At 45.7% G+C, this 141,459-nt stretch overlaps 10 protein-coding genes, 1 long non-coding RNA gene and 1 other non-coding gene across 17 annotated transcripts; 5 read left to right on the forward strand and 7 right to left on the reverse strand.

The window, feature by feature from the left end:
• Nucleotides 1-311: 311 nt before the first annotated feature.
• LOC142992982 (uncharacterized) lies at nt 312-9,909 on the forward strand (the record flags this gene model as incomplete). The annotated part of the gene is made up of 5 exons (XM_076143554.1): nt 312-444; nt 4,730-5,586; nt 5,815-5,942; nt 6,059-6,190; nt 6,861-9,909. Coding segments are annotated over 5 exons (1,337 nt in total), but the record flags the coding sequence as incomplete, so codon positions are not given.
• A 5,827-nt stretch (nt 9,910-15,736) lies between these two features.
• Nucleotides 15,737-19,220, reverse strand: LOC142992940 (GTPase IMAP family member 8-like). Its single transcript, XM_076143506.1, has 5 exons — nt 19,010-19,220; nt 18,242-18,925; nt 16,881-17,666; nt 16,462-16,686; nt 15,737-16,381 (listed from the first exon to the last, which is right to left on the reverse strand). Exons 1-5 carry the CDS (start codon nt 19,023-19,025, stop codon nt 16,215-16,217), a joined length of 1,878 nt encoding a protein of 625 aa, XP_075999621.1. The 5' UTR covers nt 19,026-19,220; the 3' UTR covers nt 15,737-16,214.
• A 5,700-nt stretch (nt 19,221-24,920) lies between these two features.
• On the forward strand, nt 24,921-39,274 carry LOC142993012 (melanopsin-A-like). Its single transcript, XM_076143607.1, has 11 exons — nt 24,921-25,156; nt 28,864-29,000; nt 29,158-29,291; nt 32,179-32,382; nt 33,505-33,676; nt 34,133-34,294; nt 34,791-34,898; nt 35,112-35,286; nt 35,410-35,601; nt 37,730-37,801; nt 39,083-39,274. Exons 1-11 carry the CDS (start codon nt 25,055-25,057, stop codon nt 39,248-39,250), a joined length of 1,626 nt encoding a protein of 541 aa, XP_075999722.1. The 5' UTR covers nt 24,921-25,054; the 3' UTR covers nt 39,251-39,274.
• A 2,738-nt stretch (nt 39,275-42,012) lies between these two features.
• ldb3b (LIM domain binding 3b) lies at nt 42,013-54,655 on the forward strand. Its single transcript, XM_076143504.1, is given in 8 exon segments — nt 42,013-42,327; nt 47,267-47,418; nt 47,510-47,605; nt 50,985-51,182; nt 52,123-52,146; nt 53,352-53,518; nt 53,623-53,659; nt 54,006-54,655. Coding segments are annotated over 8 exon segments (867 nt in total). The 5' UTR covers nt 42,013-42,231; the 3' UTR covers nt 54,103-54,655.
• A 2,233-nt stretch (nt 54,656-56,888) lies between these two features.
• sncgb (synuclein, gamma b (breast cancer-specific protein 1)) lies at nt 56,889-65,090 on the forward strand. Of its 2 annotated transcripts, XM_076143659.1 has the most exons (6): nt 56,889-57,230; nt 60,506-60,547; nt 60,680-60,807; nt 61,229-61,246; nt 63,016-63,057; nt 63,420-65,090. In XM_076143659.1, the coding sequence occupies exons 1-6, from the start codon at nt 57,110-57,112 to the stop codon at nt 63,426-63,428; spliced, it is 360 nt and encodes a 119-aa protein (XP_075999774.1). In that variant the 5' UTR covers nt 56,889-57,109; the 3' UTR covers nt 63,429-65,090. The 2 variants fall into 2 exon arrangements, with proteins under 2 accessions (XP_075999774.1, XP_075999775.1); XM_076143660.1 differs by lacking the exon at nt 61,229-61,246.
• A 2,641-nt stretch (nt 65,091-67,731) lies between these two features.
• LOC142993053 (uncharacterized) lies at nt 67,732-69,173 on the forward strand. The gene is made up of 3 exons (XR_012961099.1): nt 67,732-67,822; nt 68,575-68,679; nt 68,767-69,173. It is a non-coding gene; the product is annotated as an uncharacterized LOC142993053 (long non-coding RNA).
• Nucleotides 69,174-69,653: 480 nt separating this feature from the next.
• On the reverse strand, nt 69,654-78,858 carry glud1b (glutamate dehydrogenase 1b). The gene is made up of 13 exons (XM_076143658.1): nt 78,297-78,858; nt 75,181-75,261; nt 75,015-75,070; nt 74,318-74,381; nt 73,754-73,848; nt 72,599-72,778; nt 71,437-71,574; nt 71,207-71,344; nt 70,993-71,073; nt 70,756-70,879; nt 70,560-70,651; nt 70,370-70,432; nt 69,654-70,210 (listed from the first exon to the last, which is right to left on the reverse strand). Exons 1-13 carry the CDS (start codon nt 78,694-78,696, stop codon nt 70,091-70,093), a joined length of 1,632 nt encoding a protein of 543 aa, XP_075999773.1. The 5' UTR covers nt 78,697-78,858; the 3' UTR covers nt 69,654-70,090.
• A 4,268-nt stretch (nt 78,859-83,126) lies between these two features.
• On the reverse strand, nt 83,127-87,925 carry epas1a (endothelial PAS domain protein 1a). Its single transcript, XM_076143594.1, has 9 exons — nt 87,158-87,925; nt 86,165-86,331; nt 85,845-86,086; nt 85,522-85,606; nt 85,285-85,385; nt 85,051-85,214; nt 84,856-84,962; nt 84,493-84,661; nt 83,127-84,309 (listed from the first exon to the last, which is right to left on the reverse strand). Exons 1-9 carry the CDS (start codon nt 87,181-87,183, stop codon nt 84,243-84,245), a joined length of 1,128 nt encoding a protein of 375 aa, XP_075999709.1. The 5' UTR covers nt 87,184-87,925; the 3' UTR covers nt 83,127-84,242.
• Nucleotides 87,926-88,104: 179 nt separating this feature from the next.
• Nucleotides 88,105-109,279, reverse strand: prkcea (protein kinase C, epsilon a). Of its 2 annotated transcripts, none has more exons than XM_076143588.1 (16): nt 108,797-109,279; nt 108,172-108,538; nt 99,136-99,199; nt 96,263-96,428; nt 96,054-96,088; nt 94,810-94,898; nt 94,322-94,451; nt 93,999-94,183; nt 93,686-93,785; nt 92,816-93,036; nt 92,521-92,694; nt 92,286-92,440; nt 91,977-92,115; nt 91,675-91,863; nt 90,252-90,398; nt 88,105-90,048 (listed from the first exon to the last, which is right to left on the reverse strand). In XM_076143588.1, exons 2-16 carry the CDS (start codon nt 108,514-108,516, stop codon nt 89,905-89,907), a joined length of 2,283 nt encoding a protein of 760 aa, XP_075999703.1. In that variant the 5' UTR covers nt 108,517-108,538; nt 108,797-109,279; the 3' UTR covers nt 88,105-89,904. The 2 variants fall into 2 exon arrangements, with proteins under 2 accessions (XP_075999703.1, XP_075999704.1); XM_076143589.1 differs by having other exon boundaries at nt 88,115-90,048; nt 94,041-94,183.
• A 1,953-nt stretch (nt 109,280-111,232) lies between these two features.
• On the reverse strand, nt 111,233-113,276 carry six3b (SIX homeobox 3b). Of its 2 annotated transcripts, none has more exons than XM_076143611.1 (2): nt 112,520-113,276; nt 111,233-111,798 (listed from the first exon to the last, which is right to left on the reverse strand). In XM_076143611.1, the coding sequence occupies exons 1-2, from the start codon at nt 113,212-113,214 to the stop codon at nt 111,663-111,665; spliced, it is 831 nt and encodes a 276-aa protein (XP_075999726.1). In that variant the 5' UTR covers nt 113,215-113,276; the 3' UTR covers nt 111,233-111,662. The 2 variants fall into 2 exon arrangements, with proteins under 2 accessions (XP_075999726.1, XP_075999727.1); XM_076143612.1 differs by having other exon boundaries at nt 111,233-111,729; nt 112,481-113,276.
• Nucleotides 113,277-120,618: 7,342 nt separating this feature from the next.
• On the reverse strand, nt 120,619-137,651 carry ppm1bb (protein phosphatase, Mg2+/Mn2+ dependent, 1Bb). Of its 3 annotated transcripts, none has more exons than XM_076143591.1 (6): nt 137,265-137,651; nt 128,605-129,447; nt 127,753-127,870; nt 127,134-127,251; nt 126,722-126,779; nt 120,619-122,189 (listed from the first exon to the last, which is right to left on the reverse strand). In XM_076143591.1, exons 2-6 carry the CDS (start codon nt 129,433-129,435, stop codon nt 122,160-122,162), a joined length of 1,155 nt encoding a protein of 384 aa, XP_075999706.1. In that variant the 5' UTR covers nt 129,436-129,447; nt 137,265-137,651; the 3' UTR covers nt 120,619-122,159. The 3 variants fall into 3 exon arrangements, with proteins under 3 accessions (XP_075999706.1, XP_075999705.1, XP_075999708.1); XM_076143590.1 differs by lacking the exon at nt 120,619-122,189 and adding an exon at nt 123,463-125,008; XM_076143593.1 differs by lacking the exon at nt 120,619-122,189 and adding an exon at nt 124,874-125,046.
• A 3,356-nt stretch (nt 137,652-141,007) lies between these two features.
• trnai-uau (transfer RNA isoleucine (anticodon UAU)) lies at nt 141,008-141,101 on the reverse strand. Its single transcript has 2 exons — nt 141,064-141,101; nt 141,008-141,043 (listed from the first exon to the last, which is right to left on the reverse strand). It is a non-coding gene; the product is annotated as a tRNA-Ile (tRNA).
• Nucleotides 141,102-141,459: the final 358 nt, after the last annotated feature.

Below are 141,459 nucleotides of genomic sequence, written 5' to 3' on the forward strand. Positions count from 1 at the left end.
AGAGCTGCCCTCACCCAACTGGAGCGGTGGCACCAACGTTGGTGTGTATTTGTGTACCTGCATGTATCTACTGTAACAGTGTCAAACTCATTGATTTGTGTTAACGAAGATTTGATTCGATATTGATATTTTCAAGACAGCTTAAATACGTAAATGCCACAAATCTGCAGTAGTTATATAATTCAGCTGTGTCATTGTTATCGTATAAACCTCAAGCCCTTACTTTTGTGTTTGAAATGAACATAGATACCTTGTGATTAACGCTTGGCCCTGGCGTGTGTTCAGGCTTAGGGCGCAGTGAGCTGGATGAGCTACAGGAGGAGGTGGCGAGGAGAGCCCGTCAGCAGGAGCAGCAGAAGAGGAGGGAGGCAGAGCGAGAGGCCGCCATGGGATTCAACCCCAAACCCAGCAAATTCATGGACCTGGACCAGCTCCAACACCAGGGTATGACTAAAGGAGGGACACAGAGGAGGAATGAGGGTGGGAGGGGAACAAGGAGACTTGGGAGTTTAGGTTTGGGGAGAATATCAAGATTTAATAACCAACTCATTTAAATCTGCACAGGGAAACTTTTTACATAAGCAATAATTACATGTTCTCATTATCCAGAGCTCTAAATGTGGTTTGAAATTAGTGGAGGATATAAAAAAAAAAAATTTAAAGCTCAAGTTGAGCTGTTGTTACGCAATAATGCCAACTGCAAAAAAAAAAAAAAAAATAGAAAAACAGCAGAATTAGTTGGAAAATGACAAGTCAAAAAGTACAATTAATATAACATTGGATTGAATATTTAAATGTCAATATAATGTCACATGTTCTTTCAAGGAAGACCAGCAAATGTTCCTCTATTTTAAAAACTAACTTTCTCTTCTCTCACAGTCTGGCATTGCAGCTTTTTTTTCTGCTCGATTCTCATTTTGTGATTTATTTGGACACAGGGTATTTTTTTTTTATAAATCTGGCCTCAGTGCAGCTCTAAGGTCATTTTGTCACCTGTTGTGTAGTTTAGCAGTCACAGCGACTTGTGTGTGTCCGTGCTCGTGTCTGACCTCCTCTTTGTCCTCATCCCCCATCTGTTGGTCTGTCTCTCCATCTGTCTCCTTCCATTTAAATGTCTTGTTAGTTCATATTTTAGTTTGGTGTGTGTGTTTATATCTGCGTGTCAGAATGTGTGTATGTGTGTATATGTGTGAGTCACCCCCTGCTTTCAGTTGACCTTAATGTAGACAATCCGGGTCTGATTTACAAAACTATCTATCTTCTATTTTCCCGCCGTTGGAAATCCTGCAGAATTTATGCGCGATTCACATTTAGAGGGATTTGAACCACAATCACAGTCCTGACACCGAACTTCATGTCCCAGCCAGAATCTAAAGAGCTGTGTGTGCGTGTTCAACAAACATACTTCATGTCCTTTACATGTATGTGCGTGTGTATGTGAGCCGGTGAGACTTTCCGCAAATGCTTGTGGATCTGGATTTCTCTGTATGTGCGTGTGTGTGTGTGTCTTCATTCACATATCCTATCCACAGATTGTATTTCTGCGTGTGTGTGTGTGTGTCTGTGCTCGAGTGTGTGTGAGAGCGAGAGAGCCTTGTATGAACTGCAGGTGTGCAGGTTTTCCCCTCCGGCTCAGCACTAACTAAATCTATATCAGGGATTATTATGTTGTGTCCTGTCTGTCCTACTGTGTGTGCTTCAGTGCGTCTATGGTTCAGCCTTATGTGCCCGACACACACACACACACACACACACACACACACACACACACACACACGTCTATGAGCACACTCAACCTTGATGAAGTGAAAGGACAACTTGCGAACGAACAGATGGCATCACTATCAGCGCGGCTACATAACAGAATTTGGTTTCCCACATCCGTTATCAGTGGAATCAGGGCTCGAGCCTTTAGAGGACATTACAGGCGGTGACAACAGAGCTGCCATCAACCTTCAGTCCCCGTGTGAGTCTCTCCATCAAAAACTGTCTCTGCAGACACGTCTTTGTAAACACACGAGGGCACGCTGTCACTATGGCGCCCCAGATTGGTGTGATGGCAGCTCTTTTGTTGTCTTCCGCTCGGTTTTGCTTTTCAACTAACTAACAACAACAACAGCCACAGTGGTCACACACACACACAAACATACACACACACAGACACACACACTGAGGGTGCGTTCACAGTCACTCCTCCCTCTGTGGCGCCTGTGGCAACTTTGCTCCTCGTTTTCTAACTGTTAACTTACAAGTTTGCAATTTGATTGACTGACAGTAAATGTATTGGAAATGGACAGAGTTACGTAACGCATGCCGGCCCCCTCATAACCACTCCCTCTGTTCTGCTTCTCTCTTCTCTCTCTCTCTATCTCTTGTTCTTTCACCCTCACCTCTGTGTCTCTTACTCTTACTCATTTACCATCCTCCTCATCACGTTCCCCGGCCCTCGCTCTTCCTCTCCTCCCCTCGTTGTCCCTTGACCTCTGTCTTTTCTCCTTTTTTATCTCCCGCTCTGTTGTTAACATCCTCAGCTGTGCTCAGACCCCTGCATGAGGCTAACGCTCATAGCGGATTGGCTGTAGCTGCGTGCATGAGGAGCACTGGGGGCCCAATCAAACGCAGGCAGGAACAGGAAACGGAACGGGAGACAGGAAGCGCCCGTCCACAGGGGCCCCGCAGGTACCATGACTGTCCCCTTATGTGTCCTCAGCAGCCTCAGCCTGTCTCAAAACCACCTCAGACCCCGCTCCCCCTCCTCCCTCCCTCACTTCGTGTATGTCCGCAGCACTTGCTGTCCTAAAACTCACCTCAGGACCCCTGTGTGTGTCCTATGGGTGCTGGCTGTTTGAAAACACCTCCAAACCCTCATGTGTGTGGGCCTTCAGCGCTGGCTGTGCAAAATCATAGGACCCCTGTTTTTTGTAACCCCCCCTCCAGCACTGCATTCTCACATAGTGCCGTTTGTGTGTATGCGTGTCTGAATGTGTGTGTGTGGGTGTGTGTGTTCTCGTGCGCGCACACACTCGAGTATATAAGTTCTAATCCACTTTGTGTTTGTGTTGCAGTGCAGTAAAAACTTGCTTTGCTCGGCTGTATGTTGCTATTGAAAGAGAGAGAGTGAGAGAGCGAACGAGCGGGTGAGCGAGAGAGAGAGAGAGAGTGTTACTCTGCTTCTCCGTGCTTCACTGCTTTCCTTCAGTGCGTTTTCTGCTGCTCTTTGTGGCTGTGAGCTGCCAACGCTTTGCCCCGCTCTGCTCTGCTCTGCTCTGCGTGCTGCTGATCTGTCCATCCGTCTGTCTGTATGTCTGTGAGGCTACAGTCCGTCTGTACGTCTCTGTCCTGTGCTGCTACACTGTCGGTACAATCGCAGACACACATCCTGTGCTGGGGTTTGTATTTCTCGCTCTCTGCTGCTGTGTTTGTGCGTCCAATCGACCGCTGTGTTTCTTTCCTGATGTGTTAGTTTTTGTTGTTGTGTGAGGGGAAAACAAAGTGAGCTCTTTGTATGAGAAGTGCTGGGACAAAATAAAACATCTAATTCAATGTTGAAGCTGAGGAAATAGACCTTTAAATAGGTAAATGAGCACTGGCACAGTTTTGTGGCATTAGGTGAGGGTTTGGTTAGTCTCTGTCATCAGTGGTCTCTGTTAAACTGTTAACTGAAGTGGAGGAGGAGGAAGAGGAGGAGGGATATAGCTCAGCGCTCAGCCTCTTTTATTACCTTCCTCCTCTCCTCTATTGATCAACACAAGCCCCTGATTTATAGCTTGCTGCTGCAAAGCCTGCTGGGTAATTACTAAGGCCGAAAGAGATGGGAGAGTTAATGTGGGGGATGGGGGTTGGCACTCTCACACACACACACACACACACACACACACACACACACACACAGGTGTGCACGCACTTCGACAGAATAGACACACAACCGTACAGTCTTGAACACATTCCCACACACATATTTGCTAGTTTACCAAAGACATATATCTGTATCAAAGTGTAACCGGACATCTGACACACACACACACACACACACACACACACACACACACACACACACACACAGCTGCACTAATAAAGTACAGATTGGACACCATCCCTCATTCCCTCCCGCTATCTCCTTCAGAGAGCCACTAATGTTCTACATACATCATATCCTCCACATATCAATGCTGTATGAATCAATAAAGTGATACAGAGCCCAGTGAGACCCAATTATTCAATAGAAACCACATTTGTTTCCAGTTTAGAAATACCGCAGCCTGGCTCTGTGCAGTTTAATAACCAGGACCAGAGGTAGAGGCTGTTTGGAAAATCACTTGCTGAGATCAAATCAAATCTCTGGCCTTGGTGCTGGATGTGTTTGGATCAGGAAGTTACTTTGCTGATCTTTAGATTGAATAAAGTTGAGCTCCTGCTTGTGTTTGACTCATGAACAGCATGGCTGTGAACTCAGCAAGGCATCACCGCCCCATACATCTTCCACAAACTGATGCTTGCACAAGGCTGCGTAGACTGTCTGCTCTAGCTGCGTGTAGTGGCTTGTGTGTGGGGGTGTTTGTGCGTGTGTGTGTGTGTGTGTACCTCGGCTTGTTTATCCTACTATGCTGTGATGTTGTGACCTTCCCTCTCTGCAGTAACTCACCTGACGTCAGAGCAGCTCTGACTGACGCTCTCTCTCTCTCTCTCTCTCTCTCTCTCTCTCTCTCTCTCTCTCTGTCGTGTCCTGCAGTGAACAGCCTGGCCCGGTCCAAGTATTGCTGACGCCCAATCAGGAGGAGGAAGAGGACCAGGCGACGCCCAACCAGGACGCTGCCCTGGGCCCCAACCCGCCCCCTCCACCCTATCGGCCTTCTCCCCCTCGGCCCCCGCTCGCACTCAGCATCACTCACCCGTGTGCCCCGTTTCGTCAAGGGGAGGAGGGCGAACGCCTGGGGTCGGTCAGGAGAGGGGAGGGAGGGGGGGACGGGAGGGAGGGGACAGGGGTGAGGCTGTGTGAGCTGCTGCAGGCAGGGGGAGTGAGTGTCAGACCCCTGGGGAAGCACTTAGCTATCTCTCTGCCCTCGCTTCCTCTGCGTCTCTGGGATACACACACCACACACGCTGAGGGCCAGAAATTGAGGCCCCAGGCACACACAGCACACGCCGCACACGCCGCACACACACACCTTGAACCCTCGCACGCACACGTGCCCCGTCCACCTTCCTCTCCCTCTCTCGGAGCCTGCGGGGACGGGAAACCCCGCGCGGCGACGTGTCAGCCCCCGCATCCTTACCCCTCCCCCAACGCCACTCACTACTGGCAGAGGTGTGGAGCCGTTCCCGACGCCAACACGCGCCACTGGTCCTCCTGGAGCCTGGACCGCCCCGACGCCGTGGTGACACCCTATGAAACCCCCCCAGACCGCTGTGTGCCCATCAGGCCGCCGCCGCCACCGCCACCCAGCCAGAGCTGCAGCTACAGTTGCCAGTCGTCACCTGGGCACTGCAACTCCCAGCATGCCTCTGGCCTGCCCTGTGACCACGAAGAGGCAGAGCTGTCTGAGCTTGATTCCCTTTACCAGGCCAGTCTGCAGGCTGGACGGACAGGTACACACACACACACTGAGGACACGTGTGCACTTATTGTACTTACTCAAATGAATTCTTATGTGATACTTTGTGATGTCATTCCTGTTTTGACCTCCAGCCCTGTGTGTGTGTGTGTGTGTGTGTGTGTGTGTGTGTGTGTGTGTGTGTGTGTGTGTGTGTGTGTGTGTGTGTGTGTGTGTGTGTGTGTGTGTGTGTGTGTGTGTGTGTGTGTGTGTCTGGTTTCAGGCTGTAGCCCATCAGAGAGGCTCATATCCAGGGTGGGAGGCCAAACTCGCTCCAAGACCCCCAATGCAGACATGGAGAGGAGTGTGTATGGGGCGGACTGCACCAGCACCCCCACCTACCTCAACAAGGTACACACACGGTCTGATGATGTCGCTTTCTATCAGGATTCCCTCCAGTTGGGGTTTCTTTCTTCTTCAATTGAATCCATTTTCTATCATCTGACAGACATTTTCTCCCTGTCCAGCCAATGGTGTTGCAGGATCTGCATTTTGGGGCGGAGCCAAATGACGGGGAGAACCTGAGGCGAATCGGACGCAGCCTGAGCGGCACAGTCGTGACCTCGCGCCGCAGCCGCTTGACTGCAACCCGCAGCTTTGTGAGTGTGACTTCCTTGTGCTCTGCTGCCCCTCTGTGGCTGTGCTGTTGAACTGCACCTGCCTGATGTCCCAGCTCGGCACGTTACGCACTGCTTTCCCCCTGTGCACCCCCCCTCCCCCCACCCCCCCTCCTTTTTGTCTCGTTTCTTCCCTTTGTCCTGGCCTTTCCGATTTCCAATCTGTCCTCCTGCTCTCTCGCTCTGTCCCCCTCTGTCCTCTCTCTCTCTCTCTCTGTCTCTCTCTCGATCTTGAAGGTGAAGCAGGCTGATGTCAGTGCCTCTCCTTGCTTACTTCCTCTCTTCTGAGTCCCTGTTGCTATTCCACCACCATCACCTCCTCCATCCTTCTCATCACCAACACCTCCTCATCACCACCTCCCTCCACTGCTTCACAGGTAAAAAGCACTGCGATGAGCTCAAAGAAAGTTACTGGCAAACTGCACTCCTCCGGCATATAACTTGACTAGTACCCCCGCTGAGCATGTATGCTGTTGCTATGGAGATTGTAGGTGATTGTGATCCTGTGCAATCATTTAAGATCTATAATCTTCAACCAATAAGAAAGCCAAAGTCCAAAGTCAACTCAGCTCACAGTCAGCTGAGTTGAGCCAATCTGACCTGTTGCTCTTCTCCTCTCCTCTCCTTTTCTCCTTTCCTTCTCCTCCCACAGGAGCTGTCCAGCGGTTCAGGGAGTTTCTGGCTGTGTCTGACGGGGGTCAAGCTGCCTTCGGACCAGAGTCCCTCTCCGCGTCACTGATGGGTGACCTCGCAACCGACGGACCTGGGGTCGGCTCAGGAGGATCAACTCAGCTCCCAACCCCTCCCCCCCCTCCTGCCACCCCATGCACACGCAAACACATGCACGCACACAGGCACACGCACATCGCACTGACGTAGAGCCTCCCTCAGCGCCTGCAGCACCCTGCTTTACCCCTCCTTTACCTCCCAACCTTCCTCCCTCCCTGAGCCCACTATTCTGTCTATGCAGTCACTCTGACCCCCCTCCCCGTCCCCTTCCCACTACAACCTCAACTTTCCCTCTACGTCCCCGGGACTGTTGTTTATCGTCTCCCCCTGGGTTTCGGGAGGGTTTCCTCGTGTGCAGTCCGCCTGCCGAACATGCCGCTTTTAGTGGGCGGCGGCGGTCGGCTTCGGCGTCGGCCCTGACCGGGACCTGAGGCTCTGGGCCGGGGGATTAACCTCCACCTCACAGGATCCTCAGCTCAGGGGGAGACTCTTACTAAGTAGCCACGCCTCTTCCTCTTTCTTCATGGGCATTTCCCGTTGGATGCACACGCACCTGAACTGGGTCTGTTTTAGAGGGACAGCCATATATTTTTTTCGTTTTCTTTGTTTACCGGGTTTTGTTCCTTTTTTCCTGTGTGCGCACACAGGAAAACTTATCCGAGAACTGAACTCTCTAATAACTTAACGTCATGTACAGAAAAACTCATGTATGAAACCTGTATGTTAATTAATAAGACCTTATGGAATGTTGATAATGATAATAACGAATATTGATAAACTTTAAAGTGGTACTTCCTCATGTCTGCATTTCAAATAGGAGTGGAGTGCACTTCACAAGTGTCTAGCTGGAGTTTTCCGCCCCTTGAAATCGCTTGCCGAACCTTATGACAGCTCTCCCGTTTCTACCGGGAGATTAAACAAGACAAGCGCTTCCTTTTTCTCCTGCTTTCTTTCCTTATTTCTCTTCTTCCTCTCCCTCTTTCTTTCTCTTTCTTTCTTGCTCGCGCTCCTTCTTTCTTTCTAACAGGAAACGGTAGCACCAGGTATAGGCCCGCAGGAGGAATATGGGAATGTAGGTTGGGATATCCTTCTCTTTTAGGCTTTATCAATGAAAAAAACGGATATTCGCCCGTGACTGAAGTGCACTTTGTGAAGGTTACCCGGCAGAAGTGCACTTTTTCTTTCCCGAAGGCTTTTCGACTGAGAACGTATACTCTGTGAGGGGGGGAAATTACTGGAGTCTGCTTTACTTTAGGCCTCAGGTGAACTTCAATGGCACTTATGAATTCACACGTACACACTTTATTATCGCTCCCTCCCACTGAGACTGGTTTTGGAGACCTCAGACTTGAACGGAAAGTGCTCATCTTTAGCCTGAGACAGTGATATGTCTATTATAAATATGCTTTATATGATGTATGTATGTATTAGAGGTATATTTTCAGCCAGTGAGCTATCTTATTCACACAGATATCAACCATTCCTCAGTTGTAACACCATTATACAGTGTTGAACAGTCATAACTTGATTCACTCTCACATAATTGCCCCCCTTTGCTATAGACTACATTTATTATACGCTTTATTCTATGAAATATATTAAATAACAAAGTCCTTATTGGAAAAAACTGGCCAATGTATACTTATACAAGAATTGACTGATGTTGATTGATCACTAAACCAAAGGTTGGCACTTAACTCAGAGAGTGTATTTAACATTGCTGTTTTTACTTTTCATCTGGATTCTGTTCAGAGTTTTTTGTTTGATGTTTTCTGTTGTTTTTTTCGTTGTTCTGGATGTGGGAGAATGTAGCCAATTGTAGCGCATGAGTCCGCTATGCAAATTAACCCTTCCCTCACGATCCTGTATCAGAGACAGACAGGAGGCCGACGGACACACCCGCCCACGGACGCTCTCATGGACTCTGCAGAGGCACGGAGAGAGGAGGAGAGCTCATGTAATGCTGCTGGTGAACTTTGTTGTTTGCATCGACTACTATGTTTTAGCCAATGGAATGCAAAAAGAGAGCAACAAAGACGGGAGAGAGAGAGAGAGAGAGAGAGAAAGGATGAGAGTGTGTGTTTGTGAGCGACACGGGCGGTGAAGAGACACAAGGTGGAGATTTCGGCACTGCAGGTGGTTTTGTTGCTCGTGGGTGTGTGTAGACTGTGTGTGTCAGTTTTGGGGTGGTGTTGCTCGGGGGAAAGAGGGAACCTGTATTTTTGCAATAAAGTTATTACCAATGCACTCCCACAGGGGGCGTAACCACCGTCAAATGTCTGCGTTGTCATTGATTCCACTTTTATTAGGGACATCTATTAGGAGCGGTTGTAGCTAATAGAGCAATCTGACACGACCTAAATTATACATGTTAGGGCAATTGCTTTTGTTATTTTCATTATTGGCTCACAAGTTTGGTCTCAGGGGACAAAATCAACTAATTGCATCTTTAGGAAGTGCTATAGGGGCTAAATGTGTGTGATTACACACCCAGGGAGGATTTCTATTGACAACATCTCTGTGGTTTCTTTTCTTTCTTCTTACATGTTGAGATATTTTAGGGAAGGGCCTCTGAAGCCGTTTGAGACATTGGACTATACGAATAAACTGGACATAACTAGCACACACACACAAATGCAAATACACACTCCCTCCCCTCTCACACAAACTATTAAGACACCTGATAATCATTATTATAAATCACTATAATTCCACTTTTAAGAATCCTTTAAGAATGAAAATGTCTAGTCTTGTATGCTATCAAAGCTTGTCTGCAGTTTGTCCATTTGCCACTAGATGTAAGCAGAGATACAACACTGACCTGTCATCTTCAATCATACGTTCAGTCACACGCATGCAAGTGATGCGCACAAACACACTCGTACCCTCTTTGCACTTGTTGAGTTTTCCGTGGAAGGCGGCTTTGAAATACCAGCGCGGCGGAATGAACTTTGAACAGAGGACTTGTTGACGTAACTGCAAAGAGAGAAAAACACAGATTCTGTTCAGTGCAGATAAGAGGAGAGGACAACAAAAGGCTGTGAGGGGGGGAATCAATAGCCATTACGTTTCACATCTTCATCTGCAGAGAGAGTGCATTTGATGGTTCTTTTGTGTGTGTGTGTGTGTGGGTGTGTGTGTGTGTTTCACCATTTCTTCAAGAGTGCTTTTGACACAGCAGAACTCAGAAACCTTTTCAGGAACTATTCCGGTAAGACAGTGACCCCCCCGACCCGGTCAAGCCTGACTTTGACCTCTCCACTCAAACTGAAAAGTATTTCAAGAGATCTAGCAGCCATGAAGGTCCAACTCCAGATGTTATGGTGGGAAACAACTGTCCCTACGTCTATAGAAACATTATGTAAGGTGAACCCATATGTCCTGAACTGTCCAATTTGCCCACTTATACAACTGGTTACACACAAACACACACACACACAGTATGAGGCTAGTGAGCGAGTTGTGTGGTCTGTGTGTGTGTCAGTCTGTAGTGTGTCTGTCGGTTTGCCAGGTCATGCCTGACAAAGCAGATTAAAAGGGACATGTTTTCATTCAGTGGGCACACCAGATCAATCTGCGTTTTGCACATGGGAATAAGATTGTGGAAATCTGACTCCGCCCCTATGAATGACTACAGCTTAATGGGGACAACGCTAAATTCAATTAATTTAATACTTAATGCTAAATTTGTTTGCGGTTTTGTTTTTGCTTCAGTCATGTGTGTTCATCCGTGTTCCCATGCTAAAGTGGAAGCTGAGTTTGTGAGATTCAGACTGGTCAACACTTAGTGCCCATTATCATGTCTGTCGCCATGCTGCGAACCAAACAAACCGTGCTAACTGTCATGCTGTGTGTGTCAAAAGCCACTAAAAGATGCACACACACACACACACAGACACACACCACAGCCAACGGTGATGTTGGCTGTGTTCTAATCTCACAGACACAGAAGAGATGTGGATTGTATTGTTTTGAAGCGTTTGGGTGTTTGATTAGATCCAGAACCCCTGTGAGCGCGACAAGTGGGAGTTCCAGACACGGCTGATCAGGTGCGATCATGTCGACCGTCTGCTCTGCACTAAAACGATTTATTGTGCCGTTACTCTGTTGTCAGCTGAGTCCCAAATGCTCTCGGTGCTTTTGTTGCTTGTAAATCATTTCAAAAGTGCTCACTATAGTACATCCTGGTGCCCACCTGACGTCTCTATCCCTGTTTGCTTAAATCTGTATATCCGTATCAACACTGATCTATTATCTATCATTTATCCATCCTTCATTCATTTTCTGTCAATGAACATGTGAGTCAGCTTCACCTCCTCCTCCTCCTCCTCTTCCTCCTCCGCCTATAGTCTCTATTCATACTCGAGTGGCGGCAGCAGCAGCAGCAGTGTTGGCGGAGGCAGCGGCGGCGGCTGGGTTCACTCCACACGTGCAGGAGGCCTCACGTGCATCCGGGTGGCAGATAGGCGTGCTTGCTTGCTTTTCTGGACGAGAGTCATCGCAATCTAAAAATAACTCAGCCGTGGAGGAGGAAGAGAGCAGGGGGAAGACGACGGAGGAGAGAAATAGAAACAGCGGGGTTATTTTTACTCACAATCCTCTGCTGCGTCCCAAGTTTGCACCTCTGCCGTGATAAAAGGAAGGATTCTATTTTGGTGTCTATATGCCTTTGCCCTGGCTTCTAAAGGCTTAGTTTTTACCTTGAGCAGCGGTGTATTCTACAAGCAAAGACACAGGGTGACAGTAGAAACACGTGTCGCTGAACGGCATCATGGGAATATTCCCGCCTCACTTGCCATTCTCTCAGTCACACTTGTGAAATGTCAAGGTAGACAGCTCGGAGTTTTTACTACTTCCACATTGGACAAAAATAATGCTGTACATACAGTTCAGTTGCCATAGCAACAAGCAAGGGCAGGTCATGGCTTCAGCCCCCATAGAGTGGCTTGGCTGTTCAGTCTCCTTTAATTCATTCATTCAGATCACCTTAACCCCTTTCCACTATACTTGTGAAGACGCGCAAAAGGGTTTGATTGACAAGTTTACGAGGCAGACACAGTCACAAGCAAGCAAAGGCCTTGATTCGTTTACAAATGTGTAATTCTTTAGGGGCTTTTCATTACCAGCTGGGCAATGACAGGCTTTGTGAGCGGTAAGATGACTGCACATCTCACTGACTGCTCGGTGTGATTGTGGCTTTGTGAAGCAGTGTGAAGTTAGCCCTGGCAGCGTTACATTGCTTTGGGGGATTTTGGTAATGTTCCCTATGAGGGCGCAGGCTGCACTTGAACAGAAGTGAAAGGAAAACTGAAAGCAGTGCAATGCCACTGAGCCTTTTTTCTGAACCATAACACAACTGTGGTCAGATATGTACAAGTATATGTATAAATGTATAGTGGGAAACGCATAATGGCTGAAGACATGCAGAGTACCAGTTAGTAATACTGCTGTTCATCATCAGAATCCCTCCTTTTGACTTCAGCACACTCCCTATTGTGTGTTTGCGGGTGCATGATGGGAAATCTGTCTTAGGGCTATAGTCATTAACCCGAAATCTGTCACGGTAACGACTGACGCCAGGCTCTGCTCAAGCACAATGGATACTGTCCTCTGCCTTTTTCTGTATCTGTTCCTCCATCTCCTCCCCTCAGATCAGTTTTACGTATGCAGAGATGAGCAACAGGTCAGCAGCTCCACTCTGAACAGCTCTCGTGCAGCAATTCTGCAAATAACTGCACAGCTCATCCTTCCTCTCCATCTGCTTGGCCATTTTGTCCTTTCCTCTGGCATCTTCATCCCTCTCTTTTGTCTCCAGATCCCTCTCTTATTCTCTTCCCTCTCAATCATCCGTCTCCAACTCTGGTGCTCATATCGCCCCACTTCATCCCTGGCTTAACTGTACCCTGTCACACACACACACACACGTGCCTCAAGCTAAAGGACAGGTTGATAACACACTGTACCAATCAATGTTAAATGTTGCCAGAAGGAGAAGTGGAAAATGACATTTTAATGTCACAGACAAAATGTGCAAAGTGGTCAAATGTGACCACGCGCTTCCGTCATTGCAATTGTGTGCTTTCCCCGCTTTGTTCAAGAGGAGTTTGAGCCTCGGCGAGCAGCGATGGGTACTTACTCCTCTTTTATCCATCCATTTATTATCTCTCCTCTTCAGCGTGCCCGTCTCTCGCTCCCGCTTTGGTTTCCCCTTCGCCTACCAGCTGAATTGTTTTAATCCTCATCTCCCTGTGGCAAAACTCGTAATTGGATGATTAGTTGGACACCGTCCCGACTCTGCGCCGAGCGCGAGACTTTAATGTGGCGTTAATCTGGCTCTGATTTCCCATGACAGACAGCATTTGGCTTGAAACATGTTTGCTCGCACGAGGACGTCGGCGCACTGTGGCTCCATGTGACATGAGTACACCGACACGAGATCCACACAGATGGACTCTCACAAGCTCTCACGTTCCCTCTCCGCTCTCTACATATCTATTCAGTCATCTAACTAAAACTTTAGCAAATTTTGGGTTTATCTATTTGATCTTGCGCCCTTTTTATGGGGTGAAAACTCATTCACACCCCTCTGTCAAAGCCTCTCCCTCCGTATATAAATACTGTTCAGACGTGACCGAGCTGTCCTCCCCTCCGCACGCCGCCATTATTCTTCCTACCCAGGCTGCATCAGTGCGGGGGTCAGCGCAGAGCAGAAGAGGTTATCTGTCTCTATTTGACGTATAATCCTTTACTTTATTTCAAAGTACCGGCCTGATTTCACTGCTCTGTTTTTCAATGTTATTCCATATCTGCTCCCTCTTCTCACACACACTTCCCTTCCAAAATCTAAAGATTCATTTCTCTCTCCCTCGTTCACTCTCCGTCACTTAATCCACACACACACACACACACACACACACACACACACACACACACACACACACACACACACACACACACACACACACACACACACACACACACACACACACACACACACACACACACACACACACACACACACACACACACACACACACACACACCATCTCTTCTGCCAGCTGTGTAAATCTTCCCTGCTTGTATCATTTTAAATGCAATCTATTCTCCTTTAAATGGATGAGCGGTCGCCGCAAAACACACACATACGTTCACCAAACTGCATCTCTTCGCCCTCACGTCTACATCAAGAACACAATGTGTCAATACCGCAATTTCCTCAATCGTTCATGCCTGCACAACCAGTACCGCTTCATTTTCCCCTATTGTTGCTGCTCACTCCTAGTTGTCAGTCGAAATTCCACGCATCCCTGACATGCCTGGTCCTCGTCTTCGCGTTCAATCTTGCTCAGGGATTGGAAGGCTACACTACTCTGCTCTGCATGTGTAAATTAATGTTACCGTGGATCGACTCCATGCTCCGCCAACGCATCAAATGTTATCCGCTGTGTGTTCATGTGAAAACGTGGGAAGCGGATTTTGATTGAGGTTGATCCTTGTTCTCCTGGCACTTGATGACTTTTGTGAAGAAAGAAAAAAAAAAAAGGGAAAGAATGATTGATTAGTTGGCACCGGAGCTAAGCACACATCTGACATTTCCAGCATTTGAGCGTTTGTGTGTTGATGTGCAGATATTTGAGCTCAAACCCAATCTTGACCATCAACAACACCAATCACCGCCGTCAACACCGCTAGGACATAAGGGCGCTGTCTCATCACTGACACTGGGCTTCATTACAGGGCTGCCGAGGGCTTCCATTTGTTCTGAGTGGAGCAGAGACGACGCGCGTGGAATTTTAAAACGATAGCCGAGGACCGCGATCCGTCTGTGTGCACTGGATTCGGGATGAAAGCGTTGAATCAGACAGACGTGCGAAGAGGAATCTGAGCTTCAAAGCAAAGTGTTTCACAAAAGGCCTCACTTAGGCTCCTCTGCCACACAAGCCCTTAATACATATTTATTTTAGCCTTTCAATAACTCATCCACCTGCACAAACTATTTCACACACCGAAGGTACTGATAAAAAGCAGAGCAACATGCATTCATGATCAGAATAGTATGTTAACGAGGACGATCACATGGAAAGATCTGTCTAAAGGTCTAGCTACAATCATGAACCGCCTCACAAATGCAAAACCGCCAATGATCTAATGTTTTAAACTGAACACGGAGGGAACAGACGTCATGCAGACACACATCTCTGCCCTCTCTCTCTCTTTTACGATAGCCACCTGTTGGGTTTGAGTGTTTGTACGCAGTAAGCTTCCAAACCGTGAATCATTGTAAAATGGCTTTACCTTGGTGTCAGTGTGTGCATGTGTGTGTGTGCACATGTGCCTGTACGCAGAGATGCGCCCGAGGTTTATCTCTGGATTAATGTTAATTCTGATAAAACACAGAGATCCCGTCCTCCCGTTCTGCTGGTAATCCCTGCTCTTTCTAATCCTCACTACTGCTCCTGCTGCTCAGGAGCCCAGGGGCCTCACGGATGCAGCAAAGTCATCCTCCCCTCCCCTCGCCTCGCCCGTCTGTCTCTGATGCTCTATCTCACCTTGGACATCTTTTCCTCTAAGTTCCACGCAGCAATCGGTCACCGTCTAGTCTCCAGTCTTTTCCACTCCATTCCCTTTCCATATCAGATCACACACAACAATGACATCATACACAGTTACACAATTTGAATATTAAGGAATAATATTGGATCGGAACTTAATTATAAAATCAAATGAAGAAATTTGGTAATTAGATTAGATTGAACTTTCTTCACATTGTTTTGTTTCTGATAGATGGATGCACTGCTGTAACATGTTTCTGTACTTTATTAGGAAAAATAACTTTGAACATAAATCAACCGATAGACAATTCCAATTAATAACGATGATACAATCATTACCCAGATACAAACAGTATTATCTGCCTTCATCTTCTAGTATCCGTGCTACATGTTACTGACCTTCTACAGTCATGGCCTCCAAAGTCAAGCTCCCGTGTGTATGTACAGCGACTGACCTTACATATTGAGCCCCAAACCACGGATGAGCAGACGCTGGAAAAGGAATAATGAGCTCTGAACACCGCAGCGACTGGGGATGCTGACTATTGCACAGCAGTGGAGAAATCTGCAACTCATAAAGAAAAATAGCATTTAGCTCTCACTCATCCTCTTTTTCACAGTTATTACACTTTGACTCTTCCAAGAAACAAGTGAAGTGGCCATTGCTGTGGTCACAAGCGTTCTGCCGGGCCAAGACATTATCCCAGCTTGGTTGAGATGTACGGTCACTGATGTGGGTGGGCGGCCTCGGCCCCAAGATGCCGGCGAAGACCCTCATTTACTTTATTCTTAATTCTCACAATTTTGCACCGTTGCTTGCTCAGCCACGAGAGGGTTTTTTGTCGGGACTTCAGTAACTCTTCACTGTCTGCTTCTGCGGCTTCATTCTCATCTATGGCAAAGGGGGGGGGCACTTTAGACACTTTAAACAACACAAAACTGAGTAAGACAGAAGAAGTTTGATTTATTCACCAGAACAGGAAGTTCTCCAAGCCGAAAATTCCCTAGACGCCTCTCGTCTGCTCCACTCTCTGTCCAGCAGGCTCATCAGCGTGACCAGAGACGCTGATCTTACACCGTGATCGCTTTCTGCTTCCAGACCAAAGCTGTCGTCATAGCAATGACCTTTGTGACCGTGACCACTTTGCTCCTCCTCTCCTTCCATCACGTCGGCCAGTGGCTTGTCGTCTTCACTCACTGTGTCACAAAACACAACAGCCACATCACTTTTTCATAATTCTATGTCATCAATATGACAATATGCCATCACGCCTCGATGTGACGTGAATAAATGTGTGTGTGTGTGTGTGTGTGTGTGTATGTGTTAGCAGGATAACGCAAATAGATAGATAGATTTTCAATTCCAGTTATAAAGAAATGTTGAAACCTACAATTGGGTGGTTGTGTCAAACTCCGGACCGAAGCACATCTTTTCCATTTTCTGCGATCCCATTCAATGATAAGTTGCTCTGTGATCTGCTGAAGTTCTTGTTCGGTGATATGTTGAAGTTCTTGCTCTGCGATCTCCATTGTGTTCTCCTCTCTGGTCTGTTCGGCTGCGTCGTCTTCCCTGTTGTCTCCAGCCTGTGGATCTTCTCTTTCTAGGTCTGCGCTTAGATAGAAAGAGCTGTTCCCTGCCACCATCTCCTCCATCATCTCCAGCAGCTCCTCACTGGCTTTACTTTTGTCGACGGCACAATACCTGTTACCGCATTTCTTAAGAAGCCAGCTGAGAGGCTTTCCTTCGCTTTCAATGTGTTGTTCAATAGTCCAGTCCCACAAAGTGTCCATGAATGTGAAGACCACTATAATATGTCTCCACACTCCTTCTCCGAGGAGTTGCAGATTGCCCTCTGTGACTCTCCTATGCTCCTCGGTGAATGATGTGTCACACGAGATTGCTAGCAGGATGACATTTGGTGATGGTGAGCACAGAGCGACGCCTCTTAAAATCTCTGTCTTCAGCCACGCGGGATTAAACTTTGCCGGGAAGAATTTCCACCAGCCTGGAGTGTCCACTATGATGACCCGTCGTCCGGCCACCTCGCCCGTTTGCTTTGAAGCTTCCACTGTTCTGTCACCAGACTGGAAGTCACAACTCAGGATTCTGCTGGCAGCAGCACTCTTCCCAGAGAAAACGCAGCCCAGAAGCAAAACCCTCAGCTCAGGTCTTTCCCCTGGAATAAGACAGAAACTTTGTGCTTTTAAACACAGTGGTGCCACTGATACCTAATAATGATTTCTAATTATTTTTGTTGCAATTACATTGGTAGGTATGACTAGCAGAACAAAAATATGCAATAAGGAAGGGAAATGACATGATTACATTATAAATGGACGCATCAGAGTAATTTGGCAACACCTGCCAATTGATCACATAGCAAATTCAATTAGTAAAGAACACAAGAATTAAATCAAAATGATCCAGGACTGAAACAAGGATCTTGTTTTTGTAAATAGTTCTACCTATTTTGTTCTACTGTCTGTTTGCACTTTATGGCACCATCTAGTGGACAGGTATAGGTAGTGTATTTGGATCTTAAGAACTATAAATTAAGTATAAATTAGAAAATTATAAATATATAATAAATACATAGCTTTCCTTGTCTGTGTGTATTTCTCTCATTTTGTAGGCCGCTCTTTTATATTAAATATAAATGTAGAGCTCCACTCCTTACAGTCAGACTTCATTCCTGGGCCCATCCCTGTCAACAAAGCACCATGATGTTGTTGTTTTGAACAGTCACCTCACCTGTCAGGAGACCTTGAAGCATTTCCCTTTGCTTCAGTGACTGCAGCCGTCGTTCCCCAGCTCTCTTGTCCGTCGCCCTCATTTTATCCTGGATGCTCTTCAGCAGCGCATTCTGAATATCAAAATGGTTTCCGTCGTTTCCTGCCATCAAGTTGTCAATCTTCCCAAACAACTCCTTGACCTGTGCGCCATTATCCGTGCTGTCCCTAGAGAGCACTTGATATCTGTTGCCGCATGCGTCTAAAAGCGACTGAAGCGACGCCCCCTCCCGCTTAATGTATTCTTCAATCTTCACACGGCCTCTGTGGTTGAACACCACAACAGAATAGCTCCAGACGTGCTGGCCGAAGAAATGCAACATGTGGTCCTGTGTTGCCTTCTTGTGTACATCACGGAACGGTAGCTCAGTGTTAATCACCAGGATGAAAGCGTGCGGCCCAGGTGGACACAGCGAGACACTGAGCGTGGCTTCCGCCTTGTAAAGTTCAGACGTGTCACACAGGTGGTATCCACGCAGCCACCCTGGGGCTTTGACCAGCGTGACCTGCCGTCCACATACTTCAGCCTCACTCTTCTCACTGTGGCATAGAAGATCTGTGGGCTTAAACGCCTCTTTCCCCAGGATGATGTTCCCGACATGATATTTCTGTGAGCTGTTTGAGCCCACGAGCATGACACTGAGATCTGAGAGAGAGAGGCAGCGTAAGACTTGGAAATACTTTGAGAAACAAAGATTGTGTATGTTGGAATGCTATTTCAGGGTCTTACCTCCCACGTTCGCCATTGTCTCCTGACGACTGACACACTCATTCTTCTGAGACTAACTGAAAGCATATACCCAGCCAATCGGTATCACCGAAACTCTCTATGTTGAGAGTTTCTATGTTGTCAGACTGGTTAATCCTGGAGCAGATCCAGCTTTAATTGCTGCTTGCCATCTCTTCCTGCTCACCTGGATGCCTTTATCTTTACAGGAACACACACACACACAGATCTTTTATCCACCGCCATGAAATCAAACAGTACCTTGCGTATTTTAGGCACTCACAATCCACAGCAGTTTAATTATGCAAAACCTCACTTGTGTCGTTTGTATCATCGTTACATTCCTGCATGTGGTAGACATCTTTTTGTTTCCTTTGTGTCTTTTTCTTTCTCTCTCTACTTTTACTTTCTAATTTAGGTTCCTGTGACCTAGCGCTCCCCCACTGAGAAGACAGTCAGCACCGCACCCACCAATCAGCCAATCCACCAGGTGCCAATCAGAAGGACTCTGGCTTCATAACAATGTGGCATTTCACATTCTGGCTCTCCCTCCTTGTTTTGGTTTTTTTCCCTGTGGCTGTTACTTTGTCGCGAGTTTCACAAGTGTTGCTCAGTGTCACGTTTGATTATGATTTAGAAGCTTTTTTGCTCACTTGGTTTGATGTTGAACTTCATTGCGGGGCTTCTCAGGGACGATACAGCAGTGACTCCATCCTCCTCCTCCTCCATACCAGCTGCACCTCAAGTCCTGCCAAAACAAGACATGACAAATGTAAACAGGACTGAGACTTTCATACATTTTGTAATTTAAAAAACATTTGCGATCCAAATTATAGTCAGTATAAATCCCTTCACACCCTGGCCATGTGCCATTCAGGTATTAAAGTGAAAATGTATCAGTTTAAATGGATGAAATCAAATCCTTGTCCTGTTGCATGGATCTGATAAACTGAGCATTTTCTTGTAGTCTATAGTAGTGGATGATTTAGCAGTGTGACACGGTTCGTACCATAAGTCAATGCATGAGCCCTGAAACATGAAATGGGGGAATAAAAGAATTTATCAGTCGAGTGCTTAAAGTGACATCCTAAAGTGTTTTGTGCCATATGAAAAAGATTTAAAGGTCCAGGGGGAGGAGCAGATGGAATTTAGGAGCCACGCAGCAAAAAACAGGAAACAACACGTGGGAATTTCCTTTCCGCTTCCTCTAACCTGAGCGGTCGTTGTTGTTTGATCTGTGCAGCAAACACACAGCTCGTCTACGGCGATGAGTTTCTATTGATGTATTCTGAGCCTTAGCGTTGACTCCCAGGTGATGCTGTGTATTTTTCCACATGATCTCCTTCCAACTCGATGCATGTTGTTCCAGTTTCAGAGGTTCTTTTATCGACGGTTCAAGCAAACCCTCACTGGTTATTTGACATCGCTCAATGAGGCCAAACAGGCTTCACCGTAAAGAAAAAGGAACGTCTGAGAAGGCCAAAACAGTGAGAATGGCTGGTGCTGAGCTTATATAAAGCCGTTTAGTTATAGCCGGTATATAATCTTTGCACGTTCGCCTAGATTATGCACCTTGAACAACTACTGAGTTAGAATCATTGAGGGTAAAAACATGATCCACAAGTAAATGTGAGTGCTTGGCAAGAATAAACAGAAACATGCCTAAGGAACAAATGAGGAATCCGGGGAAAAACTGGGGAATCCAGAAACAAGCCGCAAAGAATAGACCTTAAAAGGAGCAAACTTGATGCAGGGAACATGACGGAAACAGAGAAATGACGATGATGGACTGGCAAAGACACAACAGAAAAAAGGAAGTATATATACTGAGGGAGCAATGAGCTCAGGAAGAAACAGGGTGATTCAAAAAACTGGCGGGAAACAAAAACAGGAAGTCAATTGACAAACACAAAAAACACAGGATACTACAAAATCAAACAGGAAACAGACAATAAAGGATCATGACATCCTCAGGCAGGTGTACCTAAACTTGAGCGTCTTCAGTGCACTCCACACTGATGTCACAACGGCCTTATTCACATGCTCATCAATTGAATTCGATGCGTCAAATCAGAAGATTCCTGAAAATATAGATTTCCTAAATGTGAAACTGGGTCACTTGGGTACGGCCCAGCTGAATAATCAATATTCTTTGCTCTCTCAGCTGCTACAGGGAAGACATCGTTCAAGACACAAACATACCCCAATTTGACCTCCACAGGAAAAGAGAGGTGGAGGGAGGAAGGATGAGGGAGTCCATTGTTGTGGCCACTGGCATTAGTTCCACCGTGTTTGTATAATGCTGCTATTGTGGAGGTCAGGTCCAGATTCTGATCCTCTTACAGTCACACACACTCAGAACTCCATATCATGGGACTGGTTGGTTTGTGGGTCTTGTAGCCGCCAGAGGGCCGCATGCAAACTGAAGAGCTTGTAAACACACACACAAAACCCAATCTATGTTTATGATATTTGATGGTAATGACTCAATGAATGATTACATAAAGCTTTAGAGGGAGGGCTGATGCGACCTTTGGTGCGCTGAGGTCAACCTCCCTGCTTGCAAGCTCCTGTCACTCAAATCTCCATGACCAATCAGATCTTTCAAAGGGGCTACAAGGTAAATTCCCATGGTGTCAAGTTCCATTTTGTGTCTGCTAGAATTTCCCCATATCAACACTTAGCAGAAGTGGGTTAACCTGGTTGAGATAAGGTGGGTTAAAAAAAATAGTTAGACTGATAAAAGGGAGTATTAGTCAGGATTAAGGAGCCTTAGCAACATGTTGAAGACTGACCGACTTGTCTGCATGAGGAACAGTAAAATTGATTTCAGGAGCAGCAGCCTGTGGGCCTTCACGAGCAAAAGCCAAAGATAGATCGGAAGCTCATGATGGATTATGTTGAGGAGAGCGAGAGAGGGCTGGAGAGGAGAGGGGCATCATAAGACCTCAAGTGGAACACAGAGTAATAGTCGCACAAATTACTCAACGTCTCTCATCCACCATTAACAACATCCATTCTAATCTGTCACTCCATCCTTCATCCCCTCAGCTAAATGCCATCTTGGATCCTTAGAGGGAGAAAACATTCCTCGCCGTCTCCTCCTGTCAGTGAGACAGCCGTACATTTTCCCATTATATGCTCCCTCTCTTTCCATCTAGTACCTGTAAGGATGACTCACTCAAACCCTTGGGATATCTCCTCGCAATTTATCAAAGGAGTGCCTGAAACAGTTATTAAAGTAAGAAAAGTGCCACATTCTATTAAGACAGAGCAAATAATAAAAATGAATTTGTTGCAGGGTAAGTGGGTTGGGACGCTGGCCAGAGGCAATAAGCTTCGGTAGTTAAGCACAAGGGAATGGAATAGCAAGCTTAACTACTTTATTATCTAAAGGCCAATGTGTCAGTACCAATTTTAAGTATATTTATGGTATGGCTACACTTTGTAATACACACACTCATACCATAAGAAACTTGTGAAATGGAAGCGATCAGCACACACGTGGTTCCTCACTAAGATATGTTGCTCACTACAATCCTCTCTGCATCTAGAGAAGCGGTGACAAATACAGACAGAAAAAGAAAACAAAAACAACAAAAAGACAGGGAACTCCTCCGAAAGAGGCAACTCACTCATAGATCAACACTGTGGGCTTGTCCTCATCTCACTCCACATCCTCTTTGGCTTCCTGCTCCCCTGGCTTCTACTCAGCCAGCAACCTGCCATCCTGTTGAGAATCAGTTGGCACAGCTCGCCGTTCTGTTTGACGGACCTGTTGCCCCGGCCCCTCTTGGTGTCACGCATGGTGTCGTGGATCTCGTTACAGCCTTTTACCCCGCGGTTTCTAAACGACAAATAGTAGTGGCTCATGCAAGCAGACTTGGCTAGAAGAGGAGGACAAGTCACAACAGGATGCACTCGACAACTGTCCCAGTGGCCCCCCGGGCTCCAAGTCTTGATTAACCTACAATAGCATTCTGTCAAAATATTACTCAACAAATTAGTGCAATAATGCATAGAATCTCTGCATTGCTGATCTTTGTAAAGGCGTGCTATCCCCCAGATACCTTATGATTACCCTTGTGACCAGAGGGATAACATGATCATCTACAAACATGTTTACATGCAGCTTCAGGGGACAGAGGGACTTAAAGAGTTTGGATTGAAATAGTAAATATCTTTAGGCTTCAACAGGCACATCCGTTCTTTTGATGTTATTTTTACCCCCTTTCTCCATTCTGTCCAGCCTTCCTTCCTTTGTGTAAGGTTTGAGAAGTGTGTGCAAACTGCAAATCTGAGCGGGAAGCGCATTTCTCTTGATGAACTCAGTGTCCTGAAAGTGATATTTACATATTTTGAGGATTTTCAGGGCTTTTCTGACAGAATTAGGTCATTGACATTGTTTGGTTTTTGCAAGTTGGAGCATTTTGGAGTATGTATTGCATTCACTTCTCAGGAACCCTGGGCTAAACATAAAGTTATATGTTCACCGTTACCCCTGAATGCATCTTCCTCTGACTTTTTACTCTTGTGAAATTTGATAAAATCACTACAAGCAACCAATAGCCATGATTGTATTTTGACAGAATATGTTGTTATATGTAAAGTCAAGTCTTTCTCTATCTTTATTCAAATGATGACCATCTTGAGTCAAACACTCTCAGTTTCTTGGTGTCTCATCTCTGAAATACAATGGCTGCTGATAAATCTGTTATTAATTGCTGCTGATGTCAACCAATCATGGGCGGGCCTGCAGGATACAGATAACAACTCAGGTTCCCTACTTGTTTTTGTTCCTGAGATATTTAGGATATTCATTTGCACCACTGAATGAAGCATTAATATAGAAAATAAATAAACAGGACTAGCATGAATTACCATGAACAGGCTGATCTCTCTCACACACGCACGCACGCACACACTAGGTAGGTCTACAAAAATAATAAAAACAATAAACAGAAGAACTTACATTGACTTGGGCTTGGCTCTTGTGCTCTTTTCACTTGAGTCAGTCTATCACAGGGTGCATTTGTCCTTCAGTAGTTTCTGATAAAAAGCAGAGCATTCCATTCCAAAATGTACACATTTACAAATGGTGCTGCTTTCATCGTGGACACACTTAGACGGGATGGTTCAGCTCTATATAGTCTTCATCAGTGCAAACACTCACTCAACAGGTGAAGATGTTCCAGAATGGATCTGAGTTTAGGTTCATACAGTTTCTTAAATCCAAACACAGTTAAGAGTTGCACACTTACTCTGCGTCCTTGTGCTTTTTCCGTGTTGAGTTTTTCTGTGTTTATGTCACTGCGGGCTCCACAAGTACCACGAATAAACTTGCCGGAGTCTGAAGCAAACGCTCTAACTTTTCTTAAGAATTTAAATTCTTTCTAAAGCTCTTGATTGAACGTAGAAAACCATTTAGTCACGAAAAGAGCTAAAGGTGTGGACAAGCTAATCACAGGTGTGCTAACGAGCGCACGTGACAGACAGAGGCGCGGTCATGTGAAGGCCTGTGATTTGATTGGTGGATTCTGCGCATGCGCCTTAAAAGAAAACAAATAATAATAGGGACAAATGAGGGGGATTTTAGAATAAGTTGGGTATAATAATAAAAAATCTAAAATACGGTTGACAAAAAAATATTGGCGCATCGGGAAAGCACCAACTAGAGTCACTTTGTGTGGCTGCGAGAAAGACAAAACATGTGAAAACTGCGAGAAGAGGGAAAATGATGGATATCAGTAATAGAAACAAACTAAACAATGCTATTCTCTAACAGAGAGAGGGAGGGGAGGGGGAGAGAGAGAGAGAGAGAGAGAGAGAGAGAGAGAGAGAGAGAGAGAGAGAGAGAGAGAGACCCTCCTCAACCCTCCACAGCCACGCTGGACCGTCAGTGCCGTCAGACTGTGGGAGGGTGATGGGTGAGGGCAGGGTGCTGATGATGAGTGGCCACTCCGGCTCCCTGCTCCTCTTCATCATCTAGACTATACATCTATCCGCTCTTTCCGCTCCCAGTCCTCTAACGCGTTCTCACCGTCGGGAATGGACTCACGGCTGCTGATTGGCCCGGGTCCCCCCACGCCGGACGCGACCACCCGGGCACCCTGGAACATCAGCTCCGTTCTCCCTCCGGCCGTCACAGCTGTAAGTATCCGCTGCCCACATGGTGCTTTCAGGCTGCTGTAACGGAACGATCGCATCAGAGTGATCGGCGCGCCAGGAGTCTCACATACACACACACACGCGCGCACACACCAACTCCGCGTAGCAGCTCTGGAGTGAAATTAGAAACGTGAGGACTTACAAAAACAGGCAGGTGTAAATGATGTTCCAAAAGATGTTCCCTCTTTTAATGAATGGATCACCATCTTCCTCCTCCTTCTCCTCTTCCTCCTCCTTCTTGTCCTTCTCCAACGGCTCCTTTCATTCACCAACTGCACCTGGATGAAGTGACTGTATGTGTGTTACAGGTCTAACAGAGCGAGTGTGTCAATGGTTCGTTCTGGTTACTGAAGCGGTGTGTTTGTAGCGCATCTGCTCCAAATAAACTTTGACAACCTGGTAGCTTTCCTGCGGGATTTATGGTGAGTTTGTTTTTTCTGAGTCTGAGCCTGGAGACATCCTGTTGGTGCGTCTCTAGCATTCCAGGAGACCTCTAGTGACTTTAGATCCATTTTGTGATAATGATCTTTTCATGTTTCAGTGAGAACAACAGCACAGCGGTGCCATTAAGTTTGCTTCTCAGTCATCCAGCTTGTTTCCAATGAGGGAGTTGGTTACCTTTAGTGCTTAAAGGATAAAGGTTCTCTTCTAGAACCAAAGATTTCTGGATCACGGTTGTGTCCCCCCCCCCCTCTCTCTCGCTCTCTCTCTCCCCATCTCTGCTGCTTTCTTCTTGATCTCCTCCCTCCTTCCCCCTCCACACCTGGTTGGCAAGGAGAGGAGATCTCCAGCCGCCTCTCCCCAGCCTTCTTTCATTTTTCTCCCTAAATGCCAAGGGTTTGTTATGTTTTTGTTAAGGGGTTTTAGTGAGATCTCGGGCTGGTTTGGGATCTTCTAAACTTCAAGCGTGTGTCGTGCCAACGCTAATATCTGCCTGAAAGGAGCTCAGGGGCAGACAAAGGCAGATTGCAAACGCATCGTATCCACCTTTGTCCACTTCATCATCTCATTTCCAAGGGTTTTACTCCCAAAGAGCCAAGAGGTGCTGTTATCACCTCCCACCTCCGCCTCTCTCTCTCTGTCTTTAAGCACAGTTTACACCCAGCCTGCAGGAGAATCCTCTCATATAGACGTATATAGGTCAATACCGCACTTTATCCACCCTTCCGCATAAAATAAAGCATTAAAAGGACAGTGCGGTACACTTCCTCGGGCCAGAGAGCAAATGTCACAGTGGATGATCTGGGGGAGGAACAGCTGTTGTCAAAGGATGGTACTGGAGCCTGTTTGATGCTGAAAGTGGCCCAGTTAAGCATGAATGGTTCTGTTTGCGCTTGGACTTTGAAGCTGGGGCCTGCAGGCTGCGTGCTCCATAGATTCTGTGGTATTGGTCCTGCTGGGGTATAAGCCCATATTGAGGCAGCGCCAGAGGGCGACTCCCAGTGAGACGGACGGGATTTTCTACTGTAGAGTAAGTGTGTTTTTCATTAAAGAACTTGGAGGGATCTATGCATGCGCAGAAAGATAAGGGCGCTTCAGTTAGTTGGTGTGTATGTGTGTGTGTGTGTGTCTGTGTGTGTGTGTGTGAGTCTGTGTGAGTGCATGCAGGTGTCTCTCTTTCCCGTGTGTCCTTTGGCTGATCTGCGTCGATTAGAAGGTGTCAGCTGCTAAACAGGCGAGTCTGACATTTGAAGTCGCTGAACCCTTCTACCTGCCAACTTACTGATGTGTTGATTAATGATCCGCTGGCGTTGTGCGATAGATCCAGCGGGCCGATATTCAATGAGGTTGACACCACATCGTTCATCAATACATATTCAATGGATCCTTATCGTTCCATAATGGAAGAGAACCTGACCTTCTCTGGTGATTGTTTGCAGCAGAGTATTGGAGTATTGGACACGATCATTTGTCAAGCATATACAGTTTAGAGATAAATCTTTCCTGGAGTGGAGTAACCTTTGCTCATTCCACATTTCTTTAAATATCTACAAATCAAGAGACAACTTAATATTGTGCTCTTTAAATAAATAATAAATAAGATATAAATAGATATGTAATTGTGAGCTGTCATGTCCCAAGGCCTGAATCAATACAGACGTTTTCATTCTATTGAGACTTGCTTCTAATTAAAATTACATTTCCAGTTCACCACTTCAAATGGACCACATATAAGAGATAATAAATTCATTACTCTGGCTTGTGGAAACCCCTCAGCTACAATCATGGCATTAGTCTCATCTGTTATAAAGCAACGTGTGTTTCTATCTATGCACTAATGCGTTCTGTTTTCATAGTGTTTGTAAAGACACAATGTACTTGCAAGTGTGCTCAGATGTGTGCATGAAGGCATCTTTGTCTTCAGGTACGGTTGTGTGTGTGTGTGTGTGTGTGTGTGTGTGTGTGTGTGTGTGTGTGTGTGTGTGTGTGTGTGTGTGTGTGTGTGTGTGTGTGTGTGTGTGTGTGGTCAGACTTCATGTCATGTTTCCTCCCTGGTGGCTCCTTCCTCCTCAGTGTGTGTCGGGCACTAACTCGGCCCAGAGCTGATCCGTCTCTAAAGCAGACGGCATAAGAAGCAAAAGGAAGGAAGGGATCGATGGAGAGACTTAGGGGACTAAGAACAGACATGTGAGAGGAAATGAAGCTAAAAAGTAGAAAGCAATACAAAGCAACCCCCCCCCCCACACACACACACACACACAGACATTCTTCTCCGCATGATCTGATCTGAATGCAAACACACATTGTGATTGAAAGCAACGGTAAGGATTGAGGGCTTCATGGCTCCAGAGGGTCTCGACTGCGCTTCGGAGCCTTGGTTACGTGGTTACATAATTGTCCAGAGTAAGAGCCACAGCCCTAAAGCTAACACACTGGTGAGATCAACCTACCTGTGGATGTGGACACCCCTGTGTGTAATCCCTCCCCATGATCCACCTGGTGGCGCTAGCGGGGCACAGAACTGCACCAAAATGGAGTGACAGACATGAGATGAGTTGCGAAAGAAATGAAACCTTGAGTCAGATTCACCTCATCGCTGATGTAAGAGTGAAGCTGAGTGTTTACATTCCGTCGGTGTGTGTCCGACACACACACACACACACTGACACACACATCTGCCTGTCATGTTCGCTGCTCTTGTCTCCTCTCTCCTCCTGACCCCTTCACTCATGTACTTAAATAAACACTATTTCACACACGTCAATTTCATCGTCCTTTCAGTAAGTGGACCTGAGGAAAAGTGGAGCTGATGTAACTGGTGTAACCTAGGGGCATGCATACACACACACACAGACACACATACGCAAGCTTCCATGGGGTATTGGGTCAAAATGAAAGGAAATGTGTACGAGAGTTGAAACATTGGAAAGTTCAGAGTGATTTAGCTTAGTACTTCTTTTTTATATCAGTGTGTGTCCATGTGTGTCCATGTGTGTGTGTGTGTGCGCAGACGTCAATAAAAGTCGATCTCTTTATGCTCTTTTATAAAAAAACGTAGTGGAGCATGAAGCAGAGAAACACTCGGGCATCCTCTAAGGCCACCTAACGTCCGAGCAGGAGCTTCCTCATTTTAGTCTTGTATCTTCATCATCTTCAGCATCTTCAATCAGAACAGTTGAGTCTCTTTTGATAATGGAAGACGGTAGAGGACAAACAGGATCACCGTCGTCTTGGTTTCCCACTTGCAGGGGTCTGTGATTCCCGGTCATCCCTTTCCCACGGTGGACGTTCCGGACCACGCGCACTACACCATCGGCGTTGTCATCCTGATTGTGGGCATCACGGGAATGCTGGGGAATTTCTTGGTGATGTATGCTTTCTGCAGGTGCGTTTGCATTGTCATTCAGGGTTTGGGGTTCCAACGAGATTCAACCTAATCAGTTGACTTCACTCTCTTTCTCTCTGTGTGTGTGTGTGTGTGTGTGTGTGTGTGTGTGTGTGTGTGTGTGTGTGTGTGTGTGTGCGCGCGTGTGTGTGTGCAGGAGCCGGAGCTTGCGTACCCCAGCCAACATGTTCATCATTAACCTGGCAATCACTGATTTCCTTATGTGTGTTACCCAGACACCCATCTTCTTCCTCAACAGCATGCACAAACGATGGATCTTTGGAAAGAAAGGTAACACACACACCCACACACACACACGTAAGACAGAACAGATGGAGACCAATTATACACACACGCACCTAGAATTCTACCTAGGCTTGTGTTGTATCCCTGTCCTTCTATGTGTGACCTACAGTTCAATTGAGATTCCACACACACACACACACACACACACACACACACACACACACACACACACACACACACACACACACACACACACACACACACACACACACACACACACACACACACACACACACACACCTCTCATCCTTCTGTGTCTCTATGCACGACAGACTCGCTCTGCAACATCCAAACTTCATTAATCATAAAGAAAAAGCCTGTACATTTGTCACGAGTGTGTTTCCCATTCCCCCTTGCGTGTGAGTGTGTAAGGGTGCGTGTGTGTGCGTTACATTATAGATTAGCATGTAACCGTGTTGGAGCAGAGGCAGAGAGACGATAAAGAGGCGCCAGACTCACACACGCACTGATCAAACGCTGATAGCTGCAGCTCTGGCTTCTCCTTCAGGATTCGTCCCAACCTTGGACGCAGAGAGTCAAAAGCTGTCTCAGCTCCACTGGTGCTGTTTTGTCCCCTGAGTCCTTCAAGTGTGGAGATGATAAGAGAGAGAAGAAAACATTGCAGGCCCCAGAAATCACAGAAAGGTTCCTTTTGTCCTGCCTCATAAGCTGAACCCTTTCCAAGTTGTGAACTCACACACATGGCACAACCAGTCGTAAGTGTGTTCCCAATCAATGAGCACTGCGGCGACCTCTGTCTCTCTGAACATGAAAGGAGGACGACTCTGGCGTCCTCGGGCCGACGATCATTGTCCGTGTGGCCTTGAGTGGCTCTCAGTCTTTCATCAGCCATGAAACGCTTTGGGGCCTTCGATCCATGAATCTCATTTACATGTGGGACAAATGTGCTGACGAACCCGTGCTGGTTAAGCGCTAATGAAGAGAGGGACGGACAGATAGACAGCATGAAGACGTCGGCATGGATACGTTTTGACAGAATCTTAACGTATAAGAAACCCAGTTTGTTGTGGTGACAAATAAACAGAAAAGTCTGTTTATGGAGCTTTAAGCATCATCACTTGTTTCTGCTCTGTCTGATCACTTTTGGGTTTGAACTTTCACAACAAGTTTATCTTAAATGTCATTGGGGCCCATTGAGACTCTTCCACGTTGAAGCCCCTGTGTGTGTGTGTGTGTGTGTGTGTGTGTGTGTGTGTGTGTGTGTGTGTGTGTGTGTGTGTCCTCCCCTCCCACGATGCAGCGTCCCTGAGCTGTCAAAAGCCGCAGACCCGCAGATGTACCGATAAATACTTCATTGTCTGAGCGGAATGCGAGATTTACACACACGTGACGCACACTTCTGACTTTTGTATCGATGTGATGAGAGGCCAGTGTGATTACACAGCGTGTGGCAGGCGAAACGTAATCATACACTCACACCCTGAGAGAAGGGGGGGGGGCAGGAATGACCTCTGTGTGTCAGCTCATACATTATGGATAGACGCATGGATGTACAGGGGAGCGGCAGGTTTCACTGTGGGAACAAAATGAAGCAAAGTAACAGCCGAAGCTTTGCTCCATCATGCTAAAAGAGGTTTAATAATTGATTGATTTGTGTCTCCGCTCCCTCCCCCTCTCTCTCTGTCTCGATCCTTCTTTCATCCACCTCTCTTTCATCTTCCTGCTGTTACTAATATATGAAATCCTCCATTCTCTCCTCCTGTCCTCTCTTTGCACTTAAACTGAACGGTGCTTTGTTAACACGAGACCTGAAAGTTTTTACAACTAACGCAACAAAACATCAATGGAATAGCAAAGATTTGGTTTGAATATTGATTGATTACCTTCTCTGGGGCTGTTTCATTAATATTCACTCCCACGTGTGTTTGTGAGGCCTGTGTGAGTATCGACTAAGTGATGAGTTGGAGAAAAACGCGATATATGTCCATACACTGCATGCAAGTATACTTGTTTCCAAATATTGATCTGTGGAGGAATATGTGACGCGATCTCTCACTCACACACTCACACACACACACACACACACACACACACACACACACACACACACACACACACACACACACACACACACTCGCACACACATATGTGTTGTTGAAGCTTTGGTCCGTTTGTTTGTTGCTTTGATGGCCGAGTCGCTCATCGTGTTAATGTGTCCTCAACCCTCAGCAGGGACAATTGACCTGTTTTCAAACTGATTTATTCATGCAGATTGGAGTGTCGTTGCAGTCATTAACAAGCCGTGGGCTATGACTGTGTGTTCTGTATGTATGTACTTGTGTGTGACTGTGTGTGTGTGTGTGATTAGACTAATTAACTTGCTGTGAACTCCAGCTGTCTGTTATTTCTGTCTGTGAATTCACGGCGTTGAAGTCAAATCGGACTTTTCCCAAACCGACTCTGTAACATCCTTTCATCCCTTCGTCTTCGTCGTCCTCTGTGTTGCCTGAAAACTGAAGATAATGCGGCCGCAGAAATTGAGCTTGGATATTTAAGACTTCTAATCCTACATTCTGTTCATCATAATGTATAATTCTAACTCATCAACATCAAGGCCAATTATGATGATTTATTATTAAGATTGGGATTAGTTGGGATTGGGAATTAGCAAAATCTTATTTCTCTTTCTTCTCTCTATTACAGTGAGAAACAGACTGTGATGGACACATATTGATTGTAAATACGTCAACAAATATTGATTCCTTGAGTGCTTAAGTACATGAGTGAAATTATCAGCACAATTTATCCAATATGTTCCTGGTGTGCTGAGTCAGTTGTGCGACTTACATTCGTCTCCAGACCGTCCTCCTCCTCCCTCACGGTGCTTCCTCTCCCTTCTCTCTGCGTCCAGGTTGCGAGTTGTACGCCTTCTGTGGAGCGCTGTTTGGTATCTGCAGTATGATCACTCTGATGGTGATCGCGATGGACCGGTATGTTGTGATCACCCGGCCTCTGGCTTCCCTGGGAGTCATGTCTCGCAAGAAGGCTCTGGGCATCCTGGCTGCAGCCTGGCTGTACTCCATGGGCTGGAGCCTGCCCCCCTTCTTTGGCTGGAGTGAGTAGAAAAAAAGCACAGGTTACTCTTCATCACCGTGGTCCTCTGAGGGATCCAGTTTGTTGCGGTTTTGGCTCTCTATTATTCTTTATGTCTACATGTCATATGAACGCTCAAAGTTGTCAAATACATGTTACTCTGCCTTTTGTCAATGTGCCAAATACCTTTTCAGTCTCTAAAAAAATATTTCGAAAGAATGCAGAAACAGTCGAGAGAAAGGAAGGTGATGCTTTTAGTGCTTTTCAAAAATGGCTTCCAAAGTGACTAAAAGCGGTCAAATCCCCAATGTCAACCAAATACAAACCCTGCATGCATTCAGCCTTCAATTTATAATTTACAACATCTCACACTTCTGGTATGAGATGCAGGGAAACTGCTCAAAGGGATGGAAAGTCACAAGAAAAATTAGCTAGCTTGTTTATACTTTAGAGCTAAATGATTAGGAACACGGTGCAGATTTAGTGAGCTTAAAGCAAATACATCAGGAACCACATGAAGCTTACCCCTTGCGCAACGTCGGCCATAACATGAACAGGTGACAGCTCGACTTAGCATGCGTCATTATAGCAGAGCATGTAGGTCAAAGCTCTCAAATGCTCCAAAGTCCTGAAAATCATGAAATTAAAATCGTATTGAACTTTTATGTTTTTTCAGGTTCTGTCACTGTCGTCCAGCCTTGAGCATAACATTTGAGCCACAATGTTCTTTCGGGAGCGGAGACCTTCTGCCACACCACATTAACATAACACGTGATAAAAGTGACTTATGGCTTCCTTCCGTGTCTGGAGAAGTGAGGAATGCGTGGTTTTTCTAAGTCTGTTACTGCGGCAACCTTAAACGAAACCAAAATGAATTATTACTTGCTGTACTGTTTTCTTTGTATATTGTGTGTGGAGGCTGCTGTCCTATAGTTCAGGCAGAGTACACGTTTATTATTCACTGCTACTGTGTGTTTACTCTGCGGTGCTAATGGAGAGAAACATGACATCACACAGAAGGAACACGGATCGTTTAAGTGTATTTAAACTGGAATTTGGTTTGTTAAAGTTGAAAACAATGCAAACACCAAAGCAAGAACTTATGTGTGTGTATGTGCGTGTGTGTGTGTGTGTTCTTCCCCAGGCGCCTACGTCCCAGAGGGCTTGATGACATCGTGCTCCTGGGACTACATGACGTTCACGCCTTCTGTCCGCTCCTACACGATGCTCCTCTTTACTTTTGTCTTCTTCATCCCTCTGTCCATCATCATCCTCTGCTACTGCTGCATCTTCAGGGCCATCCGCCGCACCACCAGGTTAGAACGCACGCGCGCACCCACGCACGCACGCACGCACGCGCGCACACACACACACACACACGCCATGCTCATACACGACACTAAGTCGTGCACAGATAAAGACCTGATTGTGTGAGAGCGTGCTGTGTGTGTCAGTGCGTCTGCTGGTATCGATGTCCTGTTGATTAATGTGTCTGTCTGGGATTCTACATCGATTTCCACTGACGTCTCTCTCAGCATGGACACTGCCGGCTGCCTATGTGGCTGACACAGACAATGTAAATGATGAGGAGGAAGTGTGTGTTGGGTGTGTGAAGGTTTAAGTTTAGCACAAAATTAAACAAAGAGAAACTTATGTGAATCCATCTTGAAAAATAGAGACGAATCTGTAATCTGTGTGTGTGTGTGTGTGTGTGTGTGTGTGTGTGTGTGTGTGTGTGTGTGTGTGTGTGTGTGTGTGTGTGTGTGTGACAGGGCGTTAACGAAGATCAGCTGTGAAAGGAGCAGAGACTCTGTGAAGAAGATGAATAAGATGAAGAGCGAATGGAAGATGGCTAAGATTGCGCTCATCGTCATCCTCCTCTACATCATCTCCTGGGCCCCTTACTCCTGTGTGGCCCTCACCGCGTTTGCTGGGTAGGTGTGTTAATCTGTGTGTGTCTCTTCACCTGCTCAGGTGACGTTCAAATGTCTCCATAAGATCTGGAAACAACAACGTTTTAAAGCCAGCAGTGATGGAATCCGATGCTATCTCGTCTTCGCCTCTTTCACGGGAGCGCTCACTTCGCCCCATTAGGAAAGCTGCTGTTAACAAAGTGTGTTGGTTGATACCGATTAAACCCTAAGGGGGGTTTTCGATTTTGTCAAGCCAGTTTACGCAAACAAAACCACGGTCAGTTAAGCTTCTTTCACAGCCGAGCCCCCTGCACTTCCCTGAAAGCTTCAATTATAATTAGCCCTCTAACAGAACACTTATGTGTCCACCAGAAATGTGTCAAACTACACGTACGGCCCTTTAACAAAAACATGAACCTAATGATTAATGTCAGTGTGGGTCCCGCTCCGAGGGTTGCCCGGGTAACACAAATGTGTCTAATTTCCTTCCTCCATTTCTCTTCCTTTCCCCCCGCAGATACGCTGACATGCTGACTCCCTACATGAACTCTGTTCCTGCAATCATCGCCAAAGCCTCTGCTATCCACAACCCCATCATATATGCCATAACCCACCCCAAATATAGGTAAGGAACACACACACACACACACACACACACCTACATATGACACGCGCTTGCAAGCTTCCAAAGCCGTATAATCTAAAAATGAGAAAATGTCCATTCGTCTTTGCCGTTCACTCCCCAGGTCTGTCGGCCTTTGAATGGACCCTTATGCTCTCTCTCTCTCTCTCTCTCCCTCTCTCTCCCTCTCTCCCTCTCTCTCTCTCTCGTCCTCAGGCTGGCCCTCAGCAGGTACATTCCGTATCTCGGGGCGTTGCTCTGCGTCACCGGTAAAGACCGCCTCACCAGCAGCAGCTTCCAGTCCACCCGCCGTTCCACCCTCAACAGCCAGTCGTCAGAGTCCATCCGCCCCGCCAAACACCACCGCTCCTCTCAGTCGGACAGCGAATCAGTGAGTGCCCCTCATATATAATATGGTATGTCTCTGTCTTACGTTTACTCCTAACACCTACTTCCAAACAAATAGTTCCCTGATTCTAGATTGTGTGTGTTTGTGTGCGATTGTGTGTCTCAGCCCTGGTTCTCAGACACAGAGGCCGACCCTTCCTCTCGGCCGACTGTTACTCATCAGCTGAGCGGCGACGTCAAGCAAGTACGGCACGCCAGCCAGAGGTCAAAGGTGAGGGGTCAGAGCTCAGAGGATTTGGAGAGAACCGCAACTCACAAACCCACTGACCCGTCCATATGTCGCCTCTCGCAGATCACAGTGAGTATGGCTGCTTTACATCAACATACTTCCCCTGACCTACATTTCCTCTGTATATAAAACAGACAATGTTTACATGCACAAAGTTACACATGTATGACTTAATTTGCTTTCTTTTTAACATTGTCGTCTTTTGCGTTGATTCGTCTCCCCAAAGATTCCCCGATCGACTCGGAATTACAAACATTCACTTCAACCACACAGCAGATTTTAAAACAATCTCACAAGACGCTCACATACCTTTAATGTGACGTTCACGGCCTCAATGCAAGAGACGGGAGACGCTGTTATTTACCCTCACGCTCGTAGGTTTAATGCAGGCTCACGATGAGACGTTTCAATTCCGTTTTGTCGTTTTTGTCAAAGCAGATGCAAATCTTCCTCTTTTCTTGGCTCGTATTTTAGAGCCGCTCGTCATGTTTACGATCCCGACCCGTCAGATTTAAGGAGGGGATGTCTGTGTGTGTGTGTGTGTGTGTGTGTGTGTGTGTGTGTGTGACATAGTGAGGTCACGGCTCTTCTCTGCCTTTTGCTGTTTTTGAGTTTGCTTTTAAAATATGAGCTGTAGACGTGCAATATTTTGACGGCGTTTGTTTGATTTTGTGGTTTTGTTCTTTTGATTTTATTCAGATGTGAGGAAAGCCAAAGGTTAGAACTCAAAATAAAGAAGCTTGTTCATCCAAATAAGCGTTTAGCAGGTATATTGTACAAATTGCAATAATTTAATGTAAAGAAATAAATCATGCTCCCCTGCAGTCTTCCTATCATGGATCAACTTACTGCATTTTGTGATTTCAATTATTTCCGAGATTAAAAAGCATTTTAATCTACCTAATTTGACCTTGATTTGACATTTCAAGACTCACAGAGAACCACTGTTCGTGTATATAAAAGACTATTCTTTACAGTCTAAGATTCACAATCAGCCGCTCTGTGTATGTGGAGCAATTCCGTCTTTGTGTAATCATCAGTCAAGAACACAAGTAACACACATGTGCACCGTTATGCAAACGCACAAGCTTGCACTGAGGGTCTACAGACTAATCCAGTAATCAGTGAGATTCATTCTTAATCCACAGTATGTGTGTGAGTTTGTGTTTCACTGCACTGCTCTGCCGTCACCTTCCATCTCTGCATCAGGCAGAAAATAGAGACTTTCGCTTTCTTTGATCGTCACATTTTCTCTTCCTCTACTCTAACATGATTCCACCCCCGTGAGCCCCTCTGTATGTGTGTAAGTGTGTATTCTGCTGCGGCCTGCTGTTTTCCTGTGGGGAGAGCCCATTCTGACCAGTAACCTCTCTAAGCCACCAACAGCTGCTCAACACATTCTTTATTCTTCCCACTTCTTATCACACACACACACTTCCCTCCTCTATCCAAGCACCCCCAGCAATCCCAACACCCGCCGTGACTTCCTAACCAAGTGACTGTTAGCTTTTAGTACCCAGCCGTCTCGCTTCAGTTGTGAGTCCCTCATCTTAAAAAGACGGATGATGAGTCTCTGCTGGAGTCCACTGACAGCATATGGTGTACTGAGAGAGAGAGAGAAAGAGAGAGAGAGAGAGAGAGAGAACCAAAACAAACACACCAGGCACACAGCGTTCATCCAAAATGGAGAATTAACACACACACACATCCCCAGGGGCTCACAGGGGTGTGACTATGACAGTTAAAGTGTCTTTTCTAAGTTGTAGTAGTGGTAGTGAATGAAGGAAAGTGCCAACAATGCTTAAAGTCACACTTTTCTAACTAGTTTGAGCATGTAAATGTGAGCTAAATTCTCACAGATCAGATCGTAATTTTTACAAACTGCTGATGTAAACAAACCTCTACTTTGCATGTGAAAACATTCATAACGCTGATTTATTTGATCTTTTCTGCAGTTGCTTTGAGAGCAGGTTCACTTCTATTTACATTCGGCTTTAAGGATAATTTAGGGAATTTTGACTTTGGTTCATTTTGAATTTTTTTCGTATTATCTGCGATAAGACTTAACTTAACTTCTATTATACTGCTAAACTATTTTTCAAACCCGGAATTCCATTATTTTGAGACGTTTGTGGTCAGTCCTAATCTCAGTTGCTCTGAAGTGAGTGAGGTTGTGTTTTGTGTGCTCTGTGCTCAGACTCTGACAGATCCTGAGGATATCTGCATGTCGGACATCGATCTCCAGCCAACGGACCACCTGCCTGCCACTGTAAGAGTCACCAGTCGCCTCCAATGTGCCATGATGTCGATGTGCTGTTTGCAAAAGCTTTCCCCTTTGACCTCTTGTGGCGCCCTGGTGTATAACGGTGCCTTCCATTATGAATCAGAAGTCAGTTTTTCCATGTTAGACCTTCCTTGCTTTGATGTCAGTTCGCTTTTCCAAGTACATCAGTCAATCAAACCAAATCATCCACCCAAAACACTCCAACCTGGACACAAAGACAAAACCAGGGAGCCTCCAGCCAAAAACTGCTCAACTACCTTTTCAACAAGAAACTGTGACATAATGGAAAGGGTTCACATTTGTCGAACTGCTTCCATTTGTCCTTGGCCATTGTGTTCAATACAATTGGCAGTGCAGTTTCCAGTCATTTCCTGCCGCTCTTCAGGCAACACGATTGCATGTATGTACACAAAAGAAGAGGTCAAAAGTCTTGCTTCTTTTGATTGTTGCCTTCTGTCAAAGTTAATTAGTTATTAAATCTATTTACTGGAAGCAAAAGGACTTGATAACCTTTTTTAAAAGCTAAACAGAACAAAGAACAATAGATTGACTGGCTGAAACATTGGATTCATCTACAGCGTTCACATACATTCTCTAAGTAATGTGAACAAACATCTTGTAAACATAATATGAATATTTAGCCAACTCCGTTTATGAAATGTCAGAATGCAAATTAATCAATTGATCATTCTCTTCCTCCTTTCGATCAGCCAGTTTATTGATCTGACTCCAGATTGGCTCTGTAATCATTAAACTAGTGTTGAATAAACCCAGTAAAAGCAGCAGAGAAGATGAATTGAGTTCAGTCAGTGCAGTTGGAGTGCAGGGTCATCGCTCGCCACAGATCAAATAGGTGATGTAGTACAACTCCACTCGGGACCACGGGAGCAGGGACCACATCATTCATCATCAATCTGTCCGATCAATGCCTTTGATCAGCACCTCAGTAGTCTGCTGGCAGGTCAAGAGGCGTACTGATCCAGATGAGAGCCAGAGTTAAAATGCTCCACTGACCCTCCCGACCCCTGACCCCTTCACGCCTACCCAAGTTTCCAAAAATCACAACAGAAGCATGTCTCCAGTCTACTTGGCCCGCTGCAGGGATTCAAGAAAGTCTAAAACTTGTTTTTTAGTACTGAAGGGAAATAAACAGACCCAACATTACATTTTTTCGCTGTTTTCAAGATAATTCAGTCCATTTTAAAGGTAATACTGACAAAATAAGTGATTCTCTCTGTCTCTCTCTTGTTCTTTGTGCTAACACAGTTGGATGGTGTTGCGGAGGAGTTAGGGTCAAGGGCGACGCCCTCAATCATTGTCACCTCCATCTCCAGCCCTTCCATCACGCACAGTCCCCCAGGTTACCAAGGCAACCAGAAAATGACCAAGTCGTCCAGTCCGGTCTCTCATCTTAAAGCAACAGATTCGCCTTAAAAACAAAGTGTGAGACGTCCGTTTGTGTCCATGTTGTTTTTATTCTGCTTTAGTTGCACACACGACTAAAACAGGAGTCAAGGGTTTGTTTTTTCCATTTCTGGTAATATGAAGTGTGTGTGCGTGTATGGCGTGTGTATCTCAATTTTCGTCTTTGAGTGTTAAGGCCATAAAGCACTGTTCACATGCTGGACTTGCAGTGAACACTGTGTGTGTGTGTGTGTGTGTGTGTGTGTGTGTGTGTGTGTGTGTGTGTGTGTGTGTGTGTGTGTGTGTGTGTGTGTTTCTGACTGTGTACACACACACACATACACCTGTACTTCGTATTCCTCTGGATGCCATACACACAAGTACACAACAACAACCTCTAACTTACCCACACGGGTATTTATATTAATGTGTCTTGAAAGTCTTACAGTGATTATGTGTATTTGCTACTATAATTTCAATTCTATTGCATGATATTCTCTTGTGCTCATATTTCATACGCTTTGATTTGTTTAGACCTTCCCACTCTTAGGACCCCTAAGACAAAGATATCTCAATAAGATGGATGGATTTTGTCGTTGATAGATTTGTTAGATGTTCAGGTTTACCGTTTGTTAAACTGTGGGGTTGATTCACACGTTAAGCTGCAGATTCCATGGTTTCACCGCCTATTGTCACTTTAATGTCACATTCCCAAAGCTTCTTCTCTGCAAACCTCAGACTCTGATTGTAACCAATGAATACACTTTTAAAAATCTGCAGTTGTCCTCCAGTATGCATCAATGAATGTACAAATTGAGACATGATGAATATATGTATTGAGATGTTACGGCGAGGAGTTTTGCAAAATACAATATATCAGGTATTAAATATATGTTCCGTTTTGATGAAGTGATGTTGACTTTGTAATGGATGTACAAAATGTTTTGTCTTGTTTTTATTTATTTTTCTAAATAAAATGGTGCTACACTCTGTGAGTCCTTGTTGTTGTTTCTCGCTCTCTGTCAATGACATCATACATATTTTATTGTTGGCCCGGAATAACTAATAATGATTTTTCTTTGATCATTTATTGTCAGCTGGAGGCCTAATGTCCTAAATCTGTTTTCCCTCGGTGTGCACGGTAGTGTTGCGGCAAATTTTGTGTCTCAAAGCATTACATTAGATTACAGCAACTCTTTATTTTATCCCTTTTCTGAAACAGTTATTCTGTCAGTTGTTGATCCTGGATGTCTTCTCCTGTTTAAGCCGCTACTGTGGCAATATTGTCAAGTCGTGATCAACTACTGTCAGGAATTTTCTATAAACGGATGTCATGACGGATCAGATCACTGCACCCAAATCAAGAAAAATGACAAACTGATTCAGACTCAAATGTCAAGTCGTCCTTCACACTCGCCCTGTCACCGACAAATAACGCCTCCTCAAAAATAGCAGATATTGTCATGGTGATTGTAAGCTTTGTTGTCCCGTCAAGCACCGGTTTGTCCTTGAATGAACCGGATTGAACTGGAAGGCATTCATCTGTCTCTTCACTGCTCAACTGGTTTTTCTATATGAGCCGTTTGCGATGGATGGTATTTGCTGCACACCTGCATACACTTTAAATTAATCCATCATGTACTAAGGTTTGTTTCCCTGCATTCACTGGAACACTCTGATGGCACTGGAACAGCTGTACTGTATGTGCACAGATATGAGAGATTCTGTGCTGTTTGGCCTGCAGAGCTATGACCCACCTCTAGAGGGCAGTGAGGGCCCTGGTGGTACATGAGTGGAGACACCTTTATTTACATATATATATATATTTACTGTAAGTGATCACAGATACAGTCTATGACCAGACTGAGGGAAGGCCTAGTTATGTTTTTATCAATAGATGCGTTCCACCATTCACAGATGTGTCAAGATATGACTGGAGAGTGCCGCAAAGTTTGAAAATGTATTGTATTCATATATATTTCAGTTTCCATTTGATTTCACTGCTCATCACACACACACACACACACACACACACACACACACACACACACACACACACACACACACACACACACACACACACACACACACACACACACACACACACACACACACACACACACACACACACACACACACACACACCATGGTTAATCTGTTGTTTCCTTCCTGGGCATGAGAGTCAGAGAGGGAGAACGAGAGAGAGATAAAGGAGGGAAAAAAATCACTTGTGAATGACATCAACACAGAGGGGCTGCTTCAGGATAACAGGGTGCGAGCAGAAAGAAGTGACAGCAGAGAGAGAGAGGGAGAGAGAGAGAGAGAGAATGTGTTGCAGTAAGAGGGGTCTATATTGGCGATGTGAATCGGCAGTGAGGCATTCTGGGGCCTCGTGTTACAGGCCTAATAAGGGCCCAGGCCCCTGTGTCTCCTGCTGGCCTCTGCTATTCTTAGGCTGTGTGTCCCTCACCCTCAGCAACCTTACAGGCAAGAAACATCCCTTCCTCTAATTAACAGTAACATTTAACTCTTTGTGTGGGTTCATTTTATGTTGGTGGATATGAGTTTGGGGAGGTTTTGACCGTCTTGGTGTTGAGAGTTTCTAATCTGTACCCACAGTTTGGTGTTTGCTATTGCTTAGCTCCTCGCTCCAATCTCTCTGCGAGTGTCTGTCCACGTGTCTGTGGGTGCCTGGATGTGTGTCCCTCTATTTGTGCATGTGTGTGCGCATGTGTGTGTGTGTGTGTGTGTCCACAGAGGTTACACAGCACCTGACCCACCCACTGACGCCACCACCCCTAGGTGTTTGTCCTGAGAGTTAGGAGCAGGCGGGGAGAACTGGAAGAGGAGCAAGGGCTGACAGAGGAGGAGCGACTACCACGGCATCGGCTGGGAAATTAGAGGATACCAAGGGACGACAGAGGACGAAGGGCGCGCTGTGAACAGGAAGAGAAGCACACACACCCAGGGAGGATCAGGAGGAGTGTTGACGTTTGGGCGACTAGCTAAAGATGACTTCGTACACAGTGACTCTGAGTGGCCCTGCACCATGGGGCTTCAGACTACAGGGGGGAAAGGACTTCAACATGCCACTCACCATCTCCAGGGTAAGACACACACACACACACACACACACATATGGCCTGCAATAGTAAAGATGTAGTGTGATGAGATAAACTGATGATGCAATGTCAGAAAACAACACGCAAAAGTTCACCAACTACAAACCCACAGCAAAAGGTTGTGCAACACAAAGTAAAATGTAACTTAATTCACTGATGCAAGCAAATACTTCCAAAGATGTAAACATTCCTCAAGTTTATGGAAAAGGCTTAAAGATCTAAAGGTTTGCATGTACAGTTGTAATTAACAGAGAATATCTGCAGACCTGAATCGACTTTTGTAACGCTAAACAATTTCCAGCTCCATTATAGAAAAAAGTTTAAAAATAAGTCAGGAATGTTCAATTAAACAGTTACATGATCGACTAAATCCAGATCCAACCCAGAAATAAGATACAGACATACAGAACATAGAGGCAATTTAGGTTAAATAACTCAGGAGCCATTTTGAGTTTTGGTTTTCATTAAATTAAGATTTTATTTGCAGCTTGAGGAGCGGCAGTTAAAGGATTTTATATTATTTATTTATTTATTTTGGAGCCAGGAATTTTTTGTACTTTCAAAATAAATCATAACAGTTTTTTCTTTTTTTTTCCCAGCAGAGATTTATCTTATTTGCCATAATCAAGAATCCATTATGACATCATTCACTGTCCAGCTGTGACTGACTACATAATCATAATTTCTATAAAACAACCTGTTTATCTTTGTTTTATGATCATTGTTCGTTGTATAAAATGACAGAAAGAATTATATGCAACATAATCCGACAGGACTAGAACTCATCACAGGTTTACGCCTCTAATTCCCAGAAGTTTGATCTTTATCACCTGTCACTGCTTGGATTTCAGTTTTTCTCGTCCCTGTGGCATTCTGGATATGTTAAAACTGTGTGTGTGTGTGCATGTGTGTGTGTGTTTATGTGTACGGGTGTGTTTATGCGAGTGGCAGTTATGTAACGCTGCCGTCCGTGTTGCTGACATGTGGGCTCAGCTGTAATCTCTGGAGAGGTTTCAGGAGAACAGCGGCGGTGGAAAGACTGAAATAGGTTTCATTAGAACCGAAGTGCCGCTGACTTGGTTCGATTCTCCTCCTGGAAAATGACTTTCCGGGAGGGAAAAAAAGGGGCCAGTTGGAATAAATCTGATATGAACTTCATGCTCAGATGCCTCCTGTCCAAAGGTAACAGGTCACCTCGTTAGGCCTGATCGCTCATTACCAGCTCCTCTACCCTCCACTTAAATTCTTCAAAGAAACTCTATTTTAAGACATTCTATACACCTTTGCTTGATTATCAGATTTCCATGCACGTTGTTTCTCCTTTAGTTATGATTTTATTCTGTTTTCATTCTTAGCTTTGGCTGCTTATTTGAATGAGATAACACAACATATTACACACAGACGTTTCCCCACTGTGCAGCAGAATTCTACGGCACGAGCTAAAAATATCATCCTCACATTTCTTTGTATTGATTTTCATTACTTTCCATTTTCAAACACAAATGCGGAGATTCTTGAGTAATGTCAAGATTCACTGTTGGAGCAAATCCTTGGAATTAATCAAGCAAGTACGAACAAACAGAAAATAAACCCAGTAAAAGCCTTTGAAAGCCTTCTTAATGCAGTTTCTACCCCTCTCTCTCTCCCTCTCTCTCTCTCTCCACCTGGCAGGACTGCTCGTGTATTTACAGCACTTCCTTTAAATAGCGTTGCAGGAGGAGAGGTAGATGGAGAGAGAGAGGGGAAGGGGGTGGGGGGGGTGGGGGCTGGAGGGAGGCGGAGGAAAGAGGCGAAAAGAGGGAAGCAAACAGCAGCTTGTGTTTCCTTTAGTAAGCTTGATTGCCCCGTTTGGGTTTCAGCCTCAGAGATGATGCTAAAAGTGAGATACAGCGTCATTGTGGAGGGACGTATGAAGGACAGAATCCTCCAATCCAGCAGCCAATTATAACTTTACCACAATGGAAACACACTTTCTCACATGTATTTTTTAAAAATCACTGCATAGGAAATCTAACTCCAACAAGCATCTGCATTCAAATGTGCAGGAGTGGATCTTAATGTATGTTGTTGCGTGAAAAGGGGAAGAATGAAGGAAGGGTAGAAGGAAGCAGGATCGGCGGCTATAGAGACGGAAATAAAGGAAAGGAGTGGAACGTCGGAGGAAGAAATGCACCGAGAAGGAAGTAGGAAGAGAGCAGGAAGAGGGAAGAAGTGGAGGAGAAAGGAGAAAATGGAAGAAATAGAAAAGAGAAGGAAGGAAAGAATGAAATGGGACGTGTAGAAACGTAGAAACGTGGCCGTGTGCTGTCGGCTGAGACGAGACTGATGAGGCGATTAGAAGTGAGCACCTGAGTGAAGCATTGCGGGTAATCCTCCTGGCATTTACTGAGTTCATCCCCAGCTGCTCAGCCGCCGTTCCTATGTCATGACTGATGGGGTCGGCGAAAGGCCCGACGTCCCACATCGTCATCCACTGCGGAGTCAGGACACGCACGAGCTCGGAGGGTCCTGATCTGGTACTTAAACCTAAAGCCGGGACACTTTTGATGCGCGCTGGCAGACACTGTATCACAGGATCACTGTCACCTCTGACAGGTTCCCATAAAACACCGCGGCCTGACATGAGCTCGCCGCTACACTTTGACCCGACGCCGCCGCCGCAGCTTGGATTTCGACCGGCTTTTGCCATGAACTAAGAAAGGAAACAGGAATGAGGACGGGATGGATTCCTCGCATCTCGTTAGCCAAGCAAATATTAGAGCAAAGTGCCAAACTGTTTTGTTTCTTTGAACTCTCGAAACACTTAAATTCACTTTAAGGAGAGACGAGAGCGGCTCAGTTAGAACAACACGCTTCATTCCATCACCAGAGCGGCTTTATTAACCTCTAATTAAGTGAACATCTGGCTTCTGATTGGCTGTCTGCAGTGTGGAGGAGAGACGTGTCATGTTTATTCAATGCAGCTGATTGACATACGCGATACTGACAAAAAAAAGTGTGAGTGTGTGTGCACGTGCATGTGTTTTGTGTGTGATTATATTGTGGCAGAGATGTGCAGAAATAGATTTTGTTTCCTGATAGCCCCACGCTTTTAGCCACACTGCTGGTCTCTCTCTCTCTCTCTCTCTCTCTCTCTCACACACACTCACACACTCACACACACACACACACACACACACACACACACACAGGTGTAAGCATTCACAATAGGAAGCAAAAGGGTTGACAGGATGTACAAGGACATGAATCAGCTCAATGAATGCTCAAAAGCATCACAGAAAGGTAAAGAATGTAGTATTAAGAAAACCACATAAAAATAATACGGACTATAACACACAAATAATTCCCAATGTATGTAAAAGTAAATTAGTAGCACAGTGAAATATGTAAATAGAGGGAGAGAGAAAGAGTAGTCCAGTATGAATGTCAGTAGCAGGTGTCTGAAAGGGGTGTGGCATGTGTGTGTGTGTCTCAGCAGGGTCAATCACAGTGAAGCAGCCGCAGGCATCAACAGCGCTGCTTATTTTTAACTCTTTAACGAGTCGTCTGTAAGTTTAGCCCGGAGCTGCGTCGGCCCCGCAGACTCGCTCATACTGTAACTGTGCAGTTTAACCGCTCCGGTCTGTATGTGGCACCGGCTCAAATCTGGATATCGTGACCTGCTGAGATCACTCTGAATTATCAGGATGTTTCAGTCATAAAGCTCATTTGGAAAGCAGCAAATAGAAAATGTAAAAAGCATCCATGATTGGGAATAGAGCACATTGTGACTGTGTGAGACTTACAGCGTGACTTTTAAATAGAAACGACGACTTGGCCCCACATCCTCCTCATCCTCCTCTTCCTCCTCAGTCAGTCAGTATTAAGCCGTGTTCTTGTGTTCTGCGCCTGTGAAAGATGCACAACATTAGCCTTTGCATCAGAAATGAGATTCTGCTGGCGGCGCCCTCTGTTAATAGAACTCCTGTGACATTTCCACTCATTTACGTCTCCGTCGGCATTATTTGCTGCCGCCTAGATTGATTGGAGGCCAAGATAAAGCGTGGTTCTGCTCTGCCGCTCGGGCCTGATGTAGATATTTTACCGCGGCCCTCACGTGCAGCGCGGAAAGGATTAATTTATTTCCCTCCATCAGCTTTTGCTCGATACCTCTGAGGTTTGATTCATGGGGATTATTTACTGAGCCGCTGCCCTTACACAACAAACAGCCAGATGGAGCGCAAAGTCACGTGGATGGACTAAAACATACAGAAGTGACTTTAATTAAATTTCCCCTGATCTGACTCGAAGCTCTTGTTTTCTGATTTGCAGCCGTTCTCCTCATGTTCGCGTCACAATAGAAACACACAATGCACCGATAAACAGAGAGACGGATGATTGCTCAAACCTTTTGGAATGATTGAGAGCCACAAAACATGGACTAAAGTTGCAGTTAAACCTTTTATAGCCTGTATGTCTGACTAGGTTGCCAAAGGAAAATACTGGTTATTCTAGCAATAACAAACACTTTAAGATGGAAACAATGCATTTTAATTCCTTCCTTCCCCCTTTTTGTTTATCTCTGCCTTCATGGCGCTCCTAGTAAACTCACACTTCCCGGTTCAGAGCTGGAATAAGCAACAAACCCGGTGGAAACAAGTTTTTTTTATGACTTGCGAATGTAATCAGCATAGATGCCATTTGTTTGCTACATGCATCAATCTTTTATTATGTTTATTTATTCAACGCCACAAGAGTAAATGTGTTGTTTCCGACAGCAAATGAATGCAGTGAGTTCATACATTAAAAAGTGCAGATGCATGATAGTTCCTATGCTTTAGAACACCAACAAGTGTGTTAGTGTTGTTTAAAGGTTTGTGTGTGTCTCTGAGGGAATCTGTGTCAGTGGCTGTAGTGTGACCTCCTCTGTTGACCCCCCCTATAGATAACTCCAGGGAGCAAGGCGGCGGGCGGCAGCCTGGCCATGGGCGACATCATCTCAGCCATTGAAGGGGTCAGCACTGACGGGATGACACACATGGAGGCCCAGAACAAGATCAAGTGTGCCAGCAGCAAGCTGAGTCTCTGCATGATCAAGTAAACAACCCGTGCACCAAACACACCACTGCAAACTAAAGTGACCTGACTGATGCATCTTTAAGGTATCTGTGGTTTTTTAATCTTAAAGGTCTAGACGTGCACCAGTTCCCACAGGAACTCCAAGAATGGATTCCCCCATGCCCGTCATCCCCCACCAGAAGGTATGAACACACACTGCCACCAAGTAATGCAGCCAGCTACCTTAACAAATACACACGATACACAAAAACACACACACCATATCATCTATTCAGCTGTATGTCCATGTCTCTGCATGCGTCTGTCACAGCATATGTTTTATGCTTTATTTTTGTCCTCAGTAAAAACATTTTACAAGCGCAGGCAGTATTTTGCTGCCCTCTAGTGAAAAATATTTCCACTGCAGCTGTCAGAATTCTGACACAGGGGTCATCAACCAAAGGTTGAAAAGAAGAGAAGCTTCTACCTCCCTCTCAGTGTGACTCCCTGTCTGTCTTAACCCCTAAGGAGAACTTAACAGAAAAAGAGAATCTTTTCGGAGACGAAATAGAAATGGAGCAGCCGGTGTCCGATGGTACTGGCCTTGGTGATAGGGCCTGCAAAAAGAATCTCTTCCCGGTACCCGAAAAAGAAATCCAGCTGCCGGCCCCTTCAACCTTTCCCTCCACACCCGACAAGCCCCCTGCTTCCGACAAGCCGGCTGCAGTATCTCCACCTGGCCAGCGGGGCCAATACAACTCCCCCATCGGCCTGTACTCCCCCGAAACTCTCTTGGAGATGAGGCAGATGCAGGGCAAGTTAGCAGAGGGGGCGGCGGCTCTCGGTGGAATCGCGTCACTGGGGTAGGTAACACTTCTGTAACGCAGCGATTCCAACCCGACCCCAGGCTAACCCACCGACCACACCTAACAGGAAGAGAACCAACAGTGACAACACAAAGCATCGCACCCTGGAGTTCAAGTGTTGACCTCTCACACCAGCCTGCACTTTCCCTCTTTAACCTCACATTATCCAGAGTGTGATTAAAAAAAAAAAGATACTCAGAACTTTCCATCTTTATACCCAGGGGTGGACTATATCTGGAGATTACACACAAACATACCTGGCCTGTCTCCAGGTAACAGAATAGCTGTGATCGGACTACAGGGTTATTTGAGGCTCTTAACTAAAGGTAGTGACACTTTGATAAAGGGCGAGTGGCCTCAGTGCCCCTTTCGGACATCTCCCTTGTGAACTCCTCCGAAACCATCTCGTCTCCTGAAGCCCCATCGCCTACAGAATAAAATGAGGTCGAGGCAAGTTCATGTGAAATAGTACACAATGAGACTGGAGAGAAAGGCAAACTGTGTGTGAATACTTTGTTCAACTCATCCATGTTTTTGTCAATGCCGCAGCAACAACAACAATCAACTCCAACCTGAGCCCTGAGAGCTGCAGCCTGCTAATGAATCCAGTCTGAAAAGTGTCTTCAATGTGATGAGGCAATAGCTTACATTCAGTACCTCCGCCAAGGAAGATAATCAATAAGAGACCTCTGCAGTATATTGCAGTGGAGGCCACACGGGTGAGGCGAGGCTTGATAGTTGTGCAGGAGTTAGTGCGAGTGTAGAGGTTGATCAAGGCCGTAATCTGCCCGGGCCCTTAAATATTAAGTCCAAGTATCAATCTCTGCTAATGCATTTCCCCTCTGGAGCCGGGCAGCTTCAGAGTAACCAAGCCAACGGTAAGTCAAATGGGGGAAAACGTGTTAGGGAACGTGATGCAAGCAGGCAGCGGGACGATGACGGCGGTATCGTCAGCCACCCGCTTACTCTGAGCATGGGGGCCGCTCTGATTCCACTGGCCCACACACACACATGCACATACAGGAGAGCAGCTGTCGACATGGCCATGGAATGTTCCTCTCCGGTTACGCGCCATCATCCTGAATCCCACGGATGCCCCCATGCCAAACCTGAGATAGGGTCTCTGTGTCGGTATGCGAGCGGCACAAAGATGTTCAGTATGTGCGCCGAGGGTGGCCAATCACGTTCCGCTTTACCTACTGTACCCAGTTACATATGGCAGCGTACCTCACACACACAGCAGGGTTTGGAGATTTGCAAGGTTGAAAGATTTGGTATTGAAGGTATTGAACAGCCTGTCCTCTCAAACTGTAGCTTTGGCATAACTGTGTGTGCGTATATGTGTATGTGCGTATATATGTATGTGCGTGTGTGTGTGTGTGTGCTCAATGGCTGTCCTGTGCTATATGCGTCACCAAACAAACCCCCCCCCCCCTCAGCGTGTCATGTGTTTGAAGCACTCCTGCTCTTGTCAGTCAGTCCCAAATGATGCAAATATCCTGGTGATGAGATGTGGCTGCTATTCTGACCTGTCGATAGGATTACAGCGTAGCACTGTCTGCTGAATACTTTCCTACAGACACACACACACTGCCATTGTTCTCTCCAGAATAACTCCAGCGATTACACTCTTTTTCCTCCTGTCTCTCTATCTCCGTCTGTCTGTTCGTGCGTCTGATGTGTTACAGGTTATCCCAAACACAGCTGCAAAGTCAGTACCATCGCATTATCAGTACTTATGCATGGCTGAGAGAGAGAGAGAGCGAGAGAGCGAAAGAGAGAAAGAGAGAGAGAGCATTTGCGTTTGAATTCTCTGGTCATTTTGCATTGAAGTGAGGTCTTGCCCTGGATGGATTCGTGCGCATGTGGTTGAACTAAAGCCGCTTTAGTTCATAAGTGCTTTATTGTAATCTTAACAACGTACTTGATGTACGTACGGCAAAAATAACTCATTTGTTGTTCCATATGTGGTCCCCAGAAGTGGAAAGTAAAAGTGCCATCTGCTTAAGTACTTTACGTATTAGAGGCTCCTCCAGTTTAAACATTTATCTGATGTTAGTTACTTTAAAGACTAGACTATTTATAAATGTCTATTTATAAATAAAGACTTTTTTTTATGTTTAAACTGAAAATCTTGTGTGTAATGAAATAGGAAATTACAATGGTAACAGCTAGATCATTTTCAAAATGAAATACACAAAAAAATTTCCTTTAACCTTTAATATATAATAAATATTTTACTTAAACCTTTTTTTAATTACTTTTATTTCAGTAAAGGTTTTGTTTGTTTTCCACCTCTGCTGGTCTCTTTTCATGGATGAGTTTATACTGCGTTATTTGTGTACATTAGTGCATGGGGCCTTGGCAAACGTGTGCGTCATGCATACAACAGCAGCAAGAGTGTGTATCATGTTTTAATTGTGTGTACCCCTGCGTGCCGTGCAAGTGCTGCAGTACAATGGATGTCAGTGGCGAAGCTGTTGGCCCTGAGGAACAGTGGGTGTGGACGTGCTCTGTAGTTGCTTGTACAGCAATACAGCAGCACCATCTATCTGTCAGTCGCAGTACTTCACGATGACCCGGTTTCCTCCCCTAACTTTGGTGTTTTCTCTCCTTCTTCACCTGCTTGCCTAAACTGCTCACATTCCCAAATGCTCGCTCCCTCCCCCCCCGCATGCCTCTTGACCCCCTCACCCCGACTCACTGACCCCCCCCGACCCTTCAACCTGACACTAACAGTGTGGCGTACATCCCCAGCTTCAACCCCATAGCGCTGAAAGACTCGGCCTTGTCCACCCACAAGCCCATCGAGGTGAGGGGACCGGGTGGGAAGGCCACCATCGTTCACGCCCAGTACAACACGCCAATCAGCATGTACTCACAAGACGCCATCATGGACGCCATCGCCGGCCAGTCACAGGCCAAGGGACACGAAGGGTGAGCCCACACACACATACTAACCCCTCCCTCACTCCTGCACTTCCTCTAGCCACACACTATCCACAAAGACTGGTGGAACCCAGCTGGAGAACCACACTCTGACAAAATGCCGTGTACGTTCAGATTTAGACGTAGGGAGCATTAACAAGAAGCTTTTCAACGTGTAAGCCTACCTGCATACAGTGGATATAAGAAGCCTACAAACCAATAGAGGTGATTGGGTTTTTGAGCTGTGAAGCCTGGAATTAAAGTCATGTCAGACATTTTCCTAACTTTAAAGTGACTCGGCAATTCACAAAATTCAAGTACTTATAAGAAGTTTACACGTCTGGACTTTCCAATTAAAACAAATGACGACAAATAAAAGTTCACGTTCTAGCAAAGTGTGAGGTGTTCTCCTCTGCAGCACCGTCCCCAGGCTGAGCAAAGTGCTGTCTCTGCTTTGGTCAGTTCCAAACAATCGATATTGCATTTCACAATCCAAAACGTGTTCCAGATAAGGATGACTCATGCACAGAAGGACCACAACAAAGGGGTTTTGCTTCACGTGGGTCCTGTCTGGTCCGGTGTCTTTTCCCTCCTCTACCACCATAGTGCCTCTGATATTTTAGCGATCATTCCTTTAGAAGCTAGGAGCCAAAGTATCACTAAAGGAAGTACAGGGAAAGGTCAAAGGTGGACCAATGTCTGAGATTGCCTTGACTTCAGACTTTCCAACACAAACTCCCGCAGTTTCAGCGTGCAGACTTTTAATATCCACTGTGCTCTCTGATGTCTCCTGTATGTCCCGGGCTTCTCCTTGTTGTCCGTGTCCGTGCCTCCACCCTGTTTGCCCCTTCACTCCCCTCTCCTCTGCTCATTTCATCTGCAAACCAACCGCACCCGTGCCGTCCTCCACCATCACTCCCCATCACTCCCATCCTGGTCGTGACCTCAGTGAGGAGGCGGGCTCCCCCCTGGCGTAAGTACAGCAGTGCTCCTCTTCCACCCAGCCTCTCCATGTGCGCGTGTCTCCTAGTGTGAGGCGGCTCGCGTGTCTCCTTCGTCTCATGACTTGATAACAGCTTGTGCATCTCTCCGTGTGTCTCTTAAACGGTTTGGACAAACTCACTTACCGTGAGGCCATGATGAACTCTGTTCATGTGCGGTTGTATCTGGAAGTACTGAAGTATCTGGAATACTTCGAGGTACTTTGACCAAAGTGTGCAAGTATAAGACATTTGAAAGGGTTCAGGTCCTTGACTCAACAGTGGCAGTTCCCTGTATGCATGGTTTTGGTGATTTATATTAAAATGTGGCTGAGAAGTGATGTTTTTAGACACGTGGGTTGCATGTAACTTTCAGGAGCTGTTTCAACATGCATCCGATCCTTTTCCAGAGTGAAATATGGTCACGCCGAAAAAGTTGTTGAACCAGCAGTTACATGTAACCTAGATCTAAAAACTTTCAGCCAAATATAGCCCACACCTACACATCTCTCCACCTGCGCACCAGGTCACTGGGTGCTCATCCGCACCTCAAAGACCTGATGGGATGGAAAAGCATGGGAATGTTCTGAGTATCCAAATCTAAGGTGCCTTTGACTTCAGTTCGATCAGTATTGACTCACTTTCTTGCCGTAAGAGCACTATCCAGTCCCGTTGCTTTGGCGACTCACACCCGAATGTACACTACAAGCTCCTTTAATATGAAAATTATGGGGCAGGACAAACAAAACATGCAATGATCACATGGTCCGTACATAAAGGAACAAAATGTAATACTTGACTGCTCCGTGATACCATTAATAAGAGAATTTGCCTTTTTTATAAAATGACCACCCTCTTACGTTTCACAATCTTATTGCACAAAATCATTTAAACAATCAGTACTGCCAGTATATATTTGTATTCGTTATTCACCTATTTATACTCCTAATTCTATTCTCATTGTCTCATTTATCTATTTACCTGGTACAAAAAACAAAACAAAACATAATTAATAGATAAAAGAATTTACTAATTATTTTATTGTATATTCCTATACTTCTATAGTACATGCATGTCTCACTGTTGTTTGTGCCCCCCTCCCACTATAAACCCATTACCATCTGGTCAGTTCCTACATGTTGGGCCTTTAGAGACGTGCTGTCCACTCACCGCTCTAACACTGCCGTCTGTCCCGCAGTGCTCTGCCTGTTAAGGACCCAGTGGTCGACTGTGCGTCTCCAGTGTACCAGGCGGTGATCAGGCCAAACGAGACGCCCCTGGATATGGCTGAATGGGCTCGCCGTGCTGCCAACCTGCAGTCCAAGAGCTTCAGGGTCCTGGCCCACATCACTGGCACTGAATACAGTCAGTGCTCCTCCTTCCTCCTTCTCTCTTCATCCTCTCGGTACATTTAGCATCTGGGGTACGCGGCCATCTCCGTTCATTTTGTCTATTTCTCTCCACTGCAGTGCAAGACCCAGACGAGGAGGCCCTGCAGAGGTCAAGGTAAGAGGAAAACTAGGAAAATTAGGAACAACTTTTTAAATAAAAACACTGATATGTATGCTGTTGAATTATTTTATGAGTATAATAACCACAGGGTGCTTTTATTTATATATTTTGGATACTTGAACACAATTTAATGCTTGACTTTACCTTGAGCAGACATTGAAATGCAGGGTCATTACTAATTTCAATCAGTTGAGGGAGGGAAGGAAGGAGGGAGGGAGGGAGGGAGGGAGGGAGAGCGAGAGCAGTGGAGAGAGAGAGAGGCTACATGCTTTGAATACAGGATTCAACTGTATCAAATCTTAACGTATCAAATCTTTTCCTTCACCTTTCCCACCTTCAGAGAGAAGTTTGAGTCAGAGGTCAAGGGGCCTCGCTTCGCCAAGCTGAAGAATTGGCACAATGGACTGTCTGCACAGATCCTCAACGTCCAGGAGTAAAGAGGAGCTAGATGAGACAAAAAGAGAGAGAGAAAAAGAGAGAGGGAGAGAGAGAACACGTCAGGGAGGACATGGACAAAGCACACGAGTAAAGAGGGAGAGGATAAATTATGGAAGAAGGGGAGGAGGAGGAGGAAACTCCTCAGGAATGTGAGATAGTGTTGTAGTTTAGATGAGTAGAATGTGCAATATTAACTGTTGAGTGAGAATGCTCTCTGTTCATACGCTCTATTACCTGTCTCATGTATCTAATGTACGTCTGCTGCTAAGACCTGATCCCGCATTTGGGTTTTCCTTTCGTTTCCTGTTCGTTTGCGTTCTGTGTCTCTTAAACTAAAGGGAAATTGTACAAAAAAGTATTGTAGTGAAAATGTCAAACTGATGATGTAACTTTTACTCCCCTATTCATACACAGCATATACACAAACGTATGTATTTTGACACACAGCATGTTTGTGAAGAGACACACAAGGACATGTAAACACATTAAGATTTACCTTCATGCACAAATAGTGTTTGTACAAATGCACTCAAACAATGTACTGATATCAATGTGAATAAATGTTTTCTTAAAGTCCCACCGCAGCCTTCAGACTTTGTATTGACAACATACTGTATCTGTTCTCACTCTCAGTTCCACCATGTAGCCCTCTAGAATGTCAAAGTAATTTAGTATCTGCCTACAATGCAATGGCATACTGAATGTAATGTAATTGTTGTTATAATAGTAGTGTCATTATTTTTTTGACACCTGAATACAAGTCAATTTTTAGCTGAAAAGTGTGTCTCACCAAATGTGGACAATCTTCTTCTCCCTACAATATTCTAGTGTTGTATGAATATTTTGACAATATCAACAGTTGGATTGGTGATTAGATCATCCAACTGTCATATTGATCCATCCATCCCCTCTGATCCTCTTAAAACTATGAACCAACATAACCACATTAAAGCTTGATGTTTGATCCACTACATTTAGGACCAAACAGATCTATCCAATATGATGCGACTGATTAAATAGCAATCTGGATGGAGGCTGAATGGAAGCTCTTTCATTTCCAAAACGTGTAATAGCATTTTATTAAATGGAAGCCAAGTGTTGATTATTATAAGAATTATTTCATTTACTCCACTTACATCTTTGTGTCCAGGCCCAAATCTCATTTCTGCTGTAGCCTAGCTTGTAAAATGAACAGGTGTGTCGCTTGTGAATTGATTAGAGGCAGCACGAGGGGGGCGAGCTGCACGTGAGCGAGCGAACATGGGAAGGTTAGCGTGCATCCACTGAGCGCGTGCACAGAGCTCACGTAGAGACCGAGCGGCGCAGCCATATTGCTGCGTCATGATGCCATGTTTCTATAATGGCCACAAGAGGGGAGTGTGACACTTACAGTCAGCGACAAGATGTCACTGCAACGCCAAGAAAAACACCATTTCATGGCTCGAAGTGCTCTATAGCAGTTTGGGGGAGAATAATTTTATTTACGCACGTTTTACTTTGTTAAGAGACCAATAGCACTTTGAATAAAAAAAATATGAATCTTATTAAAAGAACTGCATTTTTATTTCTAACAAAACCAAACAGCATTAAATTCATTTATATAAAATAAAAAAATTCTTTGGCCATTTCAGAGTCGTTTATTAAAAATACGGTAATAAACTAAAATAAACGCCCTAAATTGTAGAAACAGCAGAAAATTAAGATGCGTTTCCATTAAGTGTAGAACTTTGGGATTTTCATGCTTTCAGGTCAGTACAGGATTACACGCTCCTCTACACTAAAAGACATTTTAGGATCAGTTTTCCTTTCCTTTCTTACATAAATTGCATGATTTAGCAAATGCAAGGCTTTTATGATTTAACTATGTATTCATCTGTAAAGTAACCATCAGATACATGAATTTGGTCTAAAAAGCACAACATTCCTCACTGAACTGTAAAATTATAAAGTAATACTCGTGGATTAATGGGAATATTCAGGTAAAGTTCTTGTTTCTTTGAGGAAAATTGCTTAGATTAAAAAGTTAACACTCCACAGTTGGGACAGCATTGATATAACCGCTGATTTGTGGCGTGGGCACAGTTATGTCTCCATGCTTTCCACTATCCATTTGCTTAAAACTTAATACTATCATAACAATAAAAAAATATCATCATGTGTTTTAATATTAACATCAATATCTTACATCTTCATTATGATCGTGATCAAAGAGTCACTGTGGTGCTGAGTCAGCACTAAGGGGGGGTAGAGGGGGATCTTAGCTCTGAGTCATTCAGGTGAGGATGACAAAGCATTTTCTCTCCTTTTCGCAATAATGAAAATGGCTGCATGTCCTCCGTGTGTCTTTCATTCACTCCGTTTCCTCCCTGTCACACAAATTAATGTGTTGAGGAGATTACAGTTCATATCGCAGATGACAGAAAAATCCCCCCCCCCCATCTGCTGGATATGTAATTGTGCTTGTGTAAATATAGCACCAGAGCACGCTCTGCATCTGGAAAAGGTGCATGTGTGCATGTGCGTGTGTCGAGCAACATGCTAATCTAACATGCAAAGAGCTGGTCTGAAGATGCACTATGCGTGGTGGTGGTGGTTGCAGCATGACTTGAAAATGCTGCAGCATCCAGCAGTCTCGTTCTCTTCACCACATGCATATCGGCCTGCCACCCCCCACCCCCTTCTGCATCTCTCTCTCTCTCTCTCTCTCTCTCTCTCTCTCCCTAACCCTCTCCTTCTCTCTCGCCGTCGCTCTCCTCTCCGCTCTCAGTCTACGTGCTGTAGCCCTGCTGTTCAGTCCTCTCAGCCCTCTTGTTTTAGCACCAAGGGAGGAGGAGCCATCAGGCAGCACACTCACACTCACACACACACAGGCATATTCACATACATACACTCTGACATCTCTCATCATCTCCTCCAAACACTACGCTCTCTTACAATCACCGTTGGCACCAGCCAGCAAGCCAGGCCTGATCAGAGCAGGGGAGCACAGCTGTCTCATCGCCCAAGATGGATGTACTGATGAAGGGGTTCTCCATGGCCAAGGAGGGGGTGGTGGCCGCTGCTGAGAAGACCAAAGCCGGCATGGAGGAGGCTGCAGCCAAGACCAAGGAAGGGGTGATGTATGTAGGTATGTACATCATCTTGTAAGCGGAAGAAATAGATCCGCATTAAAGGTTGGTGGGGTTTTGTGGGCGATTGTACATGTATAATGTGTTGTGGATGTGTGTGAGTTTGCACAGCTGTGAGGTGGGGTCCCATTGGTGTCCATGTCTGGGACAGGAGAACAGACACACACGAAGAGAGGGGGGGGGGGGAGAGGAAGAGGAGGAGAAGGAGGAGGAAGGAAGGAGGGGTTGGTGAGGCGGGAGGCTGCTGCAGGACTGGCGCAGGACAGAATGGGGAGGGGGTAGGAGAGAGGTGGCAAAGGGGAGATTGGATGGCGAGGAAGGCAGTTTTGGTGACTCACTGGGTGTCACGGTGCCGTTTAGGGAAAAATTGAAGAGGAGAAAATTAGGAAAAAGAAAGAGGGGGAGTGGGGGGCTCTTAGGAGACACTGCAGGGTCCCGTGATCCCTCTGATGCGTTCAGAAGGACGTCCTGTGATGGACTCAACGCAGGGATGTAGGAAACATACGAATATCATATATTACACATCGACTCATTGGGGGTTTGAGCTCTGTTGGGAAAAAACAAAGAATATTCAAATATTTCTCTCTTTTTTTATCAGAACGGTGTCTGCACCCTTTTCCGACGCTGCTCGGTGTCTAAATGGGCCGAGCAGTGAATGCGTCACATCTCAAGGTTACCCTGCTTGGTGAGGAGTAGTAGGAGTGAAGTGGGTGGGGGTGGAGGTGTGTGTTCGGAGGGGCGGGGGGTGGGTGTGTGTGACAGAGGAGGAAGTTGGCATCGTCGTCTGCAGTGTGGAGACTCTGCGTCCGTCCCTGACTACAGATTGATGATGATGATGATAATGAGAAAATGTCTGTGTGTGCATCGTGAGTGTGAGGGGGTAGACAGACAGAGAGAGAGAGAGAGAGAGACAGACAGGTGGGCAGACAGGTAGACAAACAGACAGACAGGCGGGCAGACTGGGCAAGGACCACTTTGGCACTGCAGCAGTGTGCTCTCCCATCATCATCATCATCACCCTACCTCCAACCACCATCCCAGCCCAATGCGTGCATGTGTGTGTTCGTGCGAGAGTGTGTGCTTTGTAGCAGCATAGTGTGTGTTCTTGATGACTAACCACCTTCGTCCCACACAGCTTAATGAATATTTCACCCCCAACTCCCTAATGCCCCATCGAGGGGAAGGATACAGGGATGGAGGGATGGAGGGATGGAGAGGGGGGAGATAGTGTGAGGTAGATAGAAATAAAGCCAATAAAACAGAGGGGGAAGGATGAGTGACAAAGAGAGGGAGAGGAGGAGATGGGGATTATGCCAGGAGGGATTTGAGCTTCTCGTCTTGTGGCTCCTGCGTTAACACATGGACAAGGAGCTAGAGAGAGAGAAAGAGAGAGAGAGAGAGAGAGAGGGGCGGGTGACGCGGCGTGTTAGAGGGATGATGGAGGTGAAGGGAGGAGGCGGAAGGAGGGAGATGAGACGGACTACCAAATTAAATATGGATGCAGCAGAGAGCCCAGACTCCAGGCTGGAGTAAGGAGGGTTAAAAATAACCCGGAGCAGCAGGAAGAGGAAACCCAATTTGATAGAGACGCAAATGAATAGACAGAAAAAGACGGCGAAGGGGAGACAGACAGGAGAGAGGAGAGAGGAAGGGTTGTGGGTTGAGGGTTATGCTCGCTGGAGTGAAGAAGGTCGATAGGAATCATAAACGAATGTATCAGCCTGCAACGGGGTGCATACGTCAGCAAGACAGGAGCGTGCGTGTGTGTGTGTGCGTGTGTGTGTGTGTGTGTGTGTGTGTGTTTGTCCAGAGAGGACATTCACGCTTTATGGTCCAATAAAACACACCACAGTCCTTAAACGCAACCTGCCCCAAATTAGCCACAACCAGGCTGATGTTAGAGAGTTAGAGAGAATAAAGATGCACAAAAAAGGCACAGGCAATACAAACACTATCATATTCATCATATTAGGTCATCTAGTATAGAACACTGGAAATAAATCACACCATAGAGTCATTTTTGCACTGTAAATTGAATGAATGAATGAATGAATATGAGACTCACAATAGGTTCAATACACTTTGCTGGATATATTTGTGTGTCACGTTGACGTACATATATACTGTATATACACGACATCCAGTGAGGAGGAGGAGGAGGTGGTGGAGGAGGAGGAGGAGGTGGAGGATGAGGAGGTGGCGGCCGCATTCTATTGGCCGAGAGAGTAGGAAAGAAGCTGTGTCATTCAGTGTGTGTGTGTGCGTGAGAGAGTGTGAGAGAGAGAGCGAGAGAGAAAGAGAAAGAAAAAGAGAAAGAGAGAGAGAGAGAGAGAGAGAGAGAGAGAGAGAGAAAGAGAGAGAGAGAGAGTATCAGGGTGTACCGCATACCGTTCAGTACACGTGGCTCGGAGGGTGCGTCGTCCAGAGGAATGGAGGGATGATGGAGAGAGAGGGGGGGAGAGAGAGAGAGAGAGAGCGAGAGAGGGGGGGCGAGAGAGAGAGAGAGAGAGATGGCAGCATCTGTGTTTGTGCAGACGTATAGAGAAGAGACAACATACTCTACAGATTTTACTCTCAATTCTTCCTTATTTATCCATCCTTTATACCACCTCTCTCCCTCTCTCTCTCTCTCTCTCTCTCTCTTATCTCTCCATCCCCTCGCTCTTGCGGATTATGTAACCAGCGTTTAATCTGCTGGGGCTCGTACTGTAATGAGCACGTGCAGGCTGTGTGACAGAATAAAAGGCAGCAAAGAGCAGAAATTGTGCCGCCAGCATCAGAAAGCAGCAGATATAATTAGACCAAGCAGAAGGAAAAACAGTCACAGGCAAAAAGTAGGTCTTTGAATCTATTTTTAGAGCATTAACTGCTGAATTTACACTTTGAAGGTTGTCTCAGGCTCCATTATGGAAGCAAAGGAAACATTCTGTGCTGTGTTAGAAGCTTGGTGGTGCTTTAAAATGTAAGAATTGTATAGGAAGACAGTAAAATTGATTGAAAATGGGTCATAAACATTATAACAGTATAACATTATCACACTGATGTGAAAACCGTTACCTTTAAAGATTTAAATTCATAAGTAGGTCTCATAAATCAATCATGAATCCAAAATATTATTGCAAATATAATCAATTTTGGTGTATTTCTTGTATTCTATTTATGTTAGTCTTGTTTCTTGTTAGATAATAAACCATGACTCTTTTATTTCATGGAAACATCAAAAACACCAGACTTTACATAGAAGTGATTTTCTTTTGTCTCCTTTTACTATTAGGCACTAAGACAAAGGAGGGAGTTGTGTCATCAGTAAACACAGGTAAAACAAGCTCTGTGTGTGTGTGTGTGTGTGTGTGTGTGTGTCCAGAGTGTTTGTGTGTGTGTGTGTGTGTGTGTGTCCAGAGTGTGTGCTTGAGTTTGATGTTTATTCCTCGTCCTCTCTGTGCCACAGTGGCCAACAGGACCGTCGATCAGACCAACATTGTCGGAGACGCAGCAGTTGCCGGTGCTAACGAAGTGTCGCAGGCCTCCGTGGAAGGCGTGGAAAACATTGCCGCCTCGACCGGGATGGTGAGCCAGGTCGGTTACCACAGCAACGTTTGCTTACACAGATTTTATCTACTAGTCGTTTCACACTGGCGGCACCTCTGCACACCAGGAGAATCACCACAGCGTATCAATCTGGATTCAATATGTCCAGATGAAGTGCCTTTGAGCCAAACACTCCCAAACAACCCCTATCATCTCTCAGAGCCTCACCAAATCACACAGCTGTGAACTATGGGAGGCAGGCAGGTGCACAGGCTCCAAATCTTAAATTTATGTTAAATTTATGAAACAGCCTCTCTTGTGTTTACATAATTTGAACCCTTAAACATCTGTGTGAAACATGTATTGTTCTTTGTGCGTTTGCGTGTTACGTTGCTTCTGTCTGGTGTTGTTGTTGTTGTTGTGGCTCTCATCTTCTGTTGTTTATGTTGTTTGTGTTCCCCCCCGGTAGGAGGAGCCTGTATACGAGGTGCCTATTGGACAGGGCTGTGAGGGGTCATAGGTCATCTTGTGGGAGCGGGGTTGGGGTGAAGGAGTAACAGAGCGAGCATAATGCATGCTGCCACATACAGTGTAGAGCTGACGGCCCACACCAGCGAGTGAGCATGAGGGCAAACGTCCTAAACTCACATTCATAACTCAAAGATTTAACCCAAGGCTTGAAAAGTTGAATGTTGTAAAGTGTAAACTGAGTCTGAAACACATTAATAGCACATCAGCTTTTAACTTTAATTTCTGCTTTTGTCGTTTTCGACTGAGACAAAGAATCAAAACAGCCCAAACCTGTCTGGGAGGGAACTAATTAACATTCTAAATAAACGAAACCAATTGTTCAACACAGTTTACACTTAAACTTTCATTTCAGCCTTTCAAATATAAGCTGTCCTATTGCACTGTGATGCTTCTGGTGTATATGGCTAACATGGGCCACAAAACAGGATTTAGCCTCTGAAGTCCCGAACAATAGTACAGTTTTACCTCACACGCAACAGATGAGGTGATTCATGCAGCTGGAGAAGTTTAGAGAAGTGTGTTTACAGTATAATATTGAAGGATGATGCTCAGGCCAATGGGATTATGTCTGTTTAAATGGGATTAACAGGTCATCCTGATAGGTTGATTAGCTGGACGATGTTAGGACAGATATAAAAGTGAATTTTGATTCGGGTTCAGATGTTATTGACAAAATTTCACTGTGGTATGATTTCTATTTTTGCAGGAATAGTAGGAGTGTAAATCGTGAACTCATACTTAAAACAATTACACACTATTAATGTATTAATGGAATACAGTGGAGTACAGAAGTGTTTTAAGGAGGAATCTGCTTTAAGGGGGATTTATTCTGATTTGTTCAATTTGTCATTCAGATTTTAGATGATTAACAATTATTATATAGGAGATACAAAGAAATTCAAAATGGTGGAGTAGGCAAGGTGGTGGATAGACAGCGGTGTCTCTGAATCGGTGTCTCTTGGCTTTATTGACCAGAGAGATGCAGTAATCATTTTGATGGGCCTGGTTAATGGTATGAGGCCTCTGATTGCTGATTAGCTTGTCACAGCCAGACGGACTGGACCAATATCCCAAGCGGAAACGGTCCTGTGCACACAAGAGAAAGACAATTATTAATGTTTGGGACTTCAGGGCCTCTGTAAATTCCTGAGTAGGTCATATTATGTGAAGGCCTGGCTCTACATTCAGCCAAAACTACCACGGCCCCTCAAGATGCTCACTCAGGAGTGTGGTTCAGGCCACTGACACTAAAATCCCTCTAGTCCATTTCTAACGACGTCTCCATGCAGCATAAGTGGCACACAAGCTATCCGCCACATGTCTGACAGCACAGATCGGTCATGAAATGCATTCACGGCATGCGCCTAAATAGCTCAAGTGTTCCTGCTCGGCTCAGACAACAGCAATCCGGCGCACAGCGAAGGTTGTACTTGGCTGTTAGGGGCTGTAAACTTACACTAACACTCAACTAACTGGTACATGAAACATTGAGACGCCTTAAGCATGATGATCGATAAGAGTCAAGTGGACTCTGCGGCATGGTAATGTAACGGCTGAGAGCTGGGGAGAGGGAGAGGGAGGGGGAGGAGATGAAGCTAGCTGACCACCGGTGCTTGAGGCCCCCTAACCCCCCCCCCGCCATTACATCATCCTGTCATCTCAACATGGCCTCCTCTACACCTCTCTCATCTCTAATTCACTCCCACTCTCCTCTGTTCCCCCCAGGGCGAATATGGAGGAATGGAGCAGGGTGGCGAAGGAGGAGAGGTAAGGAAACGGACGGAAGGATGCTCGGAATAAAGTAGGATTTGGGTGGAATACCACTTTAATTCTTCTGATGTCAGAGATTTTGATTTAATACATTCCCATCGGGCATTTCTGTGTGGAACGCTGAGGTGAAAGGAAAAATGCTCTAGTGAAAACAAATTAAAACACTTTTATTTTTTGATAGAAGTATGGAAAATGTTGACGTCACATGCAACAATAGACTAATCATTGTTTTGAGGCAATAAGTGCAGTTATTTTGCTTTTGGAGCCTCAGTCTGATTAAATTAGTGTGAAAAGTGTGATCCGACAAAGTGCAGCTAAGAATAACATCTTGTCCATTTTCCTTCCTTCCTTCTCTCCAGGGGTACTAAAGCATCATCAGGACCTCTCCTCCCTGGCTCTCCGGTGGTCCCTCGCTCCCCCTCACCCCGCTGTACCCGACTCCGGATGTTCAACATATTTTTTTGTGACTTTACAGAACCAAATCAACTGAAACAGACTCTTCCAGATGTCGCCCCTCAGCATCCCCCTGATGCTGCCTCTTACCCACCCATCACCCCACCCCTCACCCCTTGTTCTTACCCTCTGCAGTCCTCTGCCACCCGTCCTTAACCCTTTCCTCCCTGAAACACACACAGCCTGTAGCTTTTCTTCCACTGCCCGTCCTCCCTCACATTCCCTCTGTGTGTTGGTGTTGTCACGATATTAACCCGAGTGTTGTTATCACCTTATAAAGAGACCTATACACACACACATACACACACACAAAAACACACACGCACACAAAGAGACACATGCTTGCAACACACACACACACACACACATACAGTACAAAAAAAATACCAACACAGACACACACACTGGGCAAATCATTACATCGGGGAATTTAGTGTTAGAAGAGTTCCAAACCTCTGCAGGATGACTACACTCACATGTACTCGGTGTGTGACAGTGCGAGCAGCTGTTTGTGTGTTTGTGTGCATGTGAGCTTATATGTGTGTGCATGTGTAGCCGCTGATGTATAAAACAGCACCCGGGAGGGAGGGATGAGGAGAGGAAGAGCGATACAGAACCATGTGTGCAGTAGATAGTGAGCTACAGTAGATAGACCGCATGGACAGATTTTGTGTAGAATGACTCGTCGTGTGTTGTAGTCATAGAGTAGCAGCTGTTCTGTTTAGCGTCGTGCAGCTTGGTGTGTGTGTGTATTCCACCCCGACACGGTGAAACGGGGTTATAACACACATTTTCGTCTTTTCTCAACCGTTGAGCTCCTTCGATGTCTCAAATGCAGAAGCGATACGGCACAACTCACTCGTTACATAAGAAGGAAATGCAGTTAAGTATTAAAGACAAAATTGAAATGTGGCAGACCGTGATGCCGGGGAGTTAAAAAAAAAAATAGGGGGACCACATTGGGACACATTTCTAGTGAAAGTCTTACAAACCTTAGATTAAAAATGAGCTGCTAGCATTAAAATGTGCTAAATTATAACAAGTAAAAGTCCCATTTTGGACTTTCACATCCCTTGAAAGCACACACATACACACACCCCTCTTCAGGTTGAGATCGTCATCTAAATCTCTTCGAATGATCAGTTTAGATTCTTCAAGACAAACTAGAGCAGCGTTTCCTTGGAAATATTGACGGAATATTTGACAAAATGGAAATATCGCCGTAAAGCACCAGTATTTCCACAGCATACTTACGTACACAACATGAGTAAATGTGCTTAGTTACTTCTGAGTTCCCACATTGGTTCATTTGTTGTTGTTGATGAAGCTGCTTTAGTGTTTGTGAAACTGGTTTGCATGTCAAAGTAAAAGCATCAGTATTTGTACATCAGTCAGTTATTTACTCCCATTTCTGATCTATAGGAGAATGAGCTGTAACTGTTTGAATGTAGTTGTTAATGTGGCGTTCAGTCCAAACTGTGGCTCCGCCCCTTAGCTGTCTCAGCCAATGAGAGGATTCCCCTGTGTCGTCATTCACAGTGACCCCTCGCCGCTTTTGTAACTCCACGGCTCGCCTGCCCAGCTTCAGTGTGTGTATCCGTGTGCACTGTTGTGTGTATGTGTGCATGTATGCATGTGTGGGTGCGCATGGGTGTGTAACGTAGAACAGGTCCAGCCAGCAAAGTGTGTGTGTTTGTGTCTGGAACAGGTCTGGGTGTTTTTACTTTGAAGCCAATGGAAACTGATGACTGCATGTTGCCTTACTGAGCAATCTGACATTCTCTCACACACACACACACACACACACACACACACACACACACACACACACACACACACACACATCCAGATATGCTACACAATCACGCATCATGTTTAAGTTGGCATCAAAGCAGACTTGCTGATTTTATAAACAGTACCAGTGAAATTAAAAAGGTTTTGTTGAAATCCAGCAGTGTGTTGCGTGTCGACTATATGTTTGTGTTTGTTTTAAATCACAGGATGCATTTGGGTCATGATAATATTAAAAGTGAGGTACAACTTTCTGACAATTAACTTACATAATAAAGACTTTCTAGGCTTAATAAAGACTTGCCTGGATCAAACCCGGCAGGTTATTCTGGGAGGTGAGGCGGACCTTCAATGGTGATTTGGTCTCAGATCGGTCAAAGGTCAAGGTTCCTTACAATTCTAAGTGAGCCTCCGATCATCACTTCATTTCAGCCACAGCTTCTAAAACACGCTCACCTGGTTGTGGGTGCATCTGAAAGTAAAACATCAGAAATCGAAACAGCAGTTTCATCCAGATTAACAAGCAACTTCCCTGCCTGGAGCAACACAGATAAGATGGGTGGGGGGCGTGGCGCTTGGATCGGAAGAGGAGCGATATGAATAAGTACCACCTCAAGTAATTCCTTTTCGGTACCATGCAGGTTTTGGAAAAACCCAACGGGATAACTTCAGAAAGCAAACACTGGAGCGCAATATCGATGTTCTCTACTGTGATGTCAAGGAAGCTGGCACAATAACCAGCTTCGTTTTCTATACCGACAGGCCAGTTGAATGGCTCAGAGTCATAATAGAGGAAGAAGCCGTCATTGGTCAATGTACCATTGCTGTATACAATAATAAGAAGGTTATTGTGCAGGGCGCAGCAAGGCAGCTGTACATCTTTGAGATTAACTTTGTGCGTCTGAGAGCCAAGAGTGCAACCAGCCCTGCAAAATGAGGAATGATGTCCTGTGAGGTGATGGGACTACGCCCTCGTCCACAACTGTGGTGTCCCTGCCTATTACCAGCTTCCAGATGAAGACGCGTCTGAATTCACAAAAGAACAAAATGTAATTCACATATTGCATTAATAAACTTGTCAGGGCGCAGTGTTGTCTCTTTTTGTGAACATTTTATTGGTTCTCCAAAAAAAACAATAAAATAAAAAGTTATTTCCATATAAGGAATTGGACGGTTAGGAGGATAAAATACCAAGCAGGGGACGAGCCATCACACGGACGGGCCGTCGCCGTGCCGACCGTCCCCGGTTTCTGGTCTCGGGGTTGAAGCTGCGTTTGGTGACGGGGACGTTCACCAGTGCTCAGCAAAGGGATGAAAACAAGTGATGAAGCTGCTTTAGTGTTTGTGAAACTGGTTTGCATGTCAAAGTAAAAGCATCAGTATTTGTACATCAGTCAGTTATTTACTCCCATTTCTGATCTATAGGAGAATGAGCTGTAACTGTTTGAATGTATTTGTTAATGTGGCGTTCAATCCAAACTGTGGCTCCGCCCCTTAGCTGTCTCAGCCAATGAGAGGATTCCCCTGTGTCGTCATTCACAGTGACCCCTCGCCGCTTTTGTAACTCCACGGCTCGCCCGCCCAGCTTCAGTGTGTGTATCCGTGTGCACTGTTGTGTGTGTGTGTGTGCATGTATGGGTGCACATGAGTGTGTAACGTAGAACAGGTCCAATCAGCAAAGTGTGTGTGTTTGTGTCTGGAACAGGTCTGGGTGTTTTTACTTTGAAGCCAATGGAAACTGATGACTGCATGTTGCCTTACTGAGCAATCTGACATTCATTCACTCACTCACACACACACACAAATACACACATACTCACACACACACACACACACACATCACACTAACACAAATCCAGATATGCTACACAATCACGCATCATGTTTAAGTTGGCATCAAAGCAGACTTGCTGATTTTATAAACAGTACCAGTGAAATTAAAAAGGTTTTGTTGAAATCCAGCAGTGTGTTGCGTGTCGACTATATGTTTGTGTTTGTTTTAAATCACAGGATGCATTTGGGTCATGATAATATTAAAAGTGAGGTACAACTTTCTGACAATTAACTTACATAATAAAAACTTTCTAGGCTTAATAAAGACTTGCCTGGATCAAACCCGGCAGGTTATTCTGGGAGGTGAGGCGGACCTTCAATGGTGATTTGGTCTCAGATCGGTCAAAGGTCAAGGTTCCTTACAATTCTAAGTGAGCCTCCGATCATCACTTCATTTCAGCCACAGCTTCTAAAACACGCTCACCTGGTTGTGGGTGCATCTGAAAGTAAAACATCAGAAATCGAAACAGCAGTTTCATCCAGATTAACAAGCAACTTCCCTGCCTGGAGCAACACAGATAAGATGGGTGGGGGGCGTGGCGCTTGGATCGGAAGAGGAGCGATATGAATAAGTACCACCTCAAGTAATTGAATGAGGCCATTCTTTTTCGTCTCGCTGCAGGAGAATCTACGTCCAGATGACAAGTCTGTTGGTGATTCACTCAAATAGCAACTAATAGAGGAAGTAAGTAATACTTACCTGAAAGATTGTGTACAGGAAATATGGTGCAATGTAAAAAGCACCTATGATTTGAGATGAATTAGGAATATGACTATGACTCTGTACAATGATTATAAGACTAGAAATGTTGATTAACTGTACGCAATGACATAGGCAGAAAAGAGTTGAGAGTTAGAAACACTCGCATCCTGTGAGGACATAATAGGAAGGCAGGAAATAAGTATAAACGGAATAGAGGTTTAAGAATAAGCAACCTGTGTCCCTGACTGAGTGAGTCATGGCAAAGGCTATAAAAGTCACAGCTGCCCAAGCATCGAGGTTCAGTACATGACAAGCCACCAGGACGAGAGGATCATCTCTTGGTGCGCAACCCGTGCCACATTATTATTAGTTCTAATCAGTATGTGGTTGAAATCAATATTTATGATTTGTGACTTCCTTATGATGCTGTGAGATTTGCCCCTTCTGTGACCATTAAAAGGCACAAGCTGAATAAGATAAAACTAAAAGGTTCGGAATAGGAGAAGAGTCTCCTTGCCACCAGCTTAAATAATCGTCAGTCATTAGTGAAATTCTGCTGAGGTAATACCGCGTGGAAGCTGATGATTCGGAACCTTGAAACAGAGAGCTGGACCAGTACCGCCTGTTACTAGAGGAAACTAGCGGATGGAACAACAGGTAGTGAGTGTCTGAGTCAGGTTCTCTTAAACTTACATAAATAAGGAGTTTCCACTCGCGTTGTCTTTTGTCTTCAGGGAACAGCTAGAAGACCAGCAGGCAGCAGACCAGCAGACCACACACACACCTCCACGTGGATTAAACCAGATCAGGGCAGATCACAATCAAAGCAGAAATACAAAGTATAACAGCAAACTAAGAGAGAGCACTGAATATTTTGTAATACTAAAAATAAGCAAAAATTACCCAAAAAAACATTTCTCCTACAGATGCCTGCTGTTCCTTTTCGGTACCCTGCAGGTTTTGGAAAAAAACAACGGGAGAACTTCAGAAAGCAAACACTGGAGGACAATATAGATGTTCTCTACTATGATGTCAAGAGAGATGGCACAAGAACCAACTTTGTTTTCTATACCGACAGGCCAGTTGAATGGCTCAGAGTCATAATAGAGGAAAAAGCCGTCATTGGTAAATGTACCATTGCTGTATACAATGATAAGAAGGTTATTGTGCTGGGAAAAGCAAGGCAGCTAAAGACCTTTGAGGATAACTTTGTGCGTCTGAGAGCCAGAGTGCAACCAGCACTGCAACATGAGGAATGACGTCCTGTCTGAATTCACAAAAGAACAAAATGTAATTCACATATTGCATTAATAAACTTGTCAGGGCGCAGTGTTGTCTCTTTTTGTGAACATTTTATTGGTTCTCCAAAAAAAACAACAATAAAATAAAAAGTTATTTCCATATAAGGAATTGGACGGTTAGGAGGATAAAATACCAAGCAGGGGACGAGCCATCACACGGACGGGCCGTCGCCGTGCCGACCGTCCCCGGTTTCTGGTCTCGGGGTTGAAGCTGCGTTTGGTGACGGGGACGTTCACCAGTGCTCAGCAAAGGGATGAAAACAAGAGAAGGGATAAGGTGGGAAGGGGAGGAGGGGGGAGAATACTAAAGCCAAGAACTAAAAATAAAAATCCTTCTTAAACCCCCCCCCCCCCCCCCCCCCCCCCCGCCAACGTCACCACTAATCTTCCAGTCATAGAGCAACTCAAGAGCAATAAATTATTATTCTCCTATATTAGCACGATGCTAAATCTACTTCCCTTCCCATGAAGGTTAACTCGAAGTGGCCGTCTCCCTTTTTTTTTCGGAGCGGACCCGTTTGTGAGATAAGGCATCTGTAGTGCTGTCAGCTCAAACCATCGCAGCAGAAGAGTCGCACATACATTCTGGGACCACGGAAAGGAGCTCTCAAGATGGCTGCCATAACAACAGCAACGGGAAGGCTAAGGGGGGAGGGACAGAGTCGTTCATTAACTCTCAAAGTGGGACTCTCTGTTGGCTTCTTTTTCTTTTTTTTTCAAAATACATCTCAGATAAAAATGAGGACAGGCTTATATTTAAAACAGAGACACTGATATATTGGCAGCGCAGAGATCACAGGACGTCGGCTAACTACCAGGCTAGCGAGCAGAGGTAAGCACTGATATGTTCAGAAGGCTGTATGGGAGGCGGAGGAAAGCAGGAGAGGGTCATCCATAGTAAAGGGAGAGAGGGGGGGGTGCTGTATGACGGCAGGTTGTGATTGGCCATTTATGTGAAGGTGAGCCCAGCCTCATTGTAGACTTGGAAGACTTTCTCGATGGCGTTGACGTACGCCGCCGTCCGCAGGTCCAGACCGAGGTTGTACTTGCTTGCTGTGCGCATGATTTGCTACAAAAAACGGCAAAGGAGACAAGGACTGATGTTATCGGCGAGCGAGTTCAACGCGTCATCTTGGATTGCTATGGTACAATAAGTCCAAAATTGGGCTCTCTCAGTGTAGAGGCTTGGATTAGGGTCATGTAGAGAGCAGGATGGGAGTTCACTTACCCGAGCCGACCTCTCCATGGTGTAGGCCAACCCAGAGTGGACGATGTCCTTCTCAGAGGCACCCTGCATCAAAACCAAGGTCATGTCATGGATATGCAAATTCAATTGTGCGTGTGTGTGTGTGTGTGTGTGTGTGTGTGTGTGTGTGTGTGTGTGTGTGTGTATGCATGCCTGTGTGTGCGGCACTTACAGCAACTCTGGCCTGGAAGTCAGCAGTGGGGACGATGGGGATGGGTCCTCCCTGCTTGCCAAACTTCCGCTCTAAACTTTCCTGCACCGACACTAATAGACAAAAGAGGAGGGGAGGGACAAAGAAGGCGTCAGCAGTCGCTCTCTCCCGCTACATGGAAACGTACGGAAGGCATGAAGAGGAGGCAAGTACTTACTGAGGAGGTGGTAGTTGGAGTCCCGCTCGTATTTGAAGGTCAGTCTTCCATAGCTGACGTGGTTGAGGTTCTTCAGCCACTCAAAGTAAGACACCGTCACACCACCGGCGTTCAGGTACATGTCCTGCAAGACAACAACACACACTCGTACACCTGCTTGTTTTGGGATGATTGGTGCTGCTGTGTACATTTGGTATGAGAGTAAAAGACAGTGTGTGTGTTTGTGTGTGTACTTACAGGAATGACCATGACGTTGTTCTCCAGGAAGATCTTGTCAGCATCTGGGGTAGTGGGACCATTGGCACCCTCAGCAATGATCTGAATGATCAGGCACACACACGTTACCAGAATAAAAGCTTTAAAAGAGGATGGGATTTTTCAAAGAACTCAAACCACAACAAGGGGAATTCAAACAGTGACCGGAATGTCGGCGCTGTGCATGAATCTTTACCTTAGCCTTGATCCTTGGTGCGTTGATCCGTGAGAGCTGTTTCTCTCCAGCAGCAGGGATCAGGATATGGCAGTCGGCTTCCAAAATGCTCCCTTCATAGGGTTTGGCCCCTGGGAAGCCTACGATGGTCCCGTGTTGCTGCGCGGAATAAAAAGGGTGACATGTAAGGAGGGACCGTGGTGGAACATACGTGACCTCACATGGAGACGAGAGCCGAACCCTTTACGTACCAGCTTGTAGTCCTCCAGCTGTTTGGGGTCGATGCCGTCCGGGTTGTAGATGGCGCCGTCGATCTCCCCCACGCCCACACACTTGGCCCCGAACCTGTGCAGGTACCTCATGGAGTGGAGACCCACGTTACCGAAGCCCTGGGAGAATTCAGATGAGTGGGATTCAGGTACAGCAACAGGTTAAATGTCAGCAACACTATGCAGTGACTCTTCCTAAGTACCTGAATTGTATATTGTTAGATCATAATATAACGCTTTGGCTCGTTAAAGCTGTTTTACTAATCCTTATTTGGATGCACGCAGGGTTAATATACCAGCAATTTCACACTCTGGTGGCACCCTGTGGTCAGTTTGGGTTACTCCATCTATATGGACTTGGCAGCGGTGATCTCCGAGGATCGATGACAATCTAATCACACTACAACACACACATCCTGACTGCTAAACCCTTGCCTACTCCCCCCTTTTACAAACATCCCCTTTTACAAGAATCATCTATAAAAAGGTTGTGTGTTGGTGTTGATTCTCCTTGCTGTGAATGTGAAACTTACACCGCAACTTAACTATTGGAGGACAAATGCAGGCAAATGTTCATACACGGAATATAAAAGTGTGTATGTGTCGACATGTGTGGAAACATCAGACACCGACATGTGACGTGATGGAAGTGAAACTGAACACAGATCTGTTCCTGTTGCCACAACCACCAACTATTGTGACAGACGCGCTGTATAAATGAGTAGCAACCTGTAAACCATTTAAGGTTTCAGTCTAGCCTCTCCTCTAAAACAATACAAACTCAATCCTCCCTTTAACGAATACCACAGAGGTATTATTCTCATACTGATCCTCGCCAAGAAAATGAATTACTCTTGTTGATCATTTGTCTCTCTCTGAAAAAGAAGAAGAAGCATGGTCAGGTCATTGCAAGCTGCTTGGCGAGAGAAGTTGTACTGGACTAAGACAGATGGCTGGACTTTCATTAAGGTCGCAGCTCTAAGACCCATCATCTGAAATGAAAACGCAAATCCTGCGCGTTGGCATCTGTGACTGAATACATGTGGTACACGCGTGTCTTGGGTCTGATCTTCCCAGTAAGCAGAATATTTAAGCACTGATAAAACCTGTGTCTATGCGTGTGTGTGTGTGTGTGCACGAGTACCTGGACAACAAAGGTCTTGTCCTGGAATCCAGGAGCCAAGCCCAGCATGCTCATGTAAGACGCCTCATTGATGAAGTTCTCGATGCCGTGGAAAACACCACGACCGGTGGCGGAGATACGTCCGTGGATGCCACCCTGACTGATGGGCTTCCCCGTCACACAGGCGTGGGCGTTGATGTCCTACAAACACACACAAACAAAAAGGCAAAATCAAATCAGGTCTACACAACTCTGAAGGGTTGTTTCACTGTCTAACTGTAGGATTTGCATTACGGTCTCGATTATTTATTTGCGTTAAGAGGTCGACATGAAGGGAGATGAGCAAAACAAAACAACCCCTAAATCTGAAACTCAACCTTTACTAACAAATACTAAGACTAAGACATCTAGAGGCCATGAGTGGTACTACATGTTAAAGACCTTTGCAATATGGTGTGACAAAGTTTTGCAATGCTATGTTGCCAGGCAGTGTTACAGCTGACTGAACTTGAGTAGGCCACATTACCCACAATCCCCTACACTCGGATATCCAGGGCAGGAATGAAAAAGAAGTCTAATGAAATCTTCTTACATCTTTCCTTAAACAAATGCCAATTTACATTTAAACAGAAAGATAACATTTGAATTCTATTTACTACAAGCCCATGGCAGCTAATACACACATGAACACACACACAGCCACACTTTAAACACCTACACACTAAGTACATCAAGTTTATTAACCAAGTAATTTCCGAAGCTTTATGCAAATACCCTGTTTGACAGGTGTTGATAGCAGAATGATTAACTGATAAGTGTCCGAACCCAAACGCACACACACACAGAGGCCTAAGTGTGTCCAGAGAAGAGAGGAGGAATGTGTGCATGGGCTGGAAGGAAGGGAGAGGCAGGCAGCGGAAAACCACAGTTCATGGCAAAAATGACTCATCAGTGGTTGCTTGTTTTTGAGCTCATTTGAAAACTGCAGCGATTCCCTTTTCATAGCGTTTTGGGAAGCCGTTTCCTTTAAAAAAATCAGGAAGACTGGACATTTTGTTCCACACATCTCATGGTTATTAAGTTTGAGATGGACTATTATGCAAAAAAACTGCACTGATTATGGAACACGAGCCAAATCAGACACATTGACCCCTCAAAGTGGATCTGAGAACTTACAGTGTGTGCAATGGTGTTGGCGTAAGTGTCTGCAATCCAGGACATCTCCCTCTCTCCTGTGCTCATGTCTGGGGCTGGGACATCGATGCCAGGCCCTGATGAGGAGCGGAGTAGAAGAAGAAGAAGAGGGGGGAGGAGGTGAAGGTTTATTACAGAATGCCAACTGCAGCGGAGGAATGCACACACATGCACACGTGCTTTACAAACAGATAAACACCTTTGCAGCTTCCTGACAGGAGCTACAACCTGAAGAGCTTCTTAACGTTTATGAATGAACATGCAGCGATCGTGTACAGTGAGCAGAGATCTGAGCGCCTGTGTCCTCAAGTCACCCGGTGCAACCATGGACACGTGAGGCCCGATCCAAAAAGAGCAGAGTTTGAGGGGGAAGGGAGAGGAAAGGGAAAGAAAACTGGATGATTCACTCCCCCGTCAGAAGCATCCAGGCCAAACCGCCCATTAACTTGTTTTGGCTGCATGCACATTTTTTTCCGATTTTCACTCTGTAATGTTGCCTTGGAAACTTCAGAGTTCAGAGTCAAACACATACACACACACACTTACCAATGAAGCCTTTCTTAGCCAGCTCAATGGTGAATCTCCTGGTGATCTTCTCCAACTCATTATCCTGACAAAGCAAAAACAGAATGCATGACTTATTACTGGAAATAAAAATAGGGAAGTCAACTCTGCCACTTTATTTGTATTGCTGAATTTAAACAGTCATCCATTATGCCACACCCTTTTACCATCTTCATCTCTGTTTCTCTTTCAGTGGGTGCAGGGGAAAGGGGGGGGAAAATCAAATTATAATTTTCTGCAGCTCTGCCTTTTGGCTTCTACTATAATCAGGAATGTGTGTGTGTGTGTGTGTGTGTGTGAGACAGAGAAATGACACGAGTTTAGTAATACAGCATCATGAGGGTAAGCAAGGGCGTTCCTCTCCTCGTGAGTGTACTTACACTGGCCCTGTCAGTACATGCACTTTAATACTTCCATCAAAGACACCGATTGCTTCTTGTCATACACAGACACACCATAACGAAGCGACGACGTATGAGAGAAACAGAATGTGAACATCTTAAATCCGAGCACGTCTGCCTCAGTGCGGGCAGACTCGCCTCATGTGCGATTACGCAATAGCTCATGTATACTGGGCAGAATCTTATTGATTGTGTGTGTCTACGCGACTTAATCACATATGTGCCTGCTGAGCGTGGGGGAGGGAGAGGGGGAGGGGCGTTGACATTCTGAGGCTTACAGAGTAATTCTTGGGGTTGATCTTGACTCCGGCTTTGGCTCCACCGAATGGAACATCTGGGGAAAGAAGAGGAATCAGAGTAACCATCTTTGGAATATACAGTAGATGTTACTTTATTGTTTTACTGATTTTCAAAAGGATAAAGTGTCAGGATGTTATGACTTACCAACAACGGCACACTTGTAGGTCATCAGAGAGGCCAAAGCTTTCACCTCATCCACAGACACCTCAGTGCTGTAGCGGATACCTGAGGGGAAGAAATGAAAACCAACAAATTGAGTATTCTCTCCACTGCCACGGGAAACTACACTAAAAGGTCGGAGGTCAAAAGAAGACGACTGAACCAATCTCAGCTGTCCATTCTGAATCCAACCCCCCACAAGCTGCAGCAATTCCTTCCTGTTGTCTGTCCTGTGAGAGTACTACCGTCGCCCCGGCAACATGTGTGAGCCAGCTTGTAATGCAGTGTTACATGAGATCATAGAGCAGGCAGCCCGTGTGTGTGTGTGTGTGTGTGTGCCTGTTTTGTCTGTCGGGCACCAAATATAGCTCAGCCAGAGTTAGCTTACACGGAGAAACCCAAGGACGTTAAGCACAAAGAGGACACTGCAGCTTTCCTTATGGCAGTGCAGTGTGTGTGTGTGTGTGTGTGTGTGTGTGTGTGTGTGTGTGTGTGTGTGTGTGTGTGTGTGTGTGTGTGTGTGTGTGTGTGTGTGTGTGTGTGTGTGTGTGTGTGTGTGTGTGTATGTGTGTGTCGTATCTGACATAATAGTGCCACGGGTCAGAATCAAAAACATGACAAACAAAAGCCATGGAAGCACCCACTTGAACACCCTAGGGCATGACATCGGCAGTAAGTGCCACCGAATGACATCATTCTGGACTTGCGTTTGAGTCGCCGCTGTCCACTACTAGTAAACAAACGCTGCATTTCTCCGTTTCATATCACTTTTCTTTCGCATCTTCTATTCTCCGTCCTCCTACGTTTCTTTTCACGCGGATATCACCTGAATAAAGAGCCTCCAGCCCGGCCCCGCCTCATCCAGCCCCATTGTTCCATGCCTCCAAACCACAGAAGCTGTACACACATTCTTCTGAAATGGAAGGCTGGATTTTAATCAAACAAACTGCGCCCACATTCAAACTCGGAGGGCCTCAAATGGTCAAAACCTTCATTTCTACCGTCTCTTGACTTCAAAACCCAGAGGAGAACTTGTCTAGCATGAACCAACCAACCGTCTCATTGTGTTTAAGGGATTTTTAATTGCATCATGGTCTATTTGATGTTAGTTTCTGCTACAATTACTCAACGCTGCCATCTGTGTAATGAGACAAAGTGTCCAGAAATCCATTCATAGGGGCGGTGGAGACAGCAGGTGAGAAGTTAAGACGCTCGCACAAAAGTTCTGTTTAACTTTAGAGCACTAAATCACAGCTTTAAGCCAGATGGAAGCTTTTATGTGGGGGCGTCCCTCCTTACCTAAACAACTGACAAAGGGCAAGAAAACCTGGGCTGCTTAAATTAGTTCCTTTTGCGTGAAAATGCGCACACACACACACACACACACACACACACACACACACACACACACACACACACACACACACACACACACACACACACACACACACACACACACACACACACACACACACACACACACACACACACACACACACACACACACACACACACACACACACACACACACACACACACACACACACACACACACACACACGGGGGGGTGGGAGGTTAAAGCCCTACCTGCACACACACAAACCAGCCTTTGCACTTTGTAGTTTACCCTGATCCGAGTACAGACAAGGGTCTATGTCCTACATCAATGATTACACTAAGAACCCCGTGTTTTCCAGGAGCCATAAGTGACCTTTCAGACTGTTCAGCCATAGTAAAGCACAACAAGCCTCCAATCTTTTATATTCTCATTCATTCACGACTATATAGCTGCTAAAACTGTCAATCCTGCAAAATCACGAGTGGACCGACTGCTCATCTGCAGCCAAAAAACACAATATACTGGTTATACATTTGTGATTTCCCACGTAAAAACCGGGTCAACATCCACTCTCCTGTGTTAGAATGTGGCCTCAGAGTGAGAGAGCAGCCGAGCGAGGCTCCCCTGTACAGCCCCCTCCCCCCACCTGTCACACTGCTGACAAATAGGAATGCCTGCAGACACAACCACCCCCTCTCATTCACTCACGCTTCCCATATTCCTATAGATCACTGCCCCCCTACTGAACAAAAACACCCAGCATGCATTGCTCTAGCAGTCCAAATCCTACGCTTTGAACCTTAAATGCTCATGTTACTGGTTCCATTTCTTCCCCAATGCTGACCTCACCACATATGGAGAAAATATGAAATCAATCAGAGACTAATGGTTATTGTACGCGGCCATAAGATTTCTGAAAGCTTTCTGATGTTGACACTTGGCCCTCACCAGCTCCTCTTCATGAAGCACATGACAGAGCAGACAGCAGAAGGTTGACAATGGGGTATTGTGTGGCACATAATGAAAGGAAATGGCTGGCCCCCCTTTTAGAAGAACAATACGTTTAACAATCAGTGAATCATTCTTCCATTTTATTGTTTAATCACTTCGTATATATATATATATAAAACCATCACGAGCTCAAAGACCTAAGTCATGTGCTTGAGTGCTTCTTTTAGCTGACCAAGAGTGACAAAAGGTTACATTTACAATGTGAAATGGAAATCAGTAAATCCTCAAGTCAGTGAAGTTGAAATGTTTGTGATTTTGTATTTGGAAATAGATGATTTGATTATAACGTTAACTGTCTGTTGATCCACTCATCTTGAACCATTTAACTGACAATGAATTGTTGAGATATAACTACGTTTAAAACTAAAACAACAAACTGACGAGATTAAACTTAGGGTATCTTATCATATCCTGTTGGTGACAGAGAGATCGATGTAGATTTATGGATTGGATTTAACACTCCTGCTGTTTGACAGGTAGCTTGCTGCTAGCTTGCAGGCTAACAAACTACAGTGCCACAGGTGTGCAGGAAGGTCACTGTCCATGCTGCACGTTTAGCTGGAAGCGTTTGGAAAATACACGAAGCTACTAAGACAAAAAAACAGCTGTGGCAGCGACAAAGACGCACCCTGACACACTGGAGTGAAGCTGTGTAAGGCTAAACCAGAGCAGCAGCTGTTATTGTTAACGGCTATGTAGCGCCTGGTAGCTCGCTGTAGCTAGGTGTCAGGGCCGGTCGGATCTTTCTTACCCCCTTTGCATGGTGTCCTGTGCTGGCTGTGCTGGGCGCGGTATCCCTCCACCACCTCCCATTCTCCGCTGTCCCTCTTGATGGGGAAGGACACGCTCAGGACGTGATTACAGGGCTTGATGATGCGCAGGATGCCCCGCACACGGCTCCTCTTCTGCTCGGGGGTCTCCCTTGTTTTCAGATCCTCCACCAGCTTGTCCTCCACGATGGCGGCGCCGCGGTCGAAGAAGCCCTCGACCATCTTGAAGAAGTTGGGGTCGTCGTGCTGGTCGGCTGCTGCGTCGGCATAGCGACGGACCCGCATCAGAGACGAGGACACGGGGAGAGCGGAGTCTACACACCCCGAGGCCAGTGCGGTACCCGCTGAGCGGCTAAGCAGCTCCCCGAAATACCGATACATGACTGCTAGGGTAATTAACTAACTGACCGTGTGAACTAATGAAAGGCAACTAAAGGGCACAAGGGCGATGGGGTGACGACAGGAGGGGCAGAATGAGCGACGTAGTGGCAGCTCCTCACCGTGTCCCGTCCTCTGGCCGAGTGGAGAATAGCATGCTGCGTCCGTTTGCTTTAAAAGGCAGCGCGAGCCCACAGGAGCAGAGGGGCTCCCCGGGACGCACGCGGAAGAGGAGGACCGATGGAGGCGCGCGCAACTCGCAGCGCGCGCTCCCGACTTTGAATGAAGCGAAATTCCAAATGAATTAAAGATGGATTAATAAATATCGAAGGAAATAAAACGGTTTTCATTCAGACGGCAAGTTAAGTATTATATAACAATGTCTTTAAGGATAACTCGGACATTTATGTCAAGGCCAAGAGTCTGAACAAAGTAAGGGGAAGCCTTTCAGACGTCATTATGGTTACTTGGCTGTAGGCAGCTATGAGGTCATCGAGGTTCGGACCGCGATAATTATGTCATTGGTCAAAAATAAAAACAGGCCATGTAACTGTATACACAGTCAGGTTGAAAACATTGCTACAACTTAGTGTATGTCTGGCAGCTGTGTGTTTGTGTGTGTGTCTTCGTGTAAGTGGTGATTGATACAATATTGCCTTCATTCATTCATTTACATTTTACTTAATTTTTCCTTTGCGTTAATTATACTAGTGGGAGATGGGAGAAAATGTTTGAGAACAGCAAGTGTGTATGTATGTATGTGTCTGTACATCAATACAACCGGCACCATTCCTCCAGCGCCTCTAAACTTCTAAACACTATCAGGGGTGGGCAGGGGGAGAACAGAGGTCAGGGGGAAGGTGGTACGGGAGGGTCAGCAAGAGGCTGGCTTTCACAATAACCTTTAACAAAGGTCAGGGTCAAGAGAATGAGCGAGTTGGCATCTATCTTCCTCAGCCTTCTCATGTCCAGCTCTACAAAGCTTCCTCCAGGAGAAAGAGAACCAGCAGCAGTAACGTTTTCATTGAAGGTGAAACTAATAGGTATGAATAGGTTACATGGTAAGTTAAGTGTTATGGTAGTAAACATACTGTACATTGGACTCTCCAAAACAGGGACAGCTGCCACTGAACTGGCTCTAACTCATGCTACGGCAAGGTGGTAACAGTGAATAAAAAGCACATAAAACAAATACAATGTAATAAAGGTTGGATTGGATAGTTGTGCCACTGTATGAAGCAGTCTGGTCATTCATTAGCCTTGTCTAACCTCAAGAGTTGCAGTTCTGTACTTTGTGGTGTGTTCAAAGGATCTCCAAAGGCCTGCTGTTATCAGGTCACCTGACTGATCAGCTCCACTAGGGATCTACATTATATTGTATTTGCAACAATTATTAACCACCTTTATGGACAGCTGCAAGAAATGAGTGGCACTCATTTGGAAGGAAGTGCAGAGTAAATTCTTAATGTTTTAGCATGACAATATACATATAAAGTATCAAAGACTAAACTCTTGACAGCTTCCATACACAAATAATAATATTGTGCACTGTGTGTATGTTGTCTCAATGATGTGTGCATGCTATGATGCATACACAAAGAATGGCTGTATGTGTGAGCAATTATGTGTGAACACGTGTAAATTAGAGAAGAGGGTCATTCATGGGATGTGTGTGTGTGTGTGTGTGTGTGTGTGTGTGTGTGTGTGTGTGTGTGTGTGTGTGTGTGTGTGAGTGAGTGAAATTACCCCTTTTCCAACATGCTGTCTGAGGCTTCTGGGTAATGAGGGTTCTGCCAGCTGGATGAAGGCTCTGAGGGGGAGTAAAGGAGGACTTGTGCCTTCCACTGAGTTGTGATGTCTTTGCCAGTTTGCTAAAGCGAACCTTCACCAGGGGCCCTTTGACTCAGGTCAGGGGTGTAACCTACAACATACCTGCTACATTACAGAGCGGTGGGATTGCAGCAAAGGTTCTTTCCTCTCACCCTGCAGTTCAATTTGCTTCTGTGCAGAAACTGAGGCTGGAGTGAATGTTTAATTCTCTCCAGCAACCAGATGTTTCTGGTATCTGGTATCAGTTGGCTAAAGTCCCACACAGAGTCTGAAGTGTCACCTTTCTACTGCTTCAGCACAGTCGGCTTCCGCTCTGCCACACAGATAACCAAGCTGATCCACCACATCACAGCAGGTCTCCACCCTCAACCAGCCACATCGCCGTCAACTCAGGGGCTCGAAAATGTGTTGCCATGCGAACCAAGAGCCCAGAAATGAATAAACAACAACACAAAGAGCCACGATGAAGAGTCTCTCTCGTCCACTGTTACGCTAGGAGCGTCATCAGTGTTTAAATAGTGATCCAGCAGCACAGGAACAGGCGTAGGAGCTCAAATTGTCCATTTTCCATTTTTCAAACTAAGCTCCTTGGGAAGGCGAAGATGATGTGACTGTAAGTGGCTCTTACGTAACGCTGCATTCATTGCATGTTCACACTATTTCACACATACATGCGAACACCGTGTATTCATTTCATGTTATGGTGCACAGAGAGAGAGGGACAGTGTGTGTGCTAAGCTCGTCTGAATGAAGGCCCTGACCCAGGCGCACACTTGTGGACTCTGCACAGGAGATAAGATTAGATCACCCACCCCCCACCCACCCAAGGGTTTCTAGTACAAATACTCATCAAACACTGGTGCAAACACGTGATCACACAATACGAGAAGCACATTGGATTATCTCTCGATTAAACAATGCACCAAGAGATCGACGGGTACACACACCTTCTCCGTTGAAGCACATACGGGTGTTAAGTCGACCAGTAAATATGAATTTCCTGACCATTTTCTGTCCATCACTGATGTCAGATGCTCAAAGTGATCAATAGTAACCGTGTTACCCGTTGCAACTGGCAGAAAGTCAGGGCCGAGTTTCACTATTAGTAATGCAATAACGCCCGTGCTTATCTCCTTATTGCTCCATCTCTGTGCTACAGGGTCCATAATGCTTTATTGGCTGTTAAAAGCTGATAACATGTAGACAAAACCTCTATATTGTCTTTTATTAGTTCAGACAGATATAGGAATTAAAGGATTAGATATCTGGAGAATTGGGTATGTCTGATCTGAGGCCATCTGACTTTTATTAAGATAAGCAAATAGTAAAGTGACATCAGGTCCAGAGCCTTTTGTCTACATCCACAAATTTATTAATATTACAATCTGTGGATCCAATAAAACTTATGAATCTCTTTTATCTAATCATAGCATTCCTTCTCTCTCTCTCTCTCCTTTTCTCTCGTCCTGGCTGCACTGACACACACTGATTTATCATGCTTGTGTTTCAAAGGGTGAACGCTGTCATGTCATTGGCTCACAGCCTGACAACACCCACTCTGCCACGGGGGTGTGAGTGGGGGAGGAGAGACGTGTAAACAAGTGCAGTGATGGTATGAAAGTGGTAAACAAGAGCCCTTAGAGCTGAGCTGGTGGCGTTTTCTGTTGCTAGAGGGGAGAGTCTTCCTCTCTGAATGAGTTAAGGTGGAGTTAGTCTGCTCATGTTCACTCCTCCTTTACATGTGAGGGAATTCATGATGGTGGTGGAGAGCATGGTAAGGAAACAAGCCACCTCCCACCCACCCACCCCCATCCCAGCTCTGACTTGGTCATACTGGACTGATCAGGCCTGCTTGCAGTCGCAAACAACTGACAAGGTCACCTTGAAAACTAGCAAAGACACAAAGACCCAGAACTGTCAGGCTGGAGACCTCCAGGAAAGTCAACATGTGGTTTCAGTGTTTGCCCAAGGAATGTGGACAAGGAAGACGCAGAACAGATGAGGTTTATCTGCAACCACGTGTCACTTTCCACCTTCAAGAGGAAGCTACAGTCACAATTAATAAAAGTGTGTGTGTTGGACAGAAAGACATGTTGTTTTATCAGGATGATTTAGGCTCAATCACTGTTCCAATGTAGTGAACTCTGAAACTACAGCACAGATTTAAAAACGATATTAAAAATAAATCAATTCCAGAAATGTGTCAAGGAAGATTAAATGTTAAAATATTTGCCGCCCATTGTCACACACACTTATTTATATGTTCAAAAGCTTGGATTCGGTAAATGATTGTGAGGCCTGTCATGATTATGTGTTAGTTTAGTTGCTTTAAAACCACAATACTGCACATGGAAGCAGTGTGCAGCACATTAATAACACCTCAGCACACTGGACACTGGAACACACCAGGCTGACGACAACAACAACAACAACAACAATAACAACACGTGGGAATAATCTGAAGAGCAACAACATTCCCTTTGGTTCTTTGTGCCTGTTTGTGCAACAAATAACAGCCGTCTGTGTACAGCTGTTGCAAGGACAACATTTGAACACTAGATGGCGCAAGAGGCCTGCGTAAAGGCAAGGGTGAGACTACCAGATACACGCTGGTGTGCAGCCACATGCTGCAGAGAGCTTCCTGTGAAGACAAACCACTCAAAACAAAGAGACAATGCATCCAGTTACTGAGGATCCAGACATCAACTCACACATTTATCATTTCAATATTGTTTCTGGTAAAATACTTGAGTTAGGAGCTGCATTTTGCCTAATTAATGAATAGATAATCCAAAGTAAACCCCTAATCTAAACTAATCTACATCTGCCAAAGACATACAGCATTAAAGGCATTCTGTTTACTTTATATTGTCTGTTTGTTTCCTATTTAATTCTTGTCTGACAACTGAAATCATCTGATATCTGTTTTCGCACGCGTGTGTGTTTGCGCACGCGTGCTTGCGTGCGAGTGTGTAAACTTGTAGGGGAAGCTGAGAGGTAAAAAGTTGAACAAGTTCCCACGAGAACTTTCCAATCAAGGAAGCTGTGGTTTTGACTCACTCTGCTCACATCTCCTCATCAGCACTTTACACATTTGCTCTGTATACGTTATGCGTGTGTGTGTGTGTACTGTCTCTGTCTGTGTCTGTCAACCCAGCGTGTCAGGTAACCCAGAAGGAAACCCCACAGGAAGTTGGTACAGGTCTAGAGAGGTCAGGAAGAAGTCAGACAAGCTGCTCTCATCAACAAAGTTCAACCTTCGAGACGCCCTGTTAACTGCCTGTCGACCACAACTTGAGCTTTCAGTTTCCTTATGGGAGGAGAGCAGCTGAGATACTTTACACATATATAAACAGCACAACAATATTATGAAGGACTGTACATGAATAAAATGCTGATGTACCAAATTATAGTCCCAGGTATGCTGTATAATATCAGCGTCCATCTTTACAAAACTCACTTTGAAGCCAAACAGTGTGTGTGTGTGTGTGTGTGTGTGTGTGTGTGTGTGTGTGTGTGTGTGTGTGTGTGTGTTTGAACACGGCCCCCAAAAAAACAAGTTTGTGAAGGTGGACCCCGGGTGGACACACACAGCTTTATTTCAAATTCTGTTGGCGACCCCAAAGTGTTCAGAGACGTCAGGTAAGCCAGGTGGCATTTTGTGGACGTGTGTATAGAATCTAAACTCTCACAGAAGAGGAAGAGGAGATTGAGAGGATTCAACAGATTTCGGCTTGATGAAGCACCTGGTCCAAAGAGAGCTGCAAGGACGGCTTCTCCACCCCACTGCAACAGACACACACACACACACACACACACACACACACACACACACACACACACACACACACACACACACACACACACACACACACACACACACACACACAAACACAGCATTCAAGAAGTTATAAAATCAATCAAATGTTGTGTAGATTCACAAATTCCCACACACACACACACACACACCTGAGGACGTAGGTGACACAGAGGATGCAGAGAGGCTGCTGGGCGCCGGTGTTTGACTTGGGGCGACGGACGCTGGGGATGACAGCGCTGTGACTCTCCACCCAGACGTAACCTCCACCTCTCACTAGCATCCTGTACTGACCACTGACTGACTGACTCTTCAGACACACTGCAGGGGGAGAGAGAGAGAGGAAGAGAGAGGAAGAGAGAGAGGTGGGAGGAGATGGAGAGAGACAGAGGGAGGAGAGAGAGAGAGAGAGAATGAGAGAAATGATTATAGGTGTGTGTGTGTGTGTGTGTGTGTGTGTATGTGTGTGTGTGTGTGTGTGTGTGTGTGTGTGTGTGTGTGTGTGCTCTTCTCACAGTTGATGTGACTTTTGCTCAGACAGTTCGTGTCCAGTGTGTGACAGAGGTCATAGATGGAACGGCCAAGGAGCTCATCAGGACTGTAACCTAAAAGCAGCGTCACCCTGCACACACACACACACACACACACGCACTAAGAAATTAGCTCTTGTTCTGCACTCTATGTACTTTGTGTGTGAGCATGCGACTCACCTCTGGTCACAGCGGGTGAACCTCATGTCCATGCTGTGCTGGCTGGTGAAGGTGTGTGTGCTGAGGAGTGTGTGTGAGAGAGGAAGAGGCTGACAGTTGAGCAGCAGGCAGGAGCTGGCAGACGGGGAGTAACACACCTTGATGCGGCCCTGACAGTGGAGAACCTGAGACAAAAGAAAACGTCACCATAGAGGACAAAGCTTTGCGGGCGACATCTTGTGGAGTTCAACTAACCTTCCACATTGCTGACTTGATGTTGACGCTTCTTCCTCTGTGTGTTGCCGCACTCCTCATCCTCATGATAAATTCCCTCTTGGCGCCCCAGGAACCTTCATCTTCAACCCGACAAGACAAGACAATCATTCTTTTCTTTTAATGTCTTTGAAGCAGCATTTGACATAAACTAGGACGCCACAGTTGAAGAAGGAAACACAACCACACACTCACACACTCACACACACACACACACACCTGCTGAGAGGCGTAGGCTGTTCTTGATTTCTTCGTGGTCACATGGGTGTGTATAGTCGTAAACATTCTGTCCCATCAACTCAGCCTGTGCAGACGGTCACAACAGCAACACTGAACTATGCTTTCAACTTTTTACAACTTGAGAAATCTTCAATCGATTCATTATTGTGGAGAAATAAATGTACAAACATAAATGGAAGCGCCAGTGGGGGGTAACACACAGTATGTGGGACCCCAAGGAAAAGCCGGGATCCTTGTTCACGGGTCATACCAGTGTGTGTGTGTGTGTGTGTGTGTGTGTGTGTGTGTGTGTGTGTGTGCACCTGTGTCAAGCCCATGTAATTGCTGACATTGTCCGATAGAAAGATCATGGCTCCATCTGCGGACACGACCATCAGAAAGCTCTCCAGCGTCCTCAGATACATCTCCTCCTCCTTCTCCTCCTCCTCCTCTTCCCCTTCCTGTCCTTCGTCCTTTTCGCTCGTCGCTAAATGTTGCAAACCTCCAGCATTTGCCACCATCGGTGTGTATTTCACTGTGTGACGAGCCTCGCTGGAAACATTACCTGGAAACAGAAGAAAAACTCATTGGTTCGTTTGGCGTTAACGTGTCCCATGGTACGTTTGTGTGTGTGTGTTGGCACCTTTGAGCAGTGTGTGTATGCGTATGTAGCTGAGGGTGAGGCGTATGACTGAGGGCTTGTCCAGGTGGGTTTGGACGGAGGGATGGAGGGGGAGGAGACGGGATAAATCTCCAAACACTTCCGACTCCACCCGCCGCCTCCTCCTGGCCGCCTCACGGCTCACGGCTCTGCAGAGGGAAGAGACGACATCATTCAAACACACGCACACACGTCACCACTGTACAAGTTATGTGAAACTAATTAACATATAAAGAAAGTTACTCAGAGGGAGACATATAGGCTTTAACTTCATAAACAGGCTGACAACAGATAATGGAATTATTTAGAATATTGGTGTTTGGTTACTGCAGCAACCACGTTTACAATCAAAATAGAGTTTAGATTGTTTAACTTTTTGTGGCCTCTTCCTGCTTTTCACGTGTGTGTGTGTGTGTGTGTGTGTGTGTGTGTGTGTTTGTTTTTTGGCGGGCACATTTAAAGCACATGAATATAAATTTAATTAATTTAAACCTTGTCTGCAAAATCTTGTCGTTCAAAAGTGACATTAAGTAAAATAAGGCCTCTATAATCTCACACTGAAATACTAAACACCAGTGAATAAAAAACAAATTCATATGGATACAATCAGAAATTTAACAAAAGTATAAACTGATGCTATATTCTACATATTTTCGTATATCTGTATCAGACGATTACATCATTAGAGAAACTCTTACCTACATTAAGATTCACTATTGCCTCATTCCTGGTAGAAAACGGAATATCAACTGATTGAGTGAGGACAGTGTGGTTAGTAAACTGTCACTATCTGGCATGATGCTTTAACAGATGCCCACTGTGACCACGGTGCCACCACATCACTTCCACATTCTTTAAACAAACCATACGGCAGTACACACACATCGAGAGACGGCGGTTGCCAAGGTGTGTGTGTGTGTGTGTGTGTGCACAAAAAGGTCAAAAACACGCAGAGACGACAGGCCCCTATCTTACCTTCTCTTCTCTCTGTCTGCTGTCATTGTCTCCTGGAGTCATCTTTATCCAGGGTCATGGTTGAAAGCTGGCCCAGAAGTAAGAAGCAACGCCAGCAGGAAGTCACGGCTCAGCTGTGTGAAATTTGCACCAGCGCAGGTGGCCTAATTAATGTGAGACGCCATGAACGCCGCCAAGTGTCACAAGGAAAGTGATCCCCCTGCAGAAAAGATGACTTGAATGGACTCCAAGCAAGCAAGCAAGCAAGCAAGCGCTTCCTCTTTCTCCTCAACATGTGCATCTCTAACAGGCCTCCAAAACTGAGCCAGATGATTGGTCAGCGTACTCCTCCCATACTGCTGTCTGCTGTACAGGCATGCAGACTGCCTCTTCTTCTCTTCTTCAACACGTGTGTATACTGTGTCACACCTGTAATGTGTTTCATCCATTTGATCAAATAACACACGTGTGCAACATTTTGAATCTTTCTACCACAAAATCAGACAAATAGTTCAGCACTTAAGTCAAGTTTTTAAGAGTTTCTACCTTTACTTTGCTCAGTTCAGAGTAAAATCCTGGACTTTATCAAAAAAGAAAGCCTCAGATTCATCAGATTCACTTCATTTCTTTTCCATTTTAATGTTTCTGAAATATCAGGGCTGTTGTGGCAAACTGTTGCCATGGCATCATGATGGGTATTACACCAAGAAGTGAAAGAAACTAAGAGAGTTGAGAAGGATGTCAGGGGAGAAAAGAGGAAGCCACTGTGCTACAGTGTAATGGTGGGAAAGTGATAGTAGAGCGTGCGGTCATTTTATTCTCATTTCCTTTTCCTCAAATATTCAAATAATAAAGCTGACAATGGCACTGGAAGTTGGACATAAAAGCCCAATCTATTTAGGTGAAGTAACCACATGAATGAGAGACGTCAAAATGCAGACAGGTCCACCTTCAAAACACCGAAAGTAAGCGAGAAAGAAGAGGCAGAGGAGCGTGCGGGTGATGTAGACAGCTCAGTGTTTTATTGGAATCGGAGCAGACAGGACTAGCCCGGCTGTTACACTACATTTGGCACAGTAAGATAGTGTGACCAGGAACAGCTCTAACCCCCCCCCCCTCCCCATGGGTGCACAAAGCTTCACAACACACCGATCGCACTGCATACAGAGCAACCGGTTTGCCTTCACGTAACTGTACAACAGCCTTTCTATGTGTGTGTGTGTGTGTGTGTGTGTGAGAAAGAGAGAAAAGAGACACCGAAGCAGAGAGTCTAGGTGTGAGTCTAGGTGTGAGTCTAGGAGCCTGGGTGTACTGTTGCGTGTGTGTGTGTGTGTGTGTGTGAAGCAAGAGGTACTTCAGCTGCTGGTTTCCCCACCTTTCTTTTCACCCCGGCTGTAACAGATCTACAATAGTACAGTTATAGTATTGTACACAAAGGTTTCCTCCAGATACACTTTACAATAATAACAATAATAATAATAATAATAATAATAATAATAATAATAATAATAATTAAAAAAGGAGAGAGAGCAATAAGAAATAAAAGCATTCTTGAAAAAAAGTCATAGAAGCAGGATGTTTTGGCGTGGTGGAGTGAAATGGCTGCTGGGGTCAAAAACACTGATTGTAACTACAGGAAGAAAAAAACAATACAACATGAAAAATACAAATCGTGCATTCACACACGGCGACAGTGTACATTCACGACAACACGCCCCCACATGGGCCAGCGCGCCCCGCCTGGGCCCCGTAAACCAGCAGATGGGCCAAAAATCGGGGATGAAAAAAGCGCGAGGGGGAAGATTTCTCAGGCCACCTGTAACATTCCAGATAATTAGTTCAATAGCCTGTATCTTCACCCGGGGCATTCACATTACACACACACACACACAGAGGGCGAGAGAGAGAGATAGAGGGAGAGAGAGTGAGCGTGCGTGTGTGTGTGTCGGACAATGAGAGCGAGCGAGCGTCGGAGGAGGGGATTCAGTCATGACATACACATACATACAATCCGATGCAACACATTTTTCGAGGAGGAAAAAAAACAACAACGTAACAAACAAAAAACATAATATATAGATAGTCAGGGTATTGCACAAAGGGTATTTGGCCCTAACTGGTCCACGATAAGTAGAGTTTAACACAGATAGGGTGCTTGTCCATGCGCCAACACTCTCCTTTACTAGCAGACAAAACCAACACGATACAGCCACTCAACACAGGCTATGTACAGTCCTCTGCGCCCAGCAACTACAGTCCACATGTGCACAGGTGCTGGGGAGAGGAACGTGTGTGTGTAGGTGTGTAGTTGTGTGTGTGTGTGAATGTTTGGTTGTCAGAGCGTGTACAGTGTGCTCGTGTCAGTTTGTGTCAGTCGGAATGAATGCGGTTGGTTGTAAGCGTGTGAGTGTGTTGTTGTACATCCCGGTGTACATGTGTGTGCGCAGGAGTGTGTGTTCATATTCATGTTTATATTCATATTTATATTCATTATTAAAAACTCAGGCAACAATAACGACACAATGCAAGTAAAAAATATTCCAAAAGTAACGACGACAAATATTTTCAAAGTAAAGGAGTGACTGTGTGTGTGTGTGTGCGTGTCTGTGTGTGTGTTTGTTTGTTTGTTTTGTAAAGGGATTTATGGTACTTTGTGTGTGTGTTTCGGCAAGTGTGCATACATGATGGCGAGTGGATTGGTGTGCTTGCGTGCTATGTTTAGTGTTGTTGAGTGTTGTTGAGTGTGTGTGTGTGTGTGTGCGTGTGTGTTAGGTCTCCTCGGGGGCGCAGTAGGAGAAATCTTTGAACTCCTCCTGGTTGATCTGTCGTATGATGGCCTCGTCTGTTGGAGTCAACACGGGATCCTCCTTGGTGAAGTCTTGGTCAAAGTTATTCACGTCTCGCTTTGTTTTCTGGGGGGCCACACACACACAGACAAACACACACACACAGAGAAAGACAGAAGGGAGGCATGTCAGGAAGGAAAAGAGGAAGCAACTCAAAATAATATAAGAGCGACACCTTCTGACCACTAAGAGTTGCTGCGTTTGCTTCTCTCTTCGCACTTTAAAACCTATACACTTTATTGTGTGTAGTAGTGTGCGTTTGTGCTTACAATCCGTGGTTTAAATGGCGGCTTGACTTTCCTCTGCTCCAGCAGGACCCAGTCGATCTCTCTGAAGAAAGCGTGAGTCTTGATGGCCTCCTCACAACCCTGGCTCACCACGCAGCCCAGACGCTTGGCCGGGTTTTTGGTCATAAACTGCACACACACACACACACAGACACACACACACACACACACACACACACATTTGGATGAGAAATGCTTTTTGTCTGAGCACAATTAGCCGGGTTTCTGTCAACACAACGATGAGGACAGATGAGGGTTGAGCGGAAAAGCATTTTATCTCTAATAATAGAGCTGGGCGCTGTAATGGCTCTGCAGTGGCACAGGTCAGCACAGCCGTGATGTTATTTACTGAGTCGCTTTTATTTTGTGGTCGGCTCAGCGCTGTGAGAGCTCTTTGTGGTCTATTGTGGTTTTATTATCACATTGTTATTACCTTAAACTCTTTGAATGACTTGTAACGTTTACACCGACACCGCTCTGTTAAGTGCACTGAGGATTCATTTCAATGTGCGGCTCAGTGGACAAATGAACAAAATGAAATGGAATGGAAATCTGTCCACAGCAACGTTTATAACCTATGTATGAGTTAAAATGACACGATTTAAAAGGGATAAATGACTTATTTATGCAAAATAAAGGTGGAAAGTGGCAAAAAAGGAAGCAAATTTAGATAATTAGATGACATCGGATTATAAGATGACATCATTGTTTGATGGCATCCGTCTTGTTTGAAGGAGCTTCAGAGCCTGATGTTGTTGTAAGAGACAATGTACTGACAGCAACACAGTTTTTCGACAAACGTACAGTTGAAGCGTTTAATTGACTTCGCAATTTTGTGTTTTCTGAGTAAACGTTTCAAGTAAAGTAACCTTGTCTCATCGTGCGGCGAGTGACAAATGCCGTTTGCCAGGCCGACCCGAGAAGTGGCCCATCTATACTGAAGAACACTCACGACTATAATTGCGGTTGCAGTTAATGCCCTTGACAGTAAAGTGACACTTAAGAATCATCACTCATCCTCTAACCCATGTATAGGAACACTACAGGCTTTCGTATGATAAATGCACAATAAGCCACAGACCCTGCTTGAGAAGAATTGTTTTTGCTGATTTGGCAGTAAGACGTCCTAACAGGAAATGCAGGAGAACATTGTGTTGAGTCAATTAGAAAACTAATTTCCATGCATTCGCTACTTAGGATAAAAGCTAGTCCAATTAAATTGTGGCAAAATGTAATTGTTCTCCTTCATTTGGCCACATAGATTTTAAACACCAGCGCCAGAACCGCTGACTACCATGATGAGATGCAATCTTGGAAGATAATTTAGTGGCTCTTCAGCTTAAAGTAATCAAAGGGAGAGATGGCGGAGGCGCGGGTGTGTGTAGCGACGGAGACGTTTACGTACCGCTCTGAGGATAGACACCGCCTCTTTGCTGAGCCACACCGGGTACAGGACGTCGTCATGGAGAATGGACTCAAACAAGTCGTCTTCGTTATCCGCTTCAAACGGAGGCTGCCCGGCCATCATCTCGTACATCAGCACTCCCAGAGCCCACCAGTCCACCGAGGCCCCGTACTCCAGCTCCTGCAGGATCTAAGTACCGCAAACACAACAAGGTTCAAACACAGAGAATTGACACTCACACTCTGAGGTCGCTGATGAAGAAGAAGGCGCTCTTGTTGTGAAGATATTTCAAAGTATCTGACCTCAGGAGCGATGTAGTCGGGCGTGCCACAGAAGGTGGTGGTGGTCACTCCATTCATGATGCCCTCTTTGCACATGCCAAAGTCCGCCAGCTTGCAGTGACCCTCGGCATCCAACAGGATGTTATCCAGCTTCAAATCCCTGAGAGAGTTAAGAGACAAACAAGGAGCATTGGCATTGTTGTTGTTATGTGACTGTTCATCCGGTGCATTACTCATCACGGATCTGGAAAGAATCGCCAGCAGCTACATTGTCTACATTGGCTATTCTAACACATGGAAAAAGGACCAAAATACATGATTTGGGTGTACCTGTAGATAACCCCGTTGCGGTGTAGGAACATGAGGGCCGAGGTGACTTCAGCAGCGTAGAAACGGGATCGAGACTCGTCAAACTTCCTGGAGCGCTGGATCTGGAACATTAGGTCTCCTCCGTTCACGTACTCCATTACGAAAAACAATCGGTCCTGGACAAAGAGACACGGGTGAGAGGAAGAAGAGCGAGGTGGAAGGTTGAGTGGCGTGTGTTTGCGTAGGGGGGCCTTACCCGTGTCTGGAAGCAGCAGTACAGCTGGGTGAGGTAGGGGTGTCGGCGGGCCAGAGCCAGGATCCGTTTTTCAGTCATGGTGCAGTCCACGTCGTCGTCCTGCAGGATCACGTCCTTCTTCAGCACTTTGATGGCGTAAACCTCCTCGGTGCCCTTCAGCTCTGCCAGCATCACCTGGATAGAGGGAGGGAGGAAAGGAAAGGAAAGAGTGAGAAGAGGAGACAAAGGGAGCAGAGCAATAATCAAATATCCCTCCATTCCTCTCTCTTCCCTCCTCTTCGCGGTCACACCCTACCTTGCCGAAGCTGCCCTTGCCGAGGACCTTGATGAAGTTGAAGTCCTTGATGCTCCTCCGCAGGTTCTGTCCGTTCTCCCTGCTGGCCGAGGAGGAGGTGGATGAGGAAGAGGTGGAGGAAGAAGAGGAGGTGGAGGAGGCAGAGGAAGAGGAGGTGTTGTGCTGGGGTCCCTGCTGGTCCAGCGACAGAGAGTTCTGCAGGCGATCTAACTCCGCCAAGTCTGATTGGGTCGAGAGAGAAGTCCAGTAGGAGAGCATTTTAGAGACGTTACTCATGACTTTGAACTAATTTCCCCGGGTTGTTTGGTGAAAAGTAAACTTCGGCGTTGGAGCTCTTTGAAAACCTGCAGTGACTCAGTTCTCTGTGTCCAGGGACACAAAACAGCATCGCTGCTGCTGCTGTCCTCATCATTTGGCTCCATAAAATCAAAACAGGAGTTCTTGCATACAGAGAAACAGAACTTTTAGTCCTCCGCCAGTGTAACGTGAGAGAATGACTAACTGAGACAACCAAATGGTGGTGGGTGGTGGGATACATTGCTTAGATAACTCTAAATTCAATTTTATACCTACATTGCTTTTCTGTAAGACTTGACAATGATACAGTGACACAAAGGTGCAAGTTAATGATATTCTGCTCTAATGATGGTCCCTCTGTCTCCATCTTGCACGTGGAAGAGAAACTCGTTACGTGTACACCTGGACACGACATTATATTTTTAACGTTATTATATACAGCAGCTTTCTCCTTCATAAATCATTTTGAATTCCTGTTCGTGCAGAATGCTGACTGTAACCCAGTTACTGCGTGGACGTGCAGAATGTGTGTGTGTGTGTGTGTGTCTACGTGTTATGTTATCAGTGTGTTACCCTGCTGTGAAGGGGAGGTGGGGACAGCTGGCCGGCAGTTGCTGTCCTGAGGCTGAGAGAGTTCAGGAGGAGACTGAGGAGGGTCCTGCCCTGGAGTCAACTGGAGGGAGGGAGAGAGAGAGAGGAGGGGAGAGAGAGAGAGAGAGACACACACAACATTTTTAACAAATCATCATTAACGATCACATGGATTTGATGAGCAAGTTCACAGTGCGACTCATTACTCATGCGACTTCTTATCCTTATAGGGATATTAGATAATTCTGACTTTATAATGTGAAAGTTGCAATGCAAAATGGCGTTGTCCTTTTACTTGTGTTGCACATTTGGGAGTCAAGTGAGCAGAGGTGCCGACCTTCCTCTTGCGCTGTGCCGTGTTGGAGATCTTGTCCGGCGTGACTCCCAGGTCAGCCAGGACCTTGGCGATACCTCTGGCATCCACGCCACAGTTAGGTGCTACATTAGTCTCACACCGCCTGTGCACATTCATCTTACACACTGTATGATGACAAAAAACACACAAAAACACGATTATGTTACCCAAAGCATGTATATTATCCTCTGAATGTGTGTTTTGCTTTTTATTTAACTGGTTTTGATTCGTTGGAACAGTAGAACACACACACACACACTCACCTTTGCACTGCAGGCCCTGCCTCATGAGCCCCCACAGCAAAGAGCCACAATGGTCACAGAAGGTGGGGACCTTATAGTTATGGATACTGAACTTGTGGGGCATGTTAACACTGAACCGCTGTGAACCCACCTACAGGGGGCGACATACACACACGTACACACACAGCGATCACTGTCACAGTCGGTGAGGAATAATGTATATGTCTGCAAGGAACACTGTGTGAGACTCAAGAGGAGGTGTAAGTACACAATGTACACATGGACGGAAGCCTTAAAGGCACACTCCCGTCTAAGCAAGTATTATCTTTAAATACAAAGAATCGCTTTATAGTTTCAATTGTCATTGTTTTGGAAATGCAGTTTTTATCTAGAAGTCAAAATCTGCAGTTCTATGTTTCACGCCGACAAAACTGAAACTTGTTCAAATGGTCGAATGGCTTTATGGCTTTAACCCAGACATGCAAAGACCGAAAAGTGTGTGTGTATACCTCCTCTGGTGTGTCCTCCTGCTTCTTCATACCAGCACACTTGGTGATGATGAGCTCATGGCAACGCTTGTGGACCACACACGTACACACTGCACACACAGGATTAAACATCAACAACTCACCTGTACTGACAGTAAATCAAGTTTGCTCCTAACAGCAAATATCAAATAAAGTAATAAATACCACTTTGTCAAGCGTTACCGATACAATTATCCTGTCTGGACTCTCTTCGCCAACCTGTTGTTTTTGCGGTGTGTGTGTTTCTGTCACGTCTCAGATGTGATGTTGTTTTGTGGATTTTTGTCACCATATGGACAATTAACTTCTCTCTATTCTATTCTATTCTATTCTATCTAACCACGAGCATGGCAAAGTACGTGTTAGGGAACTTATGGTGGGCGGAAAACTTTGCCGCCACTCCATCCACACACCCCATACTTTGATGTTTTTTCCCTTCTCGAAGTTTCCCCTTGTCATGTTAAAGGTTAAAAAAAAAAACCCTGTGCTGTATGTCGGTATAAGCGCTACCCTGGTCTGCTATTAGTATTGATATCATTCGTCATATTTACATTTGTACTATCTTTGTTGTTGCTGTGCCTCTCCGTGTGTGTGTGTGTCTCTCTCTCTCTCTCTACCCAACCGGTCAAGGCAGATGGCCGCCCACCTAGAGGCCGGTTCCCCCTGAGGTTTCTTCCCCGTTAAAGGGGAGTTTTTCCTCGCCACTGTTGCCAAGTGATTGCTCGTGGGGGGAATGTTGGACTTCAAGTGCTCTGTATGTGAAGTGCCTCGAGATAACGTTTGTTGTGATTTGGTGCTACATAAAGACACGTGAATTGAATTGAATTGAATTGAAGGCTTGTTCCGAGACTTAAATAGATCTATGTAACTCTCTTAACTCTTACTCTTGCGTAATGTGAAATATACAGAATTAAACAACAAAATGTTCAACCTTTAAGGGAGTATAGCTCCTTTGATAGAAAAGGCTTCCAATCTCTTTACATGGAATCAAACCTTAGGAGGAATGTGATTTTAAATGATCTGTATCTAGTGTTAAAGCGTTTGCAATCTTATATAGGTTTGTTGACATCGTACTCGTATGGCTCAGGCTTATAGGATCCTGCACACAAATCACAGCTGCCGTTCAGCACAATGGACCACAATCCCTCTTGTGTTATAGTGCTGATAACAATATAGATGTGCTATGTTACTTGGGAAATTTGACTCCACCACACAGCGGTACTCACCCTGACACTGGTATCCCTGCTTTCCCAGCACCCCCCTATCAGATCACACACACACACACACACACACACACACACACAAACACACACACACACAGGAGGAAAGAAAGAAAAAGCCATTCAACCAGACTGACTTAATGAAACGTTAGACGGCAGTTAGGAAGTTTACGTCACACTGTTGTGTTTGTGTTCGGAGTGTGTATGTTTCCTACCAGATAAAATCTCTGCAATGTGAGCAGTATGTGGGCTGCCTCAGGTAGGTGGCCATGAACTTGTGTCCGTTGACTTGATGGACCCGTCTTCGGACCGCCCCCTGTCGCCGGCGAGGACCGATCCGCTCGCGAAACACTCTCTCCTCATTGTCGCTGGTCCCTGAGGCTGTGGGATGCACACACACACATAAACAAAAGAAGCAGGTTGCTCATTTCAATATTAACGGCTGATATATGCAAGTGTTAACACCATTTTTGAACTTTTGTTGTTATGCTTGTTGGTATGGATTTCATTTTCTCTGTCCCTGCGGTGACAAAAGGATCATTTGCATCTCGAGTTGTTGGCTTCGACTTAATGGTCCTGCGGCTCTCCTCTTCCTTTTTTCCTCCCTCCCTCTTCCTCGCAAACACCTCTCACCTACCAGAGGCCTATTTGTGCCTGAGCTATTTATACTTCCATGTGTGGGCACATAAACGAAGGACACCATATTAAAATACTCCTCCTCAGCAAGCAGCATCCAAGCAGCCTTCCCCTTCCTCTCTGCCGCATCTTGCCGGAAAGATAAACGCTTTCTGAGAGTAACCTTAAGACAAAAGAACCACCTCCACTTTCACTCCCACACACCCCTTCCCTCTGCACTCCTGTCCTACTTTGTCTCTTTCACTCTCTCTCTCTCTCTTTCTCTCTCTCTCTCTCTCTTGGGTGCGTTATAGCTGTGGTTACTGCTGAGCCTCTCCAGAGTTCGATTACAGACAGGCTGTCTAGAGGGAGCGTGTGTGTGTGAGTACATGTGTGTGTGTGTGTGCGTGTGTGAGGAGGAGGAGGAGGAGGAGGAGGAGGTGGGGAAGGGGGTTAAAAGAGCTAAACAGGCCATTACTGGAATCACTTTGTTTTACATAATACATCATCCATCTGTCAAGGACAAATACACGGACTCGGACAGACAGACAGACACACACACACACACACACACACACACACACACACACACACACACACACACACACACACACACACACACACACACACACACACACATACAGAGGCATGCTGGCATGGAGGTGTTATGGGATGGAACAGCAGGTAGGAGCAAACGTTGTGGAGACTCTGGACCGAAATGAGCAAGTGGGACATGGCTGTTGGCTAAATATGGATGTACACACACACACACACACACAAACAGTGTGGCTTTACAGAGAGCAAAGCAGGGGACCGGACCTACAGACACTAGTTTGAAGGTGGCTCAAACTTTACTGATTAGTGTAATACCATGAGGCTGGATCTTTGTTTCTATGATTGAAAAGATGCAAACATGAAGAAGAGACTTAAAGAACCCGGAAGATGATGAAGAAAGAGCAGGAAATGAGGAAAGAGACTGCAGATGGTCAGATTAGGCTAGAGAGGAGGAGGAGAGGAGAGGAGAGGATAGGAGAGGAGGAGAGATGAAGAGTTCTTGGAGCTCCTGTCGCTGCAGATAACAGATTGCACCAGCAAAAAAAATCTGCTAAAAATACCAACACTTCTTCTTCTTGTTCTCACCCTCTCTCTCTCTCTCCTTTTCAATCCCTAAATCCTCTCCGTGTTTCCACCTCTCCTCCTTCCTCCTCTCCACTTCCATTTAAACCAAACCCCTGCAGGCGTACGGGCGCTTGCCGCATACATCAGCATATATTAACATGTCCAGCACTCAAACTAGATGAACTATGGGAAGAAGTTCAGGAGTGGGCGGAGAGTGGGCTGTGAGGTCACCAGAGTGTCCAATCATCACTGAGGAGGGCAAGACAAGGAAGACGGAATCGGCTGTGTGTGTGTGTGTGTGTGTGTGTGTGTGTAATCCATGGCTCTATCTCACCTACTATTTTAGGAGCTGACTTGTTCTCTCCTCACTCTATAGCCGTCTGCACTCTCTCTCTCTCTCTCTCTCTCGCTATGCTCGCTTTATCACCTTCACCTCCTCTCTCTTGTTAGTTTGCTGTAGCTGTGGTATTAGCGCTTTAATTTAAGTATAGCATCAGACGCAGACAGACACACACACACACACACACACACATGCGTATTCATCTGCAGACTGCCACTGCAAGGCACAGAGCGGCACCTATTAATAGCCAGGTGTGAATATACACAGGTGCAGGTTAAATCACTTTCATCAGTCTGTGTGTGTGTGTGTGCGTGTGTGTGTGTGTGTGTGTGTGTGTGTGTGTGTGTGTGTGTGTGTGTGTGTGTGTGTGTGCGCAGTGACTAACTGGTGGAAAAAGTACCAAGATGCTATACTTAGGTCAAAGCAGTAATACCACAGTGTTGGACCGCCTCCATATTAGCAACAGTCCTGTATTTAAAGCAGCATTATGTCATTTTTGGAGCGTTTTGATTTTGTCATTTGTGTACTTAACTGGCGCAAAACTGCCTCCTGATTTAGTCCCAGACAGAGCTTTTTCATGGGACTCTGGCCTCTCACCCCTGGTTGTTTCTCCAGTGTGTGTGCCTGTGTGTGTGTGTGTGTGTTTGTGTGTGTGCCTGGTCACATTTCTTTCTCTTGTTCTCCTCAGACAAAAGGCTTTTTCCTACTCCTTCTACCGTCGTGCCATTCAGCAACCTTTAATGTATCACTTTCCTTAGCTTACCGCTCTCCCTTCTTTCACCTAACACAACTAAAACTAAAAACAGAGCTGAAACTTACAAGATGGCCACAAACAAATCAACACAAGGGTAATCAATACTAATAAAGAAGGGAGGAGAAGGAAGGAACGTTATATGAATTTTATAAGGAACTTTGTCGGGAGGCTCATGCTCAGTGTCGTCGTCGCTGTCAGTGTGTATGCGCGAGTGTGACGTGCCTCTGTGTCATCCTAGGTGTGTGTGCTGCAGGTCTTACCCTCCGTTGAGGATCCCGAAAGATCAATGACGACGTACACCTTCCCCTCTGGTTCCAAATCGATCTGTACAGGTAAAGAAAGAGAGAGAGAGAGAGAGAGAGGGGCGGGGGGGGGGAGAGAGTCAATCAACGGAAGACAATAACACAGCTGAGTTGTGGTTGCAGCTCGGAGGGGTTCCATCCTACACAACCAAACACACTGACACAAAGTTCCGACTCAGCAATAAGTGCATAAACGCGTTCCCGGAGTGTGTGTGTTTACGCACCACTAATGAAAAATTGGAACAGGATTAAATCAATACAACCAACGCAGCCGCTTTATTGAACTATTACTGGACTCATCAATGTATTCATCCACCGTGCTGTGACTGATGGATGGAGCCAACAACCCGCTGCCCCCAATCAGCCACTCCACTGTCGTTTAGGAACAAAAGCAGTTAGATTCTCTGTCTGGGGGAAAGAAGCTTCTGATCTGATTTCACCAAATGTCCTTTAAAAATAAAAAAAAGCTTACATTAACACTTAACAGGAAGTCTCGCCGAAGTGCCCTTGAGCAACAAACTCATCGACACCCCCATCCTGCTGCTGCACTGACCTAGAGAGGAGAATATCCCTACAAATACTAATAGTAAAGTACGACACAAAGTATTATCAATAACCAGTGAACCGATAACATGGAAGGTTGCGCAACACGTCAAAACAAAAAAAATCACATAAACTACTACGATATTCAAATCCTCCCTCAAGAGACACAAATCCAGTTCATTAGCAAGCTGCTTGAGTGCTTTTGCAGAGTCTGTGGCCAAACATTTTGCATTTTTCATGTGGGACAAAGTGATGCTTGTGGAGTCTCTCATCCGAGCGGCTTTATTTTTAGAAAGGCGAGAGCGAGCCCCGACGCTTCCTGTGACGGACAGTTGGCCGACACGCTGCGAAAAGACCAGAGGGATTAATAACCTCTGTGATACACACAGGGACGCACAGACCAGCCAAAGGATAAAATAAGACGGTGAGGAAGAGGCAAAGACGTGTAGCTACTGGATATAGTGACTAACTTAACCCTGTGTGTTTATTATGACTCATCTTTAGACTGTCAACAACACCTTTAATACTAATTGTTAGTTTCATTCTGGATGCTTCATATCATTTATATATACTGAGCAAAACTACATTTCCATACTCAAACAGCAGGAAGATAAGAGGACATAAACAGTCCATACACACACGCATACACACACACACAGGCAAACTTGTTCAAACAAATAATGACATCATTGTCCTGTGATATACATGCAGTTACAAAGATTAGAGTGAGGGGGTGGGGGTTGGGGGGGTGATAGAGAGGCAGAGGAACACAGGAGAGAGAGAAAGGGTGAGAGAGAGAGAGAGAGAGAGAGAGAACAGAGAGAGAGTGAGAGAGAGAAAGAGCTTTAAATCCTTAGTTAAGCTCTGGGACAGCAGCAGATCCTCTTATGCAACAGTCAGACACACACACACACACACACACACACACACACACACACACACACACACATATACACACACACATACACACACACATGTCCATGCATTATTGAGCACATGAGACACAAAGATCCCACACAAACATGCAGCAATGTCTATACGTCCGCCCTCACACACACACACACAAACACACAAACACACACACAAACACTCCCGACCCAGGAGACAGCTATGTGTTATGTGCCCCATCCAGCCACTGGCAGCACCGCAGTGCAAACACACACACAATCACGTGGACGGGAGTTTATCAGGATCTGCACGGGACTCCAGGCTGGATCATATTAATAAGTCACCCAAGATGCCATAAGCTCTCAAATGACTGCAGATATCAGATGAACGTGAGCCAGAATGCAAAACATGTAGGAAAACACGGAAGCCCACTCTGTCAGGTGAAAGGTACGCCGCTGTGTTTACAGTGATTAATGTCAAAGGGTCTGTCTCTGGAGAGTACAATTACAGAGAGAGACACGAGGTAAGAGTGTGTGTGTGTGTCACATTAACAGCACGGGGGGATTTGTGACCTGTAAATTCTTGACGTCTACCCTTGAAAATAACGTGCAAATCCCCAAATGGAGGCTGTTGCGTAACGGCCTGTCTCTGAGGGATTCCAGCAGAAAGATGGACTCAGAGCCGTTTAAAACAAGAGCAGGGACAAATGGACGGCGTTGTGATCGTCCCGGGGGTGGAGCGCCGGGGCCTAAAAGCACGGCTGGGCTCGGCGAGAACAAACCATCAGCGGTTCGAGTCGCGGGGTGTCGCTGAGCTTGTTCCTCCTATCCAGATCGATAGGAATTACAGAAGCACAACACCGATAAAGGGATTGTGAAGATTGATTAGACTGTGCCGGCGTTTGTGCCAAAACGTCTCAGAAACACACCCACAAGTGTTTTCCTTCCTTTTCCTCACACACTGCACAGTCCTGAGCGAGTACTTTGAGACGTTTGTGCTTCTATTTTGCGTAGGGAATCGAATCTTAATACTTGAGTACATTTAAGACGCTAATAGTTTTTACTTTTGTCATTTTACATGCAGGACTGTTTCCTCTTTCCAGTGTGTAAAAGTGAGCAAGTAAGTAGAAGATCTGGGTGAGTCTAGTATTTGATCATGCTCAGGTGGTTACTACTGACTCCTGTAATGAATCGTGCGTGACTTGGATTTAACAGACACACACACATACACACACACACAAGTGCGCTGAAGTTCCCGACCCCGACTACACCCGGCGTTAAGACAGAGCTGGAGAATCTAGTTCACCTCATTAATCTGGTTAGTCCAATTAGGACACCGATACAGCCAGAGATGGATAACTTCACAAACACCCTAACACACACACACACACACACACACACACACACACACTCAAATAATGGGTGCACAAGCTTCGAGCCTCTGGTGTCTTGGGATGCAAAAGGAGGAAAGGTTAGTGTTAAATATATGGACTATGCCAGTTCTCTACACACACACACAAGCATTCACAGGCAGTACCAAACACTCACACACACACAACTGATAAAACAAGCACAAATAGAAACACACACACACACACACACACACACACACACACACACACCATATGCAGCAGTACAGAGGAGCACTCAACAAAGCAGACAGGCCACTCAAAGCTTGCATTATATCAATACTGTGGAGCTTCTAACCCTCTCTCTCTCTCTCTCTCTCTCTCTCTCTCTCTCTCTCTCTCTCCCCCTCTCTCTCTCTCTCTCTCTTCCCCTCTCTCTCCCTCTCTCTCTCTCAGGAGCATTTAGTCTCAGTGACAAGCCTCCCACATCCATCTGTCAAATAACAAATTTCGCCACTGAAAGAGCTCGACCGCATTGCGTGTGTGCTTTTTTTCCTTCTTCTTTGCGTGTGTTTATCACTCTTTCTTTCACGCCAGAACTCATGCGTGTCAACATGTGCGCACGCTTACACTTGCACACGCACACACACATGTAAGACCCATGCCGAGTGCGACAGTGTGAGAGTCATGCATCTTTAATATAACATCACAGACAGCTAATAATGTAAGAGGAGCCAAGCCGTGGGGTGGAGGAGGTGTGTGTGTGTGTGTGTGTGAGTCTGGATTGGTGCTGCAGTGTATAGATGCCCACCCCCTGAAGTAAGCGACAGGCCCATGATCTAATAGCTCCACCGTAGAACTAAAAGAAGGAGAATTAGATTTAGTAGAAAGAACGTTCCCAATCCAATCATCCCGTCCTCTCCGACATCTCACACGTCACAGCAGGCAGGCAGGACCAGAGTTTGGTCTCCAGCTGGACTGGCAGACGGCCTGAGGAACCTCGGCAAGATCTGACCCTCGTCACTGCTGGATCTGACTAAATGAAAACACATTTGATATTGACTCAAAAGTGCAGATGGGAGAGTCGGCGCTGGCTCAATCTGCTCACGTTCGGACAGGAAGAAGAGTGTGTGTTTCACCTGCTGTCCCAGAGTTCTCACATGCTCCAGGGTACACACACGCACACACGCACACGCACACACACACACACATACACACACACACACACAAACCAAAAAGTGACCTGATTTGGCATCAGTGGGCAAAGCACTCTGCTTTAGCTTCGCGCGTGTGTTGTCACCGTGGCGACAGTGCATCTTAAATCCAGTCTGCCCTACTTCATGAGCAGGTCAGCGAGGGGTGGGGCCTGCCATGTCATTGTCCAGTACTAACCCTAACCTTAATCTCACTTTTACTATGATACCTGCCGTAGTACAAGTTCACCATGGTAACAGCCACAAACACCATCTAACAAGGACGGCACTTTGTCTTTACTTTTCAATATATCTTTAAATATGTCATACTAATCAAATCATTGCACACTGGAGCTTGGGTTACTCTGTAGTACCTGCCTTTAGCATTACACAGCTAAGTGTGTGTAGTGCTGTAGTGCTGTCACAAGCATCCAGCGGGACTAAGAGGTTGCACTTTACCAATAAACGAGTAAAGCAGCCAGACTATAAAAGAACATCTGGATCAAAATAAGTAGAAATGCCACTCTGTCCTGTGAAATGATGCTATTCATCAAACATCTGGCTGCTGTAAGCACGAGCTCCTCTCCCTCTGTATCTGTGTGTGTGTGTGTGTGTGTGTGTGTGGGGCTGGCTGACATCTGACGTGGCCTCCATCCTGTGAGGAAACGTCACACTGTGCAGTCGCAGCGTCTCCGGCCTGGACGCCTTCTCTATCAGCCGCACGGAGTGTGTGTTATATTTACACGTAGACACGGCTCCTTTCTACACCTCCGCTCCTCTCCCTCTCTCTCGCCTCTTCATCACCTCTTCCTCTCCTTTACACTCTCTGGCATTATCTGTAGGGGTAATCTTGCCACCTCTTCATTTAACCCTTTTATCAACACCAGAGCAAAGAAACAATATGTCCCGTTACAAAAAAAAATCAAGACACACAAAGCAAATCCTGCAACAATCTGATTCGCTGACGTCACTCTGACAATCAGACGAGCGGATATCGAGGTGGGGAAGGCTAAAAATAATAATTCTATCCTGTTATATAACACTAAATCACCTCCATGTCTCCCTAGTTAAATGAAAAAGTTCCCTACCAAAGCTGTGCACACGTCTGTTGGCCAAAGACGCAGCCAGCCGGTCCTTTCCCTTTAAATCTTGTAATTATAGAGCTGATTAAAAACACAACAACATACAGTTTTGCTTTTAATTACCGTCATTACCGCAATTAATGACAATGACCGCACGAGACGGCGAGAGGAAGAGGGTGTTCTTCTGCTGTCTGCGTGGTGCTCTTCTTCATCGCAGGGTACATTCGCACTAATCCAACTCCAGTAAATAAGTCTTTGACGGTGGCAGATGGCGGAGGAAGCAAAAAGAAGGAACATTTTCCATCAATAAATAAGGAGCGGGTCTGAACTTAAGACATAGTTTTGAAAATAGAATCTGTTGAATACGTCCAAGCCTTTTTTTTTGTGTTTTTGTGAGTTATTAGATTTGATATCCCGGGTGCTATTTTGGTTTATTCTCTCCATCCTTGGCAGGCGTGAGGACTTCTACCCACTCTACTTCACGTCATAGTCTGTCAAACGGCAAAAGTGAGAGTCGTGATCTGAAAATGTCCCCGCCAGCGTCACATCCTTTTTTTACGTCCCCCCCCCCCCAAGCCAATGACTCACTATACAGGTATGTAAACACACGCACGGGTTCGATTACATATGACTCACACTCTCTATATGCCGCACGACGTCATCACAGTGTGAAGAACAATCAGCCGCTGCAGCAGGATTTGGATTTTATGTGAGATTCTATGTAGAGAGAAGTCACGAATCGCTGTTAACTGCAGATAACTAAGATCCATACAGGGATGAAAGCGTGTCTAAGACGTCGTTTTGTATGGATGGATGTAAGATTTGTGCTTTTTAACCCCTTTAATCCCTTTTACTTACTAAATAGATGTCTTTTCAAACGCCAACCGAGACCCCGTTCCACTTAGTTTGTCTCTCTTCTACCCCGACACCTTGCCCACCCGTTTCTCTGTAACGTCTCTGTGGGTGAGAGAGGCGAGGCGGCGAGGCTGTCATGTCACCATGGGGACGGGCTCCACAGAGCATCTCAATTACGGAGCGAGACAATTAATAAGCATCAAAGCCTGGTTAATATTTCACCGGCAGCACACATCGGTGGAAAACCTGGCCCAAAGCGGATCCAGCCAGACTCGCCGCTTGGCCCACCCGTGGGATGGATGGATGAAGAGGTGTCAGGGGGGGACAAAGGAGAACAGGAAACTGGGAGGAGGAGGATAACGGTGGTGGGACAAGAGACAGGAAGATGATGAGATGAGACGAGACGGGTGAGGCAGCAGAAGGGCCGACAGACGTGCGTAAGGGTTGAGGTTGGACTCCGGTTAAGACATCTATGCAACAGCTTATGCCACAATATCCTGTATACTGATTTATTAATATTTAATCTACAATTTCTAAGATTATTCCAGCACATTTTGTTTTCTTTACATCAGTTTAGACTCTGAGACTTTATAACAGGCATTAGTCTTTACTTTTGACTCGTAGTCAATTAGTTGCACCTGTTGTGATTGTTATTAGTCATGCCTGTTGGTCGGCTTGTGACATGAAATCACTGGCTCAAGACCCTGGACCAAGATGAATAATCTGGGTTCGGGAATTAGACTCACCCTTGACACCGACCACTTAAGCATCCTTGAGCAAGGCTTCAGTGTAGATGCTCAGAAGCGGTGGTACTGGACCTTGCGTGTAATCATATTTTAGGCGCACTTTATTATGTATTTGATGTGTTAGGAATGGAACGATACTTGTCGCTGTTGGCATGGGTACCTCTAAGATGAAACCTTGTGGGAGGGGAGAGGAGAGGCCAGATTGGGAGGACGTTCGTGGAAAAGGAGGGTTGTGGCAGGTCAATGGTAAAGGGGTTTACTGAGAAGAAAGGACAAGAGACAGATGTGAAGAGGATAACAGAGAAGTGGAAGACCAAAAGATGCACTAATCCCTCCGTTTCAAACAGAACAGCTGCCGCGTCGGTCCAACATCAGGAAAGAAAAGTGAAAAAAAGGTAATATGGCGACGTCGGTGAGGTATAATGGAGTAACAGAAGGGGAAGTGTGGAAGTGTGGGTGGGGGACGGTGCATTCAGAGGACCGGGAGGCAATAACCGACGAGATGGCCGGATGATCAATAGGATGTGGTCAATCATCAGAGTGATCCATATGATCTGACCTTAGTCTGCATCACTGGGGGAGGATGTGCGTGTCTGTGTGCCTATTTATGTACGTGTGTGTGTTCATACATTCAGATTGGTGCAGATATTTACTGTACACATATTACAGTCTAACATCACATCATCCAATACCAATGAAAAGCCTATTGAAGGTTTTAACCCATTGACTGCCAATGGTGAATACGTTACTCCCTCTGATTTTGACACACGTTTTACTTCGTCTTCTTCACTGTAGTCCATGCAGGAAACTACGTACCAATTCTTGAGCCATTGGTTGAAGAGACATTAAGATATCAGAGGATGTTGTTTTAAATGATTTTTCCTGTGTATTTGTGTATGTATTCCTTTGTGTGTGTCTTCTTGAGTTTATCATTATACCATGCTGGCATAAACGTAAACCAAAGGCTGACTGAGGGGAGAGATCAATCTAAAATGTTGGCACAGTGATGTCCTGTAGAAGTCATTTGAAGGACATGAAAGAAGCAAAATGTCCGATTCAATCTTGCAAACTGCAGCCAGGAAATTGTCTTCATATGACATATAAAGTACAGCAAAGAGGGAAAGGACCGAGGACGACCAAAGACCCATAATGCATTAGTGACGGCCCCAATGCAAGGTGACTACAGACATAACGCTTAACATCTACCTCATTAAATAGTTCGTCATGCGCTCCCTTTCTCAATTACGATGGGGAAAGATGAGAGGAATGTGAAGAACTGAGAAGGGCCCAAGATCAAAATCAGGCTGATCTAACACACGTCCCAACAGATCCAGCGTCATAGATGTGCGGGCCAGAAGGCTCGGCGTTAGAAAAGGCAAAAACCTTCAAGCTCCTCCTCAAGGAACAGAGGAATGCAGGTTTGTGCAGAAGGTGCCAGGACCAAACCAGACCAGACAGGACAACTGGCCAAGGTCTTAGAAGCTATCTATACCCACACACACACACACACACACACACACACACACACACACACACACACACACACACACACACACATCGGACTTGAGCAGTGTAATTCACAGTCAATTAACACACTGCTGTCCTGCCAAAGACAGTGATAGAAAATGGTGGTGGTGATGATGATGGCCGTAGGGATTCGGATCAGATTTATGAGAGTATAGGGACACATATACACACACACACAAACACATCTATACATTGACATTTCAGGGGGAAACAAGACCCTGAAATCCATGAAAAGGTGGCCATGAGCAAGGCACTGAATCCCAAATTAATGTACCTGGACTGTAAGTGCTCACTGACTATGCAGTGCCGATGTGTCCACATACATGACAGGACTTCAAGGACATACTATGGACGGCCGACAAGTGATCAGCACCGTCATCTGAACTCAACACTCGAGCCTCGTCTCTCGGGGTGAGAGAAACAGTTCATACTGCGATCTACTTACTGGTCTGGTCTCTTAATATGTTTGGATATTGATACTCTAGTACCGGTATCATGTTCTGTTAGATTCTCTGTTGCATTACTGAGGTATGTCCTCTTATTCATGTAGGTACTTCAACTGTCACATCCTGGATTATGGGGACACGCAACACCCACCCATATATGTCTACAACCGGGGCTTCTGTCTCTGGTCCAGGGGGCTTTTATAAACGTGGGTTTACCGACATGAGCACATAAAGGTTTTGCATTCAAATCTACATGCAAATCTGTGGTTTATAGGGTTCGTTGCCATCTGGTTACAACCCAAACTGGTCACTGATAAACAGCTACGTAGGTATCAACATATTCAACAAGCCCATTCAAACACATACCCAGTCTTCATAGTGCCGGGTTCCATTCTGCAGCAGGTCCTCCAGCTGGATGGTGCAGTTGGCAACAAAGTCATCATATCCGATCGGTGCATCATGGAAAACTGACAGCTCCAGGCTCCTCCCCTCACGGACCTCAGTGCAAAACTCCTGGTGCCAGGCGGGACTGTTGGTCTTGGTTCTGGTGGCGGTTTGGCCCAGTCGGGTCTGGTCCAGGTTCAGGGCGAGGTAGGGGTCCAGCAGGAAGGAGCCGCTTTTCCCCACGGCGTGCCGCAGGGCCCAGGCGGTCGGCTTCAGGTCTACCGCCTCACACACTCGAACCTTCAGCAGGCCACTGAAAACAGGCATGACTCCTGGCCGCTGCGTGTGTCTGTGTGAGAGGACAAACACAGATGAGGGAGAGTGTGTGTGTGTTTAGTCTGCCTGTTCCTGCTCCGCTACAGTGTGTTTCCTTCCAATGCGAGGGGTCACTGCACAGTCCTGCCACATACCGTAATGCCACTGGCTCCTATAGCCGTATCACAACACACACACACACACACAGAGACAAACACATACACACATAGAGACACGTACACTACCAGTGCAGCTGATATGGTGAAAATGCAGCAGTGAAACAATCTCGCACCTTAGAGACGTTGGCTGCTCAACCCTCGGCTGGCTGGCTTGTTTGTTTATGGTCAGTCCCAGACAAGATTCCCGTTTCGGCGGAAACAGGGTGGGATCTTAATGACAGCGAGGGCAATTCGGGTTAACGGGCTCCGGTCGGAATCATCTGAACCCCTCGATCCTGTCGCTCCCGGGTCAGGGTGGGAGAGAGAGCGAGCAGCCGCGCCTAGCCATCCGGGATCCGCGCTCCGTTTCCAGCCCCGCCGCGGCTCGTTCGGCTCCTCTCCGGGATTATCCCCCCTCGCTTCGACCTCACGGCACGGCGGATATTCGCGCGTACTTTCGGTAACGAACGCGTCTCCGCACCTCAAACGCAGCGTTTTCGCGAGCACCCCGATTACATCACGGTGCTCCCGTTTTTCTCTCTGTCTCTCTCTCTCTCTCGGTCCTCTCTCTCTCGCGCGCGCCCCCCCGTTTCCCGTCCCCTGAATCTGTGAGTTAGCGCGAGCTGCAGGAAATGCGCAAAACGCGTCACCCGCGCGCCGCTAGAGAGAGAGAGAGAGGGAGAGAGAGAGAGAGAGAGAGGGAGAGGGAGAGAGAGAGAGAGAGAGAGAGAGAGAGAGTATACAGTATGTGTGGACGTTGGTGCGTTTGTGTGTGCTTGTGTGTGTGTGTGTGTGCTTGTGTGTGCGTGCGTGTGCGTGTGTGTGTGTCTGAGCACATGAACGTGTGTGAGCCTGTGCAGATGGTGGAGGTGTTGGGGGATGGAATTCACCCGCGGGCGTGGAGTGTGTGTCCGTGCGTGCGTGCGCGTGTGTGCGTGTCTGTCATGGCTAGACACCCAATATAGTTAGTCAGTCATTATAGTTAATCAGCCAGTTTAAGCATTATGCATGGTCACACACGACCTACACACACACACACACACACAAACACACAGAAGAGTAGCATCATCGTCAATCTAGAAAGGTCCAAAGAAAATGTAGCAGTTAGAAATGGGCTTTATAAATATAAGCAAGTCAATGGATGTCAGTGGATGACTTCATTTTCAAAGTGTGTGTGTGTGTGTGTGTGTGTGTCTGTGTGCGTGCGTGCGTGTGTGCGTGTGTGCGTGTGCGTGTGTGATTACCATAAGACAACAATGTACCGTAATAATTACATTGACAGCTAAAGAACCTTCTGGAATGTAATCTGTGTATTGGTAGCAGGGTGAGTGTTGCTGTGACAGAAGGAAGACCTCAGTGTGGGAGTTTGGCCGACAGAACTATCTCAGGAACACCTATCTGTCTGTCTGTCTGTCTGTCTGTCTGTCTGTCTGTCTGGCTGCCTGCCTGCCTGCCTGCCTCACACACACACACACACACACACACACACACACAGCCCTTGTGCACAAACATAAGACATGTGACACGTCCAGTCATCGCCCTGATCCGTGGTTGTTTGGTCAGTTTGTCGGGTGATTGGTCACAGACACAGTGAGTGACACGCCGGTCACTATAGCAACGGTCACTCTCGATTACGGACTGTGATGTGTCTGTGTGTGTCCCGGCTCAGATGTCTAAACACACACATAGACACACACCCACACACGAGAGTAGAGTAGAGCATCGCGTTGTTTCTTCTTGTTGTTGTTGTTGCTGTGTGCGTGCGTGCGTGCGTGTTGTTTCCCGCACATGGACTCACTGTTGCGTGAATTGTGCACACTGACAATAATATTACGATTCCGCCTGTCTGCCTGCACGTCAGACATGGACAGCTGCGCCACCTGCTGGCAGAAGGGGATTATTGCGTAGAGGATGACGACGGGTGGTGACGTATTTGAAAGCTGCGTTCAAGTGTTCCTCGGAAACTCTGATTCTGCATTTTCTCTAACCACAGGATGGCGCTATTAGAATTAAAACCGTGAAAACGCTGTATTGAAGAGTTGCTGTTGGCGCATCTTTTCTCTTACCGTCTAGCAGACAGTTATTTCACTCGTTATTAGACTATTTCGCCTCCTTTTGTAATCATTCTTTGTTTGATCGTGACCCGATGAAAAATACTGTTTGATAAGTTAGATATTATTTATAATACTATTATGATTGTTACCATAAACTCAACTTTGGTCATACCATAATTGCTTTGAATGAATATGTCCTTCACAGTAATATATTAAATTAATTTATTTACATAAAATACAAACACAATTATCCGGCATCAAATTGAACATAAAGCACAGCGACCTCACACACCCTACACAGTGGACTACTACTTGTAAACATTACGTGTAGAAGTGAAGGTATAAACAAACAAAAACGGTCATAATCACACACGTATTCAGACAGGGAGGTAGTCTTCAGTGATTGTCTAAAGCAGGTCGGGGGTAGTGGTGGTGTTTCAGTCTCTCCTGCAGGGCACTCAAAACTAATCACAATGTTAAAAAAAAGGACTAATTTACTTTCATAAAAGTCGCTGATACTATTCTGAATCGAGAGAACAAATTTCAGTGGTACTGTAAATTTCACTGAAATCACATTCACTTTTAATGTCCCCCTAAGGACCCCTAGGATAAAGTCTTACCAAATAGGGGTCAATGGATTTATGTCTTTGTAATTAGGCTTCATAAAGGCCTATGGGAAGTGCACAGCCACAATACAATCCAGTTATATAGTGACACAAAAATGTTCCCAAATTATGAAAAAAAATCCCCAAAAAACACCAAAGCTTACTTGGTCTTACATTATCAGTTGCATGTATTATTGATGGATAATGTATTTGTTCTGCAAATTAAAACGTGTTTTACAGATTTTGGGTGCTCTCCACATTTGCCTCTTCCTTACTTTTGTCCACGGCAACCATCACAGGTTATACAGCCTCCCTGTACGTTACTGTCATCCAATAAAGTCTTAAACATCCAAGTCAGAGTCAATGTCTGTGACAGACAGCAGAGTGTCTCCATGCACCTCTGCAGTCCTGTGAGGGCTGCACACTCCTCCGCTCAGGGCATGAGCACTGTCTGGACACATCCTGTGGAGCTGCAATCTACACAGGGAGGTAACAAGTTGGAGATTGTGTGTTACAGATCAGACACTCAAACTACGAATGAGAATACATTTGAATTCAAATTGATATCAGAGATTAAACAAATAAAAGATTAAAAATACACTATTGCTTCAGCACTTAGAATATTGACATATTCTGAAAATTCCAAAGTCATTTCAAATGCTATGATGTCATGTTAAAAATAACTAAATAATAGAAATAAACATTATTACTTAATATAACTATAACATTGTTTTATCATTTAGTCTTTTAAATGAAACATGCTAAAATGATGACAGTATAAATAAATAATAATTATTAACATTTCAGACTCAAATTGATGGTGGAATTTCAGCCAAATTTCTATTGACATATTATTAACTTTAATTCAATGTAATTGTCGGAGCAAAAGAAATAAAATCTCAACTATGTCAAAATATTCAATAGTATTCAATGTGTACATGCCATACAGATGTGGCACCAAAAATACTCATGTGGGCATAACCCTTGCACGCGCGCGCGCGCGCACACACACACGCGCGCGCGCGCGCGCACACACACACACACACACACACACACACACACACACACAAACTGACTCTGAGGAAGATGATGGTGAGAGGAAACAAAGACGCAAACAGTGATGGATGAACCTACAAGTTGTTGCTCGCAGAGACGTAACAAGAGTGAGTGAGTGTGTGTGTGAGTGCAGGTTGCTGACCTGTTCTTAGCAGCTGCCGCTCGATCTCTTTGTCTCCGGTTTTTGAACCAATTCCCAACCTGGGTCGGTGTCAGTCCGGTCGCGTGCGCCAGTTCCCGCTTCTTCCCCGGGTTCGGGTAGGGGTCCTGAAGGTACCACTCCCGCAGCAGCCCCCGCGTGCGCTCTTTGAAGCAGTGCGTCTTCTGCTCTCCGTCCCAGATGGTCCTCGGTAACGGGAACTTCTTCCTTACGCGGTACTTGTCCACCGGTCCGAGCGGCCTGCCCCGGAGCTTCTCCGCCTCCCGGTAATGCGCTTCCAGCCACATCGCCTGGAGTTTCCCATGAGAGGCCCGCGTAAAGTGGTGCGTCTCCAGAATGTGATAAAGTTCGCGGAAACTCCCGGTGTGATAGGCGACCACGGCGCGAGCGCGCTGCACGGATTCGTGCTCGGAGATCGAATCCCGGCCGTCCGTGGCCACCGGGAGAGACCAGAGGAAGCGGGCCAGACGGTCGATGTCTCCGGTCTCCTCCAGAGTCTCGCACACGGTGGCGATCTGCGCCGCCGAGAAACAGAGTCCCGGGAGAGCCAAGGGTGGACACGCGGCGGGGGGCTCGTCCGGGGACCGGGAGCGGGGGAGGATGGGGGGCCCGTCCGGGAAGTGAGGCAGGAGGAGACGGGAAGCTGAGAAGAAGTCGAGCGGCGATCTGAACACCATCTGGATAACTGTGTCGGACCCGACAGATGAAGAAGCGTTCCAGGAAGCCCTTTGACAGAAAGCTGCCGGGGTTTGACTCTTTAGCCCACCTGGGTGTCAGGGAGGGACTGTGACTCTCAATCCTCATTGGACAACCTGTAACTGATGCAGGGTTGCCATGGCAGCAGTGTCAATCATCCACGGCATAGGCATTGTCTCCCGCCTTTTACGCACAGAGCGGAGCGCACACTCAACATCTGCCTGCACGGAATCCCTCCTGCAAGTGCTTGGCTATAGTTCAGCAAGCAGCATAGAAAAGCATACAATGGGCAGACTTTGAAATGAATTAATAAAAAATAAACAATATAACGCAAGGATCAGGTGATTTAACTTCCCTGGCGGGCACAGAAAGGACGCATGAGACTCAATAAACGTGCATAAACACAACATCACTGCTATTCAAACGGATGTCATCAGCTTGGAGGTTCGGCCACTAAGCTGCTTGCATCATTAATATCAGTAATGTCGGCTGAACCTGGTGTGTGTGGTGTGAAATCTCACCCAGAGGTGAAAGCGTATGTTTCTCTAAGTGGTGTACCGCCATTGTAATCACTTTCTATTCTGTAATATCCATCAATTCAGTGTTAAGCTGTGTCCCATTGGATTAGCATGAGGCCCATTCAGGCTCCTGACATTAGTCTGATAGAAGAGCATATTCAATCAACATCAACACACTTTGGTTGCACTTAGACATATAATTTGGAATATGGCGGTTTGTGTGTGTGTCTATGTGTGTGTGTGTGTGTGTGTGTGTGTGTGTGTGTGTGTGTGTGTGTGTGTCAGAGAGGCCAAAGCTCGAATGAAAGGTCAAAGTAACAGTTAAGGGAATATTGAGACTTTTGGGACTCCCAAAGATCCCAATTTTAATGTACACATTCATGCACATGCCCCTTAAACTGCACTATCAACACATGCAATTTAGTCCAAATCCACATATGAAGTCGCTCCACACCTCACATCTGCTGCACACTGACAAAATGTGAAATATGTAGCCAAGACGACCAAATGTTGATAAGTCTTTTGAACACTGTGATGTCAAGGTAATGACAGTATGTGGCTTTGAATTAGAAATAAAGAACTCAGAGGTGTATTCAGGCTTGGTGGAGGTGTGTGTCCTCTGTGTGTGTCCTCTTCTACAGATGTGTTCACGGGCATGAAAAGGGGGCTCGTATCTTCAGAAGGGGGCAACACCTGTTACATTTCATTATACGCAAGGTGGTTATGTGTTAAATTTTCACTCTCTCTCTCTCTCTCCCCGTCAATCGCAGCAAAGAGAAGCTCTACTTGAGATGCTCGAGGTGTGCGGAGAAACACAGTGTTCGGTTTCAGGCTTGTACTCTGTTGTGAGGCGGAGGACAATTGTAACACACAACTCTCTCTATGTGAGTGACGGTCATGGCCAGAGCTCCTCCACGCTGAAAAGACAGATCAGTGCGGGGATGACACTCAAGGCACACTCAGGAAAACACTCCGTTCTCTCCATCTTAGGTGGATGTGTGTGTGTGTGTCTGTGTGTGTCGGTGTGTGTCTAAGGGGGAGGGTGGTGTTCTAAGGAAGACAATTAAGTTAATTCAGCTACATCTCCTTTCAGCCACAGGACAATTGGTGAGGAGGGGAAAGCAGAAAGTGGGTGGGTGATGCATTCATGGTGGCTGGATGAACACAGTGAGGACATGAAGTGAAGCCCCTAAACGTCTCCTCATCCCCTGTAAACAAAAGCTCTGCTCCTAATTAACCCCTCCACTGACCTCCACTACTTAACATCGACCCCCTAAGCCCTGAAACTTTAACCCTGTCACCCCAATCCTTCCTCATCTCAGGGATGAGACCCTGCATCCTCCTAACCCCCCTCTCCTTAACCAGTCTGCTTAAGTGTATACACGCACACGCACACGCACACACACACACACACACACACACACACACACACACACACACACGCACACACACAAAACCGAAGTCCTCGTTAAGCCCCTAATCACTTCCTGAGTCTCTGTTGTGCTTTTGTGCTCTTGCAGAGCTCCAGGAGAGTTTTAGTGGACAATGGTGCCAGGGGAAAGCACGGCTGGGGTGGGGTGAGGTGGGGCGGGGCGGGGTCGGGTATAGAGTGAAGCAGGAATGAAGAGGATGGAATGAGGACGGAGAGAGAGAAAGAGAGAGAGTGTGTGTGTGTGTGAATCTGAGCTCTCACATAGATAAGCAAAGCAGCACTTACTCTCTGTGCTCTACTACTTAATTGTAAAACTCTCAGTCACCTGTGGAACTACGGCACCCAGGTGTGTGTGTGTGTTTGTATGTGTGTGTGTTAGGGGTTACATCACGCGACAAGTGAACCCTGTGGGCAGCAGTTGACAAGCCACGGAAATTCAACGTTGGTCAGCATTCAGTGATGTTTCAGTCATAATAGTTGGACAATATTGTTTCATATCATAGATTATTGATCTTTGTGATGTGGTTGTGTGACTCAAAAGCTCAAATACTTTGCTGAGAGTATGGAAGCTTATATGGAAGTAAGTGTTAATGTAACCTGCTTCATATGTGTGAGAAACAGAGAAATCAATACCAAAGAAGAATTAATAATAACAAATAGAATAATAATAATAGGAACAATAGTATTAGTAATAGGCATCTAAATTTGACGTCTTTTATAGCCTCACAAAATTATTTTCATAAACAGGTGAATTTCTGGAATGAAAACATTGCAACAGGCCAACTAATATGTCCATTACATCATCGAGTATCTTAAATCCATTACAAGTCAATCAGTTGTTTAATCAACTTGGAAAATCAGGAAAAAGATTAGGTATGACTTTAAATATAAACTTAAAAGTAAGAGTTACATAAGTGAGTTCAGCTTCGTTAGTATCATTTTAATTAACACCATCAGGATTTGACAAAAACTGGGTATAAGAAGCCGGCCTAAGTGTGTGTGTGTGTGTGTGTGTGTGTGTGTGTGTGTGTGTGTGTGTGTGTGTGGCCGACTGCAAACGTGGACAGATGGACGTGGCGTTGCATTACGTTGTGTGTGCATGGCCTGTGTGTGTGGTCACTAAGGGTGACCCCGTCTTGACCCTTTTCACAGAAAGCTGAGGAGGGCAGGTAACCACGTAACTGTACCTGAGCAACTAATCCTGCACCCTGATTGGACTGCAACCCAATACTTCAAGTTAAGCCAGCCGTTTTATTGGTGGGCGTCGGATCCAGCTGTGTGTGTGGTGAAACAGCTGGAGAAGAGATGGAGAGAAGGATTTTGCACATACACACATACACACACACACACACACACACAGTATATGTATTTAGATCACTGACATAGAATCTCACACATGCAAGGATTAACAAGCAGAATCTAAATTTGTTATGTTTCAATAATAAACCGTCCTAAAGAGCTCAGGATCTGTCTCTATAACTATTTAATGTACTTCTAAACTGTGACATATTTGTGGTTGTTGCATGTTTCCATCCTTAATTCTTACTGTACAGGAATCCCATTAACATAACCTGGTCCACACCAATACTTTAGTTTACCAAACCTAGATTCTGAGACGGTTCCAAATCAAATTCACCTATTAACCGAATTTTGATGTGTTACTTTTGAAGAAATTGTCAAACCCCTTGAAAAAAATGCCATATCTTGCAATGTTTAGCAATAATTAAAAAAGAAAACCTGCTCAAACTGCCCCTGGATCCAGATCGGCTCCCAAAATTTAATGGGTTCTTCCCGGGGCCATGCCTCAACCTTCCACCAAGTTTCATCAGAATCCATTCGAAACTTTCGGAGTAATCCTGCAAACAAACCAAAACCAAACCAAAACCGACCGACCGAGAGACACAAGTGAAGACATCTGACACCTTAATGACACAGACAAGATAATTACATCATCGGATTCAGAATTCCTCTGTTCCTCAAAAGCATTCAGACTACAGGTTAGGATAACTGGGCCAGATGTGAAGGCGCTAATTACGTCGTTATCTTGTGTGTTGATAGTGTCGTCTCAGCACATCGGATGCTTTTAATTAACAAGAGTGTAAGAAACAAACACCAGCAGCCAAAAATACAAACAGCTGGAGGCAGAAATATGTCTGGCTGTCATGTTTTCCACCCCTGACAGAATCATATGTCTGATGGATGAACATACACACACACGCGCGCACACACACGAACACACACACACACCTATGTCAGATTCAATACACACAAAGTGAATGATATATGGCTACAAAGAAATCAAAATTAAGCAAACAAGTCCGATCCAAGGCAGATAATTCGACTAATTCTTCATCTTCTCCGTTCGAATCGTGACAGAAGAAGTGCTCAGATATTATCTTGTCATTTTGAAATTCTTCTTAATTAAAAGTGAGTAAGTTAACAGACTTAAATTATACAAATTAGAAGGAAATCCCCCCCTGAAATTATTCCTATATCTGGTTACATTAAAGCATCAAACCTGAAAATCCCCTTAAATTGGATACAAAAGGTTTCTATATCTGCCTGTGTGAAATGTTGAACTTGTTTCAGCAAATTTAGAGTAACTTAGAATATAATTTATGGAAGGAAATAATGAAATCAAGACCAAAACGTTAAGATAATACAGAATTGTTGATATTAAAAAAGCCCTGAAAACACTTGTAATATTCCATCAAGACAAAACGTAAGAACAGACATATTCTTATACTCTAACACAGTCAAGGTAAATGTTTATTATTAATGTGTAAAATGCCTAATAACTACAGCCATCAAATAAATATAAAGGAGTACTATAGAGGGAGCAAGTAGGACAAAAAGGGAAGTGGAAATACATTCAACTTCTACAGTCCAGAAAATTGAGAAAATGTTAAATGCTGGAAGAGCTGCTCGTATTTATCATTACCCATCAAATTGAATATTTAAAATGAGCCTTGATTTAAGTAGATTCTGTACGAAATGTGGGAGAGCCTAAAAGGAGAGAGAGAGAAGTGATAAAATGAGTGAAAAGAGGAGAGAGGAGGCAAACAGAGGAGGATCAGATAGGATGAAGGGAAGGAGGAGAGAGTTGGTGAGGGAGGGGACGAGGGGGGGGACGAGGTGAGGGAGAGGGGGGTCTGTCCTGTCTGGTGTGGTTCGGGGTAATCTGCTCTAATCTGATGCGTGTTAACCTATCTGAGCAGCAAGATTCAGATTATCCCTCTAACAATGGCCGCCAGTTCATCTGCTAAATTACTCCACTCAAAATCATATGCTAAAGACACACACATATGCAGTGATGCAGCGCACACACACACACACACACACACACACACACACACATCCTGACCCAGAGACACACACCCACACACACACACACATTGAGGCCATCAGCATATTATAAACCGCAACGCGCTTGGAAGATTGCACACATTTGGAGCAATCAAATCATGTATGAAGGAGAAGATTTGTGTTTGAAATGTGATTCTGTTGTTTGTGGACACCCAAGGTTACAGCCACCAGTGCAAAATCCTTCGCTGTGAAAAGACAGTGGGTGGGAACTGAATGTGGGTGAAAAAAAAAGAGAAGGAGGCCGAGAGGAGGAAGACGGAGGAGGCAGAGGAGGACGGGAAGGAAGATGCCGCGCACAAAAGCGGCCCCGGTTGGTTTCCTATTGGCAGATCTTCGGCGTGTGCAGGTTCAACGCATCAGTTGACCTTGAGGTAACACACAAGTCCTTCCGCACTCCTTCAGGAGGTAACATGATGTAGAAACAGGAACATATATACAGTTCTCTATATGTAACAGTGTCACCAACCAGGCCTCTATATGGTGTGTGTGTGTGTGTGTATGTGTCTGCTTGTGTGTGTGTGAGGCAGCCTCCGCTCTTTGTGTGTGTACATAAAAGAGCTTCATATACTGCCAGAGCTCCAAGGTTGTCACGGAGCTCGCCATCAATTCACGGAAGTTCAGAGAGAGAGAGAGAGAGAGAGAGAGAGAGAGAGAGAGAGAGAGAGAGAGAGAGAGAAGGGAGAAAAGAATGAAGAGAATGAAAAGAGAGCAGAAATGTGGATGTTAAACAGAGAGGGCGAGTGCCACCCTGTCTCATTTCACACAGCCATGGAAAAGCACTAAGTTAAAAAAAAAAAGCACTCATTATCATTGCATATTGGTGGAGAAAGGAAAGGGAAAGAAGAAGAAAGATGGCAACAAGTACAGAAAGGAATCCGGATCCAAGAATCAAAATTCCTGGGATTTTCGAAATCTACTCGGGTGGGATGAGAGGGGGCCCTCCAAAATGCTAGAGCCGGCCCTGCTTAGAGGAGCTTCAGTGATAGGATGCACTGTTTACCCAGCCATCACCAAATTAAATTCACCCCCTTTAACCCCAACACACACACACACACACACACACACACACACACGGTCGGATCAGTCATTCACACATACACACATGCTCCGCGTCCCCATAATCCGACTCCAGATTGAGAACACCTTTAAGATACCATGTGATTATGATTAGGGATTATGATCAAATTATGATAGAGTGACAGATTAGACCGGGGTCGGTGTGTGTGTGTATGTGTGTGTGTGTTTGTTCAGGGGCATATGGCTGTGTCGGCTTAGCGCATACACCACTCATTTAACGACAATTAATTCCCTTTTCGGAGAGAGTTGTTTTGATCATTTAAGAGACATAGAATTAGAAATAAAAGACTGCGAACAGATATTTCCACCTTTCTTCTCTTATTTACTGTATAGTATTATACAGGCATTGACTGAATACTTTGAATACACACTTTACTACTTGCTAACTACGTTTTTTTGGATTTACTTATGTAGTTACTTTAGTTTCCTATTGATCTCCACTGATATTCAAACTGCATGAAGGCTTCTCTGGCAGTAGGGGGCGCTGGTGGCAACTCCAGGGTTACCTCATGTTGCTGCTAAAGAGTACATTCCTGTCTGCCGGGGCCTGGAATGTTCCGGACAGCTCTAGAAGCCTGAGTTCATAGTAAGAACAGCGCCCTCTACAGCCACAAGAGTCTAATTGCAAGTGCTGCCCCTGACAAGCAATGAGCTGAATCTTTCCCTGTTGATGTCTGACGCTTTTATATTCTGTCCTCCACTGTGAGGTCAAAGGTCAGCATCTATAACGGCATACCTGGAGCTGGCAGGAACCTTGGCGTCTTGGTTGAAGGAGACTGTACGTGACTAGACTTCTGGAACATCATTTGTTCCATAGAGCTACAGGAGAAACAAACTAGGGCAGAGACAAACAAAAACGGTTGTGAACGGAAATGGAAATTACGTAGGTTGGTACTTTCAAATGTGTTTTTTTTCTGTCAGTTCTATCAGGCAGGCGGTGGCGGCTTACAGGTCTGCAATGACACAAACAAATGAAAACAGATGGCGACCAGTGATCCTTGGCAGGTATTTTATTTCATATATAGACGCTTTCTGTAATCAAATGTGAGTGCAATCAAACAACAGCAATACAAACATTAACCAATGCAGTCTGAGAAACGGGGGAACGGGGGGTTAAAACCGGGGGGGGTTCACTCACTCTACACGGCGAGCAGCTAGTAACCTCATGGACAACATTAAAAAATAAAACATCCCTCCGTCAGGACAAAGTTTGCTGTCGTGTTGAAGGTGGGGGGGGGGGGGAGGGGAAGGCAAAAAAAAAAAAAAAAGGGCCAATGTGTTCCTCGACCTCCGACCTCCCGACCCCGCCCCTCCCGACCCCGCCCCTCTGACCCCGGAGAGTCCAACCAGTGATACAACAGCCCGCCCCCCACCCCCACACGTCCAACTGTACAATCTCCTCTCCAAATCAACCGCTACCTGGGCTCTTAAGTGAACTAGCTAACCTCTTTCCCCATGATTATCATCATCATCATCACAAAAGTATTAACAGAAAACCACTTCTCAAAAAACGGCAGGAGGCCAATCGAGAGTCCAGAGGTCCTTCAGTGTTCACACAGTCTTGACCAATGGCCGTCCATCTCAGGAAGCCAACGTACACCGTATGGCCTAAAGTATGTGGACGGGGCGGTTTTGGCCACGGCATGCTGATAACCGGGCACATCTCCATAGATACGGTTTTTAGGTGTGCCAGGTGTCCACATACTTTCGGCCATAAGAGCGTAGCTGTACATGTAGAGAGCCAAGGTCCTCATGCGGTGCCCTTGAAAGGTGGCACATCACATACGTGCACAGGTGGAGGTGGGCAGGGTTTGTGGGGAGGGGCGGGGGGATTAAGGGTTTTGGTGTGTGTGTGCATGTGTGTGTGCAATGCAGAGAGTGTATCTTTTAACGAGGGGTGTTAGGGCAAAAGTCAGACCCAGGAGCACCAAAATGATCCAGGAGAGGAGTTTAGAGAGACGGCATCAAGTCTTTGTCCCCATCTGTCTTCTCTCAGGCCTCGTCCAAATAAACACCAAACTCTCTCAAATTCAATCTCACACACACACACATATACACACAGAAACACACACACGCACGCACGCACTCAAGGTCCTTATGTCATTGTGAAGTCAGGTGTTCAATGTCAACAATCAAGGAAAGATAAACACCTCAATGGTAAAAATCATCTCTACCATGGCAACGCTTCAGTTCATCACATCGCGACATTTTCTGAAAATTGATTCCTCCGTGTTTAAAGCAGTATGCATGCGTGTGTGTGTGTGCGTGTGCGTGTGTACACATGTATAATTGTCAATGTGGAGGTCGTCGTTGTCCCACTGCTGCCAACACACAGACACACAGACACACACATACCCACACACAACCAAACATACGCACTCTCACGCAGTCCAACACACACTGCATGTCCTCTTAGTGGAGAAAGACGTGGCGCAAAATGGAGACGCTGCTCCTCTGGGCGGCTGCACCGATCACCGGGAGGAGACGAGGAGGGGGGGTGGCGGGGGAAGGGAGGGGGGGGTCATCGCCATGGCTACCAGGGGTCCTCCAGGTCGCCGGCACTCTGCGCCAAGTAAAGAAAAGGAGAAGGAGAGAGAGAAGTCTGTGAGGTTCCATTTCACAGCAAGTAGTTTGAAGTTGAATGATGGTGAACTACTGGACCTCAGTGCCCTCTTCGTCTATTAAATGTGATGGATGATGGTGAAGAAGAAGAAGGGAACAAAATGAGATTTCCCTGCCTAGTGTGTATGTTAACACAAGCAGAACCCAGACCTCTGATGACTCACCTTGCGGAGAATCACGAGGCCAACTGTCAGACTGAAAACACAGGGGGAGGAATAGAGAAAAGAAAGAAAAAAAGAAAAGACGCCGTCCTTACAGTCTGTGCGGCGATCCTCAACGTGTGGCCACAAATTCATGCACAGTCAGAGGCAGGTGTTTTTTTTGAGGGTTCGGCAGAGAGAGAGAGCAAAAGTGTCGACACTAAAAAGCTGATGCAGGGGAGGCGATGAGGACCGAGACTCTTTTGTGCGACTTCAACCGAACGTGCCGTGCGAAAAGACTGTAAGGACGGTGACGAGCATAAACTGAAACGACATCACACGTCCATTAGGGTCTGACCCAGGGATTTGCACTTTGTGTGTGTGTGAGAAAATGTACTTCTGCGTCCCTGCTGACCAAATAACAAAAACGTAGACAGACACGCACGCGCGCACACACACAGATCACAGTGAGAGATACACACAAATCATCGCCTTTTTACCTCAAATCACTTTTATTTTGTTCATTTTGTCAGCACACATCTAACTGTGCGGGACTGATTTGGCCCACAGAACCACACAAACATACTCAAACACACACATACACACACACACACACACACATACATTCAAAACAAGAGTGCTTAGCGTAGCCTCCCCTCAAAACAGTTATGTGCCTTGGATATTGAAGAGATAAGTGCGGTGCATGCATTACCAAAGTTAGTGTGGTACAGGGCATTTACAGATCCACAACCTGCCTACACAAACACGCACACACACACACAGAGAGAGAGAGGAAACAAAAGAACGCACCGCAGCCTGATCTAATCAAACCTGAGGCAAGAACCTGAGAAAGCACTTTGTGTTGTTCTGAACAGACAAACGTCCTCACCTCTGAACATCAAACATAATCTGAAGAGGCCGGACTCATCAAGCCACAGTTTTGATACGCAGCCAGCGACCTGACTCGTTTTTAATATTTCAGCAATGCTGTCGTCGCAGAACAGATAAAACAACACACTGATTGTCCCTGCCCCGTCTTTGTGCAGGTGTTAAGCTAGTTTTTTTACAGGAGGAGACAGGGGGGAATTAAATGGAATTCTCTGCGATGATTGACTTGCTGAGCCTTTTGGGGGTGTGTGTGTGAGGTTTCAAAATGCACTTTTTTCAAACCTGGTGTGAGCTTAGTATGTGAAAGCGATTTTACAACCCGCTGCCCCGTTTCCCCCCCCGCACACCAGCATCCCTGAGTGGTACCCCGACTGGAATGTGCAACTTAAATGTGTGGAACATGCCGAGAAACGGGTGAACACTCCCCCCCCGGTGCCACTGCGAGGTTTGATCGCTCGTCTCTTGCTTGGTCACTCAAACTCATGCACACACACACACGCAAGCACGCACCAACGCACAAAAGAGTGTGTGTTCTGAGTCTGTATGTTGAGAAGAAGGCCTGGAGACAGTTGCAGCATGTTCTGCTACAGCTACAGTCCAGAGGGTCTCGTCTCTCCCTCTAGGGCAGTTGGTCCACTGGAAAGGAGTCTGGGTGGGATTTGGGGAGGGGTGGGGGTCAGGGTCGGGGGTCTGCGTGGGGAAATTAGCCAAAAGCCAAAACTGGGCCATGGAGTGCAAGGTTCTTTTTTGTTTGTTTTATTATAACAAATCACTGCTGAGGATTCTTTTCTATTGTAAACGTGACGCATGTCCTAGTCACACTGGTAACAAGGGGTTAACAAGCTTGGATCTACCAGCCGAGGTGGTCAAGGAAGCGTGGAGGAGGAGAAATCTCTGTATGCCAGAAGGTACCGACAAGAAAATACCTGGAAACTACAAAGATCTGTAGAATCTAAAGCCGTCTAACACAGCCGCCCTGACGCTTGGTAGCACGTTTAGCTTCTGTTGACACGGTCGGCGGGATGAAGCAGAGGATTGGCGGTGGGGAGGGGGTGGGGGGGGGGCTGTTGCATCGAGGCGAGGGGTCGCTATTTTTCCTGGTATGTCAGTGCGTGTGTGTGTGTGTCGCTGGGAGACAGACAGACCTCGAACGGACAGAAGGGCATTTTCCATTTCCGTGGTATTGTTAAAATATTCATGCTGACCGACGCATCAGTAGTGGTTGAGATTACTTTGATGAGAGCAGGAAGTGAGGAAGAGGCCCGTGTGCCCATTCAAGTTCTGCGATTAAAGCATGAAGGAGGGGAGGACTAGAGCTCTGGGGTCAGGAGTGCTTATATGTGTGGGTGGGAGGGAGGGGGGGTGGGGGTAAAGGGGGGACGGGTCGCAGGGTTCAATCAGAGGAGGGTTCGAGCACATCTTGGCTGGCCTCTGGCTCGGCAGTGGCAGGTGAGGGCGGGGGCGAGGGGGGAGAGGGAGGGGAGGCGGGCTGCTCCTGGCCGTCGTCGTCGTCGCCGTTCTCATCATCGCCGCCGTCGGGGCTCCTCCTTCTCTCCCCGGCTCCCTCGGCGGCGCCGCTCTCCCCCCGCAGGTGGTACGTGGCCAGGGACTCCTCCAGCACGGCGCGGCACTGCCCCCGGTGGTGCAGGCGGAACTGCCGCAGGGCCTCCAGCAGGTGAGCCGCCGTGCTGCCACCTCCCTCCTCACTTTCCTCCTCTCCCCCCGCACAGGCCTGAGGTGACACGCCAGGGGTCAGACTCTGCAGGCACGCTTCCATGGACAAACACACACACATGTCTAACAAGAACCCATCCCCACTGAAGCAGCAACACACTCATGCTTAAGGCTCATTGTTAGGGCTGAGTATCATTCAACCAATGCAATGTCTTTGACTTGATACCACAATCTAAACAATACTAACTAAATACAGTTAAAAAGCTATGTTTTGGAAAAAAATGTAATAAAACTGTTTAATTTACGTAGGCATTTACTCTTTTTTAATCTTTGGAATAAAGCTGCTAACATTCACTACTTAGATATTACAAACATCTAGCCATCAAACATTGCATTTCATTCTCACATGTAACGATGCATTTCATTCTGTACCATTAAACAATAAATATCTGATATCCGGCCCCTTTTCTGTTTGTAGACTTCATTGATTTCCATCTAAAAATACCAACAATGGAGTTTGTACCGCCACACTCATAAAATGACCAACGGCCACGAGAACACACAGTTCACTGAACTCTGAATGCAAAGTCACCACAGAAACGGAGAGAAACACACAACTAAGCTGCACCAAAGAAGAAACAGGCTTCCACTCTCTACGCCACGAATCCTATATTTGACCCAAACCTTTGTATTTACCGGCGAATCTTAATTTGCGCAATTTAAGGAAATGGCGATAAATCCTTGGCTTTTTTTCTGAATCAAAAATAACGACTCCTCTGCTCTGCTCCCACACGCCGGTGCGACAATGTGTGAGACATTCTTGCACCGGTCTGACAGGCACATGTCAACTCTACCTCTGACCCTGTGACCAACAAGCCTTTGTGATATTTGCTGTATGGTGTAAGAGGGGATGGGAGGGGGAGAGAGAGGGGTGATCAGCACCCACACAGCCCAGAGAAAAAAGGGCCCTGCAGGTCAAGACTCCACTGACTTCATATGACAAACACACACACACACACACACACACACACACACACACGTGCAGTTACATAAATACATACACAGCACCACCTTTACATGCAGCCTTTACAAAAGAGAATTACGGACCGAACGCCTTCAGCCGTCACAGCTGCTTAAAGGATATTTGTTGCTATGTGATGAAAATGAAAATAAGTCCTGACACGGCTGACCTACACTGCATGATACGGCTATTCACGGTCCGTAAGCAATAAACGAAGCGTTATTTTAAACTAGAATCTACCGAGCGTGGCGCAGTAGTCGGGAGTATCGCGGTTTTGTTTTCGCTCGGCTGACATTTGCGAGCCTTTGTCCCGTTACTGAAGGTACCTGCGTGTTGCATTGAGAAGCCACCTGTTAATAAATGCATTCAAATCAACTGCAGCTAGCCGCGGCTCAGAGGGTCTGCATTCATTCCGCGGGAGTTCAAGAGCTTTATCAAGGTTTATCATCTCCCGTTTGAATTACAACCAAACAATTTGCCAGGGTTTAAAAGCTTTCCACTGTGGAATGCAGTCAATTCAGATTCAATAGGCTTGCCAAGGCTATTTTGTAAAGTCTCCCCTCTGCCCTCTTCTTCGCACTTAAATCACATTTATTCTTTATCCCGCTCATGCAAACACGAACACACACACACACACACAAAAGGAGTGTGTCGCCTTGTCTGGGCTGGTGTGTGCCCCTCTCGGTTATGGAGGTCGTGGCGAGGGAGGTGAAAGTTTGGAGAGGTGAGGGTTCAGAGAGTTGAACTCACCCCTTCCTCTTCTCTGTGAGGGTTCAGCTTGTTGTACACCGCCTCGATCACGCTCCGTCTGGAAAACACACAAACGGCACGGAGCTCAGCGCTTAGAAGACATAATGCGGCAGCTATTCACTCTGTGCACTTGTGCGCTGATTGGTTTGGTAATGGAAGTGAACAAGCAACAAAGCAGATGAATGTAGCATGTTTGTGCATGTGTACATTAAGCGTTAAGTGGAAAGTTTATCTGCGTGTTTGCATTATGTGTGAGTGTGTGTGCACAGAAGTTTGTGAGTGAATGCGACATTGCATGAGTCAACTTCTGCAAATGAGGTGTGGATGAAGATCAAATCTGTGTCTGGCCCCCGGTTTGAATGCGTGTCATATATAGTTTTATGTCAAAGAACGTTAATAGTCGGGTATTTACTTGCTGGCCAAACCTCCGCCGGGTGGGAGGTTGGGGATGTTGTCTGTGGCGATGCTCCTCAGGACAGACACCAGGTCGGGGACCCCCGTGGTGTCTCCTCCGCCGCCTCCAAGTAGCTCTGAGGGAACACACAAGAGGACAAGAGGGATGTGAGGGGTCCGAGCCAACTTTCTTGCCGGCCTCATCGCGCCCCGGCAGCTTTGTTATTAACCGAGCTGAGACAACGCGACACATCAAAGTTAGACATTACAGGTACTGAACAAGTGCTTTATCTCTTCAGACACGGACAAAACTGCGGGGGAGAGGAGGGGAGGGAATCACTACTTTCCATTTACACATCCATTACATAGCAGAGTGATCTCAAATATTTGCACTATCTTAAGAGTGTTTATTTTGTCCAGGTTACAGACGCAGTGACTCAGCTTCATGCACCGACGTTTCATTCTCTTACAGCCTTCAGAAAAAAAATACAAACATAACACAACATGTATACACTGTGTATCATGACATATCACAAGCACAAGGTATAAGGTGTGTGTGTGTGTGTGTGTGTGTGTGTGTGTGTGTGTGTGTGTGTGTGTGTGTGTGTGTGTGTGTGTGTGTGTGTGTGTGTGCTAACCTTCGACGCGAGTTTCCAGGTATTTATCCAATTCCTCTTCTTTCTTGATAGCCTCCTCTGAGACCTTGGGCGCTCCAGGTAAACACACCACCACCACACTCATATTGTCCCGGCTCCCCTACACGACAAGGACGACAACACCACATAACATAAGGAATAAACATGGGCCTCTACTACACAAAGCTTTGCGAGTTAACTGGTCCTGACCCCGTGTGGTTAAGTCACAGTGTTCTATTGCTTTAATCAAAAATGAATTCAAGTTTGCTACTTCCTGAAGGCAAACACGTTTCTTTTTCCTGCTTTAAACTGCTTTAGCTTTGGTAAATAAATGCATCACAGCCGTTTGTATGCTGCTAATGCAAATCCACACTTCACGTAGATGCTTTAAAGGTGTCAGGTTTCTAACTTGAGGTAACATGAGGCTTGAAATCTACATTTGGAATCTTTTGTGTTTGTTTGAGATTTGTCCAATTCTGTGAGAGTATCGAGACGAGAATAGAGTGTTCCTGTGCAGATTCTAAGTCTTTGGGGTCAGCGTGGACGCGAGCAGCTCACACTGAGAGACGCCAGCAGAAAAAGCAGACACACATGCCGTCGTGTTCTCAAACACAAATGACCGGGACAACACAGCAGGGATGAACTAACCGGTGTTTTGTGTTATTACGGTACTGCAGGGACCTGAGCGAGCGTCCCGTCCTGCTGGGGGTTCGATCGCCCACCAACATGAGGGGATATCACAAAGGTAAACATACACTTTAATACTAGAAAGTTTTAAAAGGAAAAATGGGTTTATTTGTCTGTATGTGCAGCGTGTATGCAAATGTGTGTGAGCTTCGGCGTGTGCCACTCTACCTTGTGCAGGCAGGTGTCGACCACCGAGTTGCAGACCTTCTCCAGGTCGTCGCACACCTGCAGCCGCGAGCGCACAAACTCGCACAGCTCCTCGTTGGACATGACGTCCCAGATGCCGTCGCACGCCAGCACCACGAACTCGTCTCCTTCGGGCGCCCGCTCCAACACGCACACCTCGGGCTCCGGGCTCACCAGCTGTTCCGTGGGGCCCTTACCGTCCACGCACTTGTAGTCGTAGTCCCCCAGGGCCCGGGACACGGCCAGGGAGCCGTTGACCCTCTGGATCATGACCGAGCCGCCGGCGTTCTGGATGCGCTCCTTTTCGCGGGGGTTGCAGGGTTTGTGGTCCTGGGTGGAGAAGCCCAACTTGCTATCGCGACTCAGCACGGCCCGCGAGTCGCCACAGTTAATGAAGTAAAGGTGGGTGGGGCTGAGCAATACGCATACGGCCGTGGAGCCGCTGCGATCCAGGCCCTGTCGCAGGTCTGAGAAACTGCGCATGTACTCGTCAATGTTCAGGAAGCCTGAGCGGATGCCGTCCTTCACGCCCTCCACCGAGCAAATCCCTGCGCCAAAGTCAGTCCCTCCTGAGAGGATGTGTTCCAGCAGGTGGCCAGAGCAGTAGTTGGCCACCCGGGAGCCCGCGTGGCCATCGTAGACGGCGAAGAAGGACCAGTCGGTGAGTCCATGAGGGAGGCCTACCACGGCTGTATGGGCGTCCTCCATCTCCACCCGCCAGCCCTGCATGGAGCTCAGACCATAGCGCAGCGCGTTGCCCTCGCCGTGAGCGCTGTGTTTCTCCGTCTTCGGCTTGTCCAGGAATGCACCCATTGCTGCCTACAGCTGAGGAAGGACAGGAAGAAAGTGAGAAAGTTGAGAACAAAAACACCAGAAAGGACACAAACAATCCATCGCTCTCCTTTGGTTTAAATACACCGATGTGCTCGTTGTGAATTGGACATTTTCCAGGTGGTTTGTTAATAATTCAGGCGGGAAGGGAGAGACAATAACCAAGAATAAACCTTCACAGGTCCAAAACGTGACAGCAGCGCTAATGTTAAACCTGCTGGAAGTGAGATATTCAACAATCAAAAACTGGAATTTGGAGCGACTCCCCATTGAGGTCGGCCAGCCTGAGGCAGACGTGAAACTCCTCAGCCCCCATGTGTTTTTAAAATACCCCTAGTTTGCAAGCGAGAGCAAAGGTTGCCCCGTTAAAAACATATATATTTCCTAGCCTGCTCCTATAAATCCCTGTGTCCCGAGTCTCAAGTGTCACCGGTTCAGCAGAGCTTCATACTGCGTTTATGGAGGGACTATTAATTACTCTGTCCATTGTTGGAGGCAGAGACTGTGACACAAAGACAGCAGAGGAAGAGTAACAGATTGGAGGATTACACAGCATCTGTAAGCCTCTTTGGAGGGCACAGAGCCTCTTTCGCCGTGTGAACAAAGTCACTAATACTATTACTTAGCTTGTTTGCTGAAAGGGTCGCGACATTACTGCACCCGTGCCGTTCTGTAATTGCGCTTCTTAAGTGCGTGAGGTTTAACGGCAATTCATAATTTAAGCATTTGCATAACCATGAGGGTCTGGACCCCGGGTCAAAGGGAAACTCCTATAGTCCGAACACGTGCAGGTCAGGCGAGCTGGAAACTCTCGATTTCCCTGCGAGTGTGAAGGAGTTTGGTCTGTGTACGGCCAACTTCAGCTCCATCTTTCCACCCGGCAGACACGGAAATGTAGCCTGCAGGAGACAGAAGCGATGGCGTGATCTGCAGACACGGTTCTGTCTGCAAATGTCCTGCTTCTACATCCGATTGGTTTCATCGATTACTCCGTTACACTCAGGAAGGAGTGATCAAAGTTTACAGGAAACCCGCAAGAGCTTCCATTTTGATTCACACCACCTGCACCAGCAACCATCTCCACTGACAATAGGACCAGAGTCAGGGAACAGAAACACATTAGTCAGGCTCAAAGATCTTGCAAATATTCTAATTGTGAAAGCCGAAACTATGTGAACCAAAAACAAGAAATGGGATCAGGGTTCATACAGCTTAGGCGCAGCAGACGAGCGTCTTTTTGCAGCGTCCAGTCCAAAACAAAAACGAAAATAAAACAATAAAATGCAGCAGGAATAAGATTTAGGAAGTTTACTTGCTGCGTTTGGTGTTCTCAAAAATTGGTTTCCAACATAGAGGGAGAAAAACAATAATGCTAATAAGTCACACACTTCAGAGAAATGGATGAAAAAGGAAACAGACAGGGAGCCGGTTATGATGTCATATCAATGAGAACCTGCTGGTTTAAATGGCATCACTGCTGTGTGATATCACAGCTGCAGGTTTGCTGGATGACATCATTTTTCCTTCCAGAGAGACACAAAAATACAGACAGATACACAGAGAGCTCTCTGAAATATTAACAGCAATGAGCGCAATGTTGTTTGAACAGTAACAAGAGCAGGAAGGTGAGCTGCTCACAAGTGATGCATCTTGATTTAGTTCAATTCAATCTGTTGTCAATATTACAATTTTTGGTTTGTTTTTATGCAATGTCGAAAAATTCCTATTTATCACAAAGTGTTATGAATTCTGCACGCCTGGTTTTGCCAATGCAGCTGGATGACGCCAGGGTGAAAAAGTACAACATGTACAGACGCTCGTATGCAGCATGCAGAGGGTTTGATCCAGTTCTTCTGATTTCAGAAATGTGGGAATGCTGATGGTCCAATATGATGTAACCTCAACGTAGCCTCACCCCCACCCCCCCCTTCCCACAGGACGACAGCACCTAAGACCTAAGAAAACCAAGCACAAACACAGACACAGTGTTCCAATTTTCCTCAACACTGCAAAACGCAGCAACAGCAGTCCACCCAAAACGATCACTTTCCTAAACATCAGCAGAGCAAAGTTGTGTATGTAATCTGCGCCCTGGCGAAAACAAACCCTGCCCCTCTGCTAATGTATGATACAGTATAGGGGGGAGACCTCCGGTGGACAGCGGACAGGACTCAGAAGGTCTCTCCCCTATACTGTATCAAAGAAGGTTGAGAACCCGTTTGTCTGCTGTTTGCAAAGACCGCTATCTTCCAGACACTGTTCAGAACTACAGACTCTCTGACTGACAGTGGAACATCTTCAATATTTATTTCCCAGCAGCCACGCAACGCCCGAGACAGAAACAGAAGCAAACAGAGACAGAAGCAGCCACAGAAAGCTCTTCTCTGGGAGTAAATCATTCCATACATTCCTCCCTAAAGGCGCAGGTTTGGGAACACTTTGGATTTTAGCGTCTGACGGGAAAGGAACTCGACACCACGTATGCTATCTGCACGCAATGCAAAACTAAAGACAAAAGTATTTTGGCAACACCGCAAATGTGACGGCTCATATTGCAAGCCGTCACCTAGGCGTCCCCTAGGCGTCCCTGTGCCGATAGCCGAGTCATACCTGCAAACTCAGGAGCAGTGGTGAAAGCTACAAGGGACGGAGACCTGTAGGGGGCCTTGGGGTGTTCTCTCCTGTAAGACTTTATTTGGCAGCTTAAACATGAAAATGCCGTTATCTGGTGCATTCATTCATTCAACTAAACTCAAACGAGTGCGAGGCAGATGGGTGCTGAGGACTAAACACACTCCTGTATTTCCCGTGTGACCCACTGAGGCGGCTGAGGTCATTTAATGGTAAAGGCCCAAAGAAAAGACCCTGAGTGTTTCGAACACGTGAGGTTTCAAGTTCAAACATACAAATTGTATTCATACAATGTAAAAAGATACCAAAGTGACTGCTGCGTAGATAATAATGTTAACCGTTATTTAAAAACTCTTCGGAGCTGCACGAGTCGCACAAGTGCTCTATTTGACTTTCAAAACAGCAACGAGTTTGCCGGTATGATAGTGGATGACAAAGGGTTTCAGCATGGTACGCGACTCCGTCTCGCAAAGCTTTTCATGGAGAGAGAGAAAAAAAGAAGCAATACCTCAACGCCACTGTGTGAAGAGACGACGGAGAAAGTTGAAGAGGCACTTACTTGAGACGCCGACGTCTAAAGTAACTCGGTAATTCATGTGGTCGACATTGTAGAACAAAGGAAAGCAAAGTGTTCTCAGCGCCGAGCGGAGCTTAAGTCGCACTGTGTCAAGGTGCTGCTGTATGGAACTATAGATACAGTCGATACGTTTGGGCTGTGACTGCCTACTGAGTGCTGAGGGTGTGTGAGGGAAGAAGGAAAGAAACTGCAGTGTTGTTTGAATGTAACGGCTTTGTATATAACCACAATGTACGCCAGATAAATACTAGCTGCACCTTTTGGAGCTGATCTATATTTTCCCATAATACCAATCAATTCTAAACCTGATCTACTGCTCCACTATAGAGCTACTTATGGCTTCGCTTGGTTGAGGTAGCAGCTCTCATGAGATCTGGAGATCGATACAAAGAGATAAAAAACCAAAAGCATCCCGGGCCCGTCTTTTTGACATATCGACTGCTCATGCTGCATTACCTCCTACATGCTCGCGCACGGCGTGACAGGCGTGTGCCCAAAAAAGGCTGGTGTATGCAAGGAGTGACTACAGCTGGTTTCAGAGGAACGTCTGCGTGTGTGGGTGGGTGTGTGTGTGACTGCGTCTCCTCTGCGCATGTGTACAATGTCAGTCTATGTGCGAGAGAATGACACACTATAAATATGCCGGGCTGGTTTAGATTTCAGGTCCGGGGTGGGGCAGTGGGCCACATCATTCACATTTCAGTTGGCCGTCCAGCTGAATTCTGCTGAATCTGAATATATTCCTTCCCTCGATCGAGCTCCTCCGCGCTCACGAGCTCCGTCACAAAAGCTTCTCCCATTCAGGAGTAATGCGTATGAGACGTGTTGGAAGGAGTGTGCAAGCATGTGTGTGTGTGTGTGTGTGTGTGTGTGTGTGTGTCAGGGACAGATCTGTTATGTTCACCAGCAGTGATTCTCTCTAAAAATAAAACAAACACACTGCCATTGCCTAGCAACCACCCACCCTGCAGTGCAAACATCCAGGCTAGGCTTCATTCAGTGACGTCCCACGCCCCCCTCTCTACGTTTCTACTGTCTAAAAGACACACGCAGCCGTTTGGTAGAGAGGAAAGAGGAGTTGCATCATCCATCCACTAAAACAGGCGCAGCAGCCAGACCCTGAAAGGAGACGTGCAGGCTGCGAGAGCACACGCAGCAGGCACCCAGATTTCTCTTCCGGACAATAGAGCGCAGGCAAAACACACACGGCAGAAATTTGCTTCACTGAGACATTTGACTGAAACTAGTAACTCTCGACCGCTTAACCAGACAAAACTGTTGTAACCGCAGGTCGAAACCAACACCCCCCCCCCCCCCCTCCCGATGCTAAAGACGCTCACGTCTGCCAAAAACCACTGGCTCTTAAGAGGGAAGTGGAAGGTCACAGATTACATAATGCTGACGAGTGCCTGAGCTCAGCACTGAGATCCAGTACAGAAAAATACGATATCCCCAAACCAAGATTAACACACAGCTTAAAGCTATATGCATTTTGGCACGTCCCTGGGACTGCCTTAGATTATTGGCACATTCATTCTCCACACGTGATCAACACGGATATCACAGTCTAACAAAGCAACTGGTAAATCCAGAATTTGAGCGATGTATAGGCAAATTAGGGCATCTGCTAACGTCCTCACATTCAACTCCAGACTTATTTTGCACCATTTGACATCTTATACACTTATAGCTTTATTCTATTGATTTGTTTTACCCATAACCTGACCATTTAAATGATTTCAATCAAGGCAGATTGCAAAGAAATGGTTGTTATATCAGGATTTGTCCCCATGATGTTTAATAATCATTATCTGTGCTGGTCCCTGCTAAGACAACGTCCTAATTCAGGGGCCTGGGCCACACATTTCACACCCATTTTGTCCTTTAAATATATACAGAAGAATTCAGTCTCTGTTCCCTGGGGTGAGGGAGCCTTGTAAAGTCGTTATGAAATGAGGAATAAGGAAGGAGGCGGCCCCCGACTTGGGACTGTTTTTTTTTTCTGCTATTAATTGCTCTGCTGTCTATCTGTCATGATTTATGTCTTCCTCTGGATTCCCATTCACACACCTGAACATTGTACACAGCAGCACGTTATCAAAATACTATGAACACAATACAATACTTCTCATTGTTTTCTTACATAGGAGATTTCCCTTCATAGCCAGGAACTGAGAGCAAAGTTAAGCTTTTGGAGTACAGCTTGTGTTACGTAGTGCCAACTAAAAGGAAGCTGGACAATTCCATCTTCCCTATGTGATGTCATACATGTGACATTTATACAATGTGCATTTACACCAAGAAAAACTCTAACATAATGTCTGTAATGCAGATAAATGATGTAACCTGAGAAAGAAGCTAAAGTACTAACCAATGCCTGACATCCATCAATATTAATGGGAAATACAGGCCTGTAATACACAGTGGTAATGGCTTATATTGACAGACTGCTTTCAAAAGAAAATGTCTACACCACCCAGAGTGCATGAAGGAAATAACTATCAAGTTTGCCTCCGTCAGTGAACACGATAGCTCAGATGATACTAATGTGTCTTTGAATATCCCAGATCCAAGAGTTACATTCAACCGTCATGGCAAATCAACATTTTGTGACCCCTAAAAAAGGTACAAACATTCACAGCCATGGCCATTCACATCTTTCCAATTCTAAAAACAGCCCGCCGTCAGTCTAAATCTCCCTCTGGCACCGTATTTCATCTGATCCTTCGTCTTTAAACGCTGATGGCTGACTCAGAAAAAAACTCTAACTGTATAGAACACCTCCCACATCTGGCAAGCAGGGGTACAAGTCCAAATCCTGGTGATGTAACACACTGGTCACCTGTGCTTGCTACGGCTATCTGATACAGATAAGGCTGACCTGACAATACACAGCAGCGAGGTGTGTGTGGCCGCCAAGCAAAATGTGACGACTACTCAGGACAAAATGCACCAGGAAATGAGAGGCGTTTGTTTAAGACACAGCATTTCTCTGATATACTAAATACATTTCAAAGTGTTTAAACAACAGTCAGTGCCTTAAGATCCTAACACCACACACACACAAATCTTATTTATCTTAGTCAAATCAGAACTTTTATGATCACACGGTACATTGTGGGCGTGTTGCCTGTTATATGGAAAGTCAGGGTGGAACTTGTCAATGTCACAGCCCGAAAAACGACTCTTGTTTGGACTGGGAAACGCTTAACCTCAGAGTTTAGCAGCAGCTGTCGGCATCCTCGGAAAATTTGCAACTTAAATATTTGACTACTTGTTTAACAAGAACAGATTTGCTGGTTCGAGACTCTTAGAATCTGTGCCATAGCTCCACAGAGTGACTCCCTTTGCTTTACACGGTTGCTCACAGAATATCTACAGTTAAAGTTGAGTCAAATTTGGTCCAGGCAACGCATGACAGTCATTTATCATATTTAATCTTATTTATTTAAACAAAATAAAAACATTTATTGAAAACAATTATGAATATAATCGCAACTTGCAGTGTCAAATCTGAATTATTCACTTGTTTATATACTTTGGGATATTCAGTGACTATAGTTTCATGAGAAATTAACCTCAGTAAGTTGCAAGTGATGCACGTTGAGTTTCTATCCCATAATAGCTCTAATCATATGTTTATATCCGTATTGTCTTTCCATGCAGTGTGAACGAGTCTTGCTTTGGGAGGAGCGGTGCTGTTGCCGCAGTGAAACATGTCTGGTTCCAAACACCCTGCCAGCTTCCTCCTCACCAACACTGACTGTTACCTGCCTTGATGCCATCTCACGTGATAGTCAGTACCCAAGCAGGAGCAGGTTACTGAAACTGCAGGATAAGCACTTGACGAATTTCCCAACATGTTTAGCTACATTTCCCGTTCCCGGGCCTAATAACGTTAACTTTATCAACACCACGAGACACACTAGTCGGCGTTAACTCGCTCTAACTAACGACAGAATGACCGAATATTATCCGCTAGTTATGGCAAACGCAGACCGAGCTAAGCTACGTTAGCTCACAGGGGGCCCAGACTATTCACTGGAGGCCAACGTGTCGTGCTCAACAACTGACCCACGAACATTAATGTTACCTGAAGTTAGCCTCACTCACAAATAGCTCGCTAACATTGGGCGGTAAACAAGTTACTCACAAACAGAGACATACACACTCTTTCGTTAAGGCAATAGTATGTTTGAAGATAATTTTACATTTCATTGTATTAGAAATGCGTTTTGTGTTTAATATCAACCCGCTGACCACATGCTGAACTCCATTCCAGCGTATATAAGCCACTTGTGTACAGTTCATACGCTCATACTCTACAACCTTCGTCATTTTAACGTTTTTAATGTGGCTGAATTGGCTTGAAAGTATTTCCCTTCTCCCTCATACTTATGTACTGAAGAATGACAACAAAAGTAAAATTTAACGTCTTGTTCGTATGCCTCTGCGTAAAGGCCTAGCTCGGCGTTGTATTGATTCAGCGAGCTAAGCTAGCTGCCTTGCTAACGTTAACAGTTAGCGAAACGCAATTTCCCCATCTTGTCAATGTCTACCTAGCTAATGACGTTAGCCGCCGCACAGCTCTAGTGTTACTTACCTTTTCCTGTGGTTACGCGATCGTAGATCCAATCTTGATTCTTGGGTTGGTTCTGTTTTGCCTGAAGATATGACGTTAACCTTGCTATCTACGGAGCTAACGTTAGCTAGCTAGCTGTGTTATGTTTCCTTATTTGACAAAAATAATGGAGATTGGTTTCAGATGAGCGGCGATAATTCCTTTCTCGGTGGTTCCCTCCTTGGACAGCGTTGATTTTTACGCATGTTTGACGCCAATTCGGTCTCTCACAATAAGTACATACAGTTCCGATCGTTGCAAAACAAATATGGACACTAAGAATTGGTTGTATTCGACAACTGTGACAAATCTGGCACTTTAGTCCATTGAAAGGCCAGAGCTATCCTTCCACTTTGGGTGCTGAACAAGAGGAGGTGATATTTTTGGCATATGCTCGGTGATTGGTCAACACTCCGACGCAAAACTTTGGCTAATTGGCTGATTTCTGTGTCTACTAGCTGTGCCCCTGTTCAAAGCTCCACGTTCATTGGTCTATTCTCATAGCGCTGTGATGTAAGGTCAGTTTGTAATGTTCACCGGCGCACACCGACGCTGCGTTTGACAGATGAAGTAAGCGCTTGATATGAAACGGGGTACAACAGCTGACTGATTGAACAGCGACACCGTACTTACATTTCTATTGATACAATGTAAAACGGAGCATTTCTCAGCTCTATCGGCACTAAGTGCTGCGTCTCAGGTGTATTATGAACATTCATTTAGCAGCTAACGTTTCCTACGTGAAACCCGGATGTCCTTGTCTCTTATAACAAGCGCGCACCATAACTCAACTACAGGATGGCCGTTTAAGACGCTCACAAAGTTTGATTTCACAATAATGGACAGGGATTTACAGTTTAAGGAAGAACTTGCAGTGTTTCCACGTTCTTCATGTTTGATATACATAATTTGGAACACGCTAATACCCAATAAAGCACCAAATCAACAAGTGAAGCGTGTAGTGTCGTGAATTGAAGGCCATGCTCTGATCACAACAAGGGTTCAGTAAACTTAAAGATTCACAGCAGAGCCCAAGAGAACATAATCACTATCAAGCGACATGTCAGGACTGTGTTGGAATGTGTTCGGAATAAAAGCACAGACTCGTTTTAAGATATCTTCAATGGGCATGAACCTGGGGGAGTCTTGCTTTAGTCTTCTACTCTTTACACTCAAAATCCCAATTGTTTGTGTGTTTAGTAGCCATGATGACAAATGATATGTGTGCCTGTGACTTGTTTGTTTATTGTGCAGTTCACAACATTTGTCTGAAAAGTGTTTGCTCTAATCACTGAGGTAAAATGGGTGCAGCCAATATATCAAAACTGAAAGAAGTCAGACTTCTTTGTGTGTCAGGCTAGGAACTTGTCAAGCTGGAATGAGTAAAAATTGGGCATGGAGATGTGGGTGAATGCACGAGAGCGGCATTGTGTACAGTATATGAGGGTATGTAGAACCCTGAGGGCAAATCATGTATCAGCGGATCAGAGTGTGATGTGTGTATGTGTGAGTGTGGGTGTGTGAGATGGGTAAGGCGGGGTTTATCCGTTGTCATTTTATGTTTCTCCCTCAGGATTAGACTTGTTTTTTATTAATGAAAAAAGTCATAAGCGATCAGAACAGCTCCCCAAGGATCCACCAGGGACTTTACGAGACAGGTCAGATTTAAGCCCCTTCCAAGTGTGTGTGTGTGTGTGTGTGATACAGATAGTGTGTGAGTGAAAGAGAGAGCAGGGCGATATTTAATTTTCCAAGAATGAGGGATTATCACTGGCAGAATCTGATCATTCTGCGCTGATCTGAGGATGTTCAATCACAGCTTATCCCAAATATTATTCCTCCTCCTTTTGCTTTCCTTTGTCCCCTTCCCACCCAATCCCTAACACACACACACATACTTACACACACCACTCCTCTGACTAAATTAAATTGACTATCATTGACTGAAGTGACCCCGCTGTCAGGGTGACGTGCATGTATGTGATTGCTCAGCCAGGAGGAGCGAAGAGGAGGAGGAGGAGGAGGGGAGGAGGAAGCAGGGATCTCTGAGGGGGAGTCGGGAGAGGAGGTGGGCTTTGTGTCTTATGGCAGCAGCTGAAGAGAGTAAATTAAAAACAAAACCGTAACATCTAATCCGGAGCAACAAGAACAAATGGCACACATTCCAAAATCTGATCTGATGAGCTTACACACTTAAACACACGCGCGCACACACAAACCAATGCATATACTCAAATCCAATCATTCTGTGTATATAAGAACATATACATATATTACATGTGATTCATTCAGACATATTCCCTGCTGTTCAGTGAGTCCCAGGATAGAAGAGGGTGGCTGGGGAGAGGAGAGGACGGTAGGAGCGTTGATCTGCACTCTCATTTTCAGCCTGGAGATCTGCAACCAAGACATCTGGCTCACATCATTACCATAATCCTCTGCTTGTTCATTCTCAGTGTAGTTTAGACTGACAGATCAGCGAACACACACACACACACACACACACACACACACACACACACACACACACACAAAACATTTAAAATACATATGGCGAGTTGTAATGTCTTACAGATCAAACATTAAACGTATCCACAAAAAAAAGAAGTATGTTTTACAAAATGATTGACAAATCAATCGTATCTGTATGCCAAAATAAAGCTCTACTGGATTGCAAGGAAAAGGCTAGAGCCATATTTGGTTTTGTTGAAAGTGAGGGCAGTGGAAAATAAATGTTATGTTAGATATATACTGACAACAAGGGATTAGATGAGAATAAACAGACGAGGCATGTAATAATCCAATACATTCATCTAAACTCTACCTGTTATTGCTGTTACCGTGTACACAGTGTACAGTGGTGCAGTCGCATCGCTCTCTGGTGGTGAAAAGTCATAGTACATCAAAGTAGCAGTTACATTTCCTAACCAGAAGGGGGCGGTATTGAATAACATACATGAGAAGATGAAGGCGGAAGAGGATAAATTCTATAAGGCACCACTGACCCGCAAATCTATTGATATGACCTGGTCCTTCTCAAATTCAATTCAAAACTCATTCTCTCTATAAATCCCCTCTGAATGTACTTACTATTGTTGAAAATCTAGATTGAAGCCCTAAAATACATCATAAATATGACATGTATAGACGGTATACAATTCATCTGCAACGTTAAGTATTGAGATCTATTTCATATATGTTGTTGTTTTTTAACTTTAAATTGTAATACATCTTTTAAAAGTTGTTGTATCCTTGTATCTCCTTATGTACAATATATGTACTGCCCTTGTTTGTGTGAATCACGTGCAGCTATTACATTTATTCAATGTAGGAGAATGTCTGATTGTTGCTTACTACTTTTGGTGACATTTACCTTTTGGTTACTTTTACAAAAGTAAATGAACACAATTTCTCACAGAAAGTACAATTGTGGTTTACTGTACAACAAAGTACAGTAAACAAATCCCTTGTTGTACTTACTTTACCTATGGAGTTGTGTTCATTTGCACGGATTGTGTGTAGAACATACATTGCATGGTCCAGATGTTTAGAAATGGTGTATGGATTTCCAATTGAATATGCAAGGGAATTCGGAACAGTTCATAAAACCCACCACACTTCTGACAGGCGGAATTACAGCTGCGCGGCATTCTAGTGCGCAGGAACGGAATTGTCATATTTCGGTGGTTTACCTCGGTTCCAGGTGAGGGTTGATCTAAAAACTCTGCTCCAGGTGAGGCTCGAACTCACAACCTCGGCATTGCTCTGCTGTATACTGTCATATAAGTACCGCGCGCTAACCGATTGCGCCACTGGAGCTTCAGCCTTGCCGCTCGGTAGAAGCAGTTAAGCCAGCTGTTGGACGGTGTGCAGCACGTGCACATTGTTAATGAATCGATTGCTTATCTCGCTGAGGGAAAGATGACGACATCATTGAGACCGGATGCAGATATGACCGGACGCTAGCGGCAGCTCAGATGTTGCGTTCAAGTGCTTCTCCCAAAATGCGACCCCCGGGGCTGAGGGTTTGATTAGGACATCTGTAAGTTTGACATAAGAACACAAATAAGTCGTTGCAACGGACCTTAAGGATGTTTAGTGCGCCAGACTTTGTACAGCGCTCTCTACAGGAGAAAACACCTTAAAACATCTGTTTCTACATGCTGACTGAGCAGTG

Source organism: Genypterus blacodes, unplaced genomic scaffold (genome assembly GCF_046128005.1).
Source record: "Genypterus blacodes isolate CSIRO-AG114 ecotype Tasmania unplaced genomic scaffold, CSIRO-AGI_Gbla_v1 ptg000026l_1, whole genome shotgun sequence".
Taxonomy (NCBI): Eukaryota; Metazoa; Chordata; class Actinopteri; order Ophidiiformes; family Ophidiidae; genus Genypterus; species Genypterus blacodes.

What these genes read in the sequence shown, in the direction of transcription:
- LOC142992940 (XM_076143506.1), bottom strand. An exon ending in GCTTCAAGGTCTCCTGACAG is followed by an intron (nt 17,667 to 18,241) that starts GTGAGGTGACTG and finishes GTCTTATTCCAG; the next exon opens with GGGAAAGACCTGAGCTGAGG. An exon ending in TTGGAGAACTTCCTGTTCTG is followed by an intron (nt 16,382 to 16,461) that starts GTGAATAAATCA and finishes CCTTTGCCATAG; the next exon opens with ATGAGAATGAAGCCGCAGAA.
- LOC142993012 (XM_076143607.1), top strand. Translation starts at nt 25,055, where the DNA reads ATGGACTCACGGCTGCTGATTGGCCCGGGTCCCCCCACGCCGGACGCG. An exon ending in TCCCTCCGGCCGTCACAGCT is followed by an intron (nt 25,157 to 28,863) that starts GTAAGTATCCGC and finishes TCCCACTTGCAG; the next exon opens with GGGTCTGTGATTCCCGGTCA. An exon ending in GCCATCCGCCGCACCACCAG is followed by an intron (nt 33,677 to 34,132) that starts GTTAGAACGCAC and finishes TGTGTGTGACAG; the next exon opens with GGCGTTAACGAAGATCAGCT.
- sncgb (XM_076143659.1), top strand. Translation starts at nt 57,110, where the DNA reads ATGGATGTACTGATGAAGGGGTTCTCCATGGCCAAGGAGGGGGTGGTG. An exon ending in GGAAGGGGTGATGTATGTAG is followed by an intron (nt 57,231 to 60,505) that starts GTATGTACATCA and finishes TTTTACTATTAG; the next exon opens with GCACTAAGACAAAGGAGGGA. An exon ending in TGTGTCATCAGTAAACACAG is followed by an intron (nt 60,548 to 60,679) that starts GTAAAACAAGCT and finishes TCTGTGCCACAG; the next exon opens with TGGCCAACAGGACCGTCGAT.
- glud1b (XM_076143658.1), bottom strand. Translation starts at nt 78,696, where the DNA reads ATGTATCGGTATTTCGGGGAGCTGCTTAGCCGCTCAGCGGGTACCGCA. An exon ending in CTACAAGTGTGCCGTTGTTG is followed by an intron (nt 75,071 to 75,180) that starts GTAAGTCATAAC and finishes TTCTTTCCCCAG; the next exon opens with ATGTTCCATTCGGTGGAGCC. An exon ending in CCAACACCATTGCACACACT is followed by an intron (nt 72,779 to 73,753) that starts GTAAGTTCTCAG and finishes GTGTGTTTGTAG; the next exon opens with GACATCAACGCCCACGCCTG.
- epas1a (XM_076143594.1), bottom strand. Translation starts at nt 87,183, where the DNA reads ATGACAGCAGACAGAGAGAAGAGAAG. An exon ending in CAGCCTACGCCTCTCAGCAG is followed by an intron (nt 85,386 to 85,521) that starts GTGTGTGTGTGT and finishes GTCGGGTTGAAG; the next exon opens with ATGAAGGTTCCTGGGGCGCC. An exon ending in GAGCAAAAGTCACATCAACT is followed by an intron (nt 84,662 to 84,855) that starts GTGAGAAGAGCA and finishes CTCCCCCTGCAG; the next exon opens with TGTGTCTGAAGAGTCAGTCA.
- prkcea (XM_076143588.1), bottom strand. Translation starts at nt 108,516, where the DNA reads ATGCCTGTTTTCAGTGGCCTGCTGAAGGTTCGAGTGTGTGAGGCGGTA. An exon ending in CCCGGCACTATGAAGACTGG is followed by an intron (nt 99,200 to 108,171) that starts GTATGTGTTTGA and finishes TTACCTGTACAG; the next exon opens with ATCGATTTGGAACCAGAGGG. An exon ending in TTCGGGATCCTCAACGGAGG is followed by an intron (nt 96,429 to 99,135) that starts GTAAGACCTGCA and finishes TGCATCCCACAG; the next exon opens with CCTCAGGGACCAGCGACAAT.
- six3b (XM_076143611.1), bottom strand. Translation starts at nt 113,214, where the DNA reads ATGGTGTTCAGATCGCCGCTCGACTTCTTCTCAGCTTCCCGTCTCCTC. An exon ending in GCGGCAGCTGCTAAGAACAG is followed by an intron (nt 111,799 to 112,519) that starts GTCAGCAACCTG and finishes CTCCCTGTGTAG; the next exon opens with ATTGCAGCTCCACAGGATGT.
- ppm1bb (XM_076143590.1), bottom strand. Translation starts at nt 129,435, where the DNA reads ATGGGTGCATTCCTGGACAAGCCGAAGACGGAGAAACACAGCGCTCAC. An exon ending in TCGACACCTGCCTGCACAAG is followed by an intron (nt 127,871 to 128,604) that starts GTAGAGTGGCAC and finishes CTTGTCGTGTAG; the next exon opens with GGGAGCCGGGACAATATGAG. An exon ending in GGCGGAGGTTTGGCCAGCAA is followed by an intron (nt 126,780 to 127,133) that starts GTAAATACCCGA and finishes TGTGTTTTCCAG; the next exon opens with ACGGAGCGTGATCGAGGCGG.